This window comes from Petromyzon marinus, chromosome 38 (genome assembly GCF_048934315.1).
Source record: "Petromyzon marinus isolate PM22_M1 ecotype Great Lakes invasive population chromosome 38, UKy_Petmar_22M1.pri1.0, whole genome shotgun sequence".
Taxonomy (NCBI): Eukaryota; Metazoa; Chordata; class Hyperoartia; order Petromyzontiformes; family Petromyzontidae; genus Petromyzon; species Petromyzon marinus.
In genome coordinates this window covers 10,764,908-10,870,006 of record NC_133704.1, presented here as the reverse complement: position 1 = coordinate 10,870,006, position 105,099 = coordinate 10,764,908, and the positions used below count along the sequence as shown (strand labels likewise).

At 49.6% G+C, this 105,099-nt stretch overlaps 1 protein-coding gene across 3 annotated transcripts; it reads right to left on the bottom strand.

Moving 5' to 3' along the window:
• Nucleotides 1–6,135: 6,135 nt before the first annotated feature.
• Nucleotides 6,136–103,502, bottom strand: MYO1C (myosin IC). 3 transcript variants are annotated; one of them, XM_032967623.2, is made up of 33 exons: nt 103,198–103,502; nt 72,238–72,307; nt 46,128–46,271; nt 45,363–45,478; nt 44,261–44,459; nt 42,119–42,199; nt 40,583–40,762; nt 39,774–39,872; nt 37,807–37,920; nt 36,887–36,958; nt 36,286–36,405; nt 35,046–35,113; nt 33,841–33,946; nt 33,558–33,638; nt 32,800–32,891; nt 29,722–29,816; nt 29,032–29,078; nt 28,192–28,272; nt 27,314–27,419; nt 26,837–26,954; nt 26,539–26,652; nt 25,731–25,807; nt 25,044–25,112; nt 21,583–21,667; nt 20,087–20,246; nt 18,608–18,691; nt 17,962–18,055; nt 17,225–17,280; nt 15,455–15,590; nt 12,970–13,040; nt 11,885–11,982; nt 11,162–11,261; nt 6,136–9,333 (listed from the first exon to the last, which is right to left on the bottom strand). In XM_032967623.2, the coding sequence occupies exons 3-33, from the start codon at nt 46,251–46,253 to the stop codon at nt 9,307–9,309; spliced, it is 3,072 nt and encodes a 1,023-aa protein (XP_032823514.2). In that variant the 5' UTR covers nt 46,254–46,271; nt 72,238–72,307; nt 103,198–103,502; the 3' UTR covers nt 6,136–9,306. The 3 variants fall into 3 exon arrangements, with proteins under 3 accessions (XP_032823514.2, XP_032823515.2, XP_032823513.2); XM_032967624.2 differs by lacking the exon at nt 103,198–103,502 and adding an exon at nt 89,641–89,659; XM_032967622.2 differs by lacking the exons at nt 72,238–72,307; nt 103,198–103,502 and adding an exon at nt 53,463–53,817.
• Nucleotides 103,503–105,099: the final 1,597 nt, after the last annotated feature.

Here is a 105,099-nt window from a genome sequence, read left to right as displayed (position 1 = left end):
AGTCTGCTTTGAAATCCCATCTCTTTAAAGTGGCCTTCCCTCTTTAGTTTGGGTCGGTTGCCCTTGGTTGTTTTTTGTTTCCTGATTTCCATGCATTGTGCATTGGAATCCTAGGATAGAATGCGCATGATTAATTTGAATGATGTATTTTTAATTTTAAGGCCACTTATTGGCTAATGTGTTGAGGGGTTGTTTTCTCTCTCTCTACAAGAACCACTGTTGACTTCCCATAAGCGGTACTTTATTGACCCTTGATGTCTAAACCTCATTGATTGAAATCAACCACACTGAACCACAGTTACCACCTGAAGGTCCCTGTTTTATTCCTGCTCGTCACAGCATCCCTACTGATTGCATTTTCCTGATCAATACAAGCAAATTAAGCGAGAACCTTTTTTTTGCAAAGCGAGTGGTGTTTATCGTCCAATTTACATTTACTGGCCGCATAAATCGGTAGCAGTGAAGCATTTCCAGCGCTTTGTGGTGGTTCCCGGCAAGTGAGATGCATGGTGCTCTGCGTCTGATCGATCAGTAAAACAGTCGTTGCATTTTTAATGTATGGGGTCCAAACGATCACGTTCAAAAGTTCACCGATCGCACACAAGGATCGGCGGCCAGAACTTGTGTGCACAAAACAGAGCCCGGACCGCATGGCAAGTGGCCGATTGCCGTATCCGGTTGGGGGGGGTGGCGCATTGTGGCGTGGCAAGCGGTTCAGTCTAAGAGCGCAATACCTTTCTTAAATCCTCCCCACCCCTTTGTCCACCCAGCAGTATAAACGTATAAGGGGGAAAGAACACGCGCGCACACACAGGGCTATACCGAAATAAAGAAACTGAAACCCCCATTGGGTGGTTTGCGAGCGGTGGGGTAAAGTGTGGGACGCGAGGCGAAGACTTGACCACCACCCCCCACCCCATACTCGGTACCGCAAGGACATGCTGCACAGAGACAGCCCGCATCAATTGCGAGGTATACGGTACTTTTATTGCAGTCTTTATCAACACGAGTACACGGGTATGACACGCGTGCGACACGTTCACTGCGGCTGTACAGTAATAGGTTTTTACCCTTTTATCTGGCACAAAAACTGACACCTTTATACAAGGCATCATGTTTGCAATAACCACAACACAAGCAGTCAAAATGCAAACAAAAAAGACAACTCTGATAATAATATGCACTGGCCTTGAATTTGATTGGTCCACACCCGAGACGGCTTTTCTTAGAGCCCAGTCTCCACTGGTGTTGGACCAGAAGATGCCAAAAGGCGTACAACTCAAAAACCTATTACTACATCTTGTTACTGGCAAAGGAGGTCTCATAATGTAAGTGCTTACCCCGAGCTCTCAATACTCTGATAGTGCGCTGTTTTTGAGTTGTACGCCTTTGGCGTCTTCTGGTCCAACACCAGTGGAGACTAGGCTCTAAGAAAAGCCGTCTCGGGTGTGGAGCAATCAAATTCAAGGACAGTGCCAATATTATTATCAGAGTTGTCTCTTTTGTTTGCATTTTGACTACTTGTGTTGTGGTTATTGCAAACATGATGCCTTGAATAAAGGTGTCAGTTTTTGTGCCAGGTAAAAGGGTAAAAACCTATTACTATATCTTGTTACTGGCAAAGGAGGTCTCATAATGCGGCTGTACATTCTCAAACTTTGACAACGCTACCACTTTGGTGGTGACTTAGGGGCCGTCCGTAAATGACGTCACGCGATTTTGGACGATTTTTTACCCCCCCCCCCTCGTCACACGGCGTCACAAAATCAGAACCCCCCACCTCAAATATGACGTCACAAAGCTCTGCCCCCCCCCCCCCCGTATTTAATGTGGCGCTGCACTGATGTTGTAGGAGAAAACATTTATGAAAAAGTATTTAATTAAGTAGAAAGTGTTGTCTATATTTATTTAAAGTTGCGCATTTTGATGTGACGTCACATTTCTCAACCACCCCCCCCCCATCGTCACACATCGTCACAAATGTCAGACCCCCCCCCCCCCCCCTAGGTGCATGACGTCATTTATGGACGGCCCCTTCTCTGAATGGGATAGAATCGCCACCAGCACCACCCGGCGATTTTTTTACTAACAAATCAATTCCATTTATTTCTCATTCGTATATCTCGTTTGTATGTTTTCAAGTTGTTGTTTTTTTTTAGTTTGTAATTTCGCCTTGTTGATTAGCCCAAATCTAATTGCATATAATTTTCATAGATACGCAGGCAATGAATTCCCAACGCATGATTATCGACGCGTGCATGAATCGTGAGCACAGGAATCGATATGAATCGACGAATCACCGTAAGCCGACACTCTCCACCACACTTGTCACTGATGAGAACAGTGGTTCATCACCCGACTCACCGCTGGGGGTGCGAGACATGGCCAGATTCTTGTTTTAAGAATGTAAATAATCCAAACACATTAAGCACGGGCACGTAAGCTACAGCTGGCTTTGTTTCATCAACCCCTACGCCTTTATTAACATTGTCATTTTTTGCTTTACGATTGAGAAACCCAAGGGGTGCAAAGGCTGCAGTCAAGTCACGTAAAAAGTATAAAACAACAAAAAATAAAAACAATTCACGACGTTTCGGCCACAACACAAGTGGCCTTTATTAGGTGAAGGGACCAGATTGTCTCGAGGACAGCGCTGGAGTGAACACAGCCAAGCTCAGACCGCGACCTTTAAGCTTGTGTGAGAGGAATTAAAGTGCCTTGACAAAGGAATTAGCATAAAAATTCGCATTTAATTGGCGGACTTAGCATGATGAACGGTGTAGAGGGGGGTGAACACGTGACTTTACCGAATAGAACCAAAGAGTATGTATGGATCCTTGCAGTCACGAAAGCTTCAAATCGAGAGAAGCTGCAGTCAGGGTTAAGAACGACGGGATTAGAGGCAGCTGCTGTCCAGACGGCACCACCTCGCGAGCGGGGATTTCGCAGGCAGCGCAACGCCTCCCAATGCATTGTGACGCTCAGCTGAGACCGCGAGACCCCTTTTTGGGACCTTTGGCCAATTATCATAGTTGTCTGAATATATGAAAATTTGTCTCAGATATTATGGGCAATGTTCAGCGAGGGTTAATCTCTTCAATGAACCACCAACAGTTGTCTGTGAAGCTCAGCCGAGAAGATAATTTACAGTCAATGCTCAATCGACGCCCTTCCACCTGCAAAGCTGCCATGACGAACGCACAGTCAATGGAGCCGTTTCACGTCGCTTTCTCCAGCAGTCTCTGCTGGGTAGCCCTGTCAACAATAGGCGCGTCCTTGTCTTCACTGACGATGGCGTGTTACGTGTTCCGTGTTCTCGAGTGTTGCACTTGTGTGTCTGCGTGTGTCCGTCTGGTATGATATCGATGGCACATGGAGGCCCCAGGACCAGTTCGGATATTTGTCACTAGTGTTGGTCGTGATCGGGAATCGAACTCGGGTCACCGGGTTCGTAGCACGGCGCGCTAACCACTACACCACCGCTCCCTTATGCAGGTAACCACAACCGTTATTCGTCACTCAGTGGCGCTTGTGCCAGGCTTAGGTGCACTTTAAGGCCCTGCAGGTACCGTGGGTCGACTGACCGAGGTGATTGGCCGATGCACTACCACCTGGAACCAACTCGCCCGGCGCTCCGCTCACCACTAATAGAACACACGTTGTAGCGACACAGCCAGCTGCTCCGGTCATGGGATATCCCACACAGGCTCTTAAAACGGACGCACCCTGCTCAATTGATGCAGAAGGACTTGGTAAATTTTTTTTATTTTCTTCGCCCAAGTCACTTGCTTCCTACTCCGACGAAATGCGACAAGGCCACGTGCAGTTGACGCACGCAAACAAAGGCTGCATTTTGCATTGCCCTTTCATTCCACTAACTTGACGCAGCCATGTAGCAAAGTCGTCAACACACCAATGGGCGAACGCATTTAATGCAGGAACGATAATTGGAAGGAAAAAAAACCGTGGCATTGCATTCTCGTTGTCTCGTCTATCCACGTGCTTCTACTGCTTCTGGAGCCATTCTTGACCTTCATTTGCCACTTATTTCCTATTTTAGCAACGCTGCCAGCCTACAGTATATATCGGCATGCCCTAAAGCAAAGAGTTGCACTATCACGCTTGAAACGAGTGGCCATCCCACCGGAGCAACAGTGCCTTTAACTAAATAAACGATTGTCTTCCTTCGTAGCGATAAGCAAGGGCCCCCTCTCCACCACACGTGTATGTTGCCGCATGCTGGACTTCTTTCGCGCCGTACGTAGGCAGTCGTGCTAAGCGGAGATGCGAGGACGGAAAACCACGTGTCACTGGACATGCTGTCCACGGGGGGCTGTTACACGCGCGCCCGATAGACCGAGCATCTACGTGCGTGTGTGCACGGCAGTGGGGGTGTACGGGAACAAAGACAAAGATCCCCACGTCTATAGCCTAACAGACTGTTGGGGCAAGTGCTGTTAGCGAGTAGCACCTACGAAGGCCAGGACGGCACACGAGGAGGTGGGTGGCCAACACCACGCCCGGCCGCCTTTGTCACCCCCCAGTGGCGATGTTGACACCGCAACAGGCATTCATTTGAGGCTGAGTCGACCTAGGGGAGGCCCAGGACCCATTCAGATAATCGTCACTGCTGTTGGCCGCGAGCGTGGAATCAAACCCGGGTCGTCAGGTTCGTAGCGCCATAGAGCTGAACGTCTTGAGTTGCGTGCGTGGTGTGTGCGCCCTTGAAAGCCGAAGCGTCAAACGCACGCGTCAAGAGACGCTCGCGACGCAAACGACAGCGGTGATGAGCAAAAGCGTCCACATCGAGAAGACAGCGGGAGTCGCGGTCCCACCCAGGGGCTCTGAGCCATGGGGCGAGACAGGTCCCTTTCGGGGGGGGAGGTGGGGGGTGCGAGCCCTCCTAGAGCACTTGTCCCACCCCTCACACCCGAGGTGCCACCACCTACTACGGTGACCCCCCCCACCGGCAAACACCTCTCTCTCTCTCTTAGGCGCCCTCGCCTTCAACTTGACGGTAACGACGTCGCGACGCGCTCCACGTGGCGACGACGGCTTTGCACGAAACTTTGCCGCAGAGAAGAAACTGGTAGCTCGCGGTGACCCCGTGCCGTGGTACATCCATCACGGGCTCAGGGCCACCACGGAGGTTATGAGCGTGGCGCCCTCCCCCCTCCCCCCTCCCCACGCTGCTCGTTTGAGCAGGGAAAAGCGACTTTGGCGTTTGCGACTTCAATGGCCATGGGTGACGATGGGGCCGGCGTGTCTCGGGAGCTGCTGGACGCAGCGTGAATGCAGGTGGCTGACTCGGGAGGGCAGCATCCCAGTCGTCAACAGCGGACAAGTTGATGCAAGTCGACTACCGGTGTACAAGCCAACGCCCATAATTGTGCCCGGTCCTAACCTGGACCCCAGCTACCACCCTCTTCAAGTGCCTCTCTCTCTCTCCTTCTAAGGCCACGTCTCAACCTTTATTTACTTGCCGTGCCTAAACATAGAAAGACGACCCTTAAAGCTCGATCGCTTCTCAACGCAATGGCAGTGTATCGCGAAGGCAAAGCGTCAATCTACACAAACTACTCACAAATCCTAAATATCGGTCACAAAAAAACGCAACTTTTCACCACCACCCCCCCCCCCCCCCCATAAATGCTCCTTTGGTGGGCTGAAAGCACGCACACAGATCCATGCACCTCCTCCTGTGCCCTTACAAACCCCACGTGGGTAACACGCCTCATTCTTTGAAACATCACGTACATTAAAACCATGCTGTAAAGGGCACGGGAGACGCAATACACTACTAATATTAACCATAACGTGACAATTATGGTCCCGAATTCATTCTGCACAGCCAGTCAATTTAATAAGGAATCGAGATCGTGGGTGATGTGAGTTTTTGGTGAATATTGCTTGAGGTGCCCGTTACAGTGGCCTCTTTCAAAACACTTGTAGTCACAACCTTCAGAATGCAGTCTCCCCTGCAGTGGGACACCCCCGACCTATCCCCTTGCCATCATCCCGAATCGCAGCGGATTTCCTGTAGATGGTCTCACCACATCACAGGAAAGTCGAATTCCCACCCCACTTGCTCAAAATGGATCATCGCTCACAATGCACTTGATAACGGAAAATCACTTCGATTTTTCAAACTTGCATTTAATAAATGTGACAATCACGTTGTTGCAACGAACGCTCTTTCGTCAGTCCGCCAGACGTCCGGTGACACGTGGGTGGGGAACAGGTTCCCAACTTGAGCAAACGGCCCAAAAAAACTCATCGAAGACTTTGCCAACGTTCCCCACCCCCACCCCTCCCCCCCCCCCTTAAGCGACGAAAAGACCGGTAATTCCTTTTTTTTTCTTACTTTACAACAATCAGAAGTCAGAGAGACGGAAATCAGCGTTCGCCGAGACGAGAATTCGGCCCGCGGTCCGCGTGGCGCAGTCAGAAGCGGCAACGGGAGGGCGACATCGGCCACGGGAGCGTAAAGCCTCGACAGCGGCAGCGGCGGCGCCGACGATCCAACAGAACGCGACCAGCGGGCGCTGTGGTCATCAACCAAACACACACACATCACTCGCGTCACGGTCAGAACGGTGGGAGTTCAAACTGCAGTGCAAGGGGGTGGGGGTGGCGGGATTAAGAAATTCCAACCATCGTCTAGCCGTGGTCAGTAAATCGGTTGCGCAAGTTTTTCTATGTCAACAAGTGGTCGTGGTATATCGACTGGGTCTCCCCTCCCCCACCGCAGGAATGGAGAATGTTTTAATGTTTGCACGTACAAGCAGAAAGTCCGTTCTGTTCCATCAGCCCCATTCGGTAGCTCTCCAGACCAGCGTTATCCAGCATTATTTTTTGTTGAAGCAAGCAAACTCTGGAAAGATCTCCATCTCCTGGGGTCTCTTTTACCAGTGGTCCGGTTTGTTCAACAAATTCAGGGCTGCCAGCAGAGGAGGGGGTGGGGGGGGGGGCAGCCACTGCCCAACGCTTGTTAGAACAGGGAGACGCTTGGACTCGACCGCGACCCCAACGGAGTGAGTCAAGAAAGTTTGCGTGCATTTAACGGGAATTTTTCTCTCTGGAGGAGCTCGCCGGTAAAGTGGCAGGGCAACGCACAGGTGGCTGATGGGACTGCGGGCGAGCCGCCACCAGTGGGGCCAGGTGAATTCAACGTCCCCCTCCAACATTGGTTTTGAACTCTCAAGACTACACACACACACACGTGTGCCAATGACGCAGCGAAATTTAGTTTCATTAGCCTGACGTACATACATCGATAATATCATAGCAACATGTTTTAAGGAATAAATGCAGTTTGATTGAAAGGCAAAGAAGCACAATAGAGAAATTACAATTTTCCCCAAATTGCACGAACATTTTTTTTTCCGCCCCATTATAAACCTCATTTTCTTCGGGGCTTCATTTTTTTTTGTTCAAAAGAGACGTCGCCTCTCCGTGGATAAGTGCTCCCAGTATATGGCTCTCTTCAATTTTTCGTGGCGTGTTTATGTTTTTTTTTTTGGCAGTTTGGCTTCACAGCGCAAGGCGACGAGCAAAACTGCCGTGGCACGCGGCGCCGGTAACCGTGACACGCGCGCTCTCGCGAAACATCCGTGCAACGTGACGCTGGCGCCAACCGATGCCGCACGCACGCACGGTAAGAGAATCGCGTTACATTGCGGTGACCATCGCCAGCGAATACAGAGACAATGACGTGTGTATTGTTATTATCATCGGTTGGATTCCACATCTGAAAAACATAACGTCAACGGATTAATGCGATTTGCGCGCGCGGCATGAAATGACGTTCACTTATCACGCGATGGGCAAACCGTGTGAAATCACGGTCACGGGATGATGATGATGATCTCATTGGCGTCGTCGGATGGCGCGTATCTCGCACATTCCCCTGATTGTATGGCAGATGGTAGCCTGTGTTGAATGGGTATGGGCTGGCACTATATGTTGCTCTGAAGAGACATTTTTTACAGACAAAAGTGAGGCACACACAATTATAATTTTTAGGCCAATCAAATGCGGGATGAAGGCCTCCCCCACCCCCCCCTCCCCTTGCTGTGTCTGTCACGGCTTTTGACCGTACTTCCCCGCAATGGTTAGTGGCAGTTGGGTTCAAGAGGGAAGCCTTGGACCGGTTCGGATATCGCTCGCCATCGGTGTCGGCCATAGCAGGCAATCGAACTACTCCGTGCCAACGCTTTCCTCACGTTTACAAAACCTATAAATCGGACAAAATGTACAAGAAAATTAAGTGTGACAAAAAGGGAAACAATTCAACAGGAGCCATATGCCACGTGCTTTATCACTATGCATTGATCCTGCATTATATTTTGGCATCGGTGCGGATTACAGAAACAGAGCAGCCTCTTTCCAAAACAACCACCACCACCGGAGTAGAAAGAGATGAGGTACCTCTCCCGTACGACCTTTAAGGGACACTGCTCCGTGCTTTGCAGCAACTTTTGATTAATTCCACGGCATTAAGGACAAGTGCAGCGTGAGCTCCGACGTTAAAGCTTGCGGACGTGGAGCCTATATCACTAGGCCGAAAGAAACGTGCCGGTTATTTTTTTTACGCCGTGAAAATACAATCTTAATGGCTTTAGGTCACTCCCAGCATGCTTTGTCGAAGGGAAGCGAAGCAAGCTTCTCTAATTTCAAGCTGCCTCAAAAACTAATCGTTTAGGATTCCTCCGAGATATATATTTAGTTTTTGTGTTGCGAAAGAAAGAAGTCTCAAGACCCGACGCCGAAGGACCTCCCCTCCCGCCCGACGCACCGTTTCACAAATCACAATTTTCGACAACATATTTTTAAGCCACTCGTACACATCCTTTTGGCATTAGTGTCAGTCCGTCTCAACAGATTTGCATTACTGCTCTACAAAAAAACAGGGGTGCATATATATAAAAAAAGACAGTGCCCCACTTGTATGAGTGGCCCATGGGTCCTCTGTCGAACTATAGATCGGGAAGATGCAATCTCACAAACATGAACAATTACTCGAGGAAGTATTAAACAAAAGAATTACGAAAAAAAATATCACACGCACAACGAGATAACTGAACTATCGATATTAATGTGCAGCGGTCGGTGAGCTCATGGCTGGTCCACGGTGTGCCTGCTCCAGCCCTGCCCTGCGTTTAGCCTTAAGATGCCAGGAGAAGAGGGTCTGGGTCTTCTTCCACTGTGCAAGGAACGGTGCCCCCCCCACCCCCACTTGCGGTCTCCCTCCCACACCCCACCCCTCCCCACCCCCCTCCCACCACGAGGGATGTAGCAGCCACATCATCTCGAGTTGAGACGCGGAGCGACCTGGGGAAACACACGAGCACAGGGGACATCTGAGCGAACGAGGCCTAGGTAAAGCCATCATCGCCACCAACGTTCACGTGTCTCTGTTCACCAGTCCTTAAATGTAAACCACGTATGTACTCGGGTTGCAACAATTCCACGTGCAGGTGTTCGGGAGATCGATGCGTCGCCGTATCATGAGAAGTGGTGGAGGGCTTACAGGGGGGGGAAGGCCTACATATGACAACATTGTGGTTTTTTTTCCCCCTCCCAGTTACTGTGCTATCTGCATCGTGCCATGAGACAGAGGCATTGCCCAGTATGAACTTTTGCAGTGAGCGGTGCACCACCCAGTGTTAGAGGGCATCCCTGGAAGATGACGTTACAGAACCACTTCCGATGTCCCTTCATCCACACTTTCATAGGCCCGGGAAACAACAACAAAACATTGATACTTTTACATGTCAATCAAAATAATCTTTGTTTTTTCATTATTATTTGAGCTGTGTCTTTTATGCACACATTAGGCTGAGACCATCAACTCGCTACGCTTGACAACCAAGTTTAACGAGCGGTGGTTGTCTGGATTTGAACCCCAGGCGGTCTTGCGTGCCAGCCAGCTCGGTGCTCGAGACGTTACTGACCCCCCCCCTTCCCCCAAGCCACCTGACCTCCTCCTGTTTGCGCGGTGGAACGAGAAGACGCCGAGGATCTGTACTGTGTGGACGTGGGGCAGATGAATAATGGCAGAGCCTTGACGTAAGAACATTTATGGGCAACGGTCGCCACGCTTCTTAAGTTTTCTCATCGCCGTCTGCGGTGCTTTAAATGAGCACCGCCCCGGTGTGATGTCGGCAGTGACTTTGCTGTCCTAGAAATTAAACTGGACTAGCCATGAGAATGCAGAATTTCCACCACCAGGGTTCACCCAACGTCACGTACTTGTTGGACACGGAGACACGATTGCTAAAAGTTGATCAAGTGTAACAGTACCGTAAAAAAAATGCAACGAATATAATGAAGGTGCCTCTTAGGTATTTATTGATGGATAAAATACTTAGTTTTCACGTTTGAGATACAATTTTGACAAACGTGTCGTTTAAGTTGCCCGAGCAGAGACAGCGCAGAAGGGAGTGTCGCACGTGGGTGCGATGACGCTCCTGTGAGCCACCTGATACCGACTCCAGTTGCCACTTCCCACTGTGTAACACGACCGTGGGCCAAATTCTGATCTCGACGGACGTTCATTTTCGTCTTGATTTTTATTGTTGTTGTAAAAATATTACTGACCGGTGTCTTCATCGCTAACAAGGGGATAAACAGTGGCAAAGTGATCAAAACGGTTTTTTTGGCTGTTTACTCGAGTTGGAAACCTGGTCCCCACGTACCTGTGGTGGGCCTGTGGTGGGCTAGCCACGCATTGACACCCTCGTCACTTCTGTCATGGCAAGGGCCTCTTGCAGCCACATTAAAAACAGTAAACGGTGCCGAACGGATCAAAATATTCCCGTCGTACCCAACGAGTTCAGCTATGATGCACGAAGCGACGGACAAATATCGCTTTGCGGGCACTTTGTATGTGGTAAGCCTCGTACGGAGACGGCCCATATGAAATCAAGCCAGAGACCGCAGGTTCCCGACCGCTGCATTACAAACATGGGATCAATAAAAACAAATCATTCTTAGGACTGGAATAATGACCCAGAATGGTAACAATTCATGACCCAGAATGGTACCAATTCATGACCCAGAATGATAACAATTCATAGAATTAATGTGGAGTGTGTGGGGTGAATTGTCACACGCCTGCCGGCAGCGACGCGTTCCCAAGCGTGCAGGTTCAACTCACCACCGAGAGGTGGCCATTCTTTGCCTTGCCCACGATGAGCTCCGAGCCCGACGAGAACTCAATGGTTCCCTCCTTGCCCGGCCCAGAGCTGAACTTGATGCTGCGCCACACAACGGGAGAGAGGGCGCGCGTGTGCGCGCAACACAGCACGCACCACGGGACACGGATCAGGAGACTGCGATCGGCAAGTTCGCCGCGTGGAACACACGGCGACGCAACGCGCCGCTGTGATAGCGTGGGGGGGGAGGGGGGGGGCATCGGCGCGCCACTCGGATTTTTCTCCTCGGGTGGCGAGGTTCGATTCCCCGCGTGGGGTTTGCACCTTCTCCCCTTGACCCGCATGGGTTTTCTCCGGGGCGTCTCCGGTTTCCTCCCAAGGCTAAGGCAGCACGCCACGTAACTGCTGTTGGCTCAACATCCCAACGCTGAAACTGAGACCTGCAGAATTACTCAGTTGGGACTACGCATAGTGGAAACGTTGCCCCCCCTGCTGTGAACGTCCTCACAGGTTGCCCTCTGATATGTTTCCCGACCATATGCACGACTCTAGCGACGGTGTTACACGATCGATTGACAGTTGGCTACGTACGGTGTGAAAAAAGAAGTTCAACATACAGTACGTATGTACACACGCACGCACATACGCACGCACGTACGCACGCACGTACACACGCACGTACACATGTACACATGTCCGTGTGGTGCTGTAAAATGCCGACACACCTGCCCTGGGTGATGTTGATGTTGTCCGATTTCTTCGCGATCATGGCGAGTTTGGTGAGCGTCTCGATTATGTAGTCACTCTGCAGCACCACGTCTCCCTGCACGAGCCCACAGGGAGCGGTGCAAACGAGGGACACACGAGAGACACACGGGAGGACACAGCAGAACCTCGTCTCAAAACTCATCATTCAATTGTGCTTCCTGCATACATACATACATACACACGTATAAAAAAACTAAGATAAAGATTCCCCCCGTATAGCCTGTAACAGACTGTTGAGGCAAGTGCTGTTAGCGAGCACCTATGAAGGCCGTTACGACGAGGGGGTGTGGGTGGGCTAACACCACGCCCGGCCGCCTTTGCCTCCCTAGTGGCGATGTATTTACACATCGCACCAGGTACTCATTTGAGGCTGAGTCGACCTAGGCGGGGTCCAGGAACGGTTCAAATAATCGTCACTGATGTTGGCCGCGAGCCGGAATCGAACTCGGGTCGCCGGGTTGATAGCGCAGTGCGCTAACCGCTGCGCTATCGCTCCCCACATATATATTTATTGACATACATACAAACATTTAAATCAATTGTTTCAGCGACCACTCATACGTGTCTCATTTCAAACATACATTGCCATTTTTAAGGTAATGTACAAAATAAAATTACAAATCTGTTCATTGCACTCTCACTTAACTTTAGTCCCACCTTCCTAGGCTGTATTATTATTATTATAATGATTCAATGACGGCAAGAGGCGACACCGTGTTCGACTGGGGCCACGTTCTCACAGGTGAGTGCCAGGTGAAGGGGATTTTGGAGGGGGGGAGGAGAATGAGGAGGGAGAAGAGACATCTCTTGACGGAGTTTGAGGCTAAGGCCTGACTCTGTTGAGGAGAGGACTCGTGAAAGATTGCGCGACTAAAAATTCCGCGATGCGAACGTGAACTCTGTCATCCCCTCTTGGTTATCTCGTGCTGGGCCATTGAGAAGAGGAAATGGCGTTGGTCAATATCAGTATTTCTCTGGTCACATTTAAAAAAAAAAGAGGAAATGCAAAAGGCTGCGAAGTGCGACTGAGTGCAGGCCTTGCCTTCTGCTTGTTGTCTTCACAAGGCACGTGGAGAACAAAGAGACCGTCGCTCAACGAGCTCACCGAGATGCCTGTCAGACAGGAACGCGAGTACACACGCACGCAGGCACACACACACGCCTGTTCAATGCTCCACACGCATGCATTCAAATATGTATTTTAGTCCATCAGTCTGTTGACTCTGCAGACAAATATTATTCCTCAAAATGTTTTTTACGCAAGCAAACTGCGGGCTGGTTTTGAACTTCCGAATCTCATCAGCAGTGAGGCTCGTGAAAGAAATGCTGCTGGAAAAACAACGGCGTTGAAAGGTCAAAGAGTGGCAAGACGGACCGTCGTCCATCGTTATTGATCACAAATCCACCCACACCAGCACACGCCTCTTGAGTATTTTTGTACAACTTTGCTGGTTATTAGCGCTAATTAACTATTATAATGACATGCACGTCCCCCCCCCGCCCTGTAAAGGTTGGGGGGGGGGGGGTGCATAGTATAACCCGGCAGATGTGTGGCTAAATTTGTGTAACTTAAAATGTGGGCGCCGCGGTGGCGAGATGTTAACTAGCTCGCCTGGTCTACAGGAGGTTGTTATTTCGATCCGACCCTGACTCCTACTGTATATTTGGAGTCTGCATGTCTCCCTCTCCCCGCGGTCGCGTGGATTTTTCTTTGGGTCCTCCGGATTTTCCCCTCCACGTTTAGAATCAACATCACGCGTTTAGAGTATTTGGCTTCTGCTATACATTTCCACATTGATAAGCCACTTCGTTGAGCTATCATTTGTGATGGCCAGGTTGCTTCTGAGAAGGAGCTATATACAGCTCAGTGGGCCTTGCCTGGTAGAGAAAAAAAAATTCAGTTTAATTTGATTGAGGGGGACGGGCGGGCGGGCGTCTTACATTTCGGATCGTCTCATAATTTATAGAATACGGGAATTGTCTAAGTCGCAAGAGCAAATGCAGCAAAGTGTGACTTGACTGGGTGTGGTCAGTGCATAGTATTTGACAAGTGAGCAATGAAAACAAACGAGGTGTTCGGTTTACACGCCTGGTATAAAGGACTGAATATGCATTCGTTATTGACATGGCCACGGGCTAACAAGACGATCAAAGGGCCAATGATATGGGTAGCATTTCAAGACTAACTAGATAAGAAAAAAAAACATTTGTTTTTAGGGTGTGCGTGCGTGTGTTTAGGCAAATGCAGTACAGGGGACTCCTCTACTTTTAAACATTCGACTTATTAACTTTCAGAGATACGAACAAACCTGGTCCGTATGTTCAGTTGCCTGTTCGGATCGAAAGTCGCAAGTTCAACTCCTGCGCAATAGATGGCGGTGGTGGCATCTACGTCTGCAGAACGTGACGAACCAGTGGCATCTACATCTACAGGAGATTATATAACGTGTAAACCAATTCCCCGTGTTTAGTGTACATGCCGTACAACATGTTTGGAATCGACAGGAGTAAAGTTGGACTTACGAGCAAATGGACTTAGGAACATAACCTCTGGAACCTAACTCGTTCGTAAGTAGAGAAGTCCCTGTATATACTGTCCTGTAAAGGTGACTTCACATGCATGTGTACACGTGTGCACTCATAGGCACAAGCATGCTTTGCTTACACAGGCATGAGAGTGTCTGCAGCAGAACACTTTCTCATCCTTGATTGCCGGTCATAATATCTAGGCACAGCCATCGAACCCTGATTCGCTCCCGACATCTCAATAAGACTGGGTGCGCGTTCCAGGTGATTTGGGTGTCACAGGCCGAAGTGCAAAACAAAGTGCACGTAACATGAAATGAAACCACGCTGTTGTCTGTGCACCTTGCCTCTGTGCGCCTAGAAGCACGGCAAAACATTGTCAGGCGTCCCATCGTCTGTCCGTGCGTGTGTGCGTGTGTGCGCGTGTGTGTGGGGAGCGGTAGTGTACCGCTACGAACCCGGAGACCAGAGTTCGATTCCCGCTCATGACCAACACCAGTGACAATTGTCTGAACCGGTCCTGGTCCTCCTCCCCAAAGTCGACTCAGCCTCAAATGAGTACCTGGCGCAGTGTGTATACTTTGCCACTAGGGAGACAAAGGTGGTCGCGAGTGGTTCTGGCCACCCACCCCCTCGTGTGCGGTGCCAGCCTGCATTAGGTGCTCGCTATAACAGAGGTTTTTTGGGTTACATCGCATAAATATAAATGTGTCGTTAAACCCGCCGGCCAGCGACAGCCAATTAGTAAGGTTTGTCACGTAAACGAAACGTGCCAACTCGTTACTGGTTCAGCACACCGGTGTGTTAGAGAGTAAACCCGCAACATTTACAATTTACAATCGCTAACAGCACTCGCCCCAACAATCCGCTAAAGGCTACACGGGGCGGGGGGGGGGGTCTTTGTGCTGCGTGTGCGAAGCGTCTCGAGATGCACTTGTATCTGTGCGCTGCACAAAGCCAAACCGGTTTGTGCCGAGCCGAGCGTGCTGCGAGGTGCTCACCGGCCAGCTGGCTGTAGTCGATGCTCTGCTTCAGCTTTCCCTCCTCCGCCACGTAGACGACCTGGTCCGACAGCAGCAGCTGCCGCACGCGCGGCTTGTAGCCGTGCCGGTCGTACTTGGTCACCGGCACGCCGTACTGCGCGAGAGGGAAACGAGCAGCACACGCCGTCACGCGAGTGAGCGACTGATTTTGTTTGGTGGCACGGCGAAGAAACACTCAGCCGTAAGGTGTCCTGCTGCCCTGTGTGTTTTTATTGGGTGTCACGGGCTGATGGTGCCACATGTGTGTCCGCTGCCCTGTGTGTGTATACTGGGTGTCACGGGCTGATGGTGCCACGTGTGTGTCCGCTGCCCTGTGTGTATATACTGGGTGCCACGGGCTGATGGTGCCACGTGTGTGTCCGCTGCCCTGTGTGTGTATACTGGGTGTCACGGGCTGATGGTGCCACGTGTGTGTCTGCTGCCCTGTGTGTATATACTGGGTGCCACGGGCTGATGGTGCCACATGTGTGTCTGCTGCCCTGTATGTGTATACTGGGTGTCACGGGCTGATGGTGCCACATGTGTGTCTGCTGCCCTGTGTGTATATACTGGGTGTCACGGGCTGATGGTGCCAAGTTTGTGTCTGCTGCCCTGTGTTGCCATTCACCCCCGCAGTGATTCATAGAATTGGGCGATCGTGGGTCACGATCCTAGTCAAGAATCGATTATCAGTTTGCTTTTTGTGGAGGATGTAAAATCGCGTGGCTGCAGGGTTTCTATGAACCGATCACAACACTCTGTGACTCTTAATTCAAGTCACTACGAATCCAACCATCCGAGTTTGATTCCCGCTCACGACCAACACTGGTGACAAATATCTGAACTGGTCATGGGGCTTCCCCTAGGTCGACTCAGCCTGAAATCAGTACCTGGTGTAGCATGTCCACATCAGCACTAAGGAAAAAGACAGTGAGGTACAGTGCTGGCCACAACCCCCCAGTATGCCGTGTCGGCCTTAATATACTGGGTGCCACGGGCTGATGGTGCCACGTGTGTGTCCGCTGCCCTGTGTGTGTATACTGGGTGCCACGGGCTGATGGTGCCACGTGTGTGTCCGCTGCCCTGTGTGTGTATACTGGGTGTCACGGGCTGATGGTGCCACGTGTGTGTCTGCTGCCCTGTGTGTATATACTGGGTGCCACGGGCTGATGGTGCCACATGTGTGTCTGCTGCCCTGTATGTGTATACTGGGTGTCACGGGCTGATGGTGCCACATGTGTGTCTGCTGCCCTGTGTGTATATACTGGGTGTCACGGGCTGATGGTGCCAAGTTTGTGTCTGCTGCCCTGTGTTGCCATTCACCCCCGCAGTGATTCATAGAATTGGGCGATCGTGGGTCACGATCCTAGTCAAGAATCGATTATCAGTTTGCTTTTTGTGGAGGATGTAAAATCGCGTGGCTGCAGGGTTTCTATGAACCGATCACAACACTCTGTGACTCTTAATTCAAGTCACTACGAATCCAACCATCCGAGTTTGATTCCCGCTCACGACCAACACTGGTGACAAATATCTGAACTGGTCATGGGGCTTCCCCTAGGTCGACTCAGCCTGAAATCAGTACCTGGTGTAGCATGTCCACATCAGCACTAAGGAAAAAGACAGTGAGGTACAGTGCTGGCCACAACCCCCCAGTATGCCGTGTCGGCCTTAATAGGTGCTCACTAACAGCACTTGCCCAAACAGTCTTAAAGGTTATATGGGGGATCTTTGTCTTTGTTATATTACCTTGACTTTGCTGTTGCCAATTGCTTGCAGGACTTTAGGGTTGATGTCACTGTTATCTGTAAAACAAGACGATTTACATCGTTTTAAGTGGCTATTAAGTTAAAAAACAAACAAACGCAGAGTTCTATTCGACACAAAACGTACGCAAAACAATCGAAGTCCTAGGCATACACTTACAACAGGGGACAGGTGGCTGGCGGTGTCTGCATGAATGTGTGGGTGGTTACTTAACGGAGTACCCGGTGGCGATTGTGAGATCCACTTGGGAGACGAGGTGACTGGGCATGGTGCTAACCACACACCTCCGTGTGTGCCTTTGGCGGTCTTCACAAGTGCTCTCTAACCGCACTTGCCCCAAAAGCCTGTAAAGGCTATACGGCGGACCTTTGTCTATGTGTGAGCGTGCGTGCTCACGTGTGTAGCGGTTAGCGCGCTGCGCTACAAAACCCGGCGACCCGAGTTGGAGTCCCGTTCAAGGCCAACACCAGTGACGATTATCTAAACCGGTCCTCGGGCTCCCCTAGGATCTACTCCGCCTCAAATCAGCACCTGGTGCGATGTGTAAGCATCGCCACTGGGGACACAAAGGCGGTCGGGCGTGGTGCTGCTGGCCACCCACCACCTCGTGTGCCGTGCCGGCCTTCATCGGTGTTCTCTAACAGCACTTGCCCCAAAAGCGTGCTGAAGGCTATAACGGGGAGGGGGCTCTTTGTCTTTGCGCGTGCGAGAGTACGTACTCAGTCGAGTGTCTGCAAACGGCTTGGGCACACTCTGCGGGTAGTTGTCCTTGCGTCCCTTGAAGAGCCTGCTGGCCAACTCCTTCTGCTCCAGCTACGTGCACACACCACCAGCAAAGACCAACACCTACCAGTCAATCGGTGTGACGAGCCTGTCGCACACATCACGTGCGTGTCTGGGGCGGTGACATGGCGCAGCGGGGGAAGGGTGTTCGCCGCTTGTAGCAGGAGGATCGTGGTCCGAATCCGGCAGGCCGCCCCTGGTTAACACTGCGAGTGCATTAACCATTGAAACACACGGCCCTCTCTGCTTCACAGTGGAGGTTGAAGATACCCTGATGTCGTTCTAAATGGGTAGGCAATGGAGTGCTGGCGTCATGGACCAAATGATGAAAGCCTTCCCACATTGTGTCGGTCATTAGCACTTGTTTGACCCAACACCTCAGCAGCATTGCCGATCAGTGTTAAAGGGGGGGGGGGGGTGGGGGGGGGGGTGGTGGAGGGGGGAGGGGAGCGATGTTCAGGACCGAACACTTCACATCAATCAGTCAGATTGCTTGCACACACGTGGTGCTGCTCGTGCTGGTCCACGCTGCTGCTGCTGCTGCCACGTGCCGCAAAGCGCACACGAGTCGTGCTCCTTCACCTGTCGCTTGTGCTCGGGGCTGATCTTCTTGCAGTAGCTCCGCACCATGTTCTGCATGCACAGTGTCCTCAGCTGATCCGAGGCCTGCAGCAGCGGCAACAACACCGACCGAGGAGCAGTGTCAAACATTTAAAGTACAACAAATAAAGCCTGTATTTACTTCACGCCGGAATACATGGGCTTAAAAAAAAAATGCACACCCAAAACGGCAAAACGTACGAAGGTGCTGTGGATTCAGGGTCACAATTCAAGAAGTGTTTGTAATTGTGCTATCTTGATTGCATTGTAAAAAAAGCCCAATGCTAATACTTTCTATAAACTAAAGTATTAGCAGTTGTTTCCAGCGTGTGTGCAGGCTGAAAACAAACAAATAGAGATACCACACTGCACGAGGTGATTTATTCGTCGGCAAAAGGCACAACTGTGACCATTGGATCGGTCCTCCCATCATGCCTTGCATGTCACGTGACAGCACCACGATATGTGTGTAATAAGGAAATGCTGCAGAGAATAACGTTTGTCGCTCGGCAGCGAAGCCAACTTTTTTTTCCTCATTCTTAAGAGTGGTAATATATGCAAATTTAACGGGAGAACTAAATTTGATATTGCGGGATTTTTTTTGCAGTCAATGGTGACCGGGCCGAGACCGTCACCCTCTAGACTTGAGAACCCGGTGCATCAAACCCTCTCTGAGCCACACGGCGACCACACGATTAATTTTCCAGGCACCCTCCACATAGCTGTCGAACCCTTACCAGTGCCCTACATTATTACAGACCAATTCAGAACTTATTGGTCACCCCGTGCCTTTATAACTCTCAAAGTTTATCCTACAAAGTCCCATCACAAGGGAGAAACACAAACAAATAGGCAATGTTTTTTGCCCGAATTGAAACGGCGGTACGCCGTATGGACCTGAAAACTCGATTTCCCTGTGCAAGAGAACTCGGTGTATACCGTGATGGGTCGAAACGGTGTGCCTCTGCCAAGAAGGGAGGAGCTGCCGTGGTGCGACGGTGAGCACACCGGACTTGCGCAGTGCAGAGGTCACACCAGTTTGGTCTCTCGGGGCGGCAGTTAACACAATGGGGCAAGACCCGCCACACCTCTTTCCAACTCTGTCCACCCACCAGTATGAATGAGTTCACCACGGTTAGTCGATTGACAGGGGGCGCCGCGTGCAGTTAACCAGTCCTTGACCCGGTACTCCCTTATCTTCCAAGATGTCTGACCAACATGGAAGGGCTAGGCCAAAATACTTCACAGAGGGACTCTCTATCGAGAGCTGCCTCCTTCCCCCCTCCTCGAGTGAAGGTCCTTCTGCCAACAGTGGCACAAGGATGTCCGTTTTAGGCCTGCACCTTCACCTCTCTTTAAGGAGGGGTTAAGAAAAGGAAGCCCCCCCGCCCACACACCCTCTCCCCCCCCCTCTCTCCCCTCGCACGCGCAGCGCTGGCCACGGCGGGGCGTCAGGGCTACCTCGGCGAGCGCAGGGGGCGGCACCGGCCAGGCCTTGTCGAGGACGCTGCGCGGCAGCTGGGAGCGCAGGCGCTGCAGGAAGGAGACGCGGACAAAGTCGAGGAAGTCGGCGTTCTCGGGGCACCGCGGCTTGTGGCGGTGGGAGAATCCGCTGACGAACCTGAACGACGCGCGGGCGGGCGGGCGGGCGGGCACGACGGCGGAACCACTTACACAAACGCCTCGCAGCTTCCTCACAAACGCAAACTGGTGGATGTGAAGGTGAATATGAAAGGTGGGAATCTTCTCGTTAACTTAGAGTCATCATTAAAATTTAAAGCAACTAAAATATAGATTTTTTTTTTATTTTAACCGGGTAAGCTCCACCGAGCTATATAGCTCTTGGCCAACCTGGCCAGAAAACAATGACTCAACAAAGTGGCTTATCGCGTGGAAAATTTTACAGCATCCAAATACTCGAAAGGCATATTGATTCTAAATGTGGAGGGAAAAACCAGAGGACCCGGAGACAAATCAATGCGACCACAGAGAGAGAGACACGCAAACTCCAAATATACAGCAGCAGCAGGCGTCACAGGGTCGGGATCGAACCCACGACCTCCTGTATACCAGGCGAGGTAGTTAACATCTCCTGGCCACTGTGGCACCCGACAGTGCTTATGAAAGGAACATATTTCCTGAATGATTAGGAGAGGTCAGATATTTTGCCTATGCATGGTAATTCTGTTCCAAAAACTTACTCATAGCAGAAAAAAATTTAACAGCTTGACATTATAATTTTCAAGGTATGGTACAAAAGCGAGTTGGTACACATTTTAAATGACAATTTAAGATGTGTCAAGGTTGCTCAATGGTATAGTTATGATATCAACACACTGTGTGGTCACTGCTGAGATCATGCGTTCCTGGTTTTAGCCACCCTGAATTTAAACTGCGTTCTTAATTGTAGTAGGTTGATGATATCATCTCAGTCACCAATGACCGCATTGAAAGCACTCCATTAAACTTGTTTTTAACAGAAGGAAGATCAACCGTTTTGTCTCGATATCGAAAAACTTTTACAGGGCATAAGACAAGGCTTTCTAAACGGACTTCAGAGACGATGTCACCTTCTGGGGGCAGATCCTCCGACATTACGTAACGTCGTGACATGACGCCGGTAGCCGAAGGGGAACTTAAACCGGGAATATTAAAACAAAACCTACGTTCGAACACAGGCTTGGACTGAAGGCCCGGGGGACCCACGAGGCCAAGGCCGAGGCCTGGAGCTACAGGGCCAAGATCCTCTCTTATATCGAAGTCAGGGCCGGATTCCTTTCGGCCCGAGGCCTGTGTCAAGGCTGGTGTGCCTTGAAGCCAAGTCCTGGGACCGAGGCCACACGATGTCCTCGAGGCCATGGGGTGGTCTCGAGGCGCCCCCGCCCCCCCTCCCGGAGACCGTTTGAATAATGACGGTAGTGGTGACGGCAATGAACGGAAGGGAGCAAACAACTCACTTGCGCACGACCAGCACGGCCCAGCGCCGGCGTGCCGCATGCCTGCGTGCCAGGAGACCGCGCCACCACGCCTGCACCGCAATAGCTGCACACACGCGAAATGTACAATGCCCCACGTAGGCGTAAACACACAAAAAAGACAAATATCCCCCCCCAATATAGCCTTTAACAGACTGTTGGGGTAAGTTCTGTTAGCGAGCACCTCTTAAGGCCGGAACGGTACACAAGGGGGTGGGTGGCCAGCACCACGCCCGGCAGCCTTTGTCTCCCTAGTGGCAATGTTTTTATCCACCGCACCAGGTACTCATTTGAGGCTGAGTCGACCTAGGGGAGGCCCGGGACTGGTTCAGATAATCGTCACTGGTGTTCGAACCCGGGTCGGCAGATTCATAGCGCAGCGCGCTAACCGCTACACTACCGCTCCCCACACACACACATGCAATACCCAGACTTGGAGTGTTGGGGCAAGTGGTACTTGCGAATACCTATTAAGGCAAGCATAACTCATGAGGAGGTGGTGAAGGCCAGCACCACGCCTCGCTGCCTTTGTGTCACCAGTGCTGACGTTTATACACTGCTCCAGGTACCCATTTGAGAGTCGACCGAGCAGAGGCCCAGAACCGGTTCCAAATAATCACCACCGACATTGGCCCAATGGAACCCGGCTCACCGGGTTCGTTACGCAGCGCGATAATCACTGCACCGCAGCCCCACCACATACAGCACACGTGAACAATCACACATTCACTCCAAGTGCACACTTGGAGTGAATCACACGCAAACATGTACTGAACGAGACCAACAAATCAAGTTAAGTGGACGTGACAAAGATCCAAATGATGACCCGCATTGTTTTGAACAGACTTCATGATATCATTAGGCAAATCACATCTTGCGCAGGCAGCGAGGGAAATTGTCACTGGTCCCCCCAGCTGCGAGAAATTTTGCAGCAACGTGTGTGGAGGCATGCCCCGAGTTGGGTGCATCTTTATTACGGCAGCGACAATCACTCGGCTTTCTTCTCGTAGTACGGCCGCTGATGTCGATGCAGAGCGACAACTACAATGTCACATTCAAGTGGCCAAGCGCAAACGACCGCGTCAGGAGCAGCGGTGTATCGCCGTGACGATGTCTCCTTCGTATTTGTGGACCGGGCATCGCATCGTTCTACGTCGTACAGTCTCTGTTCTGGATGCCCACAGTCAGATGATCTGTCCCACCCCATAAATCGGAGCTCACAATGTGACGAATATAAAACTATTTAAAAAATTAAACTGTTTTTCTTTTACCAGGTCAGGCCCACTGAGCTCCATAGATATTTTTCAGAAGCGACCTGACCACAAATGATAGCTCAACGAAGTGGCTTGTCAAGTAGAAATGTATAGCAGCCAAATACTCTAAAAGCAAGTTTCTATATGTGGACGGGAAATACCGGATGACCCGGAGAAAAATCAACGCGACCACGGGGAGAACATGCAAACTCCACGTACACCAGGCGTCAGGGTCGGGATCGAACCCACGACCTACTGCACACCAGGCGAGGTAGTCAATCTGTCCCTTCCGTATGGGATAGTGCGTTGCTCCCTCTCACACGTGTGGGTGTTCTCCCGGGTGCTCCCGTTTCCTCCGACGTGCGTAAACGCACTCGTGAATAAAACCAAATCAATGAAAAAGACTACACAGAGCCCCGCGCAACTGTTGGTGCCTACTCGCCGCTTCGCCGCTTTCCAGCTTCCTCAAGCCAATGCGAGGTGCGAATTTGCATGCACGACGCCAGTACAAAACTGAAGACTATTATCGCTACGAATACAACGTGCAGTAGATCTGCGGCGTCGTGAACGCCGTGTTTCCCTTGCGTGTTGTGCTTGTTGCGTTGGCCAACTGCACGCGTTGTGTGCTCGCGCGTGCCAAGCCGCCGTTCTTGGGACGGGACATGCTCATCTTCCGACACCGCTCTGCGTTCACGACGGCCCGCCGCTGGGCTTGGTAAATTGGCAGGTCACACGACGCTCTACACACAGCTCCCCATTTTGGCGAGTCACGTATTTGTGACTGCTGCCAGCGATTCATTTGCAACGTCAAATCGTTAGATTTGCACACGGTGGTGAGGTGACTGCCCTGGTTGGGTGGATTTACACGTGTTGAGATTGTGTCACGACCAACGATACCCACCTGACGTGGTGAACATAAAAAAAACAAAGCCCTCTGATTGGTACTTAACGGGCCTGGATGGGGATTGGTTAGAGGCGGGGAAATTGATTAAGTGGATTGGAGGAGAAATTCAAAATGAAAATGGCGGGAAACAGAGGATGATTGACAAGGAGGTCGGTTGGTATCCGTTAGAGAAAGTGGGAAGGTGATTGGCTGGAGGGAAAGTGGATCAAGGAACCTTCGAGAAAGGGGCTTGAGGGATATATTAGGAGGGGGGAAACGCGAGAGCTCGAGACGCTTGGAGTGAAGGGAATCTTTGAAGACTGTCTCTCTCGTGCTGGAAGAAATAAAGACTCCTATTAATGAAGACGACCGTGTCAGGTGTCACTACACACGTCCAGGGAATAATACACCACTTGTCCCTCCAAGGCACCTTGCAGTAATGCACTCACACACGTCACACGCCGCCCACATCCGTACCGCCTCAACTCCCACTCGTGGACATTCTCACGAAGCTGTGACTGCTGCGCCCATCGGCCAGATCTGATGCACGATAGCTTAGATTACCGACAGAACGAAACCGTAACAGGACACGAAGGGGATGTGAGTGGTAAGAGTGAGCCGAGCCGAGCTGAGTCATGCGACGGAGAAGTTGGATCGCGTCACTATATCCGTAGTACGCGAACATTAGAACCGAAGACGACCGTGCCGATTAAAAATAAACATGACGCATCTTCTTCGCCTTGTGGGGAAAAAAGTAGTGGTCGATGAGTAACATAATGCCATTCAGGCCGGAAATCCCCACTGAGTCTCAAGCTTCTTTCGTCAAAGGATGTCCCCCTCCTGCCTTTGGGATGTTTGGCAAATTCCTCGTCAAGGGAAACTCCCGCGTATGGACGGAAACGGCAGGAGCTCGAGAAACATCCACGACCCGTAGTACGAGGGGGACCACGAAAGCCTAAAGACGTCCACGCGGACGAGTTCACGGCGTGAGAGTTTCCCCAAACCAACAAGATCGACCGATCCCTTGCCTCGTTGCGCGATGGACCGGCGGAGGCGTAACATCGCACGACACGTTCGGCTAAAAACCAAACAAGCCGCGGCGCAAGGGTCGGCAAAGATGCCGGCAGAGTGGGGGTCTGGGGTCAACAAAGTGTGACGTTTAACACCGACGAAGAAGCAGCGCCAAGCGATGCAATAACGGCAGAGGGGACCGGGGTGAGCGAGGAAGGGGGAGGGAACATCGGGCCACAGCGACGAGCCGCGTCGCTCCTCTGAGTGAGGTGCGTGTTGACGCGCGGCCCACTCACATGCAGTCCGCATCTTCAGGAACTTCTTCCGCTGGTAGTGTCCACGGTACGCCGCTTGCACAGTGGTCACTGCAGGACAACACGAGCGCGCGGGTCTGTCAACGTCCATCCGAACCCGCTCGCGATACACGAGTCCAATCGTTGCGCGTAAGCGTGTAACATTTAAACAATGTACGCACACAATATTAAAATGTACGCATGAATGTACGTTGAACGTCTTTCGCATCGTACGTAGCCAACCGTGCTAATTGGAGGAGCGGGGGGGGGCGGGACAACAAACTGAGCAAATGTAACTTTTTTGGATTCACGGCGATGCCAAGGCATCGAGATCGTGACGCCCCAGTGCGCGCAAGCTCGACAACTATGGTGGCGCCGTGGCATAGGTGGCTAACAACGCTGTTCTCATATACAACACTGTGCACTTAACCCCGCACGGTAATCGTTGCCCGTGAGCGATATCTGAACCCCGCCTGCTCCCTCAAGACCACGCCGACTCGAACCCACGGCGTGTGACGTGGCCTTCATCCAGCAGCGGATCGACGAAGGGATTGTCAATGACCGTCGTCCGTTTATTCATCGACAAACAGAGAGAGCCTCGGGAGCAACCACTGCCCGTTATGTTAATTTGTTAAACGGCCATAATAAGTGAAAGCGACCGGGCAAGGCGATCCCGAGGTGTTCACTCACCTATGCCGTGCTTTCGCTTTTCAAACGCATCCTCCGTCGCAAACAGGGTTTTTGGGAACCGGATGAAGATTTTGGACCTGTAAAAGTAAGTTTAAAAAGAAAACCACACACAATTCCGTGCATATATATCGTTGCCAGCGAAGTCTGTACACGCGTTTCAAACATCTGTAAGTGTGACCCTCCCCGACTGGGACATCTGCGAGTAAAAGAGCTTCAGAGCTCATCGGATTCCTCCTGCGGGCCTAAATAAAAGATTCTGATTCTGGAAGCAATTCCCCAGGGGCAGGCGGTGGTCGGCATCAGAAACACCCTCACGAAAGAACTCGTTCGGAAAATAAAACCTCGTATTTTGAACACGCCAAACGGTGGACATTGGGCTCTTGTAAAATAAGCGCCGTTTCCATCCACAGACGGTGTCTGATATAAGTCGGCTGCCTCAACAGGAAGATGGCCTTATGCATAGGGTGGTCTTATGTATAGGGTTTATTCTTTATAGAACCTTGCGTGCAAGGTGAGTGCACCTCATGGGCACAAAGCTTACGTGATTGCAAGACGTTCGCACTTAAAGCGTAAACAAAATTAAGTGAAACGTATCATTGTTGTCACTCTCTCGCGTTCTTAGGTGCCACGTTGGCATTGTGAAGAGGTCATTGGATAGACTCGTACCCTCCTCCATAGGAATGTTCAAATTTCACAAATGATTCAGGATCATCAAAGGAGATGGATGGGTAACCACCACAATTCTCATAAGAACAGGGAAATAAGACGAGTGGAAGATTGCTGGGTCGTGGCTGAGAGGCGCGCATACCGGCCCATCTTGAACTCCTCCGGCCGGTAGTTGAGGTGCTTCACCAGGCGCTTAACGCCCTCAACCTCCGGCCCGCGCCACGTGGGCCACGTCTCTGGGCACAAAGACTTGTACCTGGCCCGGGCACACAAAGGCAACGTCATACGGCATCCCATAAAAAGTAAAAGTAAAAAAAAAAAGTAACAAAAAAAAGAAAAAACCATCCTCAATAAACGGATTGAGGAATCGAGGCTCAGTGAAGTTTCGCGGGAACAACAAAAAAGCCCCCCGCCGGTAGGAGCGACGGGCGGTTGGTTACCTGTTGAGGAAGGCGTCGTATTTGCGGCGGTAGGCGAAGCCAGCCCTGCGCACACGCAGGTTCTCCATGAGACCCAGGTACTTCACCTGGTGGCGGATCAGCACGTCGTCGAATTTGTCTGCAGAGAGCGCACGCGTGGCGGTGGCGGGGGTGGGGGGAGCGCACGAGACAGCATTTCATCCCGGGCGCTGAGATCATACGCGAGCGTGGTGTATGAAAAACACAACGTCCGGATTTAGGCTAATTCTACGTTTTGATTCTCATGTGCAAGTCCGTTCACGGATGGAGCCCGCTGGGAGTGGATGCGGTCGACAATCATGGGAGAGTGTTTGTGTAACAAGGGTAGGGGGAGGGGTCTCGCAGGACAACTAAGAGATGGTTATGGCTTGGGGAGGGCCCTCCATCCACCAGTGGATAGATCACGGCTGACGATGATGACGACGACGATGATCGAGGTAGGCCTGGAGCGGCACTCACTGGGCTGCTTGGCGTCGTTGGGTTTGATGCAGCGCACGTAGGACGGCTCCTTGGACATGAGGATCTCCATCAGCTGTGCCAGGCTGCCTTTGAACTGCGTGGCCGCCTGTCCCACCACAACGATTCCAGGCACGCGGCGGTTCAGACTCAACGACTCTTGCCCGGTGCACACGCGCACCGCCTCTCGTCAAACCTCTTGCCTGCCGGGTTAGGGCCTCGCCACGCCGTGCGGATCGTGGGGGTTAATCGACAATACTTCACCACGCTGGTCACAGTATGGACTGATGAAGGCGAGGAGATACAGATACGCGAGCATGGAAGTATGGTCGAATGAATTTTGCTGCAACTGCCCTCTGCTGCCCAACCACAATGCCCCACAACCTATCGGCAACCCCGCCGTGCTTGGTGGTCGCCCATCCATGCATTATCCAAGCTCAAACTCTGCTTAGCTTTTGAGATCCGGTGAGATTGAGTTAAATACATGTGGTAGAAAAAAGACTAGCTTATTGTACTCAATCGCAATCTCAGATCGTGACGAATCTTATCCGATCGCTGGGTAGGGGTGAATTATTATTGTGTGCCCAAAACACAATTGAGCAAACATATACATAAAAAAATGATTGACGAGGTTGTAAACATGAAAAATAATTATTGCGAGGAAAGAGCTCCATGAGCTTCACTTTATGAAGGGAAAACCCTCCAACTGATCGCTGCGCACGTGCCGATAAAAACGATTCATATCGCACCCCGAGCGTATTTACATAACGGCGTCGGCTCGTTTGCACCGTTACACTGGCGTCACCGCTGTTGGCATGATGACAAAGTCGCGCCAAACCGCGGGCGTGTACTTGCGGCGAAGCGGTGAGTGGAGTCATCACCGTTTCCGGGCGCTTCTTGTCGACCAGCTCGCTGCGCTGGAAGCACTGCTTCAGGATGGCGTTCTCCGCTCCGGCCATGGCCTGGAAGATGCACGCACAGACGCCCTGAGCAACGGGGTCCCCCGCCCCCAAAACGCGCAAGCAGCAAGGCCACGTGTACAACGGCCCCCTCCACCCCCCAAAGAGCCGACAGAGACTGCAGGGGGGTTATAAGTGCAGTTGGTGAGAACCTTTTTTTTTTTACAAACCAGGCAAGGCCCACCGAGCCATATAGTTATTTTTCAGAAGCGACCTGGTAATCACAAATTATAACTCAACAAAGTGGCTCATCATCGCGTCGAAATTTATAGCGGTAGGCAAATACTCTAGGGGCGCGCGATTATAAATGGGAAGGGGAAAAAGCGGTGGACCCGGAGGAAAAAAAAAAGAGTAAGAGAGATGAACACTCCAAATATTCAGGCATCAGGGTCAGGATCGAACCCACGACCTCCTGTATACCAGGCGAGGTAGTTAACATCTCGCCACCAGGGCACCTATGAAGGCCGGCATGGCACACAAGAGAGCGGGTGGCGTTATCAGCACCACACCTGGCCACCTTTGTCTTCCCCAGTGTAGATATTTAGACACTACGTCTCGTAGTCATTAAAGGCCGAGCCTAGGTACGTATTGGCAACTGCTATTTGTTCTTTGGGGTTAACCGCAACGGCCGTTGTTTTGACACCGTATCAAAAATAAAATAAATGCATGAAAAAATCACTCCCATTAAAATCACTCCATTCATATTTGTGACTGTGCATGAATGAACGCCTGCCAGGAAAATTTCACACAACTCGGCAGTACCTCTTTCAGGTTCCGGAACAACAGATCATTGTTCTTGTCCAGAAACCCTGCAAACGGCAAGGCAGCGGAATACGATTAAACCTCAAAGCAGCGCTTCCGTTAGATAACGCTGCTTAGCAGGGGTAAACGAGTCGCAACAACAACAACAACAACTACGTGACAGTCAGCTCTCTCGAGAACTTCGGTCCACAAACGCTGAATTCTTGTCGACAAAACGCGTACACAAACTAAACTTTAATTTCTCAGAGACTTCAAAGACCTCCGTCGTTACTTCTCAACTCTGCTTGTCTCGTACCCTACTTCCCTTGTAACCGGGCCTCTGCTGGCAATGTTACCTCCGCAGCAAGAAGTGGATGCCCCAAGCTAACGCGGGCGTCGGTGACACGCTCTGCTACCAGGGGCGGAGCCAGGGGGGGTGACAGGGTTAGACAATTGTCACCCCCGAAAAAAAATAAAAAATCGAAAATCTGAAACATTCTGTGTATAAGTGTACGGACACTCGGTCTGGCGGACTCCGTGCAACTGCATTGTCAGAGTGTGTCGCCAACCGATGGCGTCTAGTTCAACAGCCTGACTCTCTAATCATTCTTGAAATAAAAATTTGTTGAATGTCACCCCGGGCTGAAAATCCTGGCTCTGCCCCTGTCCGCTACTCTACGCACCACTCATGGCCGGGTGCGGGTTCCCCACCTGTCACGTTGTAGTTGACCTCCCCAGCGTAATGCTGAAGGCGGAATTCTTCCCGCGCCATCGTCTTGCGGGTCTTTTGGTCCGCCAGCTTGTGCCTGCGTCCACGCAGAATCGGAATCGTCGGGAATTTTTACAAATCCTGGAGGAACCTGATGAGCTACGAAACTCATTTGTTTCACGGATGTCCCGTACGGGGCGAGTCGGGAAAGTTGCAACAAACGATAGGAAAAAATAACGATAGGAGTGAAAATTATAGGAAAGGTAAGCAAATCACTACAAGTACATAAATACTCTAAAACTATACTCTTTGGTTCTTTCGGTAAAGTCACATAGCTAGAAATAGATCGCGACGTTTCGATCGCAAGACAAGCAATCGTCATCAGGTGGAGGCAACTACTGGTCTAAAACCGTTTTCTTTATTTTACCAGGTAAAGTCCACTGAACTTTCAGCTATTTTTAAGAAGCGACAAGGCCACAAATGATTGCTCAGCAACAAAGTGGCTTATCACGTGGATATGTATAGGAGCCAAATACCCTAAAGACACAGAACCCCCCCCCACCCCCTCCTCCACCTGGTTAGCCTCATAGATCCGAGTGAAACTGTTGTGAGCATTTTCCTTTTCAGGCCATAATGGTGCACGCCGAGTGTTCGAGTCTGCCTCTTCACAGCCCCACGCCGCGTAAGAATGAACATCAAGTCCTGCTACCCTGCGTGACAGAGGAATCGTGTGTCCGCGCAGTTGTAAATGAAACCGAGTAACATTTATTTTTGGATAGTGTAACTCTGCTATTGAAATTGTCATTACTTTTACTTGTTCACTTTGTATTGCGTTTGTGTTCGTTTCCCGTCCGTAATGTTTGGTATTACAACTTTATGTCGCCTTGTTATTGTACCCTAGGTCCCCCGAACATTCACTATTTTCTCAGCGGGCACCCACATGATCCCAACGAAGTTAAGATGTCCCTAGAGATTGCGAGCCAAACGGAATGTAAAATAAAACTAAAACACTCAAAAAACAAGACGACTGAAAAATGTGTCTAGAGATGCTTGGATTACTCCAATGCAACATGATACAACACACATGATTCGCGATCTCCCGGAGAGGTCCTTCTGTATATGCACCTCCGGTGGGGGGGTGGCCAGAAAGTTTCGGGAGATGCCTGTTCTCAAAAGTCCCGGACTCAAGATCCTACGCTTAACGTTGGCCATTTCAGGGGAGAACGCTCGTCTCGTGGATGAGACCGGTTCAGAAAATCGTGAGCAAGAGTCGAACTCGGGGTCGCCGGGTTTGTGGCGCAGCGCGCTAACCGCTACACTACCGCTCCCCACTGACAACGCGCGCACACACCACTGGATCACACCGCTAAAAAAAAAAACACGCTAAAAATTCAAGCTGCTATAAACTGTCAAGACATTTTCACAGGGAAATCACTTGAACTGTTTGACGTTAAGAAAAAAAAATCCACACCTCTGTGCCGACGTAAAAAATACACACGTACACGCGTAAGCATTGTGGGGTTACTGTACGGAGAAAGTGCTGGAGGGTACCCGTTGAGATAGTTGGGAACAGGTGGCAGTAAGCTCCTGTATAGGTTATAAATAATACACGTTCAGATCATTGAAGATAAGTGCTGTAGCGGGGTGGAGGGCATTGCCCGACAAGGGCGGGGCCGAGCGGGTATACAAGGGCACGCACGAGACAAGCAGAACAACGAGGTGACAGACATCGGGGCTGACTGAGGGGCTGACTGATCGCGGAGCGACGAGGTGGAAACCATCGGGGCTGACTGAGGGGCTGACTGATCGCGGAGCGACGAGGTGGAAACCATCGGGGCTGACTGTTCGCGGGGTAGTAAATACGTCCGGAGTTGTAAATACGTTATTCTTTAGTAATAAAGACTTCACCGCTTTAGGAATGGATGTGTAAATACGTTATTCTTTAGTAATAAAGACTTCACCTCCGTCAGAATGGACGTGTAAATACGACATTCTTTAGTAATAAAGACTTCACCTCTCTCAGAACGGACATGTAAATACGTTATTCTTTAGTAATAAAGACTTCACCGCTTTAGGAATGGACGTGTAAATACGTTATTCTTTAGTAATAAAGACTTCACCTCTCTCAGAACGGACGTGTAAATACGTTATTCTTTAGTAATAAAGACTTCACCTCCATCAGAATGGACGTGTAAATACGTTATTCTTTAGTAATAAAGACTTCACCTCCGTCAGAACGGACGTGTAAATACGTTATTCTTTAGTAATAAAGACTTCACCTCTCTCAGAACAGACGTGTAAATACGTTATTCTTTAGTAATAAAGACTTCACCTCTCTCAGAACGGATGTGTAAATACGTTATTCTTTAGTAATAAAGACTTCACCTCCGTCAGAATGGACGTGTAAATACGTTATTCTTTAGTAATAAAGACTTCACCTCTCTCAGAATGGACGTGTAAATAAGTTATTCTTTAGTAATAAAGACTTCACCCTCTCTCGGAACGGACGTGTAAATACGTTATTCTTTAGTAATAAAGACTTCACCTCTCTCAGAATGGACGTGTAAATACGTTATTCTTTAGTAATAAAGACTTCACCCTCTCTCGGAACGGACGTGTAAATACGTTATTCTTTAGTAATAAAGACTTCACCTCTCTCAGAATGGACGTGTAAATACGTTATTCTTTAGTAATAAAGACTTCACCTCCATCAGAATGGACGTCTCGAATGAGCTTCTTTCCACCATGATAAAGTTAACGTGAAAATCGATCGATCATTGATTTCCACTCATCGCATTATACAACCCATGGAGTAATCAAATAAAAAAAACAGCTGCAGGTTGTTGCGCGTCACGAACCAAACTACTCGGTAAAGAAATTAACGCGATCCACGCATTCTGGGTGTTCCAGAAAACATTGCAAATAATGCTCGTAAAAACCGGTAGGTGTCAAAATTGGCATTCTGGGTGCTTTTGGTTAGAGGCAAGAGAGCAACACGCAGCTCGCAATTCCTCCAGTTATTATTTTTCTTCTTTCATAATAATTCGTCGTTTGCGAGCGGCGTTGTGGAGGGCGCTCACGTGAGGAAGTGCGGGTGTTCTCCCACCGTCTTCTCCAGCTTCTCCAAGAAAGTCAGGTCCGTTGCATCGCCTGGCCTCAGGCACTCCTCATCCTGCGTGGTAGCCGGGGTCACGCGAGCGGTTAATTAAAGGGATCCTTCCCCCCTCCTCGTTCCCCGCCACCACCCCCTCCCCCCTCGGCCCCCGGCGCCTCCCCCTCTTCGTTACTGGGCACGTTACACGAGGCCAATGATCCGAATGCTTTCAAGGTGTACAAGCAGAAGATGATTATAATAATAATAATCATTAATTGTTGGTTAATTGAATAAACACCAATTCTTATGCTCACACTTAATTACCAATTCAATCTAAGATACATACGAGTGTCAAAACGAAAAAGAATTACTCAAGACATTTACAGAAAAATCTAATAGATGCGGTGTAAAAAAATATGATTGAAACGCAGACGTGGAATATTTATTTTAAATTATAATAACAAAGGTCTATCAAACCTGGTCAAAAGCATAATTCTGGTTCATCCAAAGCACGATGCCATTAAATACACACATTGCATAGTGTGCATTCATGTCCAATTCATACATGTATTTAGCAGTAGAGATTATATAGATTCATACCACTACTGATTTTACAAGCACCAACAACAGCATGCATGTGAGCCTTGCCAAGCGATGGGATAACTTTACTGACAGCAAGCATCTTATTAATCCAGAGAACGCGGTATTACTTTTCAACGTGATCAAAGTGTAAAAGGTACAAACCAGGATGGAGATGATGCCCTTGAACTTCTCCTCCACAAGGTCACAAATTATCTTGTTGTTGAAGTACTGCACTGGTTCCCACTGCAATGATAAATATAATTTCAACAAAACAAAACAGCCAGCAGCTCAGTGCGGGCCCTCGTAATAATGCTGCGGCTCGGATCAACCGACGCAACTGTCAAAAAATAACATGACAGGCCGGCCACTCAAAAGGCATGGGCCACGGGAGGGGGGGGACGGTCACACGGCGGCTATTCGTGGACAGAACCACGCTCGACCTGACCTCGATTCCCTCCGACTCGTACTCCTCTTGCTCCGACTTGAGGGTGAGCTCGATGAACAGCTGCTGCAGCTTCTCGTTGCAGTAGTTGATGCAGAACTGCTCGAAGCTGCGCACGCAGCACAGGAGGGCGGAGGTGGAAAACGACGGGCAACGCGGGGGAGTGAGATGACGGGCCGCAGGAAGGACGCCGCTGAAGCAGGTTGCGCGTGTGTGCGTGCGTGCGTGCGCGCATCAACCGACCACAATCAGTTGCCGCGATGGTGCCGTATAAACGTGCGTTGAGGTTATTTCGCTGCTATAAATTTCCACATAAGCCACTTCGTTCAGCTTTCATTTGTGGCAAGGTCGCTTCTGAAAAAGAAGCTAATAGCTCAGTGGGCCTTACCTGGTAAAATGAAAAATAGTTGAGTTTTATTCGTCTTTTTTTCTGCGATTTGCTTGCCTCTCCTATACTTTGCACTCCTGTCGTGTTTCTGTATTGTCTGTGATTGTAACGTTCTGACATGAAACAGAGCTTTATAGCTCATCGGATTCCTCCAGTATAGATACATATTCTGATGATATTTTACTGTAAAAGCTGGCGATAAGCACATGGCCAGGTTTGTTTAAATCCGTAGTCGTGTGCTTGTATCAGAAGTTGCATTTTGCCCCCCACCCCACCGCCACCCAGCAGTGTAATCCAAGCATGTTTTGCCGATAGGCAAACTGTGCCCACATAAGGTGCTCTCATATCCAACGTCGTCTACTCTGTCCACAAGACACCTGAAAAATTACCGCTTAGAAACTGCAATCAAAGTTCATCTTCGTGTGGGTGATGTTGATGTAGGCCAGCAGTGGGCCAACCGACGTCTCCCCGAGCCGCATGCGGCTCGTAAATCCACCCACACGCGGCTCTATCGAAGGGGCGTAACATAGAACGTACTACAACGGCAGCAGCAAAGGATGATGAATGTCTCCCCGTGCTGTGCCGAAAACTGTCACGATATACACACACACACACACTTATATATGACACATTTGACTCTTTCAAGAACTCACGAGAACATTTTGCCTCCTGGTCCGTGACGGGTTGGTCACCCCTGATGTAGAGCAAGAACGACGGACGACAACAACGATAATAACGATGACGACCGCAAGCGCTCGCGCCTGCACAAAGTTCGTTTTTATCCCAGCGCGGACGCCAGAGGCCGCGCGATGTCCCTCACCTGTTCTGCTGGAAGACCTCGAAACCGTAGATGTCGAGGAGCCCAATCACAGACTTCTGCTGCGTATCCTGAAACGCCAAACGGGGCGAGACGCTGTGCGACAAGTCCACGCTCGTCCATCGTAACGCGAGCCCCCCGCCCCCCCCCCCCCCCCCCAGAGCCACGGCCCAAGCCACTCGGCAAGTGGAGGAAGCTTACACGCTACGCACCGCTGATGCACAAACGTCTCCAACCTCAGCCTTTGTTCCCCACAACCCACTAAAGGGTACCACCCGTTACATTTCAACCCACCCCCCCCCCCTAATTATCACGTGGGAGGCAAAATAAAAAAAAATGTTTTTAAATTAATTTACTTCATTAGCATGGAAGCAAGGTGTTGTTGAAGCACGGGGCGTAATTTAGAAACCCCATTGTAAGGCCCCTCCCATTGCGTTAGAGGTTGTAATGCCGCCTTGATCAAGGGGTACGTGTTCTACTCTGCTTCCGACTGCCTTCTTGCTATTACGACTGACTGCACGCGTTTGTCTGAAGTTGAGATATGCACGGTAGATATTTATGCTACCAAACAAACCAGAAACAGTCAACGATGGATAAAGCTACAGGAATACCAATTAACGGCCCTTTGTCGATCCACTGCTGGATGAGGGCCTCCGTTTTATTCACCAGTGAATTGGTTTCCCGAATAACATCCCCAGCGACATTAAACGAAAGACGTGAGTGTGACAGCCCTGCTGCAGATTAAATTAATTATTGTTGGCGGCGTTCCATCATCACTGCGTGCTGCCTGGCATCTGCGTCTACTTCATTGCCCTCCCCCTCCCGCACTTCCGATGAGCACGGTTGGCTATGTACGGTATGTGAAAAAAGCTCGACATACAAACAAAGACAAAGATCCCCCGTATAGCCTTAACAGACTGTTGGGGCAGTGCTGTTTGCGAGCAGCACCTGTGAAGGCCAGCACGGCACACGAGAGGGTGGGGGTGGCAAACACCACGCCCGGCCGCCTTTGTCTCCCCAGTGACGATGTTTACACACCGCACCAGATACTAAATTTTAAGGCTGAGTCGACCTAGGGGAGGCTCAAGACCGGTTCAGATAATCGTCACTGGTGTTGGCCGTGAGCGGGAATCGAACTCGGGTTACCAGGTTCGTAGCGCGGCGCGCTAACCGCTACATTACCGCTCCCCACAACATACATATACACACACATACGCACATCTGTCTCAGGCAAAATTCTTACCTCGTTAGCCAGCGACTCATTGATCCGACTGACGAGCCACGAGAAGGTGCGTTCGTACACCGCCTTTGCGAGCGCGTCGCGGGCGTAGGCTGCCTGATCCACGCTCAAGGGGCTCACCAGCTGCACGCACACCCGCAGGGAAAGCGTGTCGACACGTGTGCGTGCGCGCCCCAAAATAGGCGAAGCTAGAGGGGACCACATCAACTCATTTCTTTTTTTTAAACGAATTTCTTTAAAACATTTTTTTTGCAATCCTAGGTGACGAGATGTTAACTACCTCGCCTGGTATACAGGATGTCGTGGGTTCGATCCCAACCCCGACGCCTGCTGTATATTTGGAGTTTGCATGTTCTCCGCTTGGTCGTGTGGATTTTTCTCCTGGTGCTCTGGTTTTTTCGCCGCCACATTTAGAAACATGCATGTAAGAGCATTTGGCTGCTATAAATTTCCACGTGATAAGCCGCATCGTTGAACTGCAATTTTTGGCGAGGTGACGTCTGAAAACTAGCTCCGTACCTCAGTGGGCCTTAACTTGGTAAAACAAAAACAAAAAAAAGTTTCAGTTCTCGTTTTAAATCACATTTAACACGGTCCTGCTCACCTCCTCGCCCTTCGCGATGATCTTCTTGTGCGTCAGCGACTCCTGCAGCTGCGTCACCGACACCGCGAGCAACTGCACGCCGTGACGCGAGACAAAGAGACACGCAACGTGGTCGAAGGGTTTCCCGAACGGCACCGCGTCCGCTTTATTGCTACGCGGTGGGTGGGGGCGCGCCCGATGGCAAACTGGGGTGGAGCGCGCGATTCCGCCATTGGGAGGGCAGCCCGCGTACAAATACCCGAAATCGGTTTTATTTTTTTTATTTTAGATTAAATTTTTTAAATATTTCCTCAGGCCCATTATCTGTAACGAGGTCTATAAAAAAAATGTGTTTTGCACAGTTTTGCGAGACGCCAACAGTGGTTGTCCGATGGATCGACTGGCTCCCATCACGGGTGTGGGGAATTTCCACCACTGGCTCAGGGCCGCCAACAGCCACCGACTGTCAACCGCGTTATGCTTTGCAAGATAATGAATGGTCGCAGCGTTTGGGATAACCGCGGCGAGGAGACGAGGTCAGAATGCACACACACACATTTACTTTTTGATCATGAGCAGCCTTCGAGAAGTGCTTTGCAGTGTCGGTCCAGAAGTTTGTGTCGGATTTATACATTTAAATAATACCACGAGGTCTAATTACACAGTGCCACGTCGCGTGTGAACATCTGCAGAAAGTGACCCTTGCAACCGCGAATTAACGCTGCACTGGGTGTGGGCGGTTCATCGGTCAGGGTGAATACATGGCCGTCAGATATGTGACACTGTACCGTGTTACTCTTCTACAGGTCCCACTATTATTGGCCTCTAAGAGTGACTGCACGGTACTCGTCAGAGAAGGTAGTGCAGTGCAAATAGACCGGAGAGCCAGAGTGTGTCGGCTACAGAAAGGTGCGCAGAGGACGTGTGGGGGAGAGAGCTACCCGAGCCAGATATCGGATCTGGGCATCTCCGGCGATCTTGGCGTGGCCTTGTTCGTCCTCCGTGTACTGCACATTCCCCAGGTGCAGGACGCTAGCCACCACCCCCAGCAGGGCCTGCGCAGCCAAGTCCATCGGATCAGAACAATCACGATCACGTTTTGCGGAACATCAGGAGGCATTTTGTTTGCGGGGGACAGGTTTTATTCAGCATGGCAAGCATATTGGGCATGTAACGATTCACCCTACGGGCGGCGGCAGGGGGGGGGGGGTGCAGTGCAAAGAATCGTCACAATCGGGCACAATTCCAGGATCGGTTCTTTATTGTCTTGCTCGTAGCATCTCATTTCTGCGATGCGGTCTGTCTTGCGTGCACCGTCTCAGTGCTGTGTGTGCTGGCTGTCTCCTTTGTACCGCTTTTAAAGTTGTCCTCGATCTCTCTCTCTCTGCGTTCGTTCTACCTCACTCGTTCCAACCGCGAGGCGAAAAGGAAACATTTTTTTTTTAATCAATAAAACGTGTGCAAATGTAAAATAACCGATTCTTACGAGACACAATTGTGATGCGCGTATAATGAGTGCGTGAACCGATTGTGACGGATGAACCGATGACGCAGTTCATGGAAATGCACAAAGTTGGGAACATGATCTTGCAGGGTCAGTGTTGAAACACACACAGGCTTTGATGCAGTGTTGACAAGTAGTCGAATTACCAACGGGCAGGTAACAGTAACCCCACACGACTCCTCCATTCTCAGTTCGTAATCAGATTATCCATTTTAAATTAACAAAAAAAACAAGGCAGGAACACCGCGTGAAGAGCACCGCTTGGCAGCATGCACCGCGCCCCCCTCCACAGCATGCATAATTACAACGTGCGAGCTAATCCGTATACACAGGGCACCAAACAACACATGCCGAGTCGTTGGATTTTAGGCCACAGGACACCGCATAAAGTCATGGGAAACGCTAATAATAGCTCGCAGCGCTCACCAGAGAGAATGTCTCTCCTTGCACGGCAACCAGATCCATCCACGCACCATAACACACCCCTATAACAGTGGCTATTCTATGTGGCAAACCAGCATGGTAAATGCACAATGGTTACACAAGCCAAGTGTGGGAGCATACCCCAAAACAGCCTCATGGCAGCACGCAGCACCCTCCTGGCCAGGCCCCAAAGTGAACCCCCTTTCCTAAGGGTCCCAACCAGGCAAAGCTCCCACCAGAGCCCCCTTTCTAGGGGATTTTCTTGGCAAAGTCCCCAAGTGAGCCCCCTTTCTTATGCCCAAGTCTCGACAGTAATGGTCGACCTGATAACAGCCATTGGATTACTTTTTCCCGGTACCCAAACCACCAAACTCGGCCTACGGGATTGCATAAGAGTGCAGCCATCCCTGTCAACTGCAGAACATTTTTTGGCTTTGGTCTAGAGCCTTGAGCTTTTGTATGTTATCCGTCAGCATTTGATCCGTCAGCCAGATGAGGCTACCGTTTTCCAATGTGCGTTCGGTTACATTGTAAACTGTTCCCACGCGAAAACAACATTTGAACCCAGCAACATTCCATGTTGAGTTTGTTTGTTTTTCCTAATCTGATCATTAATGTTTAAAAGCCGACAGCTGACCCGTGTCGTGGCAGCACGCAATCGTGAAGGCGCCAGAGCACGTCAGTTTCTCCTCTCCGGCCAAATCACCCGGGAGCTAGGTCGTGGACAAAACATGCGCGGTGCAGAAAAATCCACTGCTGCCCTGTACTATGGATCACATGTCTACACTCCCCACCTTCGCCAACGTTAACTGCATGCAGTACGGTCAAATAACCACCGCGGTACACACGACACGAGGCAAGCACCATCATCTACAGCAGCGTACTGACAACAGTGCTGCGTACAAGGCGTGTAACTCTCATCGCCGGTCACGAGGGCCGACCGGCAAAAACGGCAACACGCGCGCACAGCAGACTCCCCACCTCCACATCTTCGTCGCTGAAGCTGATGACGCGGAGGGCGTTGCGCACAATCTTCCACTCGTTCTTGTCGTTGATGGAGCTCACGCGGGAACACTGGCCCTGGCGCACGAACATCATCCCATCGGCACAAGAACTCCTCCCCGGTGTTTTTTTTACGGGGATAACCGCGCGTCGTTCGGCGTGACGTCCAAAGTTTTTCTCAACGTGCTCGCAGCTTCTCCGGGACCGGTTTGTCTATTCGTCGACTAAAAACGCTCAGTTCCTGAAGCTCCCCACGCGGCACGTTGGAGCAAAACGTCGGGGCATCGTCCGGAACAGCACACGCGGTAACGACCCGAACACGGAGCAGCGCGACCGCAAGACTCTCCGCAGTGGCACACAAGACGTGCCTTGTACGGGAAGTGCTCGTCAATGTTTATATTCACGGTCATAAATTGCAATTGTGGTGGACTGCTCTCCACGGGCCCACAGTGTTTTGCGTTGCGAGCCCTTGCCTCAAATTTCAGCCAACCCAGAGGCAAACTGCACACGGCAAAATCATCCCGAATGCACCCGATATCATCACATCTCAGAAGCCAAGCAGGAGTTGATTATGGCTAGCGATTGGATTGGGAGACTGCCCGGAAATACCGGGGCGTTGTAGGCTTGGGTTGCAAAGGCGGCCGGGCGTGGCGTTGGCCAACCACCCCCCCCTCTCTCGTGTGCCGTTCCGGCCGCCATAGGTGCTCGTTAGCAGCACTTACGGCCAACAGTCTGTCCAGGCTATACCGGGGGATGTTGCACAGCACTTGCGGGCACGTGCCGATCACCTTGATGAGATACTTGTAGTTCTGCGGGTTGCGATCCAGCCCCATGTGCCGCAGCACCTCGTCCTCGCCGCCCTCCAGCAGCTGGTAGAAGATGTGGAAGTTGCGCTCGCCGTGATTCTGGTGAACCACGCGTGACTTCTCCAGCAGGTAGTTGAGAATGTGTCCACCGACCGGGGCTCCCTGTTGTAAAGACAAAGATTCCCCCCCAACCCCCACCAACGTGTGGGCTCAACAGACTCTTGGGGCAAGTGCTGTTGGCGAGCAGCACCTATGGAGGCCGGCACGGCACACGAGGGGGTGGGTGGTCAGCGCCACGCGCCCGGCCGTACCAGGTACTCACACACACACACACAAACAGAGCGAAGCGTCACCTCGTTTAGACTTACAGATACGCAGGGGCGAGTGCTGCTGCTGCTAGCACGTGTGAATGCTTGCGCGGCACATAAGAGGGGTTTTAGTGCCCTGCTCCAGTTAGTGCCCTGCCCCACAAACCCGGCGACCTGGGTTCAATTCCTGGCCACGGCGAACATCAGCACTGACCGAGATCTGAACCGGTTCTGGGCCTCCCCTAGGTTGTTTCAGCCTCAAATGAGTTACTGACAGGGGGTGTAATCTTTCATTAGTGCGGAGAAAAAGGTGGCGTGGCATGATGCTGGCAACAGCATTCCCTTGTGCAGTGTCGGTCCTAGTAAGTGCTCGCAAACAGCACTTTCCCCAACAGCCTGTGCAGGCTATACAAGGGAATCTTTGTTCCTTTAATTTTTTGCAAAACAACGAGAGAAGCGTTGACCAGCACCGTGGCCTGGGCCAGCGTCGTTTCCCCCCCGCTGAAGTTCAACCATCGCACGGTAATTTTTTAAGGCCATTTCGACGTAAAGAAGGCCAAACACAGCTAAAGATGAGACTACGAATGCTGTGCAAGGAATCGAACCCAGGTTGCCAGGATCGTGGCACAAAACAAGAGACGCTACACGCCACCAGTCCCCACGCGCGCCCAGAATCACGTGAACATCTGATGAGAACGCATTCATTTGCGAAGGAACCGATGAGAATTTTCACGATGGTGATGATGCACGCTGCGAGACTAGGTCCCGCAACAGAGCACGCACAATTCGGTTGCGTCACCCGTAGTTGTGAATGAACTCTGTATCGGGCACACAGGGGAGCACTTTGGACAATCGCGGCGAGGAAATTGCGCATTGTGCCCTGCAACAATGAGAGAGTGGAGTGAACGGTGGTTGTAATTCACAGAGAGACGGGTCCTCAACACGGGAAAGTAGAAGTTTACATTGCATGCGATAAAATTGACGATTAATTATCATCATTATTTTTTTACATTCCCTCGAGTAAAAAACGCATCTTCCTAAGTCAGTTTATTCTATTTAGCTCCTCTGCCTCTCTTGGCCTTTCCTCATCCTTATTCTTACAAGGCACCTTACAAATGAATGTAAATGATTATTATTAACATAAAAAAACGCTCTCTCTCCGTTTCACCGAGTGCGACGACGCGACGGGGCGCGAGGCTCATTGCTTCACCTTGTAGTCAAACTGAATGTCCATGTATTTTCCAAACCGGCTCGAGTTGTCATTGCGAAGGGTCTTGGCGTTTCCAAATGCCTGACGCGAGACGGGGGGGGGGGGGGGGGGTGGGTGGGGGGTGGCGGGGAGGGGGGCGAGGGATTTGGAACAGAAACAAACACGAGTTAAAAAATAAACCCAGGGCAAAGGACCGCCTGCAGGCTTGGAAAAAGCGCTGTGAAAATGTATGTGAAAATACCAGGACAAAATAATTAATTCCGGGCAACGGTGGGGGGTGGGGGGGGAGGCGGGGGTTGTGATGTATGAATGCCCACGCATCCTGCGTTCGTGGTTTCTGTTAATAAGCATCAGAAATCGTGGAAGTTATTTCAAGTAAAAATTGCTCCCCCTCCAGGTTTATTTCTCACAAATTGCACGACTTCCTGTTTTCCGGAACCGTGATTGTTTTCTCCGTAAAAGGTCGCCGGTGCATCGGCTGCACGCTCTCGGGCTGCGCGTCAGCAGCCTTTCGTTGTTTTCACAGCAGCTGCCCCGAATCGAGTCGTTCGATCGGGAAGGAATTCATCCCCACCGCATTTGGGGTCGACCCCCCCCCCCCCTACCACCACTCACCACAATTGTCATCAACAGCCTGGCCCGGGTGTGCGGTCGGGTATGGGGTTAACTGTGGGAAAATCACGTGGTGTGTGCCTAGCATAAGCCTTAAAAATGTCATTATGTTTACCTCTAAGTGCATCAATGTTTTTTTTTACATTTGTGTGCATTCGTGTTATTTTATTTTCCGTCAGGCATGGCTTCGGGCTTGGCAAAGGGATTGTAGCAACCCATTTTTGCTCTGGATGTACGATTTACTCTTTTTTCTCGCGGTGGTACAGCGACGAAACAAATCAAGATTAAATACTCGAGCGTTGTCTTGTAGGATTGCAAGGAAGCAGGTGTTAGACATTACCAAGAAGACGGAGGTCATTTGCATTGCCCAAATAAAATAGCATTCAACCTTTCGGCCGATGGGTACTCCACACCGAGCGGAATTTGTTTAAACACCGCAAAACCCTGGCTGGTGGAATATCTTTTGACGTTTATTTACGACAAAACAGCCCATACCCCGCTCTCAATACTCGCCTTACGTAATTACACTTAATCATAGCGACGTCACGACCAGGACGCGATGTTGCGAGCATAAACACGACCAGAATAGACTCGGGTAATCTCAGTGACATTGGGGACCCTTCCAAGTAATTGTCCAGCCGGCCTCGGCGAGGGCACTGCACGTCAAGTCAAAACGTGTTTTGCCGTTGTATGTTTATAAATCCTTTCCCCCCCCCCCCAAAGTTTATTCATCAATTGTGCAATCAAGCCTCATGCCAAGGTGCTTGAGCATTCATTCGGACATCTCGCACAGCATTGCAACCGTCTCGGTGTGAGTGAGCGGCCCACGGAAGCGGATACCGCAGAACTCCCCCAGAGAGATTCCTTCAAGTGACCTTTGGTCCATATAGTGTGGGCGTGGGGAGAAGGGGCACTTTCCCGCAAGCGCTCCGTCGCTTAAGACTAATGTTCGTTTCGCGGCAACCAAGACCGATATGTAATTGTGAGAGCTGAAATTTAGCCAAATTAGGTGCACAACCAAATTTTACGTGACGTTTTTTGTTATTCACCCGTTCAGTCGACGATGAGACAATCAACTCACTAAAGCTTTTGAGAACCCGGTATTATCGCAAGCAGCTGCCTCAATTCAAAAACCCAGGATCCTCAGCGGTGCCAACTCGGCGCTCTGAACCTGTCGAGGGCCACCCGGTCAAACAACCCGGTCAACGACCCGGTCAGCGACCCGATCAGCGACCCGGTCAGCGACCCGGTCAGCGACCCGGTCAGCGACCCGGTCAACGACCCGGTCAAAAACCCGGTCAAAAACCCGGTCAACGACCCGGTCAACGACCCGGTCAACGACCCGGTCAAAGACCCAGTCAACGACCCGGCCAACGACCCGGCCAACGACCCGGCCAATGACCCGGCCAACGACCCGGTCAACGACTCGGTTAAACCGGGCGGCTTTTAAAACGGGGGGGGGGGGGGTGCCCTTCGGCGCTCTTCGAATCTGCTGCACCAGGGTGAGCGCGCGTGCCCGTCGCCCCTCACCTCGAGCACGGGGTTGGACTGCAGCAGGCGGTCGCGCACGATGTGCACGCGGTCGCTGCTCGGGCTCGTGATGGCCAGGTACTGCAGAATCTTCTTGGACGCCTCCGTTTTTCCCGAGCCGCTCTCGCCCGAGATCAGGATGCACTGGTCCCGTCGCTCCGAGCGCATCGAGCGGAAGGCGTTGTCGGAGATCGCGTAGCTGCGGCGTCGTTAACCAGTGTCATCCACAACCATCGTCGTCGTTAAGCTAACACAAAACGCGATCGCGGTTGTGGTGCGTAGCTCTCCCATGTAATTTCAGGTTAAATCTCGATTTAAAGCTTTCGTGACTGCAATGATTCATCTTCTTTGGTTCTTTCGGTAAAGTCACGTAGAATGAGAATAAAATAATAAATTGATAAAATAAAATAACACAATAATAACACAATAATAATAATATTATTGTGTTATTTTATCAATTTATTATTTTATTCTCATTCTACGTGACTTTACCAAAAGAACATAACACAATAACACAATAATATTATTGTGTTATTTTATTTTATCAATTTATTATTTTATTCTCATTCTACGTGACTTTACCGAAAGAACCAAAGAAGATAATTTCAGGTTGTACTTGAATAATTTTGCATTCAGTGATTTAATTGCTCAAGGCAGATAATAAAAAAATAACTAATAGATAAATAAATAAATGGGATGGACCATCGGTATACGGGCAGGGCCTTTGTCCAGACCTTCGTGAAAATTGTGGCTGACAGGTCCGCGTTAGGCTACGGAGCACAAACAGTCACAGCGGCGGAGTTGGTGCTGCTGGGCCATTCCAGGAACACGTGGCATTCGTGGTAAAACAAGCACCAACAGGGCAGATCGCTGTCTTGGCAAATAATGAATGGTTTTTGTCGTTCACATCCAACGGAATAAGCGCTTGCGTCAAATTAAATTTCGTGAAAATGAAAACCGGTAGACTTGCTGCTGTTGTTGTTGCCGCCACCGCCGCCCGCTGCTGCCGCCGTCAAGACGCACGGACGGTGGCGGGGGGAGGGGCGTAGGTGTGGGGTGGGGGTGGGGGGAGGTAGTAGGGGGAGGGCACCGTGAGACTCACATGTGGGGGGGCACCTCGTAGAAGTTGACCCCTTTGTAGCGCTCCATCTGCTGCTTGCTGTAAATCTCCAGGTCGCGGTAGGGGTTCACCGACACCAGCACCGAGCCGATGTACGTCTGCGCCGCAGAGCACAAGGAACGGGCGCCGCCGTAGGAGGTAAAGGTGCGGCGCTGCAATCTTTCGCTCGGGGCCATGCCGGCCGGCCGGCTGAATTTTTCTCCGCTGGGAGATTCTCAAATTAAGTCTCGAAGAAGCTCCCAGCCAAGTGGTGGCGGTAAAAACGTCGGACGATGCGCCAAAACTACGCGCGGTACAACCCAATAACACAGCTGCATCTTCTGTTCAACTGCATACTTTGTTTTAGTTTCACGAGGTAAGCAACGCGCAGTGCAAACATCACCGTGTTCCGCGTCAATAGTTCGGAGATGTGAATTTGGGAATTAAATAATAAGCCGGGGGGGGGGGGGTGGGCGGAACAGTGGGGGATGATATAATTGGGACGAAAAAAATATACCTACGTCGAAAATATTTCTACATTTACATATTGTTAACCGTTAACATTCATAATAATCGTGGCCTTATCAGTCATAGCCGAGCGCTTTCCCATATTCCAGCTCCGAGTGGCCATTTTCCAAACAGGGCGGCCGGACGGAACCTCGAGAGGAGGTTTCTCCGGGGGTCCCGTCGGTCGGACCTCCCCCCCCCCCCCCCCCCCACGCGTCAAATCCGCAGCGGTCCCCCATTGGCCGCAGCTGCCGCACGTACGTAGATGAGGTTCTCGCGGAAGCGCTTGCGCAGGTTCTCCAGGAAGGCGGCCTCGCTCGTGTGGTTCTCCAGCAGCACGGCGTCCTGCACGCCGACGCGGTCCCGCGCCGTCAGGGCGCCCTCCATGTCGACGCCCGCCGGTCCCTGCGCGACACGGCGCCCTCGTGAGTGACGGAACGACTGCACGCAGCTTCCCACTGCTCCAGCATTCGGAGCGGCGGGGGGGGGAGATGTTAACGACCTCGCCTGGTATGCAGGAGGTCGTGGACTCGACTCTGACCCTGATGCCCGCTGTATATATTTGGAGTTCGTATGTCTCTCCCTCTCTCTCTCCCCGTGGTCGCGTGGATTTTTCTCCGGGTCCTCTGGTTTTTTTTCCCCCCCTCCATTTTAGAGCATTTGGCTGCTATAAAAAAAAATACACACATTTTAAGCCACTTGAGCTATCAGTCGTGGCCAGGTCGCTTTTAGTGGGCCTTACCTGATCAAATAAAGCTTTTAGTTTTGTTTGCATAGCTGCATGTGCTTTGATTAAAACATTCACCACCTCTCAGATTTGCTTATGATACAGGCATTATGACCAGCACTTCATGGAATGTTTCCCGAGCATTCCCCAACCCACCAGATGCTGATCCCCCCCCACCCTGTAGCAGGGGAGGCGCACGCCTGGGAGGAAATCTTTTCCTGGCGCTCAGCCCCAGACGGCTCCAGCTGACATTGAGCCCTCGATATGAACGACCAGAAATAATGTATTTTAAAACCGAGTATTACATTTCTGCAATTGAAAAAAAACGATATCCTTGAGATACAAGATAAGGAGACGACCTCATTGTTTTCCCTATCGGCGAAATCTACGTCGCTGTAAATCAACTCCCCAGTTGGGACCGGTGGTGGGTGGTGTGTAACAGGGATTGTAATCTGTCGGATTCTTTAGATTAACTTTCCTTAAGCTTGGCTTCCTCCTGGACAGGCTTGAGATTGCAGGAAACTTGACCAGACCAGCGCGTAAGAAAATGACGTCTGTTCGACAAAATGGGATGTAAACTCTGCGGTTGTTTCCATGAGCACAGAACCTGCAGCCGAATGAGCAATGCCCCCAACAGGACCGAAGACGGAAGTCCTGCAGGAAGTGAGGAGTCGTAGCCAATTGTTGATAAGGTGAACACCTAGTCCTATTAGTGTCAGCTTGTAGGTGGTGAGGAAAGGGCAAAGTTCAGAGATTATAGCAATTGCATCATTTTGTATTATTATGAACACTAAGCAGTAGGGGGGGCGGCGATGTTGCTGTGTGTAATCCAAATCGCGTAATTTGCAGGTAAGCTTATCTCAGCACTGTGATATTTGGCCAATACGAGTTACACATCTTGTACGTTGAATGTCAGCGACAGAAGGACAACTGATAACCAGGAGGAAAACCTCGTAGAACTGGGGGAGATCATACAAAATCCACGCGCAAAGGCATGCGAGTCGGGAATCCAACTCGGGGCCCCCTTCGTGCTGCGAGGCGCAGGTGTTAACCAGTGCAACGCCACCCTGCCGCACAACGGCAGCAAAAGGCTCTCATCGTTTGGGCGTGTTCTTGGGCATACAAAAGCCCGCAAAGACAGATGAAGAAGAAGAAGAAGAGCAAGAGAGGGCGACAGACAGGCCGGATTGATAACAACAAGGAAGGGAGTTGGTCCAGGGACAGAAAACACGCTCCAGAAAAGCAGAGGGCGCGGGAAGACCTGGAGATCAGCGGGCGTCGTCCTGTGCCATGGAAACTGTACAAGTGATTGATTGAGGGCAAAGGTTTAAAGATGCGGATAAGAGAGGGAGGGCAACATTTTTTAATTTTGATCGTTTTCCACCGGCGAACCATCACCGAACCATCAGCTGCATTCTGCTTAATAAACAAAACATCGATTGTACGCGAGGTGTTACTGCAGGAGAGCCTCTCCCCGAGGCCTCGCGGCCTTTTCAGGAGGTTCCTGCGATGGGGTGTAACGACCAACTGCCCTTTTTAAGGAGCGTTTTGTGGCGGTCAACTCGAAGGGGAGTATAAATTACGTACAACTGTCGCCTTCACGTCAACTTGATCCTAAACCGACTGCAAAAGACGGGCCCGGATAATGCAGCTGGGCATTCGTCAACATCTTTCGTCAGCAGTTAGAACTTTCGTACGATTGAAATGCCTTCAATCGCCATGCGTCGGAAAGTGCTCGGTGCCGACGAGCGTATGTTATAACACGAAGCACCCCGCGCATCAAAGCGGCTGAAACGGCCCCGCAAATTCCCCTTGCGAAAAACTGGAAATGAGCAAATTTTTTGTTTGGTTTGTTTTTCAATTGCATCGAACATCGAGCACACGACCGAAGATGATTCCCCGAGCGCTTCGCACCAACGCAGGCAAAGCGCTCGACGCAGGAGAGCAACGTCTTACCATGATCGGCGGCGGGAGCGTGGGCCCAGACGGACGACGGACGACGGACGGGCGATTAAAACAAACAATAACAACAACAAAATCGCTGCACCCTTTTTACCTCGCCCTCAACCCTCAGCCTCATCAGCACTCTCACAATCGCGCTGGTGGAGAAGCGGGGCGAATCCAAGTTGTCTCAAAACACATTGTGAAGCAATACGAGAGGCAAGTGATGGGGCTTCACAAGGGGCCTCTCCACGAGGGGGTTGTGTTGGCCTAGCACCCCCCCCCCCCCCCGCCCGCCGTCGGTCTCTGTGGGTCTCTATGAATCTCTGTGGGTGTCTATGGGTCCTCGGTGGGTGTCTATGGGTCCTCGGTGGGTGTCTATGGGTCCTCGGTGAGTGTCCGTGGGTCTCTACGAGTCTAAGAAACACTCGCTCTTCGACGACGACAAGCCGATTCCAGTTTAAGCAACTCTCAGTTCGGCTTTGCCCCGCCGTCCCGACGCTGACCCCCCCGCCCCGCTCTCACGCACACCGCACCGCGACAAAGCCCCCCCCCCCAACCATATTACAGCAAAGAGCCACGACTCGGATAGGCCCCCCCACCCTCCCGCTCGCCCGCCCCCCCGCCCGCCCGCCCGCCCCAAGCTAAATTTAACAACCAAGGTCGAGCGACACATTCCAACGGTGCATCACGGAAATACCAGCAACGGCAAGAAGATTTAAGCTGAACAACAACAACAATAATAATAAAGCGTTTTGCTTCAACGCAAAATTCAGAGCGTCTAAGAAGCCTGCGCGAGCGCCTGGAACGGTGCTGCTGCTGCTGCTGCCCCTGCACGCAGCATTAACCCTTGCGGCATATCAAAATCGGAAGATTTATTTACACTGGAGGAATCCGATGAGCTATAAGTCTCTTTTTCCACAGATGTCCGGTAAGGGGATCAGAACGTTGCAACAACAAACAGTACGAAAGATTCCACGTTCATATGCCAGGCACAAGGTTCATCCTGGCACAATCACTGTTTAATCGAATAGGGCTTATGTATGACCGTGTTGCAGTCTCAATGCCAGCAAAGACGGGCGGACCTCACATATCCAACTGTGAGACCGAATACAGCAGGGTCAGATTTCCATGGCGCAATCGTGGCTCTAAACATTGTTGATGCTTGCAAGCTACACTTGCTTCCCTTGCCAGTCCACTGCTGGATGAACACCTCCCCAGGGAATGTCGGTCATGGCGGTTGTTTAAACATACTTCGCCAAATTGGTTAAATTTCGATTGAAAGCTTTCGTGACTGCAGGGATTCATATTCTTGGTTCTTTCGGTAAAGTCACCACGTAGAAGGGAAACAATAAAATAATACAAATAAAACACAGTAAAATTCTCACGACGTTTCGGCCACAACGCAAGCAGCGTAGCTTGATACGCGGTGGTTTGGGCTCTTGCGGTTCTTTATTATTAACATTTCCCAACCCTTTATTACTGCTAATCCTACATAATACACGAGCATAATATGACTTTGAGACCCCCCCCCCCCCCCACCGCCTGCACATTCCACAAGGAGTAACTAATCCCATATCTGCATTTGTCATAAATATGCTAAATTCCTCTGTTGATATGTAAACTCCTTTGTCAAGGCGCTCTCCTCCTCCCACCCAGCTTAAAAGACGCTGCCAAGCTTAGCAGTGTTCATTAGGACGCTGTCTTTCCGAAAGCCTCTGTTTCTTCACCTGAGTACGGCTGCTTGCGTTGTGGCCGAAACGTCGTGAGAATTTTATTATGGTTCATTTTTATTATTTTATTATTTCCCTTCTACGTGACTTTACCGAAAGAACCAAGAATATTCACCAAGGTGGTCAAGCGTGGGCTCATAAAAACTTGGACGCTTTGGACCGGTTAAGATATAACACTTCGCCACTGATGTTAGCCGTGGCCGGGAATCGAACTCGGCACGCAGATGCCTTAGCAAAGCGCCCTAACTACCGCGTCACTGCCCCACCCACCAAGAGGTAAATTACCTTGCGTGCGTGTGAATGTGTATGTGTGTACATACGTGTGTACATATGTGTGCGCGTGGGGAGCGGTAGCGTAGTGGTTAGCGCGCTGTGCTACGAAGCTGACAACCCAGGTTTGATTCCCGCTCACGAGTCAACACCGGTGACGATTATCTGAACCGGTCCTGGGCCTCCCGTAGGTCCACTCAGTCTCAAATGAGCACCGAGTGCGGTGTGTAAATAATGTCGACTAGGGAGACAAAGGTGGCCCAGCGTGGTGCTGGCCATCCCACCCCCTCGTGTGCCGTTCCGGCCTTCATAGTTGCTCGCTAACAACGCTTGCCGCAACAGTCTGTTCAGGCGATACGGGAGATCTTTGTCTTTTTTAAAATGCAACTGCAAAAGGAAAACTCCTAAAATTGGCACATGCCGTTAATTTGTTTTGTGTGTGCGTTGGCGAAAGGAGATCGCTTCCGCTCGGATGCCCTCGGAGTGACGGTGGCCTCGATGACGGAGCGGTGCCCATGACGACCGAGGCGGTAAACATGCTTTTGTAAATGGCCATCACAGAAAGTAGATTTTTTTTTTCCACACGTGTGAAGAGCTCACATAGTGACGCCATCACATCTAACCCTCTATTTAAGGAACGAAACAGGAGGATTTATCCACAAATCTGTCTGTCGCATGATGAAGCTCATTGTAGTTACTGGCGAAACGTCGTACTCCGATTGTAAATGTTGTGGCGTTGCTCTCCAACACACCGGTGTGTTGTACTAGTGACGAATTGGCACGTTCTGTTTACGTGACAAACCTTACTCATTGGCTGTGTCGGGTGGTGGAGGGTTTAACAACACATTCATTTTTACGCGATCTAACCCAAAAAACTATATTATGGATGATATTGGTTGCGTAAGCCTACTAAGTAGTAGTAATAGGGTTTTACCCTTTTATCTGGCACCAAAACTGACACCTTTATACAAGGGATCATGTTTGCAATAACCACAACACAAGCAGTCAAAATGCAAACAAAAAGAGACAACTCTGATAATGATATGCACTGCCCTTGAAATTGATTGGTCCACACCCGAGACGGCTTTTCTTAGAGCCCTAGTCTCCACTGGTGTTGGACCAGATGAGCCTACTAAGTGTCAAATAAACAGGGATTCATATTATTGGTTCTTTCGGTAAAGTCACGTAGAAGGGAAAAGATAAAATAATAAAAATATAAAACAATAAAATTCTCACGACGTTTCGACTGCAACACAAGCAAATCATCATCAGGTGTGAAAACCACAGCAAGAAAATTTGTGGTTTTCACACCTGATGACGGACGCTTGTGTTGCGCCCGAAACGTCGTGACTTATTTTATTTTATACCTACGTGACTTCACCGAAAGAACCAAAGAGTAATAAAAAATATATGTTCAAAGTACGTGGTTATTGGTACGCGCAGCTGCATAAAAACAGCCACACCACAGTCGATCGGCAGGTCGAGTGTGTGGTGGGATAAAGTGTGGGTACACCCACCACTTTGCAAGACATCTGATCAGAGAGGAAGAGAAGGCCAACATACGTATCTAGGAGGTGTTCTCCAGAGCTCCACCTCAAAATGCCCTTCTGACAGCAGTGGCGAGAGAGAGAAATTGCAGGGCTACTACGACCACACCCTCAGCCTCTACCTGAATTGGTCCGAGAGAGGTCGGTGGGCGTCAATCATCCGTCACTTCTGCTGCGTTTACCACCAAGTGGACGTATTGACGGTACACCGGTGCAGCAACAACACACCGGACCTCATACAACAGTTCTAAAACCTAAATGTGAACCTGACATTCGTGACCTCTTCGACGTCACGAGAATCGATTTTTTGACGCACCACCATCACCACCACCACCACCACGCCGCAAAAAATCTTGACCGATGAAGCGAGTTGTAATTACTGGCGAAACGTCGTACTCAGATTGTAAATGTTGTGGCTTGGCTCTCCAACACACTGTACTAGTGACGAATTGACACGTTCTGTTTACGTGACAACCCTTACTAGTTGGCTGTGTCGGGTGGTGGCGGGTTTAACGACACATTTATATATTTACGTGATCTAACCCAAAAAAAAAACCTCTATTATGGGGGCTTGCGGTATCACGGGGAAAATCAATAATTATTGCGAAAACACTTTTTTAGCTTTTTAGCTATTAGAGCGGACCACCGCTGTACCGCCAATCCGCTCGAATGCCGCCCCCGAGCGAGCGAGAAGAACTCGCATGCGATGGGACACGGCAGCGCAGTGGTGGCCTTTATGTCAACACGGGAGCGCTGTCGCACGTTGCGAAGTCTCCGAACTGTGTGCAGAGGTCAGAGAGAGACCTTGCTGCGTGGCAAATATGCACGAAATGGAGGGAAACGGGGGGGGGGGGGGAGGAAAAAAATTGTTGAAAAAAAGAGTAAGATGTGCGCATGCAGCTCCTAACCCAGCAAAGAGAGACAAAGCAAAGGATTGTTTTGTTACAAATTTACAAAAGTGTTGAGGGGGGGGGGGTGGTCAATATAATTTGTATAGTACAATATACATGCTTATATATTTATGTACTACAGCTCCAAGGTTGTTATTCTTTATTCGCCGACATTACATTACTCCCAGGTGCGATTCCGGCTTGTACCGCGGTGTTGTTGTTTGGCACGACGTCCGACGTTTCGCCCCACGCGCCGGCGGGAGATCCGTCGAACCAACACGAGGTGGGGGGGGGGGGGGTTAACAACCCGAAAGGCCATCGGAGAGCACGGCAATGGGAAAAAAAAGCCTACGCAGACTTTGGAAAGCGCTTTAAAAGATTACCCCCCCCCCCCACTCACTCATAAACAGAAAACCATGGTAGGGAGAAGGTTCACATTTACCTTGCACAAAAACTCGCAGCGTGCCCCCCCCCCCGCAAGTCGGTACCTTCGCCACGGTGCGCGAGACCCACATCTCTCCGGCTCGTGCTCCTCGTGCCAGTAATCCGTGGCGGGCAGCCGAGTGCGGTTCCGACGTGGCACGCGCGTGCAAAAGCACCATGACAAGTTCTGAGCGAAGCCCGGAATCAAGCCGACGACCGTCACCGCGATGCTGCCTCCGCCGCCGACGGCACGGCGAGGGCTGTCTACCGGGGTCCCCGGGAGAAAGCTTTCGGGCTGCTTGTGGGGCGCGGAGGTTTCAGTTTAGGTTCCGCGCTCGCTCTTGAAACGAGACGAGGAATGACGGACAGCTGCGCACAGGCAGGCGTGCGTGGCACAGTGGTGAGGTTATTGAGTGCTGCTCGTGTGTATAAACAAGCAGCAACTGACCACCCCCCCCCCTCCCCACCACTCCTCCTCCCTCCTCCTCCCACCCTTTCCTCTGAACTAAAATATCAACGGGGCCCGATTAAACATTACCAGCTGTGGAGGGGCGCGTGAGCACCAGCGAGACGGAGGGGAAGGGGGGGGGGGTTGGGGAAAGGCTGCGCGGCGCTGGGGGAGTGAGGCGAGATGGGAGGAAGAATAAAGGAATGGATTGTGCGGGAAATGTCTCGCGTTGAAAAGAACAGCGGTGTGATCTCCACGCTCCGGCCTTGTCAAAACCAACCGAGCTAACGCAAGCCAGGGCCCCAGACTAATAACATCGCTGATTTCATTTAGTTTGAAATAAAAATGCCAGATTTTTTTTTTGTTTACCACCCTTCAAATTATAAATCCTGAGTACAGTCCTACCGGCGTCCGTCATCAGACAGAGACATTTCAATTTAAAACAACTCTCGTTGGGCGCAGTGTGGCATCCCTATCGGTGAGAATTCGGCGTCAGAAACGGTTGAGAATTTCCCATCAATGGACCCCTTTATACACACACACACTCCGGGCACAGGATTTGGAAGCCATGTTAAAGAATGATCACCACATGTTGATTAAACCATAAGCGTCTGTTCTCAAGCGCAGAACTATGGCCAAGTTAAGCGAAAACCCATATTTCATGCAGTGGGGTTTTTGCTGTTGTTGTACAGTGAATTGTGGCCTGGCTGAGATCATCAACTGATTACACTTGAGAACTTGGATTAATCGGGGATAGCTGCCCAGATTCTGACGTCACAAACGCAGTACTCTTTGATAAAACAGTACGAGACCTGCCAGACACCCGGGCCACCTCCAGGTCCCCTTTTGACAAACAATCGAGTTGTAAAATCTTGACTTAAAGCTTTCGTGACTGCAGGAATTCACATAGATAGGTTATTTTCCTTGAACCTATCTACGTGACGTTACCAAAAGACCCAAAGAACATAATATATTTGTGCACACGTATAGATGTACATCGACAGCCCATCCAGCCTGCTTAGCTCTCGAGATCTGACGAGGTCTGGCTCATTTCCGCGTTGATTTGGCCATTGGGCCTCTTTTTCTGTTTGGTACGGGCACTGCGAAAGAATGCAGGGGGCTTTACAACGGCGTTACACGGCCAAGGGAACGTCCTGCGAATACATTTCATCGTCACGAGGCTCGAATCAGTGTGGAGGCAGTCATGGGGCCCATTCCAGCGGGCACTAAAATAACACAGCGGGCGTTTAAGATCACCGCCCGCTTTATGGGGGCTGGCACCGCCGCGACTCGTCACGCGAACAACGGCAGCAGCAACGGGGCAGGCGATGACGCGAGGGCCAGGGGGACAAACGAGGAGGAGGAGCGGGGGAGGGGTAGCGGAAAGCGGCGGTAACGCAACGTTCAGCCAACGGTGCGACCTTACAGGACGCGTGAAAGAGAGAGGTGTGTGGGGGGGGGAGGGAGGGAGGGACTGCGCCCACTTTGTTTGGCAGACAATGCCGCATCAAAGTGCGCCCGGCAAAGCCACACAGCGTTCTTTGGCTGGGATGATGGGAAAGCGAGCGGGGCACAGATCGCCGGAAGAACCGAGAGTGCAACGGCGGTTCAGATGGAGGTAAAGCGGTGGCCCTGGAATCGCTTGGCTCTCTCCGCTGCTGGTGGAAGAGCCTCCACAGGAGCGAACTCTAAGAGGATATTTAGCCGATTCCGCCACGTTGACCAGAGGTGTTGGAAGGGTGGTGTGGTGGGAGTACTTACCCAACACTGTGCCCCACCGCATGCGACCTGTTTCATCGACTGTGGTTTACCCATTCAATAAGGCTGTGTGGATAGAGGTGGGGGGGGGGGTGGGATTCGAGAAAGTCACCCCCCGTTGTTGTAACCGTTGGCGGTGGTGGCGCCGATGTATTGGAGGAAGCCAAAACTCGTGTACTGTGGGACTGCCGCCTGCACTCCGAGACATGGAATGAGAGTGCTCATTGATTTGAGAATGCGAAGAAATTTTCACGGAAATTCTTGCCCCGCTTCGGCTCCTTTTAAGGAAAAACACCTCTGGGTGAGGTCTCTCGAACCCCACACGCCCACGGCTTCGCCGAACAAAAAAAAATTCAGGCAGCAAGTCACGGCCAACATACTTGCACACACAAACACGTTTTTGGGAATGCGATTTTAAAGCTACGCAAAAAAAAATATTCACGTTACCTTCTTTTTTGCTTTTGAACGACAGTAACCCCTACAGCAACGCGTTTATTTTATTTTGTGCAAATAACTAGACTGATATTTTTTTCAGGTAAGGCCCACTGAGCTCTATAGCTCTTTAGCTCTTTTTCAGAAAGCGCTCTGGTCACAGATGATAGCTCGACAAAGTGGCTATCATGTGGAAATTTATAGCAGCACAATACTCTAAACCCGTGATGTTGATTCTAAATGTGGAGGGGGAAAACTGGAAGATCAGGAGAAAAAAAATCACGCGACCACGGAGAGAGAGACAAGCAAATTCAAAATATACAGGCATCAAGGTCGGGATAGAACCCACGACCTCCTGTATACCTGGCGAGGGAGTTAACATCTCGCCACCGCAGGCACGGAAGTCGGGAGGTGACGAGTTCAAATCCCTGTCGGGGGACAATTCATACCTGAGGAATGTCGAATTTCCGACCACAACTCGGCAGTTAACAGGAAGTGAGCACCGCCCCATGCTCAATTCAGTGGGGACCCACAAGATTTATTTTTATTTGTATGTATATATTTGGACGGATCACATATTTGTCTTCCCATCTTTCTTCACGCTCACATTATCTACGAATAAAAAAAATGTATATCAAACGGAAGTTCGTGACCTCTAGTTAAATGCCCTAATTGAAATCGCTTGAATATGCAGTAAAAAAAACCATCACTGAGAGTGAAGAATTCCTCTTTTAGGCCGGAACAAAAACTTCAATCTCTGCGGGTTACATAACGAGCCACACTGCGCCCGCAGTGGATACATCTACAATAATATAAACTTCCCCATCGCCAGCCTCCTGCCTCGAAGCCAACAATCGCCACAGAAACGACCCAAACTCATGTCATGACTAACCTCACGCCTAAAGAGCCGACAAACCCCCCCAGAGACACGCATACAACAAGAGATCGGATGATAGGGAGGGAACGAGTTCATAAATTGGGACCATTCAGGGTCAAGATTTGATAAAGTTAATTTTTTCTATTTGGTTTTGCATTTCTTACGTCTCGATTGAACGCTTTTGTTTGCGAAATTTAGTGTACAACTACAAATATATATTTTTAAATAATTAACAGTAAATAAAATGAATAAATACCTTCACAGCTGGTGCATTTAAAGACTATGGGCGTCTGCTATAAGATGCTCAAAGTCATCCCAGACGACATGAATGATTCTTAGGAATCAGCGTGGGTTTCCAAGGTGCCAAGAGGCTCCGAAAAACAAACTCATCGAAGACCCCAAGAGAGTCGCGGGATAAACAATCGCAAGACCACTTGCCCCGGCTGCTTTGTTGAACCTTTACACGCAAACGCAAAAAAAACCTATTATATTATTAATTAGTTAATTTACTGATTTTACTACCATTATCAATGCCACCAAATGGATGGAGGCCTCCCCCACACCATGTCGGAAGTGGGGGGGGGGGGCAGGACACCAGTGCTTGTAATCACGTGGCACCGACTTTGCCCGTAGCAAGGAACTTGAAGTGGGGTGTGCGCGAGTTGACGGTGCGGCACGCCATCCACTGCATCCGCCGGCAAGGCCCGACTCAGTCTCACGACTACATGTTCAGTAGCGGGGGGGGGGGGGGTGGCCCTCTGCTGTGCTTGAAACGGAATTAAGGCAAGTGCAGTAACACGCGGCGTACAATTTGGTGCGGGTCAACCCAGCAACGTTTTCGCCGGGGGCAAAACGTTAAAGCGAAAACTATTTTGACCGCTTCGCAGACCCAGCGCCAAATGCGGGTAGGAGACAGAACTTGCGCGGGGGGCTGGGGGACGTGCAGATGAGATGATGTGGGCAGACCACGAGGGAGGCCGGAGACGGAGGAGATGTGGCAGAGACACGAAAAGACGCAAGGAGATTGGAGATTTCGTGAGTGGCAAACCATATTCTTGCATCAGAACTTCATCAAAACTAAAGCTAGACTCTATGATCTTTTCCCATTTCAAGTTAATTTCTTTTGTTTATTTGCATCAGAACTAAAGCTAGACTCGATGGTTGTTTTCCCACTTCAAGTTAATTTTATTTCGTTCCTTTCCAGAACTGATCGATTTCCCGCTCTGTTTTTCTGCTCCCGATCGCTGTTCATTAACAGGCTATTCATACTTAAGTTTCCTTCGGATGGAACATCACGAGGTTATTCAAACGTAGCGGGCGGGTAGCACTTTAGATGGATTCGCAAGATTGGCCAAAGGATAGAAAACAGAGTATATACTGCACAAACAACTGCACACCTCGACTCCCAAACAAACCGCTTCCTCCAGATAACAAAGCCGGCAAGGAAGCCTGGCATTGTTTTGCCTGCCGTCAAAACTAAAATGCAGGACAAATAATCAAGTTAGTGAGGAGTGAAGCATGCGGGTAGGAGTGATGGGTGAAGGGCGGAGGTGGGGGGGGTAGAGATGAGGACAGGAGGACCCTACTGCACATTTGGAACGGAGTCCGAGTCGGTGTTTCTGTACGCGCACGCCCTGCTGCTGTATAGCACACACGTGCGTGTGTGTGTGTGTGCGGGATGCGGATGCCAGAAAATGAACGCAATGTTCACCGCGCCGCGTGGCCCCCACGACCGCTCGCCGCCCATGCAGCAGCGAGCGAGGCCGGCAGTCGAACATTTGCAGGCACGTCATTTTGCCCGACGTTCCGCTCCACATGCTTGCTGGGGGATTTGTTATTTTATCCGCTGCCGTGAATGTTCAGTTCCTACACAGAATCAGAATCTTTTATTCATCCTGGAGAAATCCGACGAGCAATGAAGTTCTTTTTTTTTCTGACACTGTGCACAAGCAACACGCGGTACGTCCCGAGAACACATCGGAGAGCTGTACAGTAGCACATCTGTGAAAACCTACTCACCCCCCCCCACGCCCGTAATGCCCTAACAGATTGTTTGGGCAAATGCTGCCAGCAAGCACCTATGAAGGCTGGCACGGCACAAGAGGGCCTGGGTGGCCAGATACCACGCCCGGCCGCCTTTGTCTCCATAGTGCCGATGTTTACACATCCCACCAGGTACTCAACTGAGGCCGAGTCAACCTCTGGGTGGCTCAGGACCGGTTAAAAGAAATTCGTCACTGGTATTGGACATGAGCGGGAATCAAACTCTGGTCGTTGGGCTCCTCATAGGGCAGCGCGCTAACCACTACACCGCCACTGCTGCTGGTACCGCTTCCACAACAACCAACTTGGACGCGCTGCCTCCGATGCACGCACCTGCGGGCTCACCACCCAGTAACGGCGAGGTGCAATGATGGGATAGTTGATCTGAACTGCATGCTGGCTTTTGCATTTGCAATGGGTGTCCTTAGGGTTCCCCCCCTTAGTGTTCTCGCACATACCAGGGAACTCCTTAACGGAATGACTCAAAGATCCCATTGCCGGGCCTTCCCGGAAAATAGTCGCGAGGTTCAAGTGAGGTGTAGCCATATCATTAAAGGGCATTATTGTGCATAAAACATACATCAGTGTCTCTGGTTAAAATGCTGTACGGAGCAGTACTCGCCTTGTTGGGCAACCCTTAACCGTTGGTGGAAATTCCACATTCCTGTGATGAGGAAAGTATACCCAAAGGCATTAAAACCTGCAATCACTTCCCAACACTGAGGAATGACAGAATGAAATCAAAACTCTTAAGCATACCCTTTTAAACAAATTAACGGCATGAATTGTAACATCAAATTTCCAGGTGAGGTTATAAGCACAGGCCTTGTGAGCAAGGTCTGTGCTTATATCAGAAGCAGCCCTTGGTGTTCCCTCCCCCCAGTGTAACCGCAGCACGTGTTGGTTACACGAGAACTGTGCTTCACTCAGGTGTGTTTATATTTCAGCTTCTCTCGTGTGTAACTACGCAATGTACGGCGACCAAAACGTTAAATGGGGAAATAGGTCATAAATAACCCCCCCTAACGGGACAACTGCTGCTCCCAACAATGAGTTGCTGTATGCAGACTCGTAAAGCCACGAGCCCACATTGCATCCCGTCACAGGCCAAGACTCGACCGCATGACACGGGCAACTGTGACAGCCGTGCGTTGCGATTGCCATCGGCTACGCTACGTAGGCATCGGTGACCGGCTGAAGAACCGAACGCTCTAAGCACTCGGTAACGTGGTTTTACCTTGAGGTGTAGACCTCCGATGTCAAGACACCGGTGGGGGCCTCCTTAGCGTAGATTCGAGACTCTTGGCACAGTACCCAGCCGTCGAGCCAACGGGTAACCTTCGAAAAAATGCTTTAACGTATAAACATTCTAGAAGGAACGTGTCAAGACTATCCCTGCTGTACAGTGGCTTCTTGGGGGTTTGTTTTGACAGGCCGGGTGAATTTATCAAATGCGGTGGAACGGTAATGCAATACCATACTGCGCAATGCTGCACAATCCATTTCCATACGTACCCGGGTATTTTAATTTAAAAAAACAAGTGCAAGAAAGAGTCTTTTGGAGATGCTATTTCAAGCAGAAATTGCTTTGTAGCCGAGTGATACATTTTGGTTCGCTCCATTGCCTTGGTGTCAAGAATTCACCGGTGCACGATTGAACTCTCCCTATCTGCCGATGTTTACTTATTTCAAAACGCAATGGCGCTGTGAACGCACGTATAACAAAGTTTGGAGAATTACGCACAATTACTCAAATATCCTCCAATGAGTGTATGTGCAGAAAAACAAATCCCATTGTTCTCAACTTATTTTTAAAACCCTTGCACGGTGATTATCCTTCCGCTAAATAAAATCTCTTAATTTTGTTTTTACGCACTCAATAATCATTCGGTGGAGCAGTGAAGGAGTGAAGATTAGCCACAATGTGCTTTGAACCCAGTGACCTCAGATTCATTCCCGACCACGGTTAACACCGGTGGGGCGAGCGATTCCTGAACCGGTCCAGGCCTGCCCCCAAACTCCACGAACCCAACACATACCAGCGTGGCCATGATCGATGTGGCATGGCGAGGCTGGCTTGTACCCAGAAGCGGATTTATAGGGGGAGGGGGGGCTATAAATGAGTAACAATGAATTATTAAATAATCACTTGAGGCTACACTTCTGTATTTATAATCTGACCAGGTGGCACTGTCGTTGCCACCCGGTCTGTTCTTCATCGTGTTCGCATTGATCGAATGAGCGCACACCACTTTGTGGGAAATCCATATTAATTGTCCAATGGAAAAGGTTTGGTTGTGTTCATGTGGTTGTGTTCACGAGGTTGTGTTCACGTGACTGTGGTCACGTGGTTGTACCACACTATTATTGCCACTGGTGTTGCTCGTAGAATCTTTGAGCAGCAAGAATCTTGTGCTACCTTGCACCGCATATTTTGGTTATGTGCATTAAGATATATACGTGGCGTCCTTCAAGAGACCGGTCCCCGGCACAGGAATGTGGAGTTTCCACCACTGGCCCGGGGCCCCCGACGGACGAGAGCTGCCCCATGCTCATTTGAACAGAGAGACTCTTTCGACTGACCTCATGTACAACAACGTACAATGCCTTTCGTCAATCCACTGCTGGATGAGTGTCTCCCACATACTGTGCGCGCTGTGAGTGATAATTGACCATACTTCACCACACTGGTCAGTGCAGGTTGGTAAGTGGTGGTGCGGGGGGGGGGGGGTGCTACCTACGTGCGACGAGCGACGAGGCCGGGCACACCTCGGGTGACCTGGCCCCGTAACGTTGTCATTGTTTAAATGAACGTACCCACCTGGGCTAACGACGCCTCTAGACTCGGCGTACAACGCACGCAGAGGTCCCCCCTACTCGCCGCCGAGTCCTCTCCACCCCACGGCCCTGTCCCCCGCGGGACCGCCCTGTCCAGACATGGCACCCGTGCACGTGCCCAGCGCCGAGAAGAAGCCTCACCCAACTCAGAGGGGGTCCGAGGTCACTTCCCTTATTGCTGTGTCGGGCACAGCGCAGGGCGTGTCTATTTACTTGCTCTGAAAGCCAGCCAAGCGCCCGCTCGCGACTTGCACTTGCTTGCGGCAGCCGGGGCCCACATCGGGCCCACATCGCGCCCACGGTCGGTTTTTTTCGTCGGCTTCGGGGCACATTGCTGCGACTGCGCATTCGATTGTCCGCACTGTTGCATGACGAAGGTCAAGGAACAGTCGAATGGCAATTGCCCGACAAGCTTCCTATCCACAATCTGTACTCTACGGACAATGGCGCAATTCAGCTGTGGACTGGTACGTCCTCAAGACTCTCATTGCCAGCCATGGTCAATCTACTGTTGGATGAAGGCATCGCCAAGTTTTTTTTTTCTATCACCCCACACATTTACAGATCAATGCAAGACCTTGGACAATCCCGGATAAACAGAATTAATAACTGCGGGGTTTCCTGTTTATAATATTTGTGTAACTGGCAAAGAGCGACACGCTAAATCCATCCTGTTATCTTTAAGACATTTTTAGAACGTGGACCCAAACCAGATATTTTGCTCTGTGGTACCATCCGATGGTGATTCCGCGCAAGTTGTATTCTGAAAAAGTCTATAAATCTAAGGTGACGTTTGGATTTGTTAAACGTTGAAATTGTTAATACATAAGAACACATTCACTTTCAGTGGACAAAATAACAGGAATTATTAATACATTATCTCTTTGTTTTTAATAAGTTTAATATTAAATAATAATTTACATACCCTCTTTCAATCCAGTTCTGGATTACGGCCGACCATACGCCGCGTCAAAGTCACAGGGGGGGTTCTTGTTTGACCATACTTCACCGCGCCGGTCAGCGTGGGTTTCACATGTTAATGGAACCTTTTGGTGGCGAGCAATTGTAATCCTGGCTCATAGAGACAGTTCTCAGCCCGTGCTCATATATAGTCATAACCAAGCAATCTGTACATTTAAGTCCTTTTCAAACTATTGAAAAAAAAAGTTTTGCTGGCTGCAACGTGGCCAAGTGCACGCGCTCGCGCAATCGTTACGTCACCGCACACGCCCGTGTTTATGACGTCACACGCACCCCGGAAATTGCTTGAGCATTGCGAGTAAAAACTGATTTTTTTTTTAAACATGCAATGCTTTCAAATTCCACAGTGGTAAACGAAGAAATGCGAATCATCCACGTGCAACTCAACTCGTCACACGCAACCTCGCATGGTTGACGGCTAGATTGTACAATGCCACTGCATATTACAGACACTGTTGTTGTGCTTTAAGGAATGCGTGTGAATTACAACATGAACTCAGATGCAAGTATTACCGGGGGTGTAACAATTCAGCCGCTCCATCGCTTCACGAGTCGTCACGATCATGGGTTGCAATTCAATTTGTACGTCAATTATATTTTCCATTGCGCTGCATGCATTGTAGAGATATGCACATTAAAACCATAGACTATGTCTTCCTACATCCGTGATGCCATTGCGTGTATCGTAACCCTAAAAATAAATTCCACATCATTCATGAATGGCTACGTTTTGAAATGAACACCCAGGGCTCCCCTTTATCCAGAACCCGTGAACAGACATCAGCTCAATGCCAGAACTGTCAGCTTTGAGACCGAAACAGGAGGAGGATTTCTCTACAACTCTGGCTGTCGCCTGACGATGCTGGTTGTTGTAATTACTGGCGAAACATCATACTCGAAGTGTAAATGTTGTGGGTTTACTCTCCAACACACCGGTGTGCTGTACTGGTAACGAATTGGCACGTTTTGTTTACGTGACAAACCTTACTAATTGGCCATGTCGGGTGGTGGCGGGTTTAACGTCACACTTTTTATTTCCGCGATCTAACCCAAAAAACCTGTTATGGAGAAGGACATTGCTATGGCGGGGGAGCGATTCTACCCATAAGGCAACCACTGTTGCACGATAATGGGACGATTCATCCCCCCTCCTCCGCCCCAAACAGGATTTGAAATCGCAAAATCTTCCGATTGGGAACCACTATGCTCTACACCCACCGATGAACGACGGACTGGGTAATATTCCGAAGGCATGTTCTGCAAACCCCCACGTCCTTTAGCATGGCTTCTTGGGAGCGGCCCTAGAGTTCAGCGCCACAGCAGTGCCTCGGTAAGACGGGTCAGCGAGGAGGCCCGTGTGGGGGCGACGGTGGCTCTTGACATCACGGCACTAGCTGGCAGCTCGTAGATTGTACAGGAAAGACGGGGAGGGGAGGACTTGTTGTGCAGTGATCGAACGTGACCCGCGCAGAGGATATCACGCATTCGACAGGAACGCCCAAAGTCTGATGGTGGAATGGCGTTGGGCGTGGTTTTCCATTCTCGTTATATAACTGCCAAAATCTGGTCCAAAACAAAGCCAAATCACCTTTCTCACACAAAAAGGGGTTCACTTTGACCAGGATGCTATTATCTAATCAATACTGCTGCATTCTTACGGAGAAACACAAAAGAAAGATGACAATAAGCCGAGGCAGGATGTCGAGGGGGGAAAGCTTAAATAAGTCCTCCCACCTAAAAATGGATTTTGTTTAATACTGCAAGGTCTATAAATCTCTCACGGGAGAGGGGATGGGGGCTTAACGGAATTCGTTTAAATTGACCAATAGCCCAGATTAGCCGTGCAGGTTTCTCGTGGTTATGCTGTAACAATTAGAAAACACCACGGGGAGCGACACAACATTCCATCCTCTCAGGGGTCATCGTTGCAGGGACTCACTCTCTTGTGTAAATGTCACGTGACAAAAAGATTTTAAAAAACCTGTCAGTGGTTACGCAATGAACACGATGACCGATTTCGTCGTGGGAACGTGGAATTTCCACGAGCGAATATGGATTCGCCATCGGAGGCGAGTGCCACCCGACCATGACGCTCGTTCGAGAACAAATACAACTCCGAAGCAGCGTGGGGGTGGGTGGGTGGGTGGGGGGGTGAACCTGTTATCAAAACAACTCGGCGCATCCGTCATTAATTATCCTTCTGCCCAGAGTGGCAATCTAAAAAAAACACATTATCATAAAAAACACAAACGACCCGACAAGTAACAACCTGTGCCTACTACAATAGCAGAATTGCTCGCGAGCGGCGGTGGGGGGGGGGATGTCCTGTGTACTCAAGTGTCGGAGACATTTGAGATTGATCGTACATTCCCGTAAACACATCTCGAGAAATTCGTCCGACCGCAACGGGGCCGGCCCCCCCCCCCCCCCACACGCTGCGAGCTAAAATGTAAACGAGTCTACGAGTCTTCCAGAGGCCCGCATCCTGCCAAATGCGTCGTCGTTGACATGAGCAAAGCGCGCGCCACCGGTTGTTGCTGCCACTTTGTGTACTTTACGCAATGACGGGCCGTCGTTATGCTTTTTTTTAAAGTTCAGGGTTAATTACCGAACGGCGGCGGTGCCGGCAAACTGACGCGGGCCGTCGACGGGAGCCTGCTGCTGAACAAACAAACCGGGCCGCAAAAAAAAAAAACCATGACACAACGTGACACAACGTGAAATATCGATACACAACACGAACAGAGAAAACTAAAATAGATACTTTTACAGGAAGCCCCGAGGGTATGTTTTGCCAGTTTTCCCAATCGCCAAGTAACGGCACGTATAATGAATACCTCCGAAATGTACTCTGGTTACGTTAGAAAAAAAAAAAGTATGCAGGGGCAGAGAGGTGGGGCAGCGGTTAGCGCTATGAACTCGGCAAAACGGGTTTGACTGCCAACCACGGCTAACATCGTTGAGGGCGACACCTCATCTGGTCCAGCCCGCTCCCACCTACTCTCTGTTAAAAAGAGCTTTATAGCTCATCGGATTCTCCCAGTATAAAGATTCTGATACTAAACCGACCGGCATTGACCAGCAGGTGTGAACTTTGGTCAAACCCCCCATGACCTTGCACACCGTTAATTGTGTTTTTTTTTTTAAATACGAATCAAGCGCGCTTATTTTTTCCTGCGACAGCTGTTGTCAGGTCAACACGTTGGCTTCCAAGGTCTACTCTAACAGTCTCATCATCACCACGCCATCTGCCTCTGCCTCTTCCCGAAACCTTATCACCACCATCATTCACCGACCTCTGGCTGCCAATAAAATGTCTCTCTCAGGAGCTTGCCCTCGGCTGTTGTGCAGTGTCACATGAACACATCAAAGGTCCATTCCTACAGTTACCAACCATCTGGCTTTAGGTCTTCGCCTTGATCACCGACAATACACCAATGTCTGTGTTGGTAACCTGCCCTCCTGCATCCTGCACACGTGTCCCACCCTTCACAACCTCCTCTTCCTGATCACATCCACAACACTTCCCTGCCATGTTCCCTTCTGAATTTCCGAGTTACTTTCTCTCATCCTGCCCCGTATTTCCTAGGACCCCACCACCACCACCACCTGTACTCGAACGTCAGACGTGCCTATTTTAGTTTCTTTGTTTAAGTCCAGCTCTGACCCACGCATTAACACAAATATTACTCCTTTCACACCGGCCAGATGTCTTGGAAGAGCACCTTTCTCCTTCTTCTTGTCGCACGGCTGCTGATGTAGATGCAGAGCAGCGACAACAATTGTACATTCAGGTGGTCAAGGCCAGCAGATAACCGCGTCAGGGAGCGGCGGAGTAGTGTCTCGCCGTGATGATGTCTCCTTCGAATTTGTGGTTCGGGCATTGCATCGTTACACATTTTGAATGACCACAGTCAAACACTGGAGGGAGTTTTTGATTTTCCATTTATGCATCATCAGGCGTATCCCGCATCTGCTGCTGTCACGGTTTGTGGAAGTGGATGCGGTTTAGGGTGGACCATGAGCAGCTTCGTGGAAGATCAAACCCAGGGATCTTCTGTGTTGGGTCTTTCACAGGAATACCCATAATACTTTATTTATCTAATGCCACGCGACCTGCCGATCGACTCACCGTGGGGTATCCATTTTGACTCTTGCTGCTACGTCTGTCTGCTGGCCGAGTCACCCTTGAAAGAGAGCTGAATAGCTCACTGGATCATTTACTCGGATAACAAACTTCTGAATAACCCAACCGGCTATCCATTGTTATTTATATGTATAAATTAAGCCCCCCCCCACCCCACCGGCCTTCGCACCTGATTGGCTCACAGGTGATGACATCACACTCACCTCCTCCGTCTATTTAAGACCGAAACAGGACGATGTCTCCACAACTCTGACTGTCGCCTGATGATGCTGGTTGTAATTACTGCCGAAACATCATACTCGAATTGTAAATGTTGTCGTGGGTTTACTCTCCAACACACCTGGTGTGCCGAACTAGTAACGAATTGGCATGTTCTGTTTACGTGAAAAACCTCATTGGCTGTGTCATGGGGGATGGCGGGTTTAACGACACACTTAGATTTTACGCCATCGAACCCCAAAAACCCCGAAACATCGGATATTTATACTGCTGGGTGGACAAGTGTGACAGGTGCGAAAACCCACGCCATTGTTTCAACTGCCGCCCCTGGTGGATCGAATTGGCGGCCCCTCGATTCCAACTCCACTGTGCGAAGAGCCGTGACACCACGGCGACATCATTTCACGTTCGGCGAAATCAAAGCGTGCGGTCAGCGAGACGCTAAGGCGCAGCCGTAACCCCGGCGCGTCCCGTACTCGCGCGGTAAAGGACGCGTGTCATCACAATCCCGCTGCCGTGAGAAGTGAAAGCAACTTTGCGTCACGATCCCAGAAGCCTACGGGCCAAGGACACGCACACGTCAATCCAAATCTAATTAATGACAGCGGAGAACAAAACACACGGCGAAAACAGGATGCTGGAAAACCAAAAAAAAAAATTTGAGAGATGCGCATTTCATGCTCGGCGAGCCACACAACGTCCTTTCTTGCGAAAGGAAGTGGGCCCCAGTGAGTGGCGAGAGCGCAGGGCTGATTAACGGGCTGTGGACCCGCACACACACAGAAACACATGCACACACACGCACAAAAGCTCCACCCGCCCCCCATAGCCTGAACAGACTGTTGGGGGCAAGTGCTGTTAGCGAGCACCTATGAAGGCCGGCACGGCACACGAGAGGGTGGGTGGCGAACACCACGCCCGGCCGCCTTTGTCTCCCTAGTGACGATGTTTACACATCGCTGTAAGTATTCAGTTGAGGCTGAGTCGACCTAGAGGAGGCCCAGGACGAATTCAGATAATCGTCACTGGTTTTGGGCCGTGAGTGGGAATCAAACTCTGGTTGCTGGGCTCATAGCGTAGTGTGCAAACAGCTACGCTCTCGCTCTCTGCACATAAAGACAAAGATCCCCTGTATAGCATGAACAGACTGTTGCGACAAGTGCTGCTTGCGAGCACCTATGAAGGCCGGCACGGCACATAAGGGGGTAAGGTAGCCAGCACCACATCCCGGCAGCTTGTCTCCCCAGTGACAATGTTTACACACCACACTGAGCACTCATTTGAAGCCAAGTCGACCTAGAGGAGGCCCAGGACCAGTTCAGATATTTGTCCCTAGTGTTGGCTTTGAGTGGGAATCGAACTCGGATCGCTGAGTTCGCAGCGCAGCGGCACAAACTGCTACGCTCCCCACACGCGCACACACGCGACGCCACCTTGACAGCTGACATATCTACCGGCCACCCGGCCCGCCCGCCCGCCCGCCAGGCCCGCCACCCCCCAGAGCAATTCCGTCACAAGAGGCATAATACGCGGTTATTTTACGCTTTCCGGTGACGCAGCCAACATCCGTAACAGCTCGCTCAACGCCAGTACACGGTGACCTCTGCGCAAAACCTATAACCCACCTCTGCGCAACAAATAAAAGTGGGGCCGGCGTCTATTGTTGGGACATGCTGCAAATCACAACGGCAAACGGCGCTGCGACCGGGCTGCCCGGGGACACCGAACTTCACGAGCGGACAGGGCCGTCGGGACGACGTCTGGGAGGATTGAATGAAGATCCTCGTGTTTCCCTTTGGGGTGTTTTTCCTTTCCATTGACAGAATGGATTGACACGTGGGAGAGGTGGTGCAGCGGTGAGAGGGCCGCGCTAAGAACCCGGCGACCTCGGTTTGTTTCCCGGGTCGAAGCTAACATCGGTGGCGAATGCGATTTGGAAGCAGTCCTGCCGGCCACTAAACTTCGTCAACGCGATCTCAACGAGTGCGGTGACGTCCGCGTCAAACAACCCTCGTGACTGACACGGCATAAGGAGTACAGCAGACTGAGTACTGAGATTGCAAATGTTGTGGATTTACTCTCCAACACATCGGTGTACTGTCCTAGTAACGAATTGGCACGCTTTGTTTACGTGACAAACCTTACTAATTGTCTGCGTTGGGTGGTGGCGGGTTTTAATGACACAACATTTATATCTACGCGATCTAACCCCAAAAATAAAACCTGTATTATGGATGACAAAGAGCTGTAAGCTATTGCTCGGATCATCATCATCATCATCATTATTAAATCTCAATTTGTGCAATTCAAATCATCTACTCTACGTGTGCCGGGAGGATGTTGCCGAGCTCCCAAGTAAAAATGTGAAGTAAATAAAAAAAGAACACCGCCGTGGTTTAGTTTCCACGTGCGCGCGTTGCTTCTCGACGCATTTCGGCTCGTTTCTGTCCTCGTCTTTGCCCGTGTTATTATTCGCTTCTCTTGCGCCTCGCCGTGTAGCGTCCGGATTTATTTTGCGCTCCGCTAATTATCTCGGCAAACTCCTCTACTGCGGAAAAACCCCACCGCACTCGATCAGCTTCGGCTTCACGTTTAGAAACACGCGTTAAGACTATTGAGATAAATTTGCGGCTGTAAATGTCCAAATGATGAGCCACTTTGTTGAGCTGTCATTTGTGGCCAGGTCGCTTTTGAACAATAAGTTCATGCCTCAGTGGGTTTTGCCTGCTAGGATGGGGATGGTTTAGTTGTATTTGTTTGTGTTATTTGTTGACCTTTCTTATACTTTGCACTCCTGTTTTTGTAACTGTTTGTTGTTGTAATGTTCTTACCCCGTGCCCCTACTGGACCATCTGTGTAAAAAAATAGCTTTATAGCTCATCGGATTCCTCCAGTATAAATAATTATTCTGATTAGTTTAGTACAGAGCTGCAGGAGTGAAGCAAGTGCTTGTCTATGGCACTGCAGCATTGTGGGTGTGGGAAGCATTTAATGTTTAAAGAACATTGTCCTCTCACTAGGGAATAGAGAAATTTCACTGGCAATATGACGACAAAAAAACCCACAATATTTAACAATTCACCCTTTCCACGATTGGATAAAGTTATTACTTAAGAGTTGAAATTTGAGTTGCAAATCAATTCAGTCCTGTGAGAAGTCTGTCATCAGTCTTGCGGGGCTGTTAAGAAAAGAATAAAAATGGGCCTTGGGCAGGATGCAGCTCTAGAAGAGAAGGGCGACGGTCAAGACTGACGACAGAGCGGCAGCCAAAGGACGGAACACGCCCCGCAGGGACAACGGCGGAGGAGATGGAGCCAACGAGAACGACTCTTGCGGAGGAGCGGGTGGGACTGTTGCTTCGGGTGATCCGTGAGGGATATGGCAACGACCTGGGCGCGCCTTCCATCCATTGGTGGACAGATCACGGTTGCTGCTGCTGATGGTGCATGCAGATTCCATCGTGGTGTCATCATAAACGATAACAAAAACGAGGTAAATCCTTTACACACCTGGTTGGACGCATGTATTGTGCGTGCACAAATTGATTTCACCTCGTTAATTGTTGAATCGGTACATCCCCAAAGACTACAGTGTATTATGACAGGAGCCAATGACGCAAAGTTTAAGACTGGCGATAATAGTTGGCCCAAGATCCCGCGTAGGTTTTCCGCGGTGGCAGAGCTCAACAAATGCGTTTTTGGTTTGTACCACGCGTCGTCCGGCGTGGCCTCCGACCTTTCCCTCCCCACCTTGCCGGGGAGGAAAACGTCGGTCATCATACTGAACAACAACACGCAGCACGACCCGGAAACACACTGAAGAGTTGGCACAAGACGCACCGCACTCGTTAAAACACAAAGTGCTTGCCACAAATTAAACACAAAACCTCGCTGATCTCGTCAAGGAGCAATAAACCATCATCACGCGAAGTCCGGTGGTCATCCTCGCAGCGGCGGCTTTTAGCTGGCCATCGAATGAAGGCGGTCACCACATCGCACGCTTTTGGATGTGCTTCTGCGGCCGTCTGGAACGCACTCCCCCTTCCGATATCAGAAAGCCACTGAAGCTGTGCACTTTTAAATCTAGACTGGAAAACTAATTTATTGACAACAGCTTTTTGCGTCTCGTCTGTTGCCCTTCACCGCACCTCCAATTAACACAGCTGGCTATGTATGCTGCGAAAGAAGTTCAACGTACATACACAGCGGTACAGCCAAGCACAAAAAACATATTGCGAATCTTGACTTAAAGATTTCGTGACTGCAGGAAGTCATATTCTTTGGGTCTTTCGGTAAAGTCACGTAGATAGGCGTAAAGAAAAAAACCCAAAGAATACATTGCAAATCATTACCCTGGTAAATGGGATCTACGGATTAAATGTGGCTTACAGATGTAAATTAGTATTATTGTAGTGAGTTCAACTGAATCGCAGACGTACTTCTTGGAGGCAACACATTTATTAAAACCACCACACGGGGTACTACCCCTTAAACACATTAACAACCTATGGCGGTGGACCACCAGGCTAACTGCACTGGAACTAGCTACGACGGACCGGAGCCTGGCTTGGGTCCCGGTCCATGTGTTGGTGACTCTTGTAGGACGTAGGACGTAGAACGTAGATTTCTTCAGGATGAACAACAGCAGCCGGTCCCTCTCAGGGACCCGGCTTATGTCCTCCGTGGCGTGGATGGCTCAGCCCTTAGCCACGACCACCTTCTAGAATCCTCGAGAAGGATCTCGACCCTGACACGTGACCACCCCTAGCCCCCACCTGGAGCCCCTGTGTAGACTTTACCGGTCACGTGTCCTCTGGGGTCAACCAGAGTGCCACGGCCCTTAGTAACCCCATTCCCGTGGTCGGCACTCTCACACCCTATCCTGTAGGGGTCGGCACTGCACGCAGAGCGTGGTGCCATCCAGCACTGTCGTTCAGTGCTCACCGGGCCCCTCTAGGGCTGGTACTGCACCCACATACACGTGGTGCCCGCGATGTCGCTACATCGCACGCAGTGCCACTCTAGAGCCGGCATTACACAGCGACATCCGCGATGTCACTACATTATTATTGCTTATGTGACAAACAGAAAATCTTACCTTTTATCTTCACTGATAGTTAAGCTTCTGTAATTTTCCCACCGCGCCGCTGCTGCAGGTTCCTGTCGAGCTGCAACGGGAAAAGTGTCACCCACCGTGAATATTTTTAAAACATTTTTTGTTATATCTTTTTAAACGCGATCCAACCCAAAGAAGCTAATTTATGAATCGTAATATCGGTCGTGAAAGCCTACGTACAACATTTAAATATATATTCTTGGTTCTTTCGGCAAAGTCATGTAGAAGGGAAACAATATTATTGTTTCCCTTCTAACGTGACTTTACCGATAATAATAATATTGTTTCCCTTCTACGTGACTTTACCGAAAGAACCAAGAATATGAATCCCTGCAGTCACGAAAGCTTTAAATCAAAATTTAAATATATTTTTACACACGTTAATGTATAACATCGGTGACTATTTTGGTGAATGGAGGAATAGTTATATTCTGATTCAATGGCTCTTCTTCATATAATGGAGACATGAGTTTCTTCTTAGCAGAGAGATATCTGATAAGATCTCTCTGATATCTCTCTGTTGATATTAATAATACAAGGACTCCTCTACTTACAAATGAGTTAGGTTCCAGAGGTCTGTTCGTAATTTGATTTGTTCGTCAATCAAACTTTATTGCTGTCAATTCCAAACATGTTGTATGGCATGTACACTAAAAACGGGGAATGGCTTTAAAAGTTGTATGATCTCCTATAGATGTAGATGCCGCTGGTTCCTTATGTTCTGCAGATGTAGATGCCACTGGTTATTCACATTCTGAAGATGTAGATGCCACTACCGCCATTTATTGCGTGGCGGTTGAACTTACGACTATCTCGGTCCGAGCAGGCAACTGGACAGAGGGACAGGTTTGTTTGTATCTCTGAAAGCTTGCAAGTCGAATGTTCGTAAGTAGAGGAGTCCCTGTAATTAGAAAAAACTTAAATTTTAGAGATGATATCTCTCTGCTAGGATATATCTCTGCGATTAAGAAGGGCCAGTGCCTGAAACGTCACCTGTTACATTTATATATTTATCTTTTATTGCCGAATGTGTTGAGGTTTTGTTACTTGCCCTTGTGCTCCACTTGCCAAAAGCGTCACCAATTTTTTCACGCCAGCACAGCTCTCACAACACGCGACAATACGGCCCAGGTAGCCTCACAGAATCTGAGGGTGGCCCGGTTGCCCAGGGGCAAAATTGTCGGCGCGTGGAGTGGGCATCGCTAAGATCCTGGGTTAGAATCCAGGCAGCCACCACCTGAGTGATTGAACTGGGTTCTCAAGTGTAGTGAGTAAATAGTTTTAGACGATTAACTGACATGCTCTAAAAAAAAAACACTCCCTGTAATATTATTTGGGTTTTTTTTGCCCACTACATTTAACTTCCTCCAACCGTGGGAATACATTTCCAAAGTATATTTCACCGAAATGTGACGAACGCTCTTTGCGGAGTATATAAAAGACAATATTAATAATAATTTACACTTCTAAAGCACCTTTCAACCAGAGATCACAAGGCGGTGTACAAAACACACACACACACGGAAGCACACGCAGGCTCGAACCAAAAAAAAGATGTGCTACACTTGCATCGAATCATTTGCTTCATGATCGATGATTTAATATTCATGCAAACTACACGCTAGTATTCCTCGAGACGAATAAAACAAAACAGAAAGCAACGCAAAAAATGATTAATCGTAAACCAAAAAAGGCACGCGGAATCACGTTGTCATCAAGTTTAACATAGCTATTTCTATGACCAGTCACAAGCTAATCACTCAGTTATTTCAATGCTAAATTCTCCTGTTTGATTTGTACTAGGTGCCTCTGTGGATGTGTAGGCTTTGACTTTAACATAGCCATTTCTGTGACCAGTCACAAGCTAATCACGCAGCTATTTCAATGCTAAATTATCCGAACCAAACATTAAACTAATTTTCAATGGTACAGTATATTTTTTTCAAGTAATGGTATCCCAAACTTTCGCAGCAGCTTAAATTCCCCTTTCACACCATCAATATGTAAACTACCCCGTCCCCCCCTCGCCGGTCTGCACATGTTTACCCCCTCTACACCGTTCATCATGCTAAGTCCGCCAATTAAATGCTAATTTTTATGCTAATTCCTTTGTCAAGGCGCTCTGTTTCTTCTCACACAGCTTAAAGGTCGCGGTCTGAGCTTGGCTGTGTTCGCTCCAGCGCTGTCCTCTAGACAGTCTCGTCCCTTCACCTGAAGAAGGCCGCTGGTGTTGTGGCCGAAACGTCGTGAGAATTTTATTGTGTTATTTAATTTTTATTAATTTATTATTTTATTCTCATTCTACGTGACTTTACCGAAAGAACCAAAGAAGATGAATCCTTGCAGTCACGAAAGCTTTAAATCGAAATTGTCATCAAGTTGTTACGCAATTATCTATCATTACATGGATGTGTCCCCCCCCCCCCCCCCCCCCATTCTCATCTGATAATTCTCCGAGAGCATGTCCGCGTCGTTACAGGGCCCTAACACCTGCCATTCAGAACGACCTCAATTGCGCGTTCGTTGGCTGTTATTTGTGAAACTCGCCAGGTGTGCTGGCACCGCGTGCAGCGTTCGCCCTGGCAAGTTAGCGGCGTATGCCATCACCACTTGTGGCGGTGCATGTGCAAGCATGCCGAGTGCGTTCTGGGTGAGAGAGAGAGAGTGCCAGGGTTTGACGCGATGTAGTAAATTTTGTTTTTTCACTGTACGCCACACAACAGCGTTAACCTTCACGATGACGGCGACTAGCCAAGTGTCAGCTTCCCAGAAAGCTCTGGAATTGTAGTTCATATTTTTATGCTGTAGTTTTGTTGTGCTTCGTTGTACTTCAGTTTACGGATCGTTTAAACGTTTCTCGAATGGAGTTCACTCAACATAAGCGTGCCTTAAGTTTTCTAAGCTCGACAACTTTACTATCAACACCCACTTGTAATGCACATACCCACACAGTTACACTCGAAATATATAGCCTTATTTATAAAAAAAACCTATGAGCTCACATTAGCGCAATGCCATCAATTACTGAATAAAATATTTTACAAACCACGAATATAATGAGTAACGGATGTATATTTATACATGTAAAAAAAGAGAGCTTTTGTTTACTGCCCAAATATTAACAATACCCTTTTGTTTGTAACGTGTGCGATGGTAATCGCAACATTACGATTTCGTTTTTCTCGGAACGAACGCTAGGATTACCGTGGACCAATGATATAATGTCGAGGGCAATACACGCCGCTGTATCTTCATATCGTGGTATCCGTTGTCACCATGCCATCACACACGACACACACGACATACACGTGGGGAGCGGTGGTGTAGCGGTCAGCGCGCTGCGCTACGAACCCGCTGGCCCGAGTTCCATTCCCGCTCACGGGGCCAACACCGGTGACGATTATCTGAACAGGAAGCTGGGCCTCCCCTAGGTCGACTCATCCTCAAATGAGTTCCTGGTGCGATGCGTAAATATGACCACTGGGGAGACAAAGGTGGTGCTGGTCACCCACCCTCTTTGCCCCAACAGTCTGTTCAGGCTATACAGGGGATCTTTGTCTTTGTGTGTATGCCCCTGTAAAAGTCCAGTCCCACAAAGACCTTCCCTTTTTCAATCTGCCTATGGACTACCCACAAACTTTTTTTTTTTAAACATGCCCCACTATTTCTGTGCAGTGCCTTGAGGACACGGGTCACATTCAGACGCTGCACAAATATGCACTGTGTTGTATCGCTCCACACAGTTATCTGTAAAAGAGCGGATAACTCCAGTTCAATTACATTTTGTTTAACCAGCTAAGAACCCCAGAGACAAGGATAGCGTCTTTTTCAAGCGCGACTTGGGTGTCACCAGGAAACCACTTGGAGCTACGAACACTTTTAAATCTAGATGTAAAACTGACTTCTTTACAACTGGTTGTGTTTAGTTTGTTGTCCTTACTCCTGCACCTCAGATTTGCGCGGTTGACTACGTACATATCAAAATAAGTTCAACATACATACAACCAAAATGACAAAAGCAAAAACAAACGTATGCCTCGGCACGTCACACAACAACAACCGCCATTCGCTACTAAGTGGCGGTGACAACATCATGACGCCTGTGCCAGGCTAAGTGCACTTTAAGGCCACGTGAAGTGTCGAACGCCCGGTGGGCAGGAGGTCACGGGACAGACTCAGGTTCCATGGGTTGACCCCACTGAGATGACTGGCCCGATGCACCACCTGCGCCCCCCCTACTGTGACAGAATCACGGAGATTCCGACGCATTTCTCGTGCTTGACGATCGCTAGATTTTGGACATGAACATCGGGACTCTCTGAGCTCGTCCATCCATCTCACGCATCCCACTCCCACCCAGTGCTGGCCCTGACACTGGTTCTACGCTCACGCCCATCAACATCCACAATCTTACGCCACCCGCTGGCCATTCTCAGGCATTATCCCGCCTTCTGCCCCGAGGCTCTGTTAAGTTAGAAAGTTTGTTTTTCACAGCTTAAAAAAATGTACATTCTTTCAAGAGTGAATGTAGTAATAACTAGATCGTTATATCCAGAGCGCTTATCTCAAGCTCGGCGATACGTTTTTTTCCCCCCATCAAATTCATATCCTGTGTGCCAGTGCAGTCGAATCTGGGTCCTTTTTTATAAGCACAGCCAGTTTGGGAGTAAAAGTCAGCTGTGCTTATATCTGAACTAGTGTGCTTGTGCATAAGAATTTGTCGCCCCACCAGTGCAATGGAAGCACGTGGCTGCTTTTATATACCAGCGCTGTGCTCATATCTAGTGGCCACTGTACTATTATCCGTGAAATAAATTTAAAGGGAGCCACTGTAGTCGTTACAAAGTGGATTTGTGGATAACAGGTGAAGCCGCTGCACAGGTAACAGCAAAACGCGCATTGTGAATTGTCCAGACTGTGTGTGGACCTGATGGCAACCGCATGGAGAGAGCTGAACCTGGCATTGTTCAAATTTAGGTGAACCATTTGGCCAATGGCGCCTCTCTTCTTAGCGCACGTAAAAGCGAGACGTACAAGAATGACGAAGAGTTGGGAGGACTGCACTTCATTTTACGTCGTGAGGCCTGATGAGAAATTAAACTTTTAAAGTTGCCCCGATGACGTTGTGGTATCGTATATATTGTTTCTCCTTTTGTTTCGTGTCATAGTTTTATGCGTGCCTCGGGCGTCGCTTCTAACGCAGCAGAATTACCAAATAATTTTGCGTGACTGAAATGCGGCCCCCTCTTCCGCGGTGACAGTCCTCGAGGCAACCTTGTTTCGGAGCATGTCAAGAGCTGGAAAAAAAACATGGTGTGCCCAGGCGCAACACGGCAAATAAAAGAACTATGGCAACAACAACGACGACGAAAAAAAAGTTCCCCAACAATCAAGCGATCAAAAGATGGATCGTGACAAAATCTCTGCGATGTTTAGAATCGTCACGCGCCACGGAAGCCGACTATAGAGATGGATGAGACCTAGAATGTTGAATTTGGCAGCGTTGAACGGGGGAGTGTTTAAATTGCTTGTACTGTGCCTCATTAAGAACGTTTAGACTGTTTTTTTTTCCTTTTGGAAAAACCGGACACAACATGTCACGTTATGTAACACGCACTGCAGCAAGGAAAGCGGGGGGGATCATTTTGGTGAGTAAAAAACACAGTTTACAAACGTTGTCAACGTGAAAAATGTCGACTGTACGGATTCAACATTTAAACTATTTGCTCTTTCCACTCCGGCGTATTTTTTTTACTCACGACAAACCCCATCAACTTTGCCTTACAATAGAAAACAAAACACATGGCATGCCACAGGCTGCCACCTCGTTACAGGCAGTGGGCCTATTTTCTTCATACAGGAGAAATCTTATGGCCCTGAAAAAAGCGCCATTGGCCCAAAATCCCATCCAAACACGATTTACTTTTCACGTAAACGTATATTACGCGCATCCTCGGTGGATTTTTCTTTCGATCAACGAAATGACGAGGGCAAGGGTTCGATGCGCCGAGGGCCCTTCTGCCAATGTGTAAATCCGCGAAAAAATGTTTTTCGGCGGCATTTGTTCGAGCAGGTAAGCCGTGGATCTGGGTCAGAGGCTTCGCGAATCTCATCGTCAGCATTGCGAGAGCTCCGTTACACGTCACTGCTGTTGGCTGTTGCAAGTCAACAGCCCATGCGAGCGAACGCTACAGGGGATTCATCTCTACGTCGCAAAGGCCGCGTTAACAATTGACGATGGCCCATTTGCCATTCGATTGCCGTGCTTGGCAAACCGCTGCCAACGCAGGCCATGAATGAAATATTTTAGTTAAACGATACCTCAAAGATTTAAAGCTTTCGTGACTGCAAGGATTCATCTTCTTTGGTTCTTTCGGTAAAGTCACGTAGAATGAGAATAAAATAATAAATTGATAAAATAAAATAACACAATAATATTCTCACGACGTTTCGGCCACAACACAAGCGGCCTTCATCAGGTGAAGGGATGAGACTGTCTGGTAGGACAGCGCTGGAGTCTCGTCCCTTCACCTGATGAAGGCCGCTTGTGTTGTGGCCGAAACGTCGTGAGAATATTAGTGTTATTTTATTTTATCAATTTATTATTTTATTCTCATTCTACGTGACTTTACCGAAAGAACCAAAGAAGATGATACCTCAAAGCTTAACAGTTGCTCTGCGATACTATTTCGGTGGTGGCCTTTGGCGGGCTTCAATTTGGCCAAATTGAAGCGATACACTTGTCCTCTGGATGGCGATGCTGATAAATACTGCACTGCGTCACAAATACTTTGCAATGATAAAACCCGCGATTGATGACACAAGCATTGTAAGTGCGGTCGGGACAAGTTTGCGTAGGGATTATGGTTAAAGATGTCACAAAAACGCTCACGTATAAAGTATACAGTAAAAGCTTGGATTGCGAGCATAATTCGTTCCGGAAATGTGTTTGTAATCCAAAGCACTCGTATATCAAAGCACTCGTAGATCAGTCGTGACGCTCGGCAGACAAAGCGTATACGTACTACTCGTATTGCAAGACCCTCGCTCGTTTAGAAAATGTATATTTATTTTAAAAAAATTTGCTTGTCTTGCAAAACACTCGCAGACCAAGTTGCTCGCAATCCAAGGTTTTACCGTAGGTTGAGAAAGTACAGTATCGTATTCATGTACCGCATTAAACATTCCCAAATTTGTTGTCTACATTTTGAACGCAATTTGGCGGAAGTGTTGTTTATACAATCCTTCAACTCGTTCGTCTACTCCGCGGAGATTTTGTTTTACTGCGGTCCGTACGCAGATGCGCCACACCCATGACACGTACAAATTTGGTGCAGAAATTAAATATCATCATAGAATATTTATAAAAGAATGACATGGCTCGCACAGTACGCGATTGCAAGGGGGAGCTTTAAAGTGTACAAGTTAGGGCATGGAAAAGCAGGACGGCCGCAGAAGCCTCGCGGAATGCACCGTATACATGTAATTGTCTCCATTATTTATAGGCAAACTGCGTTTCAGTTGAGTCAATGCATGACTCACAATCCGTATTCACGCAAAAGAGGGCAAGCAATTTAAAATACATACGGCGCATTTGTTTTAAACAGGGTTCCTAACAAGTTGCGGCGGGGATGCAAAGTGGTGTGCGTGCGCTAGCACGACTTTATCGTTGCTCAAATTAGACGGGATTTTTTTTTTAAACTAATGTTTTACCCAGCAAAGCCCCCTTCGGTGATTCTCACGACTCCTCGCTTTCATCCCATTGGCGAGTTTGGCCAACTCCTTACTCGCGTGGTTTGCATGTGCAGGGGACACGAGGTTCAATCTAATGGCGTGAACCATTCCCTTTTACCATTCATGTACACTAATAGTTACACAGCGAATAGATTCCTACCACTGCAGTAGAAATTATGCGCACATTGGCAAGGGCAACATTTCCTGAAACGAATCATGAGCTCATGTTATTCAGGACTTGTGACAATACACCGCCGGGGGACCTGTGACAATACTTCAAAACGTGCGAGGGGCGAATCGTCCCATCCCTTGCGTGCGAGGGCTATCGCACACTTTGATCCGCGCACCACATCGGGCGCTTTGGACACGCTCGCAGCTGCACAGAGCCTGCAACGCAAATTTCACCACACAGGCAACACTTTGTGGCGTTGTCGCACGTGCAGCTTCTTGTTGGCAATCCGCTGCAGCATGAGGGGGCCCTACCCATGCCGTGCGTGTTATTTAACTATACTTGACCGTGCTGGTTCGCGCGCGTTTGCGAAAGGGGTGGAACACACAGGACCATAGAAGTAGGCTACGATAAATAGTTCTGCGCTGCCCTCTTCTGCCCACCACGTCGCCCCGCGGGGCTATAAAACCTGCAATGCACGGTGGCCACCCATCCAAGCACTCTTTCAGGGGTCAACCCATCTCTCAGCTTTCCGAGATGTGCCGCCTTTTTTACGACGCCGAAAGTTCCTCCCTTGCCGCCTTGCTCTCGTCTCTCTCCGCTCCCAGCGCTGCCAGGCAGCTGTGGCCGATATTTTTTTTTGCTTTACGGACGACGACGTGGTAACGGAAGGCACCGCGGCGCTTCGAATGCCGCTTTTAGCTGTTCTCCCGCCCGCTGTTTTGGAACATCATCTCGGATGTATCGCCCCCCCCCCCGCCTCCCTCCTCCGCTCCCCGCGATGGGCTCAAGCGGCCTCTTCCATCTGCTTCCTTATTAACATCGCGGGTCCCACGAGGCCCTGCGCGCCGGTGCGTCATAGCCAATATTAAACCAGAAATTCTCCCCGGCCCGATTCACTTCGTTGCAGGGCCCTTCACAATGACACTGGCTCGTCCGTCGTGTTGCATTAGAGCAGCCCTTACTTTGGGCGCCGCGAGAGCGTGTCAATACTTACGCGCGGCCTCCTCGCAAGAAGGCGGCTCACTCGCGTAAATATTTACGTGACGCTCTCACTTTATTTTCGGCATAATTTGTTTGAGCAGGCGAAAAGATTACCGGTTTCGGCTTTCTAAGCCTCATCAGCAGAGGTGTGGCCTGTTAAACAAACGCTGCTGTGTTGCCTGGTGCTTGGGGGACGGGACAAACTAAACGCCGTTCGCCCCGCAGTCGTGTTCACCGCGTACAACGCCCCTCGCGCGAATCCGCTGCTAGATAAGGACCTCCCCATGCCGTGCGGGTCGCGACGGTTAGAGGACCGTATTTAGGGGTACCACGGTGTGGCGAGATGTTAAACACCACGCCGGGTATGAAGGACGTCGTGGCTGCGATCCAGACCCCAACGCCTGCTGTGTATTTGGCGTGGATTTTTCTCCAGGTCCTCCGGATTTTCCCCCCACATTTAGAATCAACGTCACGCGTTTTGGCTGCAATGCATTTCCCACGCGATAAGCCACTTCGTGACCAGGTCGCTTCTGAAAAAAAGAGCTACACAGCCATACCTGGTGAAAATATATATATACAAAATTCAGTGTGGCGAAATATTTCGCGAAATGGGTGAGTGCGGGTCGGTGAAGGCGGGGAGCATAGACGTGGGAAAACAGAAGTAGAGTACAACAATAAGATTTGGCTTGCACTGCCCTCTGCTGCCCAAAGCGTCGTCCCGCAGAAGCCGAAAACAACCCCAGGGGGCTGAGCACGCCTGAGAATCAACTCTGCTCAACTTCCGAGACGTGGCGACAGTGGGTGTGCGTGCTCGGGGTTGCTTTGATCACACGCTTGTATAGCTCGCGTTAAATGATGGAAGCGTACATTCGTTCAATTAATTGTTCTTGTGCCACAAGGCCATTGCATATCGTTAGAAATGTATTTTACACTTCTCAGCAATATCTGTACGAGGCGTGTAGCGCTCCCCACCGTGAATCAATCGGTTACTATAATTCAAGATGGAGAAATCAATAAAATCAGTATTTTGGTTGATTTGTACCGTCCCATTTTGTATTGTAGTTTCTTCACATTTCTCGTACAGTTTTGTTGAGATCAAGTCTAAATTTAACATTAGCTCAAGGTTCGAATGTAAATCAATGAATTGACGCGTCGTTAAGTGCCGAACGAACGAACGAAGGTCAAGGTACAGGCCTGCAATCGCTTGCTCCTGCCTCTGCTGGCAGAAGCACACCACAAAGGCGGCAAGGGAGGAGGGAGAGTCTGACAAACTGATACCATTGTTTCGACTGATGAAAAATATGATAGGTTTTACCCTTGCCGGCAATAATACAGGAGGTGTTAGGATCTTCAAACACCAAAATAGACACTCCTATTGTAAGGCATCAAGCTTGAACATCTTCACCCCTGTATTATTGCTGCAAAGTGTAAAAAGCAATATTTTTTTCCGCCGTTTTGGCACCGGCAAAATCTGGTCTCAGCTTTGCCGCGTGCCAGATGATAGAACCCGGCGACCTCCGGATTGCAAGTTCAATGTGCCAACAACCGTTGCACACTATGGGGGGGGGGGGGCGCGCGTCCTCATTCCGAGCGAGGCACGTACCCGTCGTGAACTTTGCACGATGCAGAAGCTGCACTCGGGACGCCGGTAACCTGCGCCCGGGGTGCACACGCTGCAACGCTCTCGCGAGGCACGCGTAGGGAGTCGCGCGCAGCAGGGTCAAATTCAATAAGGCACTTTAACGCAACACGGCTCCACTGTGTCAATGGGCAATTATTAAAAAAAAAGACAAAAATGCACCGTCGTGGAAAGGAAATGCGGCGATATTGGCACGGCACCGGCCACCTGTCCGACTGCCACAGAACAAAATCCTTGAGCTCTCCCTCCCCTATCCCGACACTGACGCACGCAGGCTCTCTCTGCGCGACTGTTGCGGGATTACTCCCGGAAATCTCTTCAGCAATCTGCCACATGCAATAAACAAACTACGATTTTGTTAACGGAAATACACAGAGCTTGTTGCTTGCTTAACGGAGATGCTGGGCACGAACACAAAAAGGAACCGAAACCTCAAATCGGTCAGCAGCAAATAGCACTGCCATCGAAGTTGCAATCGACGAGAGTTCACACGTTTCATGGACGCCACAAATGTGATTTTAAGAGCTGGGGACAAAAGAGACGATGGGGAGGCAGGCAATTCCAGAGTCGAGCAGTGGAAGGAAGCAGCCCTTTTGTCAATCTACTGCTGGAAAACGAGGGCATTTTCACTTCGTACGTGAAGGTGCTGGGGAGTTACCTGACCACACCCCACCAACTGAAGGCAGGAAACCCCCTAAAGGCGACGCCCAGAATGACGAGACTGATAACGTCGTTGATATGACCAAGCCCCGCTCGTCACTCGACGTCCAGCAGCGAGACTTTTTTTTCCCTCGCGACTTAATGAGTCGAGGAATCAATGACTTCAACAAACGTACATGCCCAACTCAAAATAAATGTACGTGCGTTTGTTATTCATCAAAATCGCTGGCCAGTCCATGTCTGGATGAAGGCCTCCCAAGCGGCCGCCACCTCTAACGATCCTGCGACGTAACACTCTGCCCGGCACCACAATCAGATCGCTCCGTCCTCGCGAACACATTCCGTTCCTCGGCCGCCACTCCATCGCCAGTCTTGTCCGTCGGCCACCATCCTCGTCTTATTTTACATTTATCGAGTGCCTTGGCCGAAGGCGCTTTACAAAGTTTAAAAGCGTCAACAAAAATAAAGAGGGATTTAGATGGCGGGGGCAGTTGCAAGGGCCGAGGAATGGGTGACCGTAACAGAGGGGACACGGGATCAAGAAAGGGCAGGGGAGGGACGGGATCGAGGGGAGAGGCGAGGGGAGGGAATGGGCAATGGAAAAGAAGTTGAGAGGTTGAGGCTTCAAGAGAGGAACAGAAGGATGTTGATGTGCAGGGGAATTTGATTCCAGTGATAGGGGTGCGAGGAGGGAGAAAGATCGAGAACAAGATTGGTCCACAGAGGAGGGGAGGGATAGAGAGAGAGGGGTGGGGGAGACATCAAAAAATGAGAGAGGCAAGATAAGGTGGGGGGGTGGGGTGAAGGCCACGGAGAGATGTAAAGACGACCGTCAGGTATCTGAAAATATGGCGGTGTCGTAAACGGGAAGTGAGTGAAGTTGGCGGAGGGGAGGCGCAGCGTCCTGCCCAGGCCCGCTTTGCTTTTCTTAACAATGAATGCAGTGGTGTACAAGCACAGCGACCAACGCAACACATTTGTCAAGAACACTGCCTTAAAAAGGAAATATATATACAGGGTGCAACAACACCACATGACATGTGCTGCTGCCTCCGGGCTCTGGAGACCACGTGGAGAAGATTCCAGGCCACGCGTTGACAACGATGGCGAACAAGTGGGAGACTCTTTGACTTTTTGAAGCCATTAACATACTTTTGTTATCATATTCTACGTGACTTTACCGAAAGAACCAAGAATATGAATCCCTGCAGTCACGAAAGCTTTTAATCAAAATTTTGTCATCATGTTACAGTATATTAAAAGCCAGTTCCATCTAAGTGTTGACATTTTTTTGAAGCACCCTGTATAATAGGTGGTGATTCAGGGCAATGGCCTATTGCATCGTATTTTTCCTTTTTACGCAGTCTTATTGATGAATGGGTTGAGTCATTTTGTTACTTTTCTTCACAGTATGACATGCCAATGTCGTTAACGTGCCTATGTTCTCAGTCTCTCACTGCAATTCCTGCATGCATCTCGCCACGCTACTTTGCACACTTTTCAGCTTGTTTTCTATATTCCTTTTTCTCCAAGAGTATGAAATCACACAACGGTACAAGTGGAAGGTCGATGCATCCACACCTCCGATTAGCGCGGTCGGCTAAGTATAATGCGAAAGTTCAACGTACGTACATATACATACATAATGACCAAATTGTTAGGCAATGTGTTACTCAGCAGTGTAGTTCAAGCCCTGATCAAAGTCTATTTAAAGGCATTTTTATTTTATTGTTCGTTTTATTACGGAAGCAGTAACAGTTACATGATGTCACATCTGCACAGGCCTAGACAAAATAGCTGTAACTTTAATCAGAGACAAAGCTAAGACATTCAGTATATATAGAAATCATCTAAATTCTTCACACATTCAACAAGTCTTTTACGGCATCATTCTTTCAGCCGAGGGTGGCCAAGTAGCCTGGTGGTTATCTTACTTGCCAGCAAAGATTGGGGGCCAGATCATTCTCAAAAAAAGATAACTTTTTTTAAATAAAAGGTGCAGCCTTGCAATTTATTGCGCTTACTTCATGAGGCCAAGTGGGACTTGTGGCAGGGGTGCTTGACTCGCAATCAATCCGAGGTTTGTGAGTCGTACGTTAACTTTGTGCACTGAATCAGCATTATTTTTTATACGCACCCTCAAGTGCTGATAAAATTTGAGTACACCACCTTTGTGCAAAGTCAACACAACTGCCGATTCAAATGAGACCAGCGGACCCACCCACCCACCTCAACTCTCTGAACGTGGAATTTCCACTGCCCAGGCCCTGAGCCAACGATGGAGAGAAGATTCCACACCCCCATTTTGCTGAAACCTCGGAGTCAGCGGTGATCTGTGGCCTGTGTGCTGGTAAAGAAGTCCCAACCAACAACTTGACGACCACATCACCCCCTGCCATTTTATCACGCCACTGATGCAATTAACTCCAATGCACTGTAAAACGGTGACCAAGGTTGAAGTGGGGCCCCGCAAACGATGCCCCCCCCCGTAAACGATGGGCCCCCCGTAAAGCCTTCAAGCCACTGCTGAGAGAAGGGCCACCATCGTAGGACGCTCCACGGAGTCCATCTGGAGCGGTGGCTTCTCAAATCTTTGTCGGCTACTGCTGTACCCCTCCCCCGCCACGCCGCCCCTTGTTGAATTCCGTTTCAGGAGAGTAGTTACCACCCCCCCGCCCCACCCCCTTGCCTGACCCAACGTGGTCTCTGAGAAATAAATGTGTGAATTAATTTTTGAGAGGTATACCCTAACCAGCCAAGTGACTGTGTGTGTCTCCGTGCGCGCGTTTTGTCTCGCTCTCAAATTTAGTTCTACCTGATGACGGTTGCTTGTGTTGCAATCGAAACGTGACTTTACCGAAAGAACCAAAGAGTAATTCCTGCAGTTACGAAAGCTTCAAATCAAGTTTGAATTAAAAATATATAAACGGACGCCTCTGCGTGCGTGCGTGACGTCATTTGTTTGCGCTCGTTTTTTTTTCACTCTTGCAAACCCGCATTTTTTTTTACCATCGATGAGTTCAGAAAGGTCTTCTATATTGTGGATTAATACGCTATTTTATATTGGCAGATTCACACACGACTATTCGGCAATTACTCTGACGTATAATTTCACGCGTTTAGAAATCACCTCGCGTACCCAGTGGGACACTGCCGCGTAACCCCCAGGAGTCCGCGTACCCCCGGTTGAGAACCACTGACCTCGAGGGTTATTTTGGCTTCCTCTTCCACGTTGGCCAGACGCCTGGGAAGAGTTGGGAGCTCCCAACACCTCACCCCACCCCACCACACCCAACCTGCCGAAGATGGACCAACTGCGGTGTGGTGACAACTTGCACCGAACGCCCGTATTGTCGTTTAATTCGCCAAACTGAAGTGAAACGGTGGTGTACTTAAAATAGTGTCAGACAAGAGCCGCTCAACGTCAAACCGGAGGGAAAGAGAACACACAGACTGGGAACGAGAAGCGTTAACTTCCCTAATTTTCCTGGCTGTCCCGAACGCAAATTAAAAGTTGAAGCCACGTGTATTTTACATCGTTTGACAAACGCTGCAGGAGGCGGCGATACGTGGTCTGCGGGCCGACGTCGACCTGTTACTGTGCAGCAACAACTTACAATGTTACTCCGCAATATTGTCTCATCCCATGCAAATTTAATTCCAGAGACGCGGGGAACGCAGCGGGGAACGCAGCGGGGAACGCAGCGGGGAACGCAGCGTGAGCACGCACGCGCAGGAGAGCCACGAATCATCTGTCGGCATCGTTGACGCGCCGCGCGTAAACGTACAGGGGACAACGGCCTACAACCCCACTCGCACGGAACGTGCCCGGCCATCGCGGCAGGGAACGGACGTCGCAAGCGCGTCGGGACTTCTTTCGCACCGTACGCGGCCAGAGCGTGCTCATCGTAGGCGGGGATGCGCAGCACCGAGCCTGGATAGTGCTCGGACGGGCGGCCGCCGTACGTAACAACAGGCGCCGTAGGGCAGCTGCAGGAGGTTAACGTCGCAGGCGGGCACAGCGGTTACGTCCGTTGTTGTACAGTCCCGTGCGCTCTCCCTACACACCTTCACCAAACCGCACCAACCGGCGTGAAGTACGGCCAAATAACACCGCACGACTTGAATGAGTTGGGGGAGGCCCTCATCCAGCAGTTGAACTGGCAAAAGGGCTGTGGATGTTCATAGTGACAATTCATGTTAGCCAAAACTCATTAAGGCCATCGCAGAACACCACGATAGATCCCACTGATTTACTTAGACTCCCGATCGTCTTTGTCCCCGCTCACCCCAGTGCGGATGTTGATGACACACATCATGTGAACGTAAACATGCATGGGGGTGGTACAGTGGTTGGCACACTGCGCTGTGAACATAGCGGCCGTAAGATTGATTCCCCGTCGTGGCTAACATCGGTACCGAGTGATATCTTAACTAGTGCTCCTGCTCCTCTTTCATCGACCGGCATGAAGTATGTAATAACACCCAAGACTGGTATGACATGGGGAGCCCTCCATCCACCAGTGGACTTACACATGGCTAAAATGCATTATTATTATCACGTTGAAACCAAGAAATGATCAACAATTTTGCTCTCCAATTATTTTGTCTGCGATGGATGCATCAAATAGCGCGTGTAAACACGGTTTGTATTCCCATAGCGCATGCTTACGGTGGGACCGGTGGCATTTCGGTTGCAGTGCAAACTGCACTTGTGAACCCATGTGACCTTGGGTTCAACGTCCGACCACAACAAACTACCGCAAATGGAAAATAATTGGTTTGCCTTGACAATGACAATCTGAATTTCGAGGGTCATAGCGCGTGCGCGCGCGTGTGCGCGAGTGTGTGGTGTAAGACACATTTTCACAGGCGGAAATGGTGCAACGAGTTGGCTTTGGATTTCTAATTTCAGCGGCTTCCTCAATGTGAAAAAGAATCCCACGTTCCAAACATCACAGCATGCGTATATACACGTAATTTTAAGTTCCTGAATTCAGCCCGCTAGTGATACACTCAAGATTTTTGTCATATTTTAGTAATGGTATCAGTCGAGTCAGTGACAACCCTGCGGAGTTTTTAACTCAAGAATAAGCCTGCGGATTTTAAATAGTCATTCTCTAATAAATTCAGTCGACTAAGGGTGCACATCATTTGTCCAATCCTCGTTGTTTAAACGTTGGTGGCCAGGGACATGCAATTTTTTTTCCACTGTGATATTATCAGGACGGCCAATCAGTGAACTCGGTGCACTGCAGTTCTCAAGCAACGTTACCAATCTACCTTCGTTCAAACTCTAATTACGCATTTTGTCGCAGTCAAAGTTTCGGTCTTTGGTTGGATAATCGGTCATCAACACGTTTTTTTACGATTTTCATCCACATACAGCCATCGCTGACTCGAATAAAATTAAAACACACAATTCCTGTAACTTATAGAAATAGGTTTTACCCTTTTAACTGGCACAAAAAACTGACACCTTTATTCAAGGCATCATGTTTGCAATAACCACAACACAAGCAGTCAAAATGCAAACAAAAGAGACAACTCTGATAATAATATGCACTGTCCTTGAATTTGATTGGTCCACACCCGAGACGGGTTTTTTCTTAGAGCCTAGTCTCCACTGGTGCTGGACCAGAAGACGCCAAAAGGCGTAACTTTTTTACTGTTTACATTTCTGCTATGATTATATTATTTATCCAGTAAAGCCTCATGGCGTCTTAGGATTCCGTTTCAGGAGGGTCCTGCCGTGTTGTCGCAGGACGAGGTAGGAGGAGGGGGGGAATCATTGCCATGTATTCGAATTTACGAGTATTCTTTACAATTTGCGAATTTGGACAATGAGACAAGCACACAGTGGCCTACTCTTGCGAATGACTTCACGGGATCTTTCACGTCCGCTGCGAAGCGTGCGTTTACGGTTGAGTTCACCCGCAGCATTTAAATCGGCACCACCACTGGAATCGAACCACGAACGTTTACAACAACAACCCCCCTCCGTTCCATTATCAACATTAACACTGCTTCAGCCGCAGCCAGAACTGAACATAATCGCGCCTCTATCACGCCACAATCAGCCGCCGTGGCATAACCGGTTTCTGCAGCTACGTTTTTATTTTCACGCAGTGGCTGTTTTTTTTTTAATCCCCCCCGCCGCCCCACTATAAACTGCAATATATAGGCAAGTTATACTCACAGTTGCACAAGAGTGGAATGCAATTACTTTCAGTACACGACCACTAAACACCCTCCACGTCTATCATTAACTTGGGTCGCGCGCGCAGCGCAGCCAGGAAGGGAGAGCGCTCAGGTGTGCAGGTCACGTGACCACACGGCGATCGGGCCCCAGGTGAGTTCCCACGTCACACCAAGTCCAACCCCCTCCCCTCCCCCTCGTGTCTTCTCGCTCATTCCACGTTCCTCCGTCTCCCTCTGCCGTGTGTGTCTTCAATACTGGGGTGGGGTGATAACATTTATAGATATCCCACATGTTTCCATAATGTAGAGAAAGCGACACTTTGCTACAAAGCTCGTACATTTATCACACCAATCTCAAAACGGCGATTAATTATTAGCAATACACTTAATCGCCTGTAACATGTGGAGCCATCGCTTCCACAATGTTCAATCGCATGTTGAGCAGAGAGCCATAGGAAATCAGTGGGGTATCTATAATGAATCACCTACGGCCGTCACCTTTTCGACAGGCCAAATTCAAGCGTCATTTCTCAGTCGGCCCTGGCCCATCAAATCTGTGCAGCACACCGTATTGGAAGCACAACACGTTACCGCCACCAGATCCTCGGTCACAAATCAACGCGTGCCACACGAAGCACGAGGCGCCAATTGCTCAGCCATCCCGCAAAAAAAATATTCGCCAAAAAACCTGGGAAGACAGGTGGACACGACCCGTGGAATCGCCGTGCGTACATCTCTCGAACTCCGGCGTCCCTGCGTCTTCACGGGTCTCCTCCCGTGTGTGTGTGTGCGAGGCGTGCCTCTCTCTCTCCTCTCGCCGTAGGTTTGCTACGGGATGCAACGGGGCCTTGCGATGTGCGCGCACCGCTTCCTGGCGCAGCACTTGCGACAATGGGCACACAGAGGCGGCAGTATCAGCAGCAGCAGCAGCAGCGCATGTCACCGCGGTGGTTTTGCAGCTCTCTCTCTCTCTTTGCCGATGTGTTGGCCCAACAAACACAATTAAGTCAAGGAGGGCGAGGCACGAAGATACAAAAAAAAACATCCTCCGTGTAAGCCGTGAACAAACCTTTTGGGATAAAGTGTTGTTCGCGAGCACCGATTAACATTGGCGCTGCCTTACGGGGTGGGGTGGTGGTGGTGCTGTCATCGCCACACCCAGCTGCCTTTGTCTCCCCAGTGCAGATGTTTACACACCATACCAGGTGGGAGGGTCTGGAGCCAGTTCTGATGTATATAACTCGACACTGAAGTTAGCCGGGGGGGGAGGGGGTTCAGAATCGAACATGTCACTGGATTCTAAGCATGCTCAGATAACCAATTGCGCCACCACCGATCACCCCCCCCCACCACACAGAAAAATGTAGTCGGAAGGTGAGGCATGCGCAACGCCATGAGCAATGAGTCAGTCACATGATTCACGGTAGAACCACTTTTTCCACTTGACTCTAGGGTAACTATATCAGGTTGCCCTTAGTCTGCACGTCAAAACTGTGCAAATAGACACAGCAGCATTAGCGCTCTTCACAAGGACTGTGGCTCACTGCCCCGACGTGCAGTGAGAGAGGGGGGGGGCCTTGTTCCCCGTTCACCCACGAGCCAATGCACTTGACTTGCCTCGCCATTTAAAAAAGACATTTCCACACCACTCCCTCTCGTTTGCATAACACCACAACGCGATTAATATTGAATGGGAGAGCTATCATTCGCAACGCTGCCCTCCCCCCTCCACCCCACCCACCCAGAAGTGTTCCTTCATCACAAACAAATGGCTGTGCAACATCGAGAGAGTCCGGCTTTCATCACTCTACCCACCCCACTGCTATCTTGAAAGTTTCCGTGCTGGCTCGTATTCAGCCTGGTCTGTTATCTTCTACATCGCGTCCTGCCCAAGGCAATTCGTTTTTGTTGTTGTTGTAAATGCTACATTAATGAGGATGTCTTACGATTCTTGTCCGTGCAATGATCCACCGGCTTATCCTCCGCAAGATATTATCGTAATTAAAGAGCACGCCAAACAGCTGGGGTGACCGCGTGGCTCCAAGGTCAGAGCCCTGAGCCGGCACCGATGAGATGCGGGAGTTTGAACCAGGGGGCATCCGCCTGCAATTCAATCAGATTCTCCAGTGCAGTAAAGTTGATGTTCTCAGTTCAGTCGCCAATGAATGCACGCACAAAAAAACACACACGTGACATTCAATTTGGCTCTGAACTTAATTTGGATGCATTTTAGCTCGGAGGAATAAATACATCGTTTGGCGTGCCACTAACATTATTATCAGCGGCAGAGAAGGTGGTTGGGTAAGTGCTGCCCCCTTCAGTGTGGAACAGGGGTCACGTGAAGGGATCTCAGAGGTCGGCCCTTCGACATCCTGTGGGGCCCCCCCTTCTCGAACAAGGAAGGGACGGCCGCTGCTCCCCAGGGGAGAGAGATTCCCGTTGTTTGACGCCGACAGCGCGGTCAGGACAAAAGTGGGCCAAACAACAACAAAAAAAAAACTTCCTAAAAACCTGGATGCCAAACGTTTGCTTTCACATTACACCCACTTGCAAGCTTCACTATGGCGATCTCCAAAGGGGGACACCGATACAGTGAGGGAAAGAAAGTATTTGATCCCCTGCTGATTTTGTACGTTTGCCCACTGACAAAGAAATGATCAGTCTATAATTTTAATGGTAGGTTTATTTGAAGTGAGAGACAGAATAACAACAACAAAATCCAGAAAAACGCATGTCAAAAATGTTATAAATTGATTTGCATTTTAATGAGGGAAATAAGTATTTGACCCCCTTTCAAATCAGAAAGATTTCTGGCTCCCAGGTGTCTTTTATACAGGTAACGAGCTGAGATTAGGAGCACTCTTAAAGGGAGTGCTCCTATTCTCAGCTTGTTACCTGTATAAAAGACACCTATCCACAGAAGCAATCAATCAGATTCCAAACTCTCCACCATGGCCAAGACCAAAGAGCTCTCCAAGGATGTCAGGGACAAGATTATAGACCTACACAAGGCTGGAATGGGCTACAAGATCATTGCCAAGCAGCTTGGTGAGAAGGTGACAACAGTTGGTGCGATTATTCGCAAATGGAAGAAACACAAAATAACTTTCAATCTCCCTCGGCCTGGGCCTCCATGCAAGATATCACCTCGTGGAGTTGTAATGATCATGAGAACGGTGAGGAATCAGCCCAGAACTACACGGGAGGATCTTGTCAATGATCTCAAGGCAGCTGGGACCCATAGTTACCAAGAAAACAATTGGTAACACACTAATCCCATAGAAAATCTGTGAAGGGAGCTGAAGGTTCGAGTTGGCAACCGTCAGCCTCGAAACCTTAATGACTTGGAGAAGATCTGCAAAGAGGAGTGGGACAAAATAACTCCTGAGATGTGTGCAAACCTGGTGGCCAACTACAAGAAACGTCTGACCTCTGTGATTGCCAACAAGGGTTTTTGCCACCAAGTACTAAGTCATGTTTTTCAGAGGGGTCAAATACTTATTTCCCTCATTAAAATGAAAATCAATTTATAACATTTTTGACATGCTTTTTTCTGGATTTTTTTGTTGTTATTCTGTCTCTCATTGTTCAAATAAACCTACAATTTAAATTATAGACTGATCATTTCTTTGTCAGTGGGCAAAACGTACAAAATCAGCAGGGGATCAAATACTTTTTTCCCCCCACTGTACGTTTACGAGGAGGATACAAAAAATACATTGATGCGAAAGCTTTCAGAACAGGGCCATGCGTACCACGCGGCATCTTAATGCGCCCGAATATGGTCAAATCACCCACGTGCTCGGGGTGGTGTGATTGCCGTGCATTTCTGACACAACAAAGCCCCGTTAGATTTTGATTGATTGTTATATATATTTTATTGTTTCCCTTCAACGTGACTTTACCGAAAGAACCAAGAATACAAAGCCCCGTTAGATTGGCACATGTACAGCTCCCGGTCCAACACGTGCGCACTCACCTTGCAAAGGCAAATCAAACCTGGCAACAGGTGGAAATAGTGCATATAACCCACTGAATCAACGTCGCATGTCGCACAAAGAAACACGATCGCCGTGTTCATCTCGTCAAAATACTCCCAAAAAGAAATATCGCTAAAAACGGTCGCGGCACCAAAACGCTTTTTTAAATTAACAAATAAAGGTGAACAATGACGCAAAGTGCTGCAATTCACAGTTCAATATTGCGTTTCTGAATCAGTCAAGAGCAACTTAAGTGGCAATTTAACACTTTATAGCACTGCTGGTCTGAGGATCTCTGGGTGCTGTTGAAGAGCTTTGCAACAGCCACCTCTCACGTGAAGTGCATTGAGGGTGCTATGCGTTGACATAAAGCTTTGGTGACTGCAGGAATTCAAATTGGGTCTTTCGGTAAAGTCACGGAGATAGGTTCAAAGAAAATAAAAAAATACTTCGTAGCTTTTTGGCGTTTTTTAGTTATTTTCTTTGAACCCATCTACGTGACTTTACCGAAAGACCCCAAGAATATAGGTGCGCTATGCATATCCAGCAACCGCATAATATAATACTGCAATTTGTTTTTTTAAACACACGTGTATCCTGAAACAAAAGCTGCAATAACCTACTGAATTTAATGCAAAAAACTCCATAATACTTCGAATAGAATTTGTATTCATCATACATACGATTGATGTAAAGTGTTACCTGGGTCTACTTGAGTTCACAGCCAGCAAAGGCTTGAAAATAATGCTTGCCTTTCTTTTTAAAGGAGGAATCAAGCAAATTAATGTGGAAGTCCAAATGGTGCAATTAGGAATTAGCTATTTGCTATTTTATTTTTACCATGTAAGGCCCCTCCCCCCTCTCCCCCTAGCCCCCTCCCGTCCCTGCACGCCACAAACTCCCCTTCTCCCCTGTGAACTCCCACAGCTAAACCCCTTCCCTCCCCCCTCCCGTGCCTTTATAAAGCCACAACAGCAGATCATTTTTTCTCACCTGAAGACGGACGCTTGTGTTGCGACCGAAACATCGTGTTTTCTTTTCTTTTATTATTTTTTTTCTATCTAAGCGACTTTACCGAGAGAACCAGAGAGTATGGATTCCTGCAGTCACGAAAGCTTCAAAATCAAGATTGTATAGCTCCTATTTAGAAGCGACCTGGCTATCACAAATGATAGCTTAACGAGGTGGCCTTATTTTGAAATGCATAGCAGCCAAAGACTCTCAACGCATGTTTCTTACTGTGGAGGTAAAAAAACGGAGGAACCGGAGAACATGCAAACTCAAAATATACAGCAGGCATCGGTCAGGGTGGGGATCGAACCCACAACCTCGTGCATACCGGGCGGGGAACTTAACATCTCGCCACCAAGAGATTGCACATAACACACAACACTAATATAAGCGGTGTACTTCCAAGGGGGTCGCGGATCGTTACGACACGAGTTTTGCAAGCACAGACCTTTAACAGTTCACACCGACTCTAGGAAACGTGGACAGGCGTGCAAAGAAGAACAAGTCCCATCACACGGCCGTACTCGCACACCAGTCACGCTTTGCTAACCTAGGTTGAACTCTTTTGGGGTATTTTTTTGTATGTCATCCCCAGCTCAGGTGCAATGTCCAAAACGCAGGCGGTCCTGGTCCAAAAGGTTACAGGACTCTTTATTATTGCCTAATAGCACAAATCAGTTTTTAACACGTAGTGGGCGTTCACAACCATAATCCATAATAGGTTTTTTTTTAAATTAGATCGCGTAAAAATAAATGCGTCGTTTAAACCCGCCACCACCCGACACACGGTCAAATAGCAAGGTTTGTCGCGTGAACAAAACGTGCCAATTCTCGACTAGTTCAAATCAGGTACGACACGCGTGCTGCCGCAACAGGATGAAGGAAAAAACACAACCATCACAAACGTAATCAATGTGAACCGCTGCTTCGGGCGAGGCAGTGAATTAAATGGACTCCATCTGCTGGGTGTGCGAAAGCCAAAGAGAGTGTCCGACCTATTTATAAACTCGGCCAAGTGCTGCTTTGTCTTTAAAAGTTGTGCTCTCAAAGGCCTGCTCATCGGCCACCACGTCTTACATCGGCGTACAATGCACGCTTGTCACTGGAAGGATACGTTTGGTGAAATTGGCAGCACGTGGCCGGGACGGATTTAACAGTACGTTGTTGAATCCTCTATTGGCTGCAGATCAACGAGCCGTGCTCGATGCTTTTGTTGGTGGATTGATCAAATTGATTTTGGGGAAGAAAAAAAACCTCGCATACTCACACATGGTGGGAGCAGCGGTGGTAACGGGGTTATAGAGTGCCGTGCAGGGAACCTGGTGAGACTCCGAGTTTGATTTCCGGCCATAGCTAACATCGCATTCTGGGTGGGGGTGCTCACCGCCCCCCCCCCCCCCCATTCACCAAACCGCAATGACTAGCGTGGTGAAGTTACTTACGGTTTAAAAAAAACCCAAAACCATGCAGCAGTAGATTGAGCATCCTCTTCTGGTGCCCTACTTCGACACGGATAAAGGACTGTAAACAATAGTGTTTTTTTAAATAAATAGATAACATATATGGTATACTGTAACCCTGAAAGTGGGTTTAAGGTATGTTGCATGCAACGGCAATTCATGCAGTTAACTCTCCATCATCCCGAGGACAGATTATTATCCATCCGGGTTACAGATTAAGAGCACGGACAAATTAGAGGCGAGCTGCTTTAATTAATTGCTCCTCAACTCGTCAAGGGTCAGTTGACTCGGTGCCCAAGTGACCTCAAACATATCATCGGGTAACAACCGATTACTCTACAAAATAAATAAAAACGTACAACACGTTCTGCGTCTTCACCTCCCCCCCCCAATTCTACATTTGGTGAACAACAAGTTTGTTTTATAGTGCCCGTATTTTTTCGCTGTTGCATAATCTGCTTTTTATGAATCGAGGGGACAATTGTACTTTTGTCACATTCCACCAACGATGCACATTTGCACAGGTTTCGCAGCACTAACTGCGCTTATTAATGCAGGCGCCCATAGAATGATTCAAACCAACAGATATAAACAATGGTTTAAAGGTTTTTTTTTTGTTACCGTTACAAAACCCACTGCCGCATACCAAAAAGTTAAACACGCAAAAATAAATCGACGGTAAAACATCGCACACGAGCAGACCTGGGCCCAGCGGTACTGTAATCTACGTCTGGCGCAGACGTTCACACGGCCATTCACAAAGCGAGTGGCCGCCCTGGTTAATACTGCGAGCGCGTAGATATTAACCTAAACAACCAAAACATTGTCTGCCGCCGGCTTCACGGTGGACATTAAAGATCACGTGACGTCGTTGGCAAGAGTAGGCCGTGCGTGCGCCTGTGTCTTGGTCCAAGTTTGCCAAATTAAAAAGAACAAAAAATTACCCACAATTTAGTCAATTTGGAGATAATTTAGCAAATCATCACCGACCACCCCCCTACTGCAAATGTCTCCTGAGAACGAACAAGCATCGCAGCAGCTGGCCCATCTCTGCCCTACAGTCCTGAGCCAATGATGAAAATTCATCATTCACAGCATTCCTCAAAAAACTAAAACTGCTGACTTCCTGCAAAGTAGTAGAGTACGAGCTGGATATAAGCAGACACACGCTTACTTTAAACTGGTGGGTGAAGGCAAAGTGACGCTTCTGGCTACGAACACTACTTTGGATATAAACACACCTAGGCCTTGCTCCCAAGGGGTGTTTCAAGTCCAGCTTCTCCTGTACATCGTTCAACGATTATACATCCCTGTAGCGCAAGTCATGTGGGGCCAGGCGGGTGTTAGCGTAAGCTTCAAAGGTCGTCAAGTTCAGACGTTACCGATTTGTCCTCTACGCTCGTTCTATTTTGGCAAGAACAGAGTCGAGGTCAGTGATGTCACTCGCCACTAAACGCATACTCGCATAAGCTAAAGCTACATTTAAAAGGTACATTTAAAGACAACATTCTACGCCGGTTGGTTTGACGAGTCATTTAAACATTGGTCACGTTTCACGATCGTCGGCCTGCGACTCCCACACCACCCGTCTGAAACGTTGTGGTCTAATTTTGTTTTAATGCAACTCGATTCCTGAGAAAATATCGTCACGTGCATCGTCGTGGGCAACGACCGATCCACTGCTGGATGAAAGCCCCCTTCCGAGCCATGCCCATCCATCATCACCATCATTCGCTCACGGTCTTGTAAAAAAAAAGTGTAGCTTTCTGTAATGCAATGTAATGAAAGTGTAGCTTTCGCGGAAACATTTAAATTGTCCACGTGTGTTTTTGGTTTTTTTGCCGCAGGTGTGGTGGCACAACTTCTCCGATCCGATGCGGACACACAGTAACAACCCCATAACAGATCGGAGCGTCCCGCTGTACAAGTCACCACTGTTATTTGGTGGCACAACTGGTCAGTCACAGCCACGCACGACGAGGGCTTCGCACAAACGCATTAAGCGCCATGGTTTAAACGCCAGTATTTGTTTAAAACGACTAATTCCTATTATAATAATAGGGGTTTTTTTACCCTTTTATCTGGCAACAAAACTGACACCTTTTTTTACCAGAGAATCATGTTTGCATTTTGACCACAATACTTGGCGGTCAAAATGCAAACAAACAACAGCACTCTGAGAATGTATGCATTTTTCTTAGCTCTTTCGATGAAGGGAAACAACACCTGATGATGACCCGTTTGTGTTATGGTCGAAACGTCGTGAGAATTTTTTATTGTTTTATATATATTTCATTATTTTATTGTTTCCCTTCAACGTGACTTTACCGAAAGAGCTAAGAATATGAATTACTGCAGTCACGAAAGCTTTAAATAAATAAATAAAATGCATGCATCGTCCTTGAAATTGATTGGTCCACATCAAGACAGCTTTTCTTAGAGCCCAGTCTCACATGGTGTTGGACCAGATGACGCCAAAAGGCTAATTCCTGTTTCTCACAATAGGATGCTTCTACGAGACGCACACACACGTGTATCGCTCGGTGGCTTCACACACACACACGCTTCAACTTCCGTGTGTCACCCACCCATGACAATTCACGCACGCCCACACCACGCGCGAATTCAAGGGGACTGACACACACACACCACCACCACCACATATACTCCCGGCAACAAAAAAATATATACTAAAAATTATATACAACAAAATAAATGTTTACCCTCCCCGTAGTATCCTTCAGCAGACTGGTTGGAGCAAGTGCCGTGCCGTACCGGTACAACGGAAGGATGGTCAGAACGCCACGCTCGTCCGCCTTTGTATCTCCCCCTATCCCCCCTGCCGATGTCTACACGCCCGCACCAGGTAGTCGTTTTAACGCCGAGTCAACCTCGATGTAGGCCCCAGGACTGGTTCAGATAATCGTCTAACCACTGCGCCACCGCTCCCTCCCCAACGCACTGGACAACCCACACGTGCATAGGCGTACACAGTCCGGAACGCACAGAAACTCACCCTCATACAAAGACAAAAACCCCCCTCTCTCCGTATAGCCTTAACAGGCTGTTGGGGCAAGGGCTGTTAGCGAGCACCTATGAAGGCCGGCAACGGCAGTGGCGATGTTTACACACCGCACCGGATACTTATTTGAGGTCGTGTCGACCTAGGGGAGGACCGTGACCGGTTCAGATAGTCATCACTGGTTGCTGGCCGTGAGTGGGAATCGAACTCTGGTCTCTGGGTTCCTAGTGCAGCGCTCATACGCACACACACAGGTACACATTCACACACAGGTACACATTCGCTCATACGCACACACACAGGTACACATTAGCACATTCACACACAGGTACACATTCGCACACACACAGAGGTACACATTCGCACACACACAGAGGTACACATTCGCACACACACAGAGGTACAAACACACACAGAGGTACACATTCACACACACACAGAGGTACACATTCACACACACACAGAGGTACACATTCACACACACAGAGGTACACATTCACACACAGAGGTACACATTCACACACATTCACACACACACACGGGTACACATACACACACAGGTACACAGAGGTACACATTCACACACACACACAGAGGTACACATTCACACACACACACAGAGATACACACTCACACACACACAGAGGTACACATTCACACACACACACAGAGATACACACTCACACACAGAGGTACACATTCACACACACACACGGGTACACATACACACACAGGTACACATTCACACACTCCCACCCATCCACAACTGTCATAAACACACACATGGTTACTCAGACACTCGTATTTAATCTGACGCATGACACACACCCAGGAACAGAGTGCAAGCACTGTACCGATAAACATGTGGCCAACGAGATATTTCAGACGCTCTAAAACTTTATTGCGAGCCTCGAACCCTTATCTACAATTCAAGGAACGGAGTGGCGAGTTAACGTGTACAACAACGACGCCACATCGTATACGTTAACTCTCCAGCCCAGTGTTCAACTCAAGTTTCAGAGGGCGGGTCACTTTGTGGTCGGTGTGCAAAAACCATCGTGATGGGTTTGTATTGTCGTGGGTTCCGCAACGTCAGGGGCCGCACTAAAGGTCACCAGGGGCCGCACTAAAGGTCACCAGGGGCCGCACCAGGGGCCACACTAAAGGTCACCAGGGGCCGCACTAAAGGCCGTCAGAGGCCGCACTAAAGGTCACCAGGGGCCACACTAAAGGCCGTCAGAGGCCGCACTAAAGGTCACCAGGGGCCACACTAAAGGCCACCAGGGGCCGCACTAAAGGCCGTCAGAGGCCGCACTAAAGGCCACCAGGGGCCGCCCTGTGGCCCACAGGGCCAGCAGCTAAGCCGTTTTGAGCCTGGTCAGCACCTGGATGGGTGACCAATTTTGTGGGTAGCTGGGCACAGAGCAGGAAAAGCCATTGGTGTATGGTACAGAGACTCCTCTACGTACGAACGAGATAGGTTCCAGGTATGTTCGCAAGTCCAACTTTACCCCTGTCGATTCCAAACATGTTGCACGGCATGTACACTGAACACGGGGAATGGCTTTAAAAGTTGTATGATCTCCTGCAGATGTAGATGCCACTGGTTCTTCACGTTCTGCAGAAGTAGATCCCAACTGGTTCTTCACGTTCTGCAGATGTAGATGCCACTGGTTCTTCACGTTCTACAGATGTAGATGCCACTGGTTCTTCACGTTCTACAGATGTCGATGCCACTGGTTCTTCACGTTCTACAGATGTAGATGCCACTGGTTCTTCACGTTCTACAGATGTCGATGCCACTGGTTCTTCACGTTCTACAGATATAGATGCCACTGGTCCTTCACGTTCTACAGATGTAGATGCCACTGGTTCTTCACGTTCTACAGAATGATGCAGATGCCACCACCGCCATCTATTGCGCGGTGGTTGAACTTACGACTCTCGGTCCGAACAGACAACTGGACATACGGACCAGGTTTGCTCGCCCTACACTGATGCGCATCGACCAGCGTGGTGAAGTATGGTCAAAATAACACCCCGCAATCCGCGCGGCCTGGGTGAGGCCCTGATCCAGCAGCGGACTGAGCAAGGGCCGTACCTGCACATCATTTGTCATTTTTCTAACAAGGCAATTTACACACTCGCCACGCCGATAAGAGAGCCTACAAAACGAACAGTTTTACAAGTCCAGAGTCCAAGTGCTTACAAATAATGTAAGCAATGGGAGGCAGCTCTTTGTCCGTTTGACCTGCTGAGCCTTTAGGGGTAGCACATTCCACATTGCCCTGCTATGGCCAGCGTTCAGGGTACGATTCCAGGGCCAGTGTTATATCAACCGGGTCGTCCCAGCTCCACCGATTGCCTATCGCACGCGTAATAATCTTCGGCGGCACAATGCTGAGCGCAATGGTGAAGTATGGTCATACCCCCCCCCTATCCACCCCATGACCGAACAAGCGTGGGGGAGGGGAGGAGGGTTATATGCAGAAGTGGGCTAATAAATAGTCGTACACTAAAGTTAAGACAGGCACCAGTGACCAGTGTAACAGTTGGCACTTACAAAACATCTCTCAATTAAAAGTCCGTGAGGTTTTTCGCTCGCTGGCAGAAGACTGGAGCAGCAGCAGCAGCAGCACACTCATCTATGCCGGCATCCGTAATCGATCCACTGCTGGATGAAAGGGAATGGCAACCCAAGCCGTCACCAACTCTTCTGCTGAACCCATGTAAAGAGACCAGATCCACCTGCAAGCCCCCCCGGTAGACGCCCTGTGGTCGGGCGAGTTTACAACATTCCTTGGCTCTGAGCCAATGATGAAGATTTTTTTTTAAAATCCACATTCCTGTGCCGGAGACCAGCGTTTTCACAAGACAACCAGTGTACCCGTACATGTTTTCTCGAGTACAGCCAACTTAACCATCCAATATCGAGAGAGAGAGAGAGCAGCAGCTCGGGATGAACGACGATCTATCAGCAAATACATTCTGTAACACAATCCTCAATATCACAATGCGAATGACAACCTCGTTAAGCACACCTTAGTAACTACTGGATGCGGACCCACAGCGATGTACCCACATGAGCCTGGACAGTCCTCGGGGCGTCCACCGTGCATCCCGTGTGCCATATGCTGCTACGGTGCCGAAATCATCCCACGTCTGTGCTCCCCGCCTTCACAAATCCGCAGTGACCGGCGCGGTGAAGTATGGTCAATGATGACGAGAAGGGGCCTCATGCAGCTTTGGATGTACACCACTGGGGCAGATGGTGTTAGCGAGCACCTATTAAGGCCGGCACAGCACCCCCGCTATACAGATTCTATAGATCCACCTACACTCCTGCCTCCCCCTTCCCCACCACTCACTCAAACTCATTTAATGCCGAAATGACCTAGGGGTTGCCCACGACCAAACAGCCTCGCAACAGCAAGTCATCCGCCGAGTGAAATCGCCACAGCTCCCGTGCCAGGCTAGGTGCACTCGGGAGGCCCACGTGAAGTGTCCGTCGGGCAGCCTGGATGACATCACCGTAGCCAAATGAAACGGAGGGGGACGGGGGGGGGTGGTGGTGGACCAAGTGATGTTTGCGAGCACCTATTGCAAGCTGGCACGGCGCCCCCACACGGGATTTGGGTTGCGGCATGCACCACGCCCGCCCGCCCGCCCGACCGCCGCTGTCTCACCACCCCACACCGGCCCAGCCCACACGCACAATGCCGACATCTCAACAGCACCACTCACATTGGGGGTGCCAACTCGGTTATTAAGGCCGAGGGGATCGGTCCGCCTCGTCCGGGGTGGGTGGGAGCCGTGACTGAGAACCGGACTAGGATTTTGTTTTTTGTTTTAAACCGGGCACCGTAGTCCCCAGTGCACCACGACACCACTACCACCACCACCTCCTCCCCACCCCCCAAACTACATTGCCAACAAGCCACAAAACAACAACAAAATACAAGCAGCAGCAGCGGCCGCCATTCGTAACTAGGTGACGTCACCGCGTCTCCCTGTGCCAGGCTAGGTGCACAAAGTTCACGCCGAACCAGCGACGCACAGACTACACGCCGGCAACCATTTACCTCCACGCTTCCTCCACGTGTCCGTCGCTGTCAGCGCGCGCTCAACGACCACGGTGGGGGGGTGGGGAGTGGGGGGCAGTGCTATTATTATTATAATAATAATAAAGGTGGGTGTTGTTGCAGCAGCGTTAAGACGCGAGCGGAATTAAAACGATCCGCGTGTGACAGTGAAGCGAAGTAGAAGAAGGCGAGCGAGGAGAGAGGAGGAGAGAGGAGGAGAGGGAAGCGGCGTCTAAAGTCCGGGGGACTGCGCTCGCTGTGCCGGGGGCGCTGAGAGGAGTCAGCGTACCTACACTGACTGGGGCCGGATCGATTCCGCGATTCTGCCCGGCGAACAGCGATTCCGCCCGCGCGCCGAATCGATATCGAGGAATGAATGAATCATCGGAATATTTCATTGCGGCCGCAAAGGAATCCGATGCGCTGTAAAGCTCTTTGCCCCCCCCCCCACCACCAACACCACCACCACAGATATGTCCAGTAAAGGGGGTACGGGTTGTCAGAACGGAGTAACAATAACAAGCAATGCAACAAAAAATACGATTGTGGTGCGAATTACAGGAAATGTTAAGACATCGCTTGCAAGTTTTTTTTTTACAAATAAAACTAAACTATACTCTTTGGATCTTTCGGTAAATGCACGTAGTTAGAAATAATATAAAAAATAAGATACATTTCTAACTGCGTGACTTTACCGAAAGAACCAAAGAGTATGGATTCCTGCATTCACGAAAGCTTCAAAATCAAAATTGTATAGCTCTTATTTAGAAGCGACCTGGCTATCACAAATGATAGCTTAACGAGGTGGCCTTATTTTGAAATGAATAGCAGCCAAAGACTCTCAACGCATGTTTCTTACCGTGGAGGGAAAAAAATCGGAGGATCCAGAGAACATGCAAACTCAAAATATTCAGCAGGCATCGGTCAGGATGGAGATCGAACCCACAACCTCGTGCATACCAGGCGGGGAACTTAACATCTCGCCACCAAGAGATCGCACATAACACACAACACTAATATAAGCGGTGTACTTCCAAGGGGGTCGCCGATCGTTACGACACAAGTTGTGCAAGCACAGACCTTTATCTTTTTTTTTGCCTGACCAGGTAAAGCCCACTCAACTATTAACTAATTTTTCAGAAGCGACCTGGCCACAAATGATAGCCAAACAAAGCGGCTTATCAACGTGTGGACATTTATAGCAGCTAAATCATCCAAATGCACGTTTCTATGGATAAAGTTGCACGGCTATTTATTCATTTAAATCGAACACCTTTTGGAGAAATCGCTTGAAACGGAAACATCTCGCTTATTTTGTAAGTGTGGGCCCCCCCAATTGAGTGTGACCCCCCCAAAATGTGTATATTGGCACACGCATGGGCAAGCACGTGCTGAAACGTGTACGGCAAATATGTTAAATGTAAAAGTTATGCAGCGTGCAAGTCGTGTGTATGTGCGTGTACTTCTCTCGGTGTACACATTATAGCAACGGTTCGCCAAGATTGTGCAGTACAGTATCTGCTTCGTTGCCACTTAACCCAGTAAACATGCGAACACCAGGCCAAGGTTGGCCCAACGATCCGAAACGCGTGCCAACGTTGATCCCGACAAAAGATTAACGTTCGGTCCACTTCGTTGGCATGCTCACTGGATAACCCCCCCCCCCCCAATCCGAATGACACATTTAGCAAACACGCACTGACATCAATACAAACATTGCATCCATGACGTATTTTATACTCGATGCACTTACACGATGAATATCCCCCATCCAGTCAAACGCATAAACAAGAGCAGAGTCATAGGCTACTAAGGCCCTCCTGGTTGTGTGTACCCATCATCACGGTGGCATCGTTCACGATTCTGCCACAGCTAAAGCTAGGAGAAACATGGGTTTTAAAA

What these genes read in the sequence shown, in the direction of transcription:
- MYO1C (XM_032967622.2), bottom strand. Translation starts at nt 53,576, where the DNA reads ATGGTGCTTTTGCACGCGCGTGCCACGTCGGAACCGCACTCGGCTGCC. An exon ending in GGTCAACTACAACGTGACAG is followed by an intron (nt 29,079 to 29,721) that starts GTGGGGAACCCG and finishes TGCCGTTTGCAG; the next exon opens with GGTTTCTGGACAAGAACAAT. An exon ending in ATCAACATCACCCAGGGCAG is followed by an intron (nt 11,262 to 11,884) that starts GTGTGTCGGCAT and finishes TGTGTGGCGCAG; the next exon opens with CATCAAGTTCAGCTCTGGGC.